This window comes from Phoenix dactylifera, chromosome 2 (genome assembly GCF_051530095.1).
Source record: "Phoenix dactylifera cultivar Ajwa chromosome 2, Ajwa_hap1_PhDact_Kaust_v1.1, whole genome shotgun sequence".
Lineage (NCBI taxonomy): Eukaryota > Viridiplantae > Streptophyta > Magnoliopsida > Arecales > Arecaceae > Phoenix > Phoenix dactylifera.
The window spans coordinates 5235446-5354179 of record NC_143191.1 but is presented as its reverse complement, the minus strand read 5'-3'; the positions used below and the strand labels follow the sequence as shown (position 1 = coordinate 5354179).

Here is a 118734-nt window from a genome sequence, read left to right as displayed (position 1 = left end):
CCTTTGCAGTCCCGCGAAAATTATCCAGCTTTGGATGCACTGCCTAGAGTAGGGAAACCATACTCTAGAAGCGCAATGCCTGTTCATAGAACATTCACCACTTCGGCTAATGTTATAAAGGTTGGCATGGCTATCAGCAGCCCTGCATCCTTATATAACCCACTATATGTTAGCAAGGGGAATATCCCATATGCATCTATGCTGCCATGAGTGGCTATTTAGTACAGTTCATCGGAAGATGAGAAATCATTTATGTTGTTGTTTATGTCAAGATTTTGGAACTATATCGATTGAATTGGAATCCTGAGCCTTTTAGTCAAAGAAAAGATAGTCTACTTCAGAAGGCAAGATCACAGGTGATAATTTCCTCAGTAATTCTTCAGAGAAGGACAATGCTTGGAGATGTACCTTAGTAGAGAAACTTGTGAATTAGACTAGCATGGAAATAGCATAAGGGTTAGGTCCTTCGGATTCCTCATGAGGAAGCATGCCACCTACAAATTCCCATTGCAATAGCCTAGCCTGATTGGCTTAGCCTGCCAAATTGATTTCAGCCTACTTGATTTAAGCTGAGCCATGCATGTGAAACTACATGTCTCATAATGGAGGTTAACCCTAAGAAATTTCATTATCTAGCCCAATTAGCTCGATGAGCATCCTTGCTGGTTTGTTTGCGGGCAAAGAGAGATCATGTATAAATTAAAAAAATAATATGGAGCTAATTTACTAGAATTTAACCAAAAGCAGTTTTTTCGGGGAACATATGTTGCAGCTGCGCGGTACATTTGAAAAGGTGGGGGATAGAAGGGCGTAAATTTTAGGCCGAGCAAATAATTGGGCTTAATTTATGACAATAGGTTCGGCTGGATGTGTTCAGAGAAGCTGCTTTATTCTTATCTCAAATTTAGAAATAACCTCGTAACATTGGAGCTACACATTGAGAAACAATGATCTATCTTTTAGAAAAAGTCTGACTCATATCAGGATAAGAGCTTATATAGTTGCACATTGAAGATATAAAGTCTTTCAAATTACTTATGAGATTATTCAACTTGTTGAATAGTTTAGCTAGTCTACTTTACATTATTTTTTTAAAAAACTTTATTACTTTTTTATATTTTTCTTATAATTATATATATATATATATATATATATATATATATATATATATATATATATATATATATATATATATATATATATATATATATATATATATATATATATATATGGGGGCAGCCTTCCTCTCCTTCATTTAAAAAAAAAATTGACCGCAGGTGTAGGCTTCCGTACAGCGCGAAGCGCCTGCGGCCCCCACCGGACGAGCCAATCCTTAAAAAGCCAGTGTCCTCACCACGGAGGATCCAGGTTTCGTTTTAAAAGATTTACCCCCATACCCCACCCGCCAAAACGGCCTCCGAAGTTTCGCTCCTCCACGCCTCTCCGACTCCGATGCTGATCCGGTTTCAGAGAAGACACTATAAGAGAAGGAACTCCCCTGGCAGACGCCCTCAAACCCTAGAACCCTAATCGGCGATGAGGTCCCCGGAAGACGCGCCGGAGGAGAGCCCCCACAACCCGCTGGCGGCCGCCACGCCGCAGCGTTCAGCCGGCAGGCGGAAGGGCACGCCAAGCCAGCCGTGGCTGGTGGTATCGGACTCCGGGAAGGAGCGCTTCGACGAGTTGGGGAAGCACTCGATCATGCGGCGAACGGGTATTCCGGCGCGGGATCTGAGGCTCTTGGACCCCCTGCTGTCCTACCCGTCGACGATTCTGGGGAGGGAGAGGGCTATTGTTCTCAATCTGGAGCACATCAAGGCCATCATCACGGCCACCGAGGTGCTCATCCCCAACTTCAACGCCCCCACGGTCGCCCCTTTTGTCCACGATCTCCAGTCCCGGCTCTCCAGTCCTTCCGGCGCTCCTCATCTGGTGGTGATGGTGTTCTTCTTTCTTCTTTTGGATCTGTTTTTTGTAATCTACTTTGAAAATTGGATCTTGTTGTGATTTTGGATTCATTTGGTCGAGACAGATGATACGATGCCTGCATTTCCAGTTATTTCTTCTGGATTTCTAATCATTAAATCCTAGTAACAATTTAGATAAGTGCAAAAGATTAAATGTTATGGTTTCAAAGTTATGATCTTTCCTATGTTATCTTTTATGTTTGCATCAAAATAAGCTTTTTGGGATTTTTTTCTCTCCATAATATTGATTGGAATCTGGAGGAGGGACGGAAAACTTTTTTTCTTTTTTTATAACAAATTTCTTCCCTTCATCAAGCTTTAAAGAATTTTGATACAAACTCTATCTTCTTTCTTTTTTTCCTCATAAAAAGCTAGGGAAAGCCCACAAATAGTTTAGACTGATACTCTCTTGTTTACCCAAGATTAGAAATTTGTTGCAGCAATTATTTTGCAACGATGAAGTGATTATAAAATGCTGTTATATCTGAAGGTTGCAGAGTCCAGGAACCAGATATTGTTACCCTTCGAGTTCAGAGTGCTTGAAATCTGCCTTGAATCCAGTTACAGGCGCCTTGAAGCCGAGGTATGCATTTCACCTTTTTTCTTTCTTGAGATAGGATCAAATTGTATTTGCAATTCTGCTTTGATGTGCTTGAAACTCTCACAACTTGTATGGTTGCCTACTTTAATTGGTGCGGCGTAGTGGCTCTTGATTGCAATATAAAATTTTTTCTCCTCTTTGGTGAGTAGTTACAATGTAAATTTTACTAAGACATTATCTCTAGGTTGTCATGTATTTTCTCTACCCATTACAGTATATCTGTTTTTCTCAAAAAAAAAAAAACATTATAATGTGTCAACAACAACAAATTAAATTATCAAACTCCAATCCCAACTATTTTGTGATTTATTTTCTCCAAATTATTTTCAAAATGCTACTCTTCTTTGTGTGCACACATGGTGCATCCATGTGCGCGTATGTGCGCATGCATGCATGTTCATTACCTCCTTCTCTTCTCTTTTAACAAATTGAACCCCTTTTTCTACACGTTGTACATGCTTATATCATTGTTCTTCAATACTATGCTTTCAGTAGCAGTGCTATTCTTCCTATTCTTCACCTTATCTTTTTTGTTTTTACCAAACATTTGCCTCTAACATTCTTAACAATCCTGCCCACAATTTATGAGCTTGGGCTCTCATGGTTTCCCTAAATTCTAATTTCATGAAATCAATAATGTTGTCCACTTGCCTTGCATGTAAATAGATATGGATTGAAGTAGTTGAAGGTCTCTTATTGCAGATGTGATGCTTGGATTTGGTTTAGATCTTGAATAATTTGACTCCAAATATGGACTAACCAGACTTGGCAGATTCCAAAAATCTTGAGAAATTCACCCTAAAAAAACTAAAAATCGGACAGAAATAGGAAATAAAACTCTTAAATTGGAAACAAATTCTATCATCTGAATCCTTAGATTCCAAAGTAATAATTTGACGTAACATTCAAACTTATATTCATCTCCCACCTTTGCTTGAATATCAACAGTCAATTCTATGACAAAACTACAAAAAATATGATTAAAGTTGCAATTTGTTAGAGGCTCAAAATGACTGCAATCCACTTTTCATATCATACGTGCTTTCAGTTCTTGTAGTACTTCTTTTTGTGTATTCTTAATAATCTTTTATGTACCATTAGGTTCACCTTTTTCATCAAAACCTATCAAATAATTTACTGTGGTAATCTATAATACTCTCTCTCTCTCTCTATCTCTATGATTCACAAAAGATTAACATGCAAATTCTCATTTAATTTCTTATTGGATGCGATTTTTGTTTTCTTCTAAATAAAAGATAAGGAATTTTTAAGCCAAGAAGATTTAAATATTATTAGAATCTTGTAAAAGTCATCATCTATGTGTTTTCAATTTTTATATATGTGTAAACTATAGACAAATATGATTTAATCAGCAAGATTTTCATAATTAAATCTTTGGTGACATTTCTTAACCCCCACAATTGCATTATCTAATAGCTAAAACTAACTCTATATTGTTCAAAACTCAATATATGTTATAATATAAGCCTCATACCTAAATACAGCAAATGGTGAACTTAATTTCTTCAAGCTATAATTAACTTTTGGTTTTATGCCCAACAGCTAGTGGCTACATTTCTTAATGTTGTCAGGAAAAAGTTGATGCTTTGATATCTAATTTCCTTCTGTAAATTATTCAGAAGACTCAATAAAACTATATAAATTGGTAAGTACTTGTTCAACATCATCCAAATCCTCCAATCAATAAAAACATGTGTAAGCAGGATATGCTTATGCATTTGCCATTTGTGTTTGACAGCATTCATTTTATGGCTATTATGAATTTTATTTCTTCGTGATTATTTTATGTTGATTAACTAACTTTAGCATTTATTTCTTTGTGATTATTTTATGTTTCTCTACTATTTTTAGCTTCACAGGATTTTTAATTTGTTCTTATATCTTGAAATACTCATAAGCATTGTCAAGTACTTCTTCAATAAAGCTCTATATATCTTCTCATCTTAATTTATTCATATCAGGCATTGACCTTGGAGCAAGAGGCATATCCAGCTTTAGATGAAATGACTTCAAAAATCAGCACCCTTAACCTTGAACATGTTAGATCTATCAAGAGTCGCTTGGTCGCAGTATCATGGCATGTGCAAACGGTAAGAAGTTAAAGCTATGAAATGATTTGCAACACTAACAGTATAGCAAGTTTGTTGTAACAGTTCATGAATATATTTTTACCATTTAATGAATTATATTTGTTTGAAAGTGGAGGGGGGTGTGATTGGTCTCGCTCCCTTTCTCTCTCTTTCTCAAAAAAAAAGAGTTATACTTGTTCGTACTTGAGTAGTTTCTTTCTAATTAAGCACAAAAAGTTGGTTACATTTAGTAGTTATTTCATGCCCAATTTCGTAAATGGGCATCAATGTAGGCTTCCTTGTATTTTCTTTTCTGTTTCTTAATTAGAATTTTACGTATGTTTTCTCCTTGTTGGCATTTTTAAATGCTAACATCATATATGTTAATAGGTGAGGGATGAACTAGAACATTTACTAGATGATGACAATGATATGGCCGAGATGTACTTAACAAAGAAGCTTGCTCATCAACATAACGGTGAATCTTCCTCAAGAGTTAAGGTTGATAATGATGCATTTCAACTGGAGGAGGACAGGTAAGCTTTATTATTGTCTTCAAAGAATTAAAGCAGTTAAAGAAAAGGAGAATCTTACTATGCTTTTTCTTAGTGGTTTATAGGTATTACGAGTGGTTATTAAAGCTGTTTTTTAAATAACTAAAGCCATAAATCTTCTTATTCAAGAGTTCTTCTATGGTCTTATCTAAGAGATTAAATCTTGGTATTTGGCCCCTCTCCATTTACTCCTGGGATGATACAATATGAAGACAAGACAATAAAGTTTGGGTAGACCAAAACATTTAGTAATAATCATGGATATGTCCCTAGCTGGACCGAAATCCTTGGTACTGTCAATACAAACCTGAATGTAACTATTCACTTGACTTTATTATGACATAAACTCATCCCAAATGGTACCATTGGGAACAAGTCATTTGTTTACTAAAAATGGTCCAAATTGTTTCTTTGAATGAAATCTAATTTTATATATGTATGTATGTATGTACCTATGTACATATATGGGTGTATGTGAACAAGGTCTATTCATTATCCTTTGTGATGTGATAAAAGTGCATGATCTGTTACTTTCTAATAATTTAGAGAAATCTGAAGTAGAATGGTAGCATGATTGATTTGTTTCCTTTGATTTTCAATTGTTTGACTTCACCAGAAGATAATGATGGTTTTTGTTTTTCTTATTTGTCAAGTTGTAACTTTTTATTTTTTTTAAAAAAAATGTTACTAAGAAATGTACATGTGCAATCCATGACCACAAAAAGAAAAAGCTACAAAAAGAAGAATACCATGACTTAGGCTAATTAGCAACTTATTTTTACTTTTGTGTGAGAATCTGTGAATAAAGTCATTAATAATAAATAAAATTAAGATCACACAAATGGGAGAATAGGAAATATTAAAAAGAAATGCTCTAGGCATTATTTTCTTTCTTTATATCATCGCAACATCATACTCACATCAAAACTTATCATTTACAAATGTTTTAATATATATATATATATATACTTAAATTAATAGTAGTTAAAAGAAAAAAACCCCTTGAATTAAACCATTGTTCAAAAGTTCTCCAATTACCCCTTTAATTTTATGAAAACTTATAACAAATTTAAGATTTATAGAAAATTATTTTAGGAATAATGAAATGAAAAAGGAAAAATAAAGTTCTCTTTTTTTTCTTCTACCAGATCTTTTCATAAAAGTCAACAAAGAAATAACAAAATACTAGAAGTATTTTCTACTTTAAGTAGGCAAAATAAGAGAAGATATAAAAAAGATAAGAAAATTAATTATTAATTAATATAATAAAAATATAAAAATAAGGAAGAAAAAAGTATACATAATTTATTAAACTCCAAATTACAAAAAAAATGAAATATTAACTTTAATAATGCTTGATACGGTCTATTCCCACTTAATCTAATTCTTTGTCATATACTTTATAGAAAAATTGCAAATGAGAAATAAATAAATGGAAAAATGGAAACATAAAAGGCGATGTAGAAAGTATGTTAAGATAGGAAAAACACGTAAAGATTTTCTTCTCTTGCCACCTAATTCAAGGTGAGTAAACCTTGTTTGCTACAGTAGATCATTCAAACAAGTAATTTCAACTATTGGCAAACAACTATTTTTTCTGAACACTTTGTGATTTTATTGAACTGAGGAGTTAATGGCCAAGAAAGGATGAGTAATGGTAGGGGTTGCACTTTATGTAATTATCCTGTAGACCACTCATCAATTTTTTTGTCAACTGCTAGTATGTAGAGCCTTTTTGGACTGCTATTAAAGGTAGGCTCAAGATCTCTAGAAGGTGAAGTATTTTTCTTTTTTTTGTAGATATACTAGTGTATAAAGAGAGAAAGGAGTGGTATCGTCTTCTTAAGTAGATTGTTAACTTAGAGTGTTTTCTTGTATGAATGTTCGACGATAATCAAAGGCTAGGGTATGTATTGTAGTAAGAACTCCAAATATTGTGAAGGTTGTTAGCCGTCTTTCTGGTTTGACTAAGTTATAACGTGCTTTATGTAATCTTTGATTCATTGAGAGGACCTATTGGATATATTTTTTTCCTTTGGGTTCAATAAATGGTGCACTTCTAGCCCTCCTCTCTCTTTAAAAGAAAGTTTTTATTAGAATTATTAATTCCAGATTCTAACAATTTTTTACAAAGATTCCTCTAACTTTTTACTATGGTTCTTTGCAATTTTCTACAAAGATTCCTCTAACTTTTTACTATGGTTCTTTTGTTTTGGAATGTCTCAATATATGCCTTTGATCATTTCAAATAAGTTTTTTGCATCAAAGTATCTCTTATTTCAGGCATGAAGATTTTAAAGATCAGATAGAGAGTAGCCATGGAAACTTACCTACTCTTAAGCCTAACGTTCAGGAGTTGGAGATGCTTCTAGAAACTTACTTTGAGCAGATGGATGGCACTCTAAACAAATTATCTCGTGTATGTAGTGCTTTCCTTTGATATCCTTTTTTTTCTTATAAATGTTTGATATAATTGTTATGAGCTTTAAGAGCAAATATGGAAGGTAATTTGCTAAAATTGCTAGTAGTGATCCTAGGGAAACACATGAACTTTTGTAAGTTTTGAAATATCATTACAAATGCCAATATATCACTGAAAAAGTAGGGGTTTTAGAATTGTTATGAAACCAATATTTCTCGCTTTATTTATGCTAGGTTTTTTTGCCTATATACCCTTCCAATATAGCTTTTTGTATATTTACCCTCCAAAAATTACTATTTGCATATAGACTCTTAACTTATTCTATTTTTGCATGAAATTTCCTCTCGTTGGCATTTTGGCTGACAATATTAATAAACAACCATTTTGAGTATCATTTGGTACTATTATCTTGTTACTTAATATTGTTAAAAAAAATTAACATTCCTTTGTAATGAAAGGAGCTATATTACAATATAAATTTTTAAGGATATTATTGTTACGAGGCAATGAACATGTTTTATACTTAAAAAGGTTACTGATAAACACTATCGGCCAAAAATTTAATTGGAGCATATCCATTCAAAAATAGGATGATTTGAGGGGTCTATGCGCAAATAGTGATTTTGAAGGTCAAATATATAATGAGCTACAGTTGTAAAAGTATATATGCAAAATGATATTTATCCCAATATATAATGAGATGAGACCTTTGGACATCCTCCTACATTCAATGTAGGTTTAATGCACACACTTATGTGTGCACTTCGCATGGCTATGTGAAGTGCCTACCTCCATTCTTCTAATATGCTAGTTCATAATATATTTTGTCTTAAAAAAAAGTCTTATTTTGAAGATAATGATTAATTGGAAGATTTTTTTTAATAAAAACTGGAAGAATTGTTATTAATAATGGAAATTAGACTAACTTTCAAACTTAGATGACTCCACAGATTCATAGAGTTTGACATAATGCTGAAGTTGGTTCTTCATGTAGACCAGAACAAATATGTCCACCATCATTGCTCTAGATTGCTGTCATATGAGAAATTTCGTATAGCTTTATATATGAACTGAATTCTCCACTATAAAATTAACATTAGTACTGGCAATTATTTTGTATCTTTCTTTTCGATGCTGACTCCAATTTGCGTTTTATTTGCACACAGTTGAGGGATTATGTAGACATTACCGAGGATTGTGTCAAGATCATGCAAGATGAAAAACAGAATCAATTGCTAGAGGTGGGAGTCATGCTCAGCATCGGAACAGTTGTAGTCACTGCAGGTGTTGTGGTTGTGGGTATATTTGGTCAGAATATTCACATCAAGCTCTATGATGTTCCAACCTATGCCCAGTTCTGGGAGACAACTTTTGGCACCATAGGTGTTTGTCTTATTCTATATATTCTAGCCATTGGGTTGGCCAAGAGAAGCGGACTACTGCGATAACCATATTTTTGAGGGATAATCATATATTGCAAAGATGGAAGATGCTTTTCACTTGCCACCTTTGAGACCAGTTTGGAAATCCTAGAAGTATGATAAACTCAGAAAAATTATAGACAAATGGAGTTTATTTGGTTCTTCTTTTCTTTTTTTATATATATATAAATTCTTCTCTTTATCTCAGCCCTATGTCTGAGGGGTATAAATAATTTTGTAGCCTCTAGATATTAGAAGAGATCTATTGATCATGTTTCTCCTAATATTGGGTATATAAAACACTTGGCGAAGGATCGGATTTTTTTTTGAAATTGTATCTAAATCTAATTCTTTTCCTAGCACTTATGCTACTGAGTTGTTCCCAAGCATTACACATCTATATGATTCATAAAAAGTGGAGATTGCAATAAACATGAATGCTAGCTCTGGAATCAAGCTGCCAATCACAAAATGAATAGTTGAAGTTTACTAATGGAGGGGCGTCCAATCTCAAAGAAGGTCTAGCACTATCTTCAATCATATTAACTTGAGGTTTAGGTATGTTGGCACTTTCTTCAATGTTCCAGTCTTCTTGTGGTAGGAATCCATTGTGACATGGTCAGTTCTTCTGCACAGAAAGTAGAAAGGCTCCTTTTTGATTCTTTGGCTTCTAACTTGGTCAAAATTGGTTTGATCAATTTTGGTTTTGAGAAGTTTGGAGAAAGGATTCTAGTTTGAACAGTTTTGGAAGTTCTTTTTGAAGTTCTTCCCTTGGGGTTTGAATTAGCCTTGATTTGAGGGTCTAGGATAGAGTTTGGTTAGGTTAATCTTGGGTCCATACTTTTATTGTGCTTGAGCTTAAGTCGGTATTCTTCTTCAATCCTAATAAGGTTAATAAATTTCACAAGGGCTAAGTCCCTTTACCTATGACTTAGCTATCAGAAGTTGTTCAATGAAGATAAAGAAAAAGAGTTAGTAAAGGCTTGAATCTAATAATTATCGGAAGATTTGCATTCGAATAATTTGGCTTTCGGAGGAGATCTTGGAATTCATGAACCTGGACACTAACGGGCTTAGAATCGACCATACTTCTGGAGTTGGGATATGGTAAATTGACTTAGACCAGCATCATCCATTCTATACTCATCCTCTATGGCATCTCGCAGTTTCTTAGCAATCTTTGTGGGAAGATGATCATCATAGAGGGAATCAAATAGCGTGCTAAGAATCCTATGGTGACAATGAAAGAGTTTTTAATTGAAAAATGGAGGAAGTTATTTCTTAGGAACTAGTGGTAGAGGTTCTTTGAAAATTTGGCAATGATAAAGGTATTGGATTATATTGTTCAATGGCTTGAGATCAACCCATGAGTGGTCGGCTAGTATCTCACTTGGCTTTACCGTCTTTTCACAAATGAGTCACTGAATGTTCTGAGATTGATCGAACTATGTTTCTCAAAAGAAGCCACTTTACGATATATGTGTTGATTAGTGGATTATGCACATGCAAGATTTGTGGGGTTTAATCCTAATTTATTTAAGTATTTAATTAATAGCTTCCAATGGTAGTGCACTAGATTTTAAAATTCAAAATTCAAAATTTAAATATAGTAAACATATTAATTAAAAAAGCAAACAATGAAAAGGTAATAACAATAATGAATACATTTACAAATATGCAATAGCTACCAAGTGCTTCAATACACTTGACGTGTAAATGTTGAAATAGAGCACCGATAATAATTAAAACACAATAAAGTGTATTTTTGGCATTTTAAATAGAGTATTAAAAATATATAGAATATAATAAAAATATTTTAGTCTAGATTTTCAAATAAAGAGATAATTTGAATACCTAAACTAGTAAATTTTGATTTTCGCATGGTTTCTTGAGCAGCTGAAATAATTGGTTTTAGTTTGGAGAACTGTTTTAGAAACTTCTGCACTATTTTCAAATCAGCAGAAATAGGGATTTTGTTTTCGTTTATGTAAAAATTTCAAAGCTGCATATTTTAAGAATTTTGTGTTTAGAAAAACTGAATTTAATTTTTTTGCACAAATTTTAGAGTAGTAAGTTTTTGCGGATTTTGGTTTTGAAGGCTGATTTGCAAAAGATTCACAGGGTCTTTAAAATTGATTGAACCTTTTTTTTTATTAACTTGTTGTATAAAAGAAAGTTAGGAAAAAGTTTTAGCAATTTATTACAATAGAAAATTGGTTAATCAAAGTATACAATTACAACTTTCAGCACAAATATGAAATAACAAATACAATCTGAAAATTACATGCAATTACTAGCAAAGTAGCAATTAATTTAGTTAGAATAAAAAAATTAAAACCATAATTGAAGTGAGGCGTGTATGAAGACTGTCCTTATCTTGCAAGTATCCGGCAAGATCCCAGCTCAGCGTGTGTGTTGGCACCAATCCAAAACCCTCGAGACTCGGACGTCTAGATTTTTATATATGCATTTACACATTCAACTAGAGATTACTAAATTTGGAATTTAAAAATTTAAATATTTTTTCAAATAAATTAAAAAAAAATTTAATATATATATAAGTACCATCTCTGTACTGCTAAACAGCCGTCGTGACGTCCATGTAGGAGGATTCACATTCCTGCGGATCGATCGTTGGATTTCGCTATAGTCGCTTCGTGATCTATGTAGATAGTATGAATGCTTTAATATTCGTGCATGGCGCGATAAGATACAACCCGGGTGCATAACACGACCCATATATTTTTTTAAGTTTTTTTTTGCACGGATACCATCTTAAAAAAACAAATTTACATAAATATCCTCTTAAAACTTTTATTTATTTTTTATCTCATAAAATAATTTTTTACAAATATTTTTAATATAATAGAATTTTGAAATTACTTCCATTGCAATCACAACCACCCATTGAGAATATTTTTATTATTTTAATTTGAAATTGTTATTTTTTTAACTGAAGTATCATACATAACGTATACGGATACTACTTAAAAAAAATAAAAAATAGTACATCACAGAAAGCACTGTGTAACTCCATCTCACCCTTCCATAGGATGTCATCCAAGTGCTCGGCAACAAAAGAAGCTGCCCAATCCGCCACCTCATTGGCCTCTCGAAACACGTGCTCCGCCTCATACATAATTGTTAATTTTTTAACGGCGTGGATACATATGCAAAAATAAGGGTAAAAAAAATAAAATAGCAAAATAAATATTTTACGAAAATATATATACAAATATTAATTTTTTAAAAAGTATTTTTGTAAAATTTGATATTTAGGAGGATATTTATGTAATTTTCTTTTTTTTTTTTTATGGTTTAAGATGGCCCCACGCTTCCAACTTCCACCCGCCAACGGCCTCCGAAAACGGATTCGGATTCGATTTCAGAGGGAATTTAAAATCTCCACGAACACCGCGAGAGAACCAAACCCTCCTCGCTAACGCCCAAACCCTAGACCTCGAGTCGGAGATGAGATCCCCAATGAAGGCGCCGGCGGACGACCCCCGCCACCGTCCGGCGGCAGCCACGACTGCGCCGCCGCACTCGGCGGCCGGGAGGCGGAAGGGCACGACGAACCGGCCGTGGTTGGTTGTCTCGGACTCTGGGCGGTCGTGTCTCGAGGAGGTGGGGAAGCACTCGATCATGCGGCGGACGGGGCTTCCGGCGCGGGATCTGAGGATCCTGGATCCCCTGCTCTCCTACCCGTCGACGATTCTGGGGAGGGAAAGGGCTATCGTGGTCAATCTGGAGCACATCAAGGCCATCATCACGGCCACCGAGGTGCTCATCCCCAACTCCAGGGACCCTATGGCCGCCCCCTTCGTCCGCGACCTACAGTCCCGGGACTCCAGCCCCTCAGGCGCTCCACATCAGGTAGTGACGGTGATCTGCTTTGGAAATACTGAGTTTGGTTCTCTTTTTCTTCTATGGTTAGTTTAGTCGAGACATGGAAGACGGGATGCTAAAGTTGTTAGTTATTTCTCAAAGATTTTTTCTGAATTTCCAGCTAAGTTAAATGCTAGTTGTAATTTAAATAAGTATTTCAGATTAAACGCTATAGTTTGGAATTATATATCGAAAGTTAGGATTATTTATATATTACCTTCTGTATCAAATAAGCTTTTTGGGTTTTTACTCTTCATAACATTTGTAGGAAACTGGATTTACTAAACTCTAAAGAATATGCATTTTCCTCTTTTTCTATTTTTTTGATGGAAAGGGGGGAAACCCACCCACATTCGTGGTGAAATTTCTATGCGTACTTGTGCTCAGTTGCATGCAATTGGTAATTTTATTAAGAAACTATTACTAATATTTTTTTTTTAAATTAAAGGAGCCTATGAATAGTTCAGGTAAAGCTTTGTGACAACCCATGATCCAAAATTTGTTTCAGCTACCATTTTGCTTTTATAAATTTCGACCAATAAGTTCTTACTTATCATAAAATGCTTTAATCTCTGAAGGCTTCAGAGTCCAGTGTTAAGGTGTTACCCTTTGAGTTCAGAGTACTTGAGATCTGCCTTGAATCTGTTTGCAGGTGCCTTGAAGCTGAGGTATGCATTTTTCCCTTTTATTTGACATGAAAGTTAGGGGGTTCTTACCACCCTTTTGTCAAATCTTGCAGATATATGCTTTGCCCTATAATATGAGAAGTGCATCATTGGTTCATTATGTTGTTTGGTTGCACCAGATTTGATCGTTTCTGCTAGTACATAATGTATCCTTTTCTGCTTTAATGCATTTGGAACTCTCCCTTTGTATAGCTGCAATTTAGAATGTTTCTTTTCTCTACCCATTGTAATATCTCAACAACAAGATAAATTATTAAAACTCTGACCCCAACTATTTTGGATTGTAGATGTTATTTTTCTAAAAATTGTTTTCTAAGTTCTGCCTGCGCTACTCGCCCCTGTGCACACACATGTGCATGTGTACGCACATGTATGTACCATCGTTCTGACATTTTGTTTTTACTAGCAGTCCCTTTAATGTGGCCTTTCCTTACCCCATCTTTTTGGTTTTATCAACAATTCACATTCTCATATATCCTACCTACAGTTATGAGTTTAGGCTTGCATTGTTGCCCAAAACTCTAATTTACACAAAATTGTGGACCTTATTATTCTCTTACGACATCATATGTTTCTTTTTTGGCAAAAAAGTTCCCTCATATGTTTCAGAAGCATGGCTTGATTACATGACCTAGAAATGCCTACTCAACCCATCCAAACAACTCTAGTTCTATAAATCTTCTTGTTTGTCTCTATTTATCGAATTAGTCCCAAATTGACTGCAATCCACTTTTCATGCCATACATATTATGTATTATTGTCACTGCTTTATATGTATTCCAAATAATTGTTTATATACCATTAGTTTCAAACTTTCATTTTTTTTCACCAAAGCTTACCAAATAATGTATTGCGGTACTCTACTATATGCTTTCTCTCAGTCATTATATAGCACGAAAGCTAAAGCTTAAACTTTATCAATTTGTCTCAGTAGTTGTAACACACAAATTCTCGTTTCATTTTTTTCTGGAAGCCAAATGTTTGTGCGTTTCCACTAAATAAAAGATGGAATTCTAAGCTAAGAAGATTTCACAGTCAAGAAATTTAGTAAAAATTGTTACCTAGAGGCCTTCAATTTTTATGTAGGTGTTGACAGTAAATAAGCGCAATTTGATTAGCAAGATTTGCAAAATTAAAGCTTTGCTCTTGTTTCATTTCTAAACACCTTCAACTTCATTAGCTAATAGCTAAATCTAGCTCCTTATTGTTTAGATCTTGACATATGTTACATTATAAACATCTATGTGAAATACAACAAATGGTGAACTTCATTTCTTCAAGCTATAATTTAACTTTTGGTTTGGGGCCGAGTCTATAATCATGAAAATACTGATGCTTTAATGTTTAAATGCCCTCTATAAGCTGTTGGAAAGCCTCAATAAAAATCTTTAGATCAGTCAGCACTTATTTAACATCACCCAAATTCCTCTAACCAATACAAACAAGTAGAGACAGGATATGCTTATGCATGCATCATGGGTGTTTACAGCATGCATTTTATGATTTCATACTTTTGTCATCTGTCATTGACACAATAATAATTTTTTATGTAGTGCAATAAAAACATTTCATTTTTTCTTTACTATTTTTTGATATGTTTCTTTACCATTTCTAGCTTCATGAGGGCTTCATGTTTATCTTATTTTCTGAAATTCACATATGCAACTTCTAGCCATCAATTCAACAAAGCTCTACATGTCTTCTCATATTAATTCATTCATATCAGACACTGACCTTGGAGCAAGAGGCTTATCCAGCATTGGATGAATTGACTTCAAAAATCAGTACCCTGAACCTTGAACATGTTAGACATCTCAAGAGTCGCTTGGTTGACATATCAGGGCGTGTGCAGAAGGTGAGAATTTAAATCTATAGAGTTAGCCGCACATACAGTACAGCAAACTTCTTATAACAGTGCGTAACTATATCTTACCATTTAATTAGTTATATTTGTCTGGATCTGAAGTAGTTTTTTTAAAGTTTTGTTCAAAAAAACTGGTTGCATTTAGTAGTTCTTTCATGCCACAATTATGTTACAGGGCATCCATGTCAACTTTTCCGTGTATTCTTTCTGGTCCTTAATTTAGAGTGTTGATATACTTTACCCTCTTTTGACACTTTAGAGTTATATATTTCTAAATGCTAATATCATCTGTTTTAATAGGTAAGGGATGAGCTAGAACACTTATTGGATGATGATATGGATATGGCTGAGATGTGCTTAACAGAAAAGCTTGCTCATCAGCATAGTGGTGAATGTTTGTCGGGAGTTGAAGTAGACAATGGTGCATCTCAACTGGAGGAGGATAGGTATGCTTTATTATTATCTTCAGATAAAAGAAGCAGTAGAAAAGTTGAGAATCCAAATCATGCTTTTCTTAATGTCCTGTAGGTATTGCAAGTGATTATTTGAGATGCTTTTTCAATGGCTAAGTCAATCAAAACAAACCTGAAAATAACTATTACATGCTGCAAGTCATAAGCTTGTCCCACATGGCACCACTGAGAAAATGTCAATTATTGCTATGAACAAAACGGTTTGAATTGTTTCTTTGAATGAAGTCTAATATCTGGACCATATTAATGTGAATAAATGTTGATAGAATGTCATGAAATAACTGTTCTAATGTATACATATGTAAACAAGGTTTGTTCATTATCCATTGTGATGTCATCAAGGTTAATTGCACATCAACCTTGTGAATATGTTATATGACCTGTCCATATTTTTGTTACTTTCTAATAATTCATAGAAATCCAAAGTAAAATGGTAGCATGATTGGTTAGCATCTACTTATTTCAGTTGATTGATTTTACCAAATAACAGTAGTGCTTTTGTCTCTGATTATCTGTTAAGTTGTGGATTGCTTTTAGTCGACTGCCTTTAGTTCATTGTATGACTTATCCTCTTTCACTGATACTAGCATATGCGCATGCAAAATGCATGTCAAAAGAAAAGGAATAACACTGAACGATATGTCAATTGGTAACTAGTTTTTATTCTTGTGCAGTAATTTGTGGAGGAGAATCACTGACGAGAAATAAATTCAAGATCAAATTAATGAGAAAACAAGAAAATATTGAAAGATAATGCTTTAGGATGTAGTTTATTTTCTTCCTTTACACCCATGTCATCATCACAATCATAGCCAATCTTATTTTTTACAAATAACTTAAAGATGGTAGAATAAGTAATGAGTAGCTAGAAGAAAAACAATGTTGAATGAAATTACTATTTCCAAAACTCTCAGATTAGCCCTTTTTTATGGAAAATTATAACAGAATTTAATGTTCATATGGAAACAATGCTAAGAATTAAGAAGGAAAAAGGAACAAAATTCAAGATTTCTTTGATCTCTTCTATTGACTCCTTTTAATAAAAGCTGACAAAGAAAACATGAAACCAATACTAGAACTATTTTCTTCTTAAAATAAATGAAATAAGAAAATAAATTATGAATTAAGAGAATGAACTTATAAATAGGGCATGTATAAGTGCAAAAATAGTTTCCTACTCTCAAAGTTACAGAAAAAAGTTGAAATAATGTCTTAAAGGACCAAAATTAATGCTTGAGATGGGCTTCTCCCACCTCATGTCTGATTCTATATTAAGAAAGTTAGTTGATGATATCTTGGTTTGTTCTTATATTTCTATTTAAAATTATATTAAGAAGGGGAAAACTAATAAGGCTTTTAACAAGAAATTTCTTGATATAGTCTTCTATATTGATGTTCATATTCTATATTAGTTTTTAATTTTCTCTTCTTCATTTAATACTTATCTATTCTTTTTATATGTAATGGGCGTTGTGGATGTCGGCATACTAGTATAACTTATCTTGGGCCTACAGACCCTAGCACTCGATCGAACATAAATCGAACTCCATGTGCCTCCATGCAATGTGCTTCATGGGACAAATCTGTCCAATAGAATCCCACTGACAACAACTTGAACTCAAACATTGTTAGAGCCACAGTAACTTGAAACTTAGAGAGCGCCCAGAGAGGATTATCCGGCACCTTTTCCCCTATATACTAGGGTACCATTTCTATTTCACTAAGCCTTGGTTCACTCGTATGTAAGTCACCTTCTCTGATCAAAGTAACAATCTAACTAAACACAGTGAACCAAGACAGGTAAAACTGGCATAACAAACATCAACGAATATCCGAACCATTCATCATCATTATCCTAGCCTCTTCTTATCCACATTGGATAAGCTATGAAGCATATTTAAGTAGAGAAGTCTCAAGCTTTATTTTATATGTGCAAAGCAAAGTAGAATGCGGACATGGTTGGTGAGTTGGGTCCATAATGGGTATGGATTTAATGTATCTGATTAGTCTGGATATGCTGGCACACCATTTCCTCTTTTGGAAATATGATAGCTTTTTAAGGACCTAGATGACCACCAGCCTGTCCGAGCCTGTTCACACTAAGTAGGTCATAGAAGAGTGACTATTATTTATCTACTATAATTACATATATTGGTTAGGTCATTTTGCCATTTCGATCACAATTTTGAACTTGTTAGGTGAACCATGAAACAAGGGTGGACAAAAATTGGCAAAGAACGGGAAGTAATGCCTAATATGGCTAGCCGTACGTTTGGGTCCACCTTTTTGGCTGCTGGAGCAAGCCAAAGGACTCTAAGCCTGGACAAGACCACTTGAATTGCAGATAGGACAAATATTGATGACCTGACGGTTGAATATTGCATTTTCCATATTGATATTTTTTGTTCCTCTACAAGGATAGCAGCTTTGCTTCTCTTTTGACCGAATTCATTGTGAGCAAACATTTTCTACAGTAGATCATTAGAACTAGTAATTGTAGCCATAGTAACAACTACTTTGCCTGAATTCAGTCTGATCTGTGTGATTTTATTGGAATTGTTGGCTATGGATTTAACAATTCTTATAAAGACTTCTTTAACTATTTATGATAGTTCTTGTATTTAATGTCTTAATATATGCCTTTCACCATGTTAAGGAAGTTTCTTGCATCAAATTATCTGTGTATTCAGGGATGAAGTTTTTAAAGATGAGACAGACAGCAGCCATGGAAGCTTAGCTGCTTTTAAGCCTAACATTCAGGAGTTGGAGATGCTTCTAGAGGCTTACTTTGTGCAGATTGATGGCACTCTAAACAAATTATCCCATGTATGTAGCCTGTTTTTTCTCTTGCAATCTTTCAGTACCTTGATCTACTTTTATTCTTTTATGAGTGGTTGATACAACTAGTATCACTATTGCCGAGCTTTAAGAGGAAATATAGAAGGCAACTTGCAAGAACTATTATTGGTATTCTACCTTAGGCTAAATAACTGAAATTTTAAATACCTGAAATTTTTATGTTCCAAATAGACACTGTAAAGGCCAATTTGCCCCTGAAAAAGTACTAGTGCTAGAATAGTTGTTACAGAACTAATATTGTTATCTATATCTAGACTAATATATAGTCAAAACTCCAGACATTCATCAGATGTTCTATGCATACTCTCATGTGCATTGCACGTGGCCATGCATTGATCTACTAAGTAAAAGAGGCTATATCCTGCACATAATTTGTCTGCCTCTATTCATTCCAGCTTAATAGTTTCTTTTAAAAAAATATTTCTCATTCTGAAAATAATTATTAGTTGGAAGATTTTTTGCTGAGATCAAAAATCAAGTAGATTTCATAGATTCATGTTTTTGTCCTTCTAATACATCGAGTTTGATATACTGCTGAGGTTTTTCTTCATGTAGACCACAACAACTATGAACACCATTGATGCTCCAGATTGTAGTAACACTGTAACTTCTTGTAGTTTTGTTAATAAATCACATTCTCCATTACTAAATTAACAGTTTTATCCATTGTTGTCGAAACCGTCCCGAACCACCCAGTTTGGGGTGTCCCGAGCCGTACCGACGGTGGACCGAGATGGAGAACGAAGGAGGGAGGGAGAGGGAGAGGAAAGAAGAGAAAGGCCGGCCGGCGGAGGCCGAGGAGCTGCCGCACGGAGGAGGCGGAGCCCCTCCTCCTCGGCCTCTACCTCCTTTGCGCGGCGGCTCCTCGGCCCTTTGTTGGCTCTCTGCTGGCCTCCCTCTTTTTTCTCTCTTTTCCTCTCTCCCGTTCTCCCTCTCTCCCGCCTCCTACTGCGTCGGTACAAGGCCGGCACGGCACGGCGCACGGCCGTACCGACCCATGCCGCTGGGCAACCGGTCCGGGGCTCGGTACCAGCACAGCAGACGTTGGTTTTACCAGTAATTTTTATAGCTTTCTTTTGGGTTTCTGACTCTAATGTCTCTCCTATTTGCACATAGTTGAAAGAGTATGTGGACGATACAGAAGATTACATCAACATCATGCTAGATGAGAAACAGAATCAGCTGCTACAGACGGGAGTCATGATCACCACCGCAACTGTTGTAGTCACTGCTGGCATTGTGGTTGTGAGCATATTTGGTATGAATATAGGTATTTCGCTATTTGATGTTCCAACTTTTTCCCAATTCTGGGAGACCACTTTTGGCACCATAGGCGGCTGTATCGTCCTATATGTTTTAGCCATTGGATTGGGCATGAGAAGTGGACTGCTGCAATGATCACAATTTTGAGTTATAAGCATATAGAGCTGACATGGAAGGTGCTTTACACTTGCAAACTTGAGACCACTTTTGACATTGTGGTAGTATGTTAAAGTGAAAAAACATGGAGGGATAATGATGTTTTCTGCTGTATTTTTTGAATCCCATTTTGATGGTGCTCTTTATCTCAGCTTTATGACTGAGGGTTCAATTTCAAAAAATTAATGAAATTATGATCATCTTTTTATGATTTGCTAATGATACTCTATTATTTTTGGATGCTAAGATACAACTTGTGTGCATTTTCAAATGAACTTTATACCTCTTTAAGTTAGCTTGTGGATTGAAAAGTTTGATTATTCTAATCAAAACTATGATCTAGTTTGAAGAGGGTGAGCCTTGGTGCAATGATAAGGTTGCTCCATTGTGACATGAAGAATTATAGATTCGAAATACAAAAATAGCCTCTTTGAACATAGTTGCAAGGCTGCATATATTTGGCCACCCTCTCCAGATCCTATAATGGCAGGTAGGCTACCATTTTTTTAGATATGATCTAGTTTGGGTTTATATTGGGAAGAGCAAGTCTCTAGCTGCTATCCTTGAAGGCAAACTTCATAAATACTTTGAAAAAAATGTCTTCCTCCGGTAGTGGATACTTAAGAGAAGTGATTCGATATCTCCACTTGATAAAATGGAAAAAAAGTTAGCTAGTTTGGGCTTCAAAAACATTTTTGTTTGGAGGCAGTATTATCTAATCTACCCATCTATTACATTTTTTTGCCACCTGATTGGATGATTAAGACAACAGATCAGATTAGAACGGGTATTCTTTTGGAAAGGGTCTCAGTTGGTGAAAGGAGGATTCTTCCTACCTAACTAAGATATGGTCTGCAAATCCAAAGATCAAGGTTGTCTGGGTATAAAAAAATCCTAGAGATCTTGACATGCATTGTTGTACAAATGGTGGTGGAAATTATTAAAAATCCCTCTGATCATGTCAGGAAGACGATTGTTTCGGTGGCAAAAGATCCCTCCGGTTTTCACACTGCTGTTCCTTGATGAATTCCCTGCTAGATTTCATGGAAAACGTTTTGAGGAAAACCAGGTCTACATGAAAGTGGGAACGAGCAAACATTTGGTGATGTCGGCAAGAGCAACACTGCTTCCTTGAGAGCTTCTCTATCATCATATTCTTTGTTCTCACACTGAACTACTGGGCTTGTTGCATAAATGCCAGTGCTTTTTAACCAGGTCTCCTTTTCCAATAGCTACTGACGGCAGTATGGTGGCAACCTTATTTCCTTTCATTGTTGCAGCCTATTTGTGCTTGTATCAACTCCTTGTCTTTCAACTGACTGCTAAACTATGATCAATGAGGACTGAGCTTTTAGCAAGTATATTAAAAACTTCTCCTTGAATGCTTTAATATTTCGTCGAGATCTTTGTGATGTGATGATTTTTTTTTCATAAGAAAATAAGTTTAAATTTCTCTCCATATGATTTGATGCATGCTGCCATTAACTTAACCCTATTAGGAATTTGTGTGGGTTAGGATTTCCAAGTCTACATAAGGATCTGGCCTCGTACTGTGTTATTAAAAGAATTGCCCGTCAAGCACATCTTAGATAGAGTTGAATTGGTTAAGGTTTCCCTTGAGAGGATTCATTCATGTTCTATCTTTTGTAAGAGAATGAATATTTCATAAGCAATTCGAAACCATTTTCTCGGACATCATAAGTAATACAATTACCTATCTAATTCAATGGAACGGGTGTTGTTGTCTGTGCTGCTTCTACCGTTATATTCTTTGGAGAAAATCCTGCAGCAAGTTTCATTTCCAGCTGCATCTGAAAACTTGACACAAAAGGTTAAGCTTTGCTTTTATCTACTACAAAGTAGCATATACTTAGTGCGGTTACAGGAGAAGCGGAAAATTCCTGACATAGTTTTTGTTGCATTGCCGGTAAAATGGCTGAAGTTCCGTATCTCCTTGTACTGAAAACTCCAATCCTTCTCCTGCATAAATTTCAGCATAAGTTTAGAATATTGACGTGTGAGTTGGGGGCAAAAAAAGGTATCACTAAACCAAAAAATTTGGTCAACTTGGTAAGAAATATATAATGAGGACATCTGAATTGCAGTAAAGGATTCAGTATCAGAGTCCATTTCAGCTTCTGGATCCTCTTAATAGCCAACAACAACATGAAATTGCAACAAATAACTTGACGTAGTGTGGAATCCAATATTGAAACATGAACTGAAAGGACTTATTTCCTTGAAGAATACAGGGAACAAAGAAAACTTGAAGATCATTAAATTCCAACTACTAGTATTATAACCTAATTATTTGTTTCTATTCTTACAGTTTTTTTTTGGTTATGTGAAGTTCCCCGCAGTTTAAAGATAATTATTATTCCACTATGCAAGTGGATTTGGTGGATGCATATGCAACATAGATCTAACTCAAATCCAACCTTCTTTGGCATAGCAAATTGAGATACAACTCAAATGCATCGAATATGAATACATCCGGCAATATCCAATAACAATCTAAGTTCTAAATAATAATTAACAGTAAAAGTCCATGGAAAGCTAGTTGTATTATGAGCCATATGAGGTGCTACCGGTCGGCAATGCCATCCCCCTCTTCAAAAATATGAGATGCATAAAAATGAATCAACTAGCGACACATTCAATAAACATCGAGGTAAAAGTAGTTTATCTATCCAGAATCGCCTTCGAACCATACATATCTTGCATAAAGATGAGTAATTAACCGCACATACTAGCCCATCCCATGTAGCAATAAATTTGACTATAGAAACATTTGTAGTAAAGATTCTTTTCCCTCGTCCACATCAATCGTTTTCTAATATTGTTACCAAAATTTATCTTAAAGAGTTCCCTGGAGTGGGGGTCTAATGTGAAGCTAATCACCATATAAGAATCCTAGTTTTCCGTGGCTCTTGATGTGGAGTATTGGTTGGCCTGAAAACAGGGAGCTATGAGACAACAACAACAACGCAGACTTAATAAGGCCGCAAGATCATGAATCCTACTGGGTTTTCCCTCCATGTTCTTAATCAATAAATAAATCCAACATGTTAAAAGCTCTCCTCTTGACCAATCTAGTGGGCCCCCACCAGCCCATCTCCCGAGGCGAGATCCGTCGCTACCGCTTTGGCGGCCTTTGCCACGTCGGACAACCGGAAAGCGCATAAATCGCTGCTAATCCCAATCCGCGTCCAATTCCAACAGCTCATCTACTCTCTCTCTCTCTCTCTCCTTTCTTCTATAAAGTGCAAAAACCTTATTCCGAAACTCAGAAACTCTCTCTCTCTCTCTCTCTCTCTCTCTCTCTCTCTCTCCTTTCCTGCATAAATTACAAACCCTAATTCCGAAGCCTCACAAACTCCATAACCCAATCTCTCTGTTGAACCGATTCTGCTCTTCTTCCCGAGCGGCGCCATGGCTGAAGGCGCATCCCCTCCCGCCGTCGACAACCTTGACGGTTAGTTGTTCCAAATTCTCTCCCATGTTAGGGATTAATTTCTAATTTTCATCTCTATTTTGATCCAGTTGCGAAATCTTCCACCTCTTACGATTCTTTTTTTTTTTTCTTTATTGGATCCAAGATCACAAATCTTGCCTTTATCTTTCAGGAAAACTTGATAAGGTTTCGATCAGGCGTGGCGGAAAAGGAAGATCCCCTGCTTCGATTAATGGCGGGTATCGATCCAACTCTTCGTCGGCGAGGTCGACTGGGAGCTCGCCGGCTTCCGATTGGGCCCGGACGCCTGGGCAGCACAACCGGCAATTCAACAATTCGAGTTCGAGGTCGCTGGAGGAAGGAGATGATGGAGATGATTTGGCGGGGGCGGCGGAGAAGGCTAGGGCCAGTGGAGGGACTCCGTTGTCGAGGGATCAGAGGGAGGCGATAAGGTTCTCGATGGTAGGGAGGAAGAAGGACTTCAAGCACATGGAGAGGGTCGATGGCCGGTGGATCAATGTGCTCGAGGGGCTCGAGCTTCATACTGGAGTTTTTAGTGCAGCGGAGCAGAAGAGGATTGTGGCTTGCGTCTACGATGTTCAGGAGAAGGGGAGGAATCGGCAACTCAGAAGTATGATCTTGGTTACCCTTCTTGCACTTTTATTTGTGGTGATAAGAACATGCAGGCGCTGGTTACTGCTATGCCAATTGCCAAGAGTTTTTTATGTTCTTGCACTGCATTGTGTCATACTAGAATCGCCATGAAAATGTTATTTGCTTTATCGTTATAAAATATAATCTTGATTTTGTGCTACGTGCAAATCTAGTTATGGTTCTGATATGCATAGATCAATGCAAAAATTTGCTGTTGTAGTATAGAAATTTTTTTTAATTACATGGAAAGTGTAGATTGAGGCAAAATTGTGCATTATAGGAAAAAATCATGGCATAGTGTAGAACAATCATAAACTCTTTGATAAATAAATATCCTGTATGCAGACTGCCACTTGGGAATTTTGTTAACTTTAATGTTACGAGCTGTCAATATATAAGCTTCTTGCTGGCACGAAGAGAACAGTAGCATGAGATGTAATCAAGGCCTTTATCTTGCATGCGAACTACCAGTTAGAAAATATGTTCAATATATTAATGTTATAAGCTTTTTAGTTATAGGATAAAAGTTGGAGTGATGAAAAAAGAAATTCAACAAGAGATTTATTCAAAGTCTTCCTTTTTTTTTTGTTCTCTATCAGATGTCTCTGAAGAGATCATTCAAAAGCTTTTATACAACCTTCTCTGAAGATTTGATATATGGTTTATTTGATGAAACATTTTTTTTTTTGAAGCCTGTAAAAGAAATCCTTCGTGGTCTGGGGAGATCTCCTGTCCTTCTATATTTATAGTCAGACTCTTTTGATCACCTTGATTAAAATTGGGGCCCCGTTTATTAACTAGACTGCATCATTGAGGGGAATTAACATCCCATGGCAAACAGTATAATATTCTCTCCCCGCTTTGCTCATTTACTGCATGAAGGATGACGGACATACACCTGATGTTCATTTATCAATCACGAGTTCAATACTTTCTTGAAAAAACACTTCACTGACATTGACTGGTTCTGGTATTTAAGTAGCTTTAGAGCTGCCATTGACAGTTTCTAGTGTTAGCTATCTTTATTCCTTGCAAATATTCTGACTGATATAGAATGTAATCAAAGCTCTTTTTCTGAAATTCATTTTCATTTTTAAGGATGCTATCATCAATATGCTATTCTTCTGCCCAGACTTGCAGAACATATGGTGCATGGAAGAATGAAATGTTATATCCATCAAAACGCTCACTGTTTTGTGCAATCTTTATTCTCTTGTGTAATGTTGGGTAACAGGAGGGAGAAGAGTTGCAGCAAATTTTTTACTTGCATGTCAGTTGAGTGTGGAGAAACTATGTCAGGGTGCCCTGTTGATGCACATGCATCAGATAACTTCCACACTCCATAGAAAACTTATTCATTAATTTCATTTTGACTTATCTAAAATAAGAGTTAACAGACTGTTAGATCAACTTGTTAAGAACATTAGCAATTACCATAAGTTTTGTTCAGGACTTACATTGCAATGAATGGTTACTGTGTTACACATAAGTAACAAATATACAAGCTACTGCTATTTGAATCTCAATACTTGATTTTATGTACTAAATTTTATGGAATTTGTTGTTCTGTCACTTGTATTTCAGTATTAAAATATGGAAAGTTATGCATCGAACTATATCTTATATTTTTTTCATATTTTTAATGTAAAATTGCATGGGTAATTAACTTTTGATTCTCTTATTTAAACTTTGATTTTTTGGCCCTAGGACGCACATATTCGGAACCACGAAAATGGATGCGTGGGAAGGGGCGTGTAACGATACAATTTGGATGCTGCTACAACTATGCAGTGGTATGTGTATTGCTTGCCATAACTCGCAGCATTTCCACCTTTATAGCTATGTTGGCCGATGTGATTCTTACCACAAGTTATGTACTTTGCAGGACAATTATGGGAATCCTCCAGGCATAATACAGGATGAGGAAGTAGATCCTATGCCGCCCTTATTAAAAACAATGATCAAGAGAATGGTTGCATGGCATGTCCTTCCTCCCACTTGTGTCCCTGATAGTTGCATCATCAACATATATGATAAAGATGACTGCATTCCTCCTCACATAGATCATCATGACTTCCTCCGGCCTTTTTGCACTGTCTCCTTGCTATCGAAGTGTAATATTTTATTTGGCAGAGAACTTAAAATAATGGGACCAGGAGAATTCTCAGGATCTACCGCAATACCTCTACCTGTTGGGTATGCTTATTATCTCCTTTGTTTATCACTATGATGCTACTTATGTTAACTGCTATTGGTAGTACACATACCTCTGGACAAGCTTAACTATAATAGGTTCTAAACAGTTTAAAATAGGATTTTGCTTTTTTTTCATATCTTTTTTCACTTCGCAGTTCTGTGCTTGTCTTAAATGGCAATGGTGCTGATGTGGCAAAGCATTGTGTGCCAGCTGTCCCCACTGAAAGGTAGTGTCTATACTTGGAAGTTTCTTCCATGCAGTTTATTCATGTGATTGAGTTATTATATCTGCAACTTACTGCCATTTCTAACCGCTTCAATCACATTACCTATTGCACAGGATTTCTATTACGTTCAGAAAGATGGATGACAGTAAGCTTCCTTACAAGTTCTCACCTGACCCGGCTCTGCAGAATCTTCATCCTCTTGCATATCCACCAATAAAATCCCCAGTGCAACAAGTAGCTAACACACTTTCTCCAAATCAGCAGCAAATTACTCCAGAAGCTCAAGTTCTGGGTAAACATATGCACTGCCACTGGAGCCATAATTCGAAGGCCCAGGAGCAAGTAGAAATTGCTGGGCTGGCTTCTAGGAGCCCCTTTAAATTGGGTTCAGATGATTTTCCTCCACTGGGTTCGAGTTCAGCAAATGGCCGATCAAACAAGCCAAGCCGTCCATTGCGGCAGGAACTTGAGCAACAGAAACTTTAAGATATTTTTGTAGTTATATGTCAGGCATTCGTTTTGTTATTTCCGTAATATGTTGCATGCCATGATCAGGTTGTAATCTATCTATCGTCAATACAGGTACACTTACTGTTTCTTATGATGAAGTTTTACTGGTGCATGTTCTCTGTGGAGCATGCTGGTAAAATTTGAGATGTCACGCAACTGGATGGTCCTAATACAAGCGAGTCAGTGGAATGCTTTTAGATTAATGGGAGTGGTTTAGGTCTGTTGGGGGTCCGATGCAGCACTTTTATCGACCATTGGATTACCATCGTGATACGTAACTGGCATGTGCTTTGAAGCTGTATCTGGGGCTCCCTGATATCAGCAATCTCAAAGCTCGCCGATCATGGATCACGATGGTGATCCAACTGTCCCTTCTGTATCGGACCAGCTGCTCGTCCGATGAGCTTTCAAACCTGAGCCTCTCCCATGTGGGCAATGTGAGGCATGAAAGATGGTGCAGATTGATAAGCCCTCGATCAATAATGGGTCATTTAGGGGGCTCTTAGCCAGCCAAATCATTATGTTGAAATTTTGTTGTGCACGTTAGATTTAGATGTAAGTGCACCATGCTGTGTGGTTTGGAGTTCAGACTGCTAACGATCTAGATGACGCTCCATCCCGGAAGAATGTAAAGTTTCTTTTTCAAATATTTGTATTTATGTCATTTATGAGCATCACTATTCACCTGACTGATGACAGATAAATTAGAATTTGCCCTTCTTATAACAGAAAGGAAGAAAGGCTGCACACATTACGATCATCCAAGTTCAAATACTTGAAGATGCTGATGCACCACCCAAGACTTATACCCGAACCTCTAAGCTAAATTGACAGGTGTGACTACTTAGGCAACCCCAATTCACAATAGGATCTGAGCTCTTGGTATCTTATTACAGATCATTAGGCCTCTCAAGCTTGATTAAATCCAGTGATTTTTCTTCAGTGAGCTCTTTGAAGTTCAGTTGATTTGGAAAGCTGATAGTGTCTTGCTTTTATTTACTCAAATCATAAATAAAAATTTAGATAATTCTGAAACTACGATACCATGTGAACTCTGTTTAATGCAGCCCAACACAGTGGTGAGCAACAGAAAGGTACACTGCATAACTTTCAAGAAAACAATCATGCCATTACAGAAGCCAAATGCAAGAGAAGCATAGTTGAATGTTTTGGTCAGAGAGAAACAGTACCATAAGATCACGTTCTGTAAAGAAAATATTAAAGTTGTAGTGAAAAGAGTACTAATTTGGTACTTAAATCTTCCTTAAAAATCTAAAACCTTGTTCTGAGAAAACCATATCCTCTAAATCTTAAAACTATGAGAGATATTATCCAGTCATTGACATTCAATTACCTTTGTTCTAGCCAATGGAGTAGTCCATAATGTATCGCCAACTGATGATAGAAAACCTCTTTGAGAACATGTATAATCTTCTGGTAACAGGAATAATTTTGCTTGAGATGATGAAATCATTCATGTAAGATATTGAAGATAAGTGCAATGTCTTGTGGTTCACACAAGTCAATGGTTGGTGCAATTCCCGGTATCTCCTTGTCAAAAGATTTAACATCATCTGCTTTACCAACAGTGTTTCAGAAGTCAAGGTCCTGGAAAACTAGAAACAGACAATGTGATGATTACTGTAGATACCCCATTTCTTATATTAACAAAACAGATTCTAGGGCCTAGGAACCATTGACAAATTTTAATCCCAATTCACTGTCCAATAATTGGGCAAAATCTTCAGTTAAAGAAGATAGATGATGTCAAAGGGAATAAGGTTTATATACAGAATTTTATGCTTCCCCATATCCAAGAGCAGTTACCGGTAATCAAGGCTCATTCATCAGGCCCAAAATCATCATCAGATGCGCCTTCCAGAAATGAGCCAAGAGACTTGCGCAATATGCTGAAAGATTTGTCATCCTGGATCACATTGACATAAAGTAGCATCCTTGGAAAGTAGATTGTGGGAAAGTGGAATACATGCATAAATTTTGAAATTACATCACTAGGGAAAAGAATATGAAATCATTTCGATTAGTCTATATTTCCAAAATAGAAAATCAAATATATTGGGCAGATTCTTTCTGAAAATAATATATTAGATTAAAAATGTACAGTTAAATCTTTTCGCATTTTTTTTTCTCTTTCAAATTCATATATCTTTATACACAAGCTTTATATAGAAACCACATTCATATATCTTGTATAGCATGCACAAGTGATTGTTAAACACCTAGGCATAATGTATAAAAAAAGTGGTATAACAATGCAGATCTTGGGGCGAAAGTTATGATAAAAATAGCGGCGCAATGCACGAGACTCCGGCCATTGCAGGGTCTGGGAGGGGTCAAATGTATTGAGCTTTACTCCTGTAATGTCCGGGCCCAATACTGTAGGGCCCAGTTGAATAGTATTGGGCCAGGGAGGGGTTAGCTGGCCCAAGATGGCCATAATCTCCCGCCTGAGGGCCGAAAAGACAAGACCACCAGATGGCTAACGGAGAAACCCCCACCGGCATGCAAAATAGGAGCCCGCCACCTCCTCCCCCTCGGGCAACGGAGCTGTGAGCTGGCCTGAGGAGGAGGGGCAGCTGGTGGCTCCCGGAGCAGTGAGGAAGGAGAGAACGCCACCTCTCCTGTGGGGTCAAGTCATAAGCCCTATATTTAAAACCCCTAAGACTTGCTAACCCCGAATGGAATGTACCCTCCCTAAACCTCTAACCCTCTGGATCTACTGAACCAAGAGAGCCAAGCCTTGGAGCTGGAGGCGGAAGGGACCCTGCAGCCCCAGGGGAGGAAGGAGGGACTGTGAACCGAGGTGATCCCCCACAGCTTCAACCGACCACAAAAGGTAAGGCTCTGTAAATAGATCTCTGGGCAAGGACAGGGTGGAGGTACCCCTCTGTGGGGTATTCTCCCCTCTGTTCACTGATGAAACAGAGGGGAGGAGACCGGCACAGTGAGGAGGAGACCGGCACGGGAGAGAGAGACAGGAGGAGGACTGCAGGCCGGACCTACAGGCCGCGGGCCGGCCTGAGAACGGCCCGAACCCGAGCCCAACGCCACCCGGGCCGAGCCCAACCGGACTCGGCCTGCGGATGACCGACCCCGGCTAGGGCCGCCCTCGGGCAGAGGGGCAGCCAAGGGGTCGCCGGGTCTGGCCGTACCGGCGACCGGCGCGGCCCCGAGGCCACCAGCCTCCGCCGAGCCCCCCCCCCCCCCCCCCCCCCCCCGCCTCTCCGCCGGCGAAGAGGTGGCGGCGCGGCTCCCACACACACACACAAAAAAAAAAAAAAAAAAGAGAGAGGGAACAGGGACTCATCGGTTTATTGTCACGTGCGGCGGCCACCGGCTTCGGCTGCGAGCGTCGCCGGCACGAGCCTCGGCCGCAGGCCGGCCGGGGATGCGGGCGTCGAGCGTCGGCCGCGAGCGCGGTTGAGGGCGTCGCGGGCTTCGGTCGCGGGTGACGGCCGCGAGAGCCGGTCGCGGGAGCCGGCCGTCCGTGGCTCAACCCCTTTCGAGCTCACCCTCCTCTCTTCGCGGCGGAAGGAAGAGAGGAGTCGGGAGAAGCTTCGGGAAGGAGAAGAAAAGAAGAAAAAGAAAAGAGAAAGAAAGGAGAAGAAAAGAAGGAAAAAAAAAAAAGAAAAGAAAAAAAAAATGAAATGGGTTAGCCAAATTTGGCTAACCCAAGCCCAATTAGACTAGGCTAAGTCTAAAAATCAAGCCCCAAAGGCTCTAAATTAGGTAAATTGGACTTGGGCTAGATTCTTGGATGGGATCCAAGCAAGTAAGTTCATAGTATGATGAACTAAGAAATTTTATAATAAATAAATGGGGAATAATGTGATCCCTATGGTGTTGTTTTAGGTGATTAAGGATTTGTCACCTGGACTTGAGAAATTTGGAAAGCGAATTGAGGTAAGTAATCTGTCTTAATCCTATCGTAGATCTTGTATTACGTTTTATAAGATGAACCAGTGTTTTTCATATAATTTGAATTGTATGCATGATTAGTGAAGAATGTAAGTAACCTGTCCTAATCCTGTTGTTGATCATGTCATGTTATTAATGTTTTCCTAAGCATTTATTTTAAGTATATATGTTTCATGCATGATATGTTACAATGCATAAGTAACTTGCATGATCCCAGAAGCTATGGCTATGTATGCAACATGATGATACTGATATTTTAATCATGCATGTAAGTTTATAAAGTCTTAGCTAGCCCAGAGGCACTATAATGGGCTCAAAGATGCTACTGAGAATGACTGAGCTGCCATTGGCTGAATAGTAACTGAGCTGCCCCGCCAGTGGCTGAATAGTAACTGAGCCTGCCCCGCCAGTGGCTGAGTTGGAATTGGGCCTGCCCCGCCAGTGGCTGAATAGTAACTGAGCTTGCCCCGCCAGTGGCTGAATAGTAACTGAGCCTGCCCCGCCAGTGGCTGAATAGTAACTGAGCTGGCCCCGCCAGTGGTCGAGTCTGACTTCGCAGTAGCATCCGAGAGAATGGACCACGGCATACCGGGGGCACGGTTTTATATGCATATATTATGAAAATTTTGTGATTTGCACTACTACCTTGTTTAAATTGCATACATATTATACCATGATGATTATTAGATAAACATGCATGTCAGCTTCTCAAACCCTGATTTACATGTTTAGCCTACTGGTTGATCCGGTAGGATTATGCAGGATTACTTACTGAGCCGTGTAGCTCACATCTGTTTATGCTTCGTTTTCTTTCAGATCCTCATCAGTGATCGCCACCAGATATGTTTTTATTTTGTTACAGAGCTTCGTATTTTTGGAGAAGCTTATATACTTTTGTACATTTGAATAGCATAGAAGTTCTGTATTTTTGGTTTCAAACTTGAAGGTTGTACTGCAAAACTTTTAATATATATATATATAAGTTTGAATCCTTTTGGCTACCTGTTACCCCTGTATGAGGCTGCGTGCTACTGTGGGCGATAGTCGGCAATAGCACGGCCGTGTCACGGATCCGGGTCCGGGGCGTGACATCTAGTGGTATCAGAGCCTTAGGTTAAACAATAGGATAACCATAAAATGCCTAAGGAAAGGGGTAGTTAAGAATGCCACCGTCATAGAAAATGTTATAATATGCTAGTTTATCATAACCTCACTTTAAAAATTTTTGACTGCTAGGCGATCATTAGGAAGATATGGACGACGACCGGAGACCACCCTCCCCGGAGCCTAGTGAGCAGTCGGTTCCCCCAGATACTCCACGATCTGCAGCAGGTCAGGCAGGCCTAGCCGGAGTGTACCAGCTTATGGCACAAGTGCTGCAACAGCAGCAGATGATGCAGCTGGCCGCTATGCCACCGGCAGGCACCTGCTATGAGAGGTTTCGCCGACTAAACCCTCTGACCTTTGAGGGTGGGCCTGACCCTATGGCAGCAGAAGCATGGATCCGGGAAATAGAGAAGATGTTCCGAGCTCTTCTTTTCCCCGATGAGGTGAAGGTCCAGATGGCGACCTCTATGCTGACAGGAAACGCCGAGTTCTGGTGGACGGCCATGGAGACAGCCTATGCCGTCGACGGACTTACATGGAGAGACTTCAAGAGGTTGTTTTACAACCAATATTTTCCGGATTCAGTCAACCAGTCTAAGCAGAATAAATTCTTGGCGCTGACCCAGACCGACCGGATGTCTGTTCTGGAGTATGCCAATAAATTCAACGAGCTGGGACGATTTTGCCCCCAGTTCATGGAGGAGGAGAGAAGTAAGGTAAACCGGTTTGAACAGGGATTGAGGTACGGGATTCGATCCCGAATATCCTCCCATCTGTTCTCAAGCTACAAGGATGTACTGGACCGAGCCTTGAAGGTTGAGGCTGACCTGATACGGTCCGGGAGGGAGAGAGAAGACATGAAGAGGACCCGATCGTCGGGAGCTCAGAGTAGTGGGTCTGGAGGCAGCAAGGGATCTGTGCCCAAGAAGAGACAGAGCAGAGGCTGCCCCACCTGTGGCGGAAACCACAAGGGTACCTGCATGAAGAAGACTGGAGCTTGTTATTCTTGCGGGCAGACAGGACACATCGCCCGCAACTGCCCTAGCCGAAGGAAGGACGAGCCTAGACAAACTGCACCAGAGGACCAGAGATCGAGGGGTAACCCTCGAGTTTTCGCACTGACTCGACAGGATGCCAGTGCTAGCAATCAGGTGGTGACAGGTACACTTCTGGTCAACTCGGTTCCTGCCCTCATTCTATTTGATTCTGGTTCTACGCATTCTTTCGTGTCAATTAGCTTTTCCAAACAACTATATAGCACATCTGAGAAATTAGTGGAACCATGGCATGTTGCTACACCCCTTCAGAAAACCGTAATTGTTGACATTAAATATAGAGATTGCATAATACAGATAGGGGAAAAAGAATTAGAGACAAATCTTTTACAGCTTGACATGCAAGACTTTGATATTATCTTGGGCATGGACTGGATGTCACAGTATCACGCCCACATTGATTGTTACCACAAGAGGGTGGTATTTCGGATACCTGGGGAACAAGAATTTTTCTTTCAGGGCGATATACCCCTTCAAGATGCTCCTACACTACACTTTATTTCTGCCTTGAAAGCTGGAAAGGCTTTGAGAAAAGGGTGTATGGCCTATCTGGCCTGTGTAGTGGATACCCAGAAAGAGACCAAACTGGAAGATATTCCAGTAGTCAGAGAATATCCGGATGTCTTCCCGGAGGAACTACCAGGATTACCCCCAGATCGAGAGATCGAATTCACTATCGACCTCGCACCAGGAGAGGGGCCAGTCTCCAAGGCTCCTTATCGGATGGCCCCTGCTGAGTTAAGGGAATTGAAGGTACAACTACAAGAACTCCTAGATAAAAAGTTCATTCAGCCCAGTGCGTCGCCATGGGGAGCTCCTGTCCTGTTTGTGAAAAAGAAAGACGGGAGTATGCGGCTATGCATCGATTACCGGAAATTGAACAAGATAACCATAAAGAACAAATATCCCCTACCCCGGATCGATGACCTGTTTGATCAGCTGCAAGGCGCCCAAGTCTTCTCCAAGATAGATTTGAGGTCGGGTTACCATCAGCTAAAGATCAAATCTGAGGATGTGCCAAAAACTGCATTTCGAACCAGGTATGGGCATTATGAATTTCTGGTTATGCCTTTTGGATTGACCAATGCCCCGGCTGCATTTATGGACTTAATGAACAAAGTCTTTAAACTATATTTGGATCAGTTCGTGATAGTTTTCATCGATGACATTTTGATATACTCAAAGAGCCGGAAGGAACATGAGGACCATTTGAGGGTGGTGCTACAAATCCTTCGAGAGAAAAGGCTGTATGCCAAGCTGAACAAATGTGAGTTCTGGCTGGACAGTGTGGCGTTTCTCGGCCATATAATCTCCAAGGAAGGAGTGTCAGTGGACCCCAAGAAGATAGAAGCGGTGGTGGATTGGCCTCGTCCTACCAACGCCAAGGAAATAAGAAGCTTTTTGGGATTAGCCGGGTATTACCGGCGATTTGTGGAAGGGTTCTCCAAAATAGCTACCCCCTTGACCCAGTTGACTAAGAAACGGGCCAAGTTTATCTGGGACGGCAAGTGTGAGAGGAGCTTCCAGGAGCTTAAACAAAGGTTAGTTTCTGCCCCAATTTTAACATTACCGTCCTTAACTGGAGAATTTACCATCTACAGTGATGCTTCCAAGAATGGGCTAGGCTGTGTGCTGATGCAAGATGGCAAGGTGATAGCCTATGCCTCGAGACAGCTGAAACCCTATGAACAGAACTACCCGACACATGACCTGGAGTTGGCCGCAGTAGTGTTCGCCTTGAAACTTTGGAGACATTATTTATATGGCGAACACTGTGAAGTGTACACCGACCACAAGAGCCTAAAGTATATATTCACCCAGAAGGAATTGAATATGAGGCAAAGAAGGTGGTTGGAACTCCTGAAGGATTATGACCTGAGTATTAAGTACCACCCAGGAAAGGCCAACGTGGTGGCTGATGCCCTAAGCAGAAAGTCAGTAATGAGCTCCGCCGCATTACTCACCACTCAACCACAGATTCAGAAGGATCTCGATAAACTGCAGGTTGAGGTGGTTACCCGAACTACAAGAAGTTTGCTGGCCGCCTTGAGTATACAACCAACCTTGATCGACAGAATAAAGATTGCCCAGCAGTCTGATGAGCACATCTGCCAGCTCAAGGATGAAGTGGAGAAAGGGTTGCGACCCGAGCTCCAAATGCACCCCGATGGCACTCTAAGGTTTGGCCACCGACTGTGTGTACCGGCAAATGTTGACCTAAGAAGGGAAATCATGGAAGAGGCCCACCAATCCCGTTTCTCTATTCACCCAGGCAGTACTAAGATGTACCGGGACCTTCGGGAACATTACTGGTGGAAGGGGATGAAGAGAGAGATAGCTGAGTTTGTGGCCCGATGTTTGACCTGTCAGCTGGTAAAAGCAGAGCACCAGAGGCCGGCAGGGTTGCTAGAACCAATAGAAATTCCTGAATGGAAGTGGGAGCACATCACGATGGATTTTGTTACAGGACTTCCTAGAACAGTAAGGAAGAATGATGCGGTATGGGTGATAGTTGACCGTCTCACAAAATCGGCCCACTTTCTACCATTCAGAATTGGTACTCCCTTAGACAAGCTGGCCCAATTATACATCGACGAGATTGTACGCCTGCACGGAGTACCAGTGAGTATCATTTCTGATCGTGACCCCCGATTCGTGTCCAGATTCTGGGGAAGCTTTCAGAAGGCCATGGGTACCGGACTGAGGCTCAGTACAGCATACCACCCCCAGACTGACGGCCAGTCAGAGCGGACAATCCAAACTCTGGAAGACATGTTGAGGGCTTGCACTGTGGACCTAGGTGGAAATTGGGATAGTCATATACCACTGGTGGAATTTGCTTATAACAATAGTTACCATTCCAGTATCCAGATGGCCCCATACGAAGCTCTCTATGGGAGAAAATGCCGATCCCCCTTACACTGGGATGATGTCGGGGAGCGGAAAATGCTAGGCCCCGAATTGGTCCAGCACACCAGGGACAAGGTACTACTGATTAAGCAAAGGCTTCAGGCTGCTCAGGATAGACAGAAAAGATGGGCTGACAGAGGAAGAAGGGCTTTGGAATTTTTGGAGGGGAACTTTGTCTTCCTGAAAATTTCTCCATCGAAGGGCATTACCCGATTCGAAAGACACGGCAAGCTAAGTCCTCGCTACATCGGCCCATTCGAGATTCTTGCCAGGATAGGCAAGGTTGCCTACAAATTGGCCCTACCCCCGGAGCTATCAGGCGTACACAACGTCTTCCACGTCTCCTTGTTACGGAGGTATGTTCCGGATCCCAGCCATGTGGTGCCACATGAGCCTCTGCAATTAAATGAAGATTTAACCTATGAGGAGGCTCCCCTGCGCATCATAGACAGAAAAAAGCAAATCCTCCGAAGGCGCACCATTCCCTATGTTAAAGTCCAGTGGACCAACCACACTGAAAGGGAAGCTACCTGGAAATTGGAGGAAGAGATGCGACAATGCTACCCTCAGCTCTTCAAGAACCAAGGTATGCTTAATTTCGAGGACGAAATTTATTTAAGGGGGGAAGGATGTAATGTCCGGGCCCAATACAGACCGGGCCCAATACTGTAGGGCCCAGTTGAATAGTATTGGGCCAGGGAGGGGTTAGCTGGCCCAAGATGGCCATAATCTCCCGCCTGAGGGCTGAAAAGACAAGACCACCAGATGGCTAACGGAGAAACCCCCACCGGCATGCAAAATAGGAGCCCGCCACCTCCTCCCCCTCGGGCAACGGAGCTGTGAGCTGGCCTGAGGAGGAGGGGCAGCTGGTGGCTCCCGGAGCAGTGAGGAAGGAGAGAACGCCACCTCTCCTGTGGGGTCAAGTCATAAGCCCTATATTTAAAACCCCTAAGACTTGCTAACCCCGAATGGAATGTACCCTCCCTAAACCTCTAACCCTCTGGATCTACTGAACCAAGAGAGCCAAGCCTTGGAGCTGGAGGCGGAAGGGACCCTGCAGCCCCAGGGGAGGAAGGAGGGACTGTGAACCGAGGTGATCCCCCACAGCTTCAACCGACCACAAAAGGTAAGGCTCTGTAAATAGATCTCTGGGCAAGGACAGGGTGGAGGTACCCCTCTGTGGGGTATTCTCCCCTCTGTTCACTGATGAAACAGAGGGGAGGAGACCGGCACAGTGAGGAGGAGACCGGCACGGGAGAGAGAGACAGGAGGAGGACAGCAGGCCGGACCTACAGGCCGCGGGCCGGCCTGAGAACGGCCCGAACCCGAGCCCAACGCCACCCGGGCCGAGCCCAACCGGACTCGGCCTGCGGATGACCGACCCGGCTAGGGCCGCCCTCGGGCAGAGGGGCAGCCAAGGGGTCGCCGGGTCTGGCCGTACCGGCGACCGGCGCGGCCCCGAGGCCACCAGCCTCCGCCGAGCCCCCCCCCCCCCCCCCCCCCGCCTCTCCGCCGATGAAGAGGTGGCGGCGCGGCTCCCACACACACACAAAAAAAAAAAAAAGAGAGAGGGAACAGGGACTCATCGGTTTATTGTCACGTGCGGCGGCCACCGGCTTCGGCTGCGAGCGTCGCCGGCACGAGCCTCGGCCGCAGGCCGGCCGGGGATGCGGGCGTCGAGCGTCGGCCGCGAGCGCGGTTGAGGGCGTCGCGGGCTTCGGTCGCGGGTGACGGCCGCGAGAGCCGGTCGCAGGAGCCGGCCGTCCGTGGCTCAACCCCTTTCGAGCTCACCCTCCTCTCTTCGCGGCGGAAGGAAGAGAGGAGTCGGGAGAAGCTTCGGGAAGGAGAAGAAAAGAAGAAAAAGAAAAGAGAAAGAAAGGAGAAGAAAAGAAGGAAAAAAAAAAAAGAAAAGAAAAAAAAAATGAAATGGGTTAGCCAAATTTGGCTAACCCAAGCCCAATTAGACTAGGCTAAGTCTAAAAATCAAGCCCCAAAGGCTCTAAATTGGGTAAATTGGACTTGGGCTAGATCCTTGGATGGGATCCAAGCAAGTAAGTTCATAGTATGATGAACTAAGAAATTTTATAATAAATAAATGGGGAATAATGTGATCCCTATGGTGTTGTTTTAGGTGATTAAGGATTTGTCACCTGGACTTGAGAAATTTGGAAAGCGAATTGAGGTAAGTAATCTGTCTTAATCCTATCGTAGATCTTGTATTACGTTTTATAAGATGAACCAGTGTTTTTCATATAATTTGAATTGTATGCATGATTAGTGAAGAATGTAAGTAACCTGTCCTAATCCTGTTGTGGATCATGTCATGTTATTAATGTTTTCCTAAGCATTTATTTTAAGTATATATGTTTCATGCATGATATGTTACAATGCATAAGTAACTTGCATGATCCCAGAAGCTATGGCTATGTATGCAACATGATGATACTGATATTTTAATCATGCATGTAAGTTTATAAAGTCTTAGCTAGCCCAGAGGCACTATAATGGGCTCAAAGATGCTACTGAGAATGACTGAGCTGCCATTGGCTGAATAGTAACTGAGCTGCCCCGCCAGTGGCTGAATAGTAACTGAGCCTGCCCCGCCAGTGGCTGAGTTGGAATTGGGCCTGCCCCGCCAGTGGCTGAATAGTAACTGAGCTTGCCCCGCCAGTGGCTGAATAGTAACTGAGCCTGCCCCGCCAGTGGCTGAATAGTAACTGAGCTGGCCCCGCCAGTGGTCGAGTCTGACTTCGCAGTAGCATCCGAGAGAATGGACCACGGCATGCCGGGGGCACGGTTTTATATGCATATATTATGAAAATTTTGTGATTTGCACTACTACCTTGTTTAAATTGCATACATATTATACCATGATGATTATTAGATAAACATGCATGTCAGCTTCTCAAACCCTGATTTACATGTTTAGCCTACTGGTTGATCCGGTAGGATTATGCAGGATTACTTACTGAGCCGTGTAGCTCACATCTGTTTATGCTTCGTTTTCTTTCAGATCCTCATCAGTGATCGCCACCAGATATGTTTTTATTTTGTTACAGAGCTTCGTATTTTTGGAGAAGCTTATATACTTTTGTACATTTGAATAGCATAGAAGTTCTGTATTTTTGGTTTCAAACTTGAAGGTTGTACTGCAAAACTTTTAATATATATATATAAGTTTGAATCCTTTTGGCTACCTGTTACCCCTGTATGAGGCTGCGTGCTACTGTGGGCGATAGTCGGCAATAGCACGGCCGTGTCACGGATCCGGGTCCGGGGCGTGACAACTCCTACATGTAGAAAGGCTATGTTACGAACTCCAGATCATAATAAAACAACCTTACTATTGCACCATGGCTCACTCTTAGGATGAAAATTATAATACATCAAGATAATTTTGCAAATAAAAACAGATAAAACAATTAGAGAACAGTAGAAAATCATAAATGACAGTCTGCTAACTTAAACATCCCTCATTCATATACCTGCTTCTTCTTTTTCAGAGATTCTTCTGCTCTGGCAATCTTCAGAGCACAAGCCTTCTCAAGTTCCGACGGATTAGCTTTTTCCTTCTTCCCTGAAAACTCGAGAAGAAATATAAAACATTGAACATCTGCTGAAAGTAGGATGGATGGATTCCAAGTAACTGGAAACAAACACTGTTACTCACGCTGTTGTTCGTAACGGGCATATAGTTTATCCTTTTCATCTTCATATTTGGAAAATAATTCGGCAGAATACACCAAACTAATAAGACTTTGAAATAGAAAGAAAGGTATGTAACTTGAGTTTTATTGAATGATCAGGGAGAGAGAGAAATCTTAACCAACACATCAGATAGTAGATAATGCATTGCTAAAATAATAATGATAATAATAATAATTCCAGGCACCACAATATAATATCCTTAACTTTGTTGCTAGATTTCTGACAAGAAAGGTACTGCCTCCTACAGAAAAGAGGACCGGGAGACAAATACCAACTCATTTTGAAGGCAAGCATATCATTTTACTGATGTCATTTTGATTCAATACTTGAGGACTGCATGGATCCCCAAAGATGCATGAAAATTCAAAAAACAGATTAAAGAAATTGTAGAAGATGAACATAGATGAGAGCGATATGTGTCCTATTATGGGACAGACAAATATGTCCTCGGAGAGCTCTGGGGCTTACAAAAGGTACATTTATTAAGCTATAAGGTTTTAACTTTAAAAGAATTTTATCTTCAAAGTTAATAGGCAATTTTATAGTCTAATGGATTTAGAACTATAGGTGTTCCCATTATTTTTTCTTTTTCTTTTTTTTTTTTTTTGTTGAGGGAAAGGAGGGCAGAGGCCACCATTTACTGAAAGAGAGACTACAGTGACTCCAAATGAAGGTCAGGGAAGCTACAGGATCAAAAGCAAAATTCTGATAATGAAAACAAAGGAGACAGCAAAAGCCAATCGTTCTCTGCCAAAAGCTTCTCCTTGGGTTTACAGAACACTTTTTCCATGGAACACTTTCTACTCTTTTGCAAGAGACAAAACTTTGAAAAGGACAATATCGTAATAGTTGTTCATTTGCTAACGAGAATATTGAAGTTTGCATAGAACTTCCAAAAGTGTTCAATGGAAGCTTTCAGATTTTTTTTTTTTCTTTTTGGGAGAAATACAGTGAGAATGCCACCATTCAGATTTGAAACTGGGACCTCTCCCCACTGCGTGTGCTGAGGAGAGGGGTGCCAACCAGCAGATCCAGACACAGTTGCCCAGAGAATAATGTTGCACACACTCCAAATATAGTTAATCTAATAATCCACATCGCAATAAAAGAGGTTCAAGTGCCTCATCAATGAGGGGATTCGACTGCATTGGCAGAGTCATTTAGTAGAAAATGACAAGCGTTGTATCAGATGCTTTGACTTTATGCCTTGTAATGCTTTTGATGTCGCCACTTTTCTTACCTCCTGATAAATGCAGACTACTGCATATTTGGTGGTTAAAATATTTGGCATAATAGACAGACAATGAAAGGTCGCATGAGCATTTCATTTGCTGGGAGTGTTCAAGACAAAGTGATAAAGCAATGAACAACAATCAAAGTGATTATTTGAGATGCTTTTTCAATGGCTAAGTCAATCAAAACAAACCTGAAAATAACTATTACATGCTGCAAGTCATAAGCTTGTCCCACATGGCACCACTGAGAAAATGTCAATTATTGCTATGAACAAAACGGTTTGAATTGTTTCTTTGAATGAAGTCTAATATCTGGACCATATTGATGTGAATAAATGTTGATAGAATGTCATGAAATAACGGTTCTAATGTATACATATGTAAACAAGGTTTGTTCATTATCCATTGTGATGTCATCAAGGTTAATTGCACATCAACCTTGTGAATATGTTATATGACCTGCCCATATTTTTGTTACTTTCTAATAATTCATAGAAATCCAAAGTAAAATGGTAGCATGATTGGCTAGCATCTACTTATTTCAGTTGATTGATTTTACCAAATAACAGTAGTGCTTTTGTCTCTGATTATCTGTTAAGTTGTGGATTGCTTTTAGTCGACTGCCTTTAGTTCATTGTATGACTTATCCTCTTTCACTGATACTAGCATATGCGCATGCAAAATGCATGTCAAAAGAAAAGGAATAACACTGAACGATATGTCAATCGGTAACTAGTTTTTATTCTTGTGCAGTAATTTGTGGAGGAGAATCACTAACGAGAAATAAATTCAAGATCAAATTAATGAGAAAACAAGAAAATATTGAAAGATAATGCTTTAGGATGTAGTTTATTTTCTTCCTTTACACCCATGTCATCATCACAATCATAGCCAATCTTATTTTTTACAAATAACTTAAAGATGGTGGAATAAGTAATGAGTAGTTAGAAGAAAAACAATGTTGAATGAAATTACTATTTCCAAAGCTCTCAGATTAGCCCTTTTTTATGGAAAATTATAACAGAATTTAATGTTCATATGGAAACAATGCTAAGAATTAAGAAGGAAAAAGGAACAAAATTCAAGATTTCTTTGATCTCTTCTATTGACTCCTTTTAATAAAAGCTGACAAAGAAAACATGAAACCAGTACTAGAACTATTTTCTTCTTAAAATAAATGAAATAAGAAAATAAATTATGAATTAAGAGAATGAACTTATAAATAGGGCATGTATAAGTGCAAAAATAGTTTCCTACTCTCAAAGTTACAGAAAAAAGTTGAAATAATGTCTTAAAGGACCAAAATTAATGCTTGAGATGGGCTTCTCCCACCTCATGTCTGATTCTATATTAAGAAAGTTAGTTGATGATATCTTGGTTTGTTCTTATATTTCTATTTAAAATTATATTAAGAAGGGGAAAACTAATAAGGCTTTTAACAAGAAATTTCTTGATATAGTCTTCTATATTGATGTTCATATTCTATATTAGTTTTTAATTTTCTCTTCTTCATTTAATACTTATCTATTCTTTTTATATGTAATGGGCGTTGTGGATGTCGGCATACTAGTATAACTTATCTTGGGCCTACAGACCCTAGCACTCGATCGAACATAAATCGAACTCCATGTGCCTCCATGCAATGTGCTTCATGGGACAAATCTGTCCAATAGAATCCCACTGACAACAACTTGAACTCAAACATTGTTAGAGCCACAGTAACTTGAAACTTAGAGAGCGCCCAGAGAGGATTATCCGGCACCTTTTCCCCCTATATACTAGGGTACCATTTCTATTTCACTAAGCCTTGGTTCACTCAGTATGTAGGTCACCTTCTCTGATCAAAGTAACAATCTAACTAAGCACAGTGAACCAAGACAGGTAAAACTGGCATAACAAACATCAACGAATATCCGAACCATTCATCATCATTATCCTAGCCTCTTCTTGTCCACATTGGATAAGCTATGAAGCATAAATTTAAGTAGAGAAGTCTCAAGCTTTATTTTATATGTGCAGAGCAAAGTAGAATGCGGACATGGTTGGTGAGTTGGGTCCATAATGGGTATGGATTTAATGTATCTGATTAGTCTGGATATGCTGGCACACCATTTCCTCTTTTGAAAATATGATAGCTTTTTAAGGACCTAGATGACCACCAGCCTGTCCGAGCCTGTTCACACTAAGTAGGTCATAGAAGAGTGACTATTATTTATCTACTATAATTACATATATTGGTTAGGTCATTTTGCCATTTCGATCACAATTTTGAACTTGTTAGGTGAACCATGAAACAAGGGTGGACAAAAATTGGCAAAAAACGGGAAGTAATGCCTGATATGGCTAGCTGTACGTTTGGGTCCACCTTTTTGGCTGCTGGAGCAAGCCAGAGGACTCTATGCCTGGACAAGACCACTTGAATTGCAGATAGGACAAATATTGATGACCTGACGGTTGAATATTGCATTTTCCATATTGATATTTTTTGTTCCTCTACAAGGATAGCAGCTTTGCTTCTCTTTTGACCGAATTCATTGTGAGCAAACATTTTCTACAGTAGATCATTAGAACTAGTAATTGTAGCCATAGTAACAACTACTTTGCCTGAATTTAGTCTGATCTGTGTGATTTTATTGGAATTGTTGGCTATGGATTTAACAATTCTTATAAAGACTTCTTTAACTATTTATGATAGTTCTTGTATTTAATGTCTTAATATATGCCTTTCACCATGTTAAGGAAGTTTCTTGCATCAAATTATCTGTGTATTCAGGGATGAAGTTTTTAAAGATGAGACAGACAGCAGCCATGGAAGCTTAGCTGCTTTTAAGCCTAACATTCAGGAGTTGGAGATGCTTCTAGAGGCTTACTTTGTGCAGATTGATGGCACTCTAAACAATTTATCCCATGTATGTAGCCTGTTTTTTCTCTTGCAATCTTTCAGTACCTTGATCTACTTTTATTCTTTTATGAGTGGTTGATACAACTAGTATCACTATTGCCGAGCTTTAAGAGGAAATATAGAAGGCAACTTGCAAGAACTATTATTGGTATTCTACCTTAGGCTAAATAACTGAAATTTTAAATACGTGAAATTTTTATGTTCCAAATAGACACTGTAAAGGCCAATTTGCCCCTGAAAAAGTACTAGTGCTAGAATAGTTGTTACAGAACTAATATTGTTATCTATATCTAGACTAATATATAGTCAAAACTCCAGACATTCATCAGATGTTCTATGCATACTCTCATGTGCATTGCACGTGGCCATGCATTAATCTACTAAGTAAAAGAGGCTATATCCTGCACATAATTTGTCTGCCTCTATTCATTCCAGCTTAATAGTTTCTTTTAAAAAAATATTTCTCATTCTGAAAATAATTATTAGTTGGAAGATTTTTTGCTGAGCTCAAAAATCAAGTAGATTTCATAGATTCATGTTTTTGTCCTTCTAATACATCGAGTTTGATATACTGCTGAGGTTTTTCTTCATGTAGACCACAACAACTATGAACACCATTGATGCTCCAGATTGTAGTAACACTGTAACTTCTTGTAGTTTTGTTAATAAATCACATTCTCCATTGCTAAATTAACAGTTTTACCCATGGTTGTCGAAATCGTCCCGAACCACCCGGTTTGGGGTGTCTCGAGCCGTACCGACGGTGGACCGAGATGGAGAACGAAGGAGGGAGGGAGAGGGAGAGGAAAGAAGAGAAAGGCCGGCCGGCGGAGGCCGAGGAGCTGCCGCACGGAGGAGGCGGAGCCCCTCCTCCTCGACCTCTACCTCCTTCGCGCGGCGGCTCCTCGGCCCTTTGTTGGCTCTCTGCTGGCCTCCCTCTTTTTTCTCTCTTTTCCTCTCTCCCGTTCTCCCTCTCTCCCGCCTCTTACTGCGTCGGTACAAGGCCAGCACGGCACGGCTCACGGCCGTACCGACCCATGCCGCTGGGCAACCGGTCCGGGGCTCGGTACCAGCACAGCAGACGTTGGTTTTACCAGTAATTTTTATAGCTTTCTTTTGGGTTTCTGACTCTAATGTCTCTCCTATCTGCACATAGTTGAAAGAGTATGTGGACGATACAGAAGATTACATCAACATCATGCTAGATGAGAAACAGAATCAGCTGCTACAGACGGGAGTCATGATCACCACCGCAACTGTTGTAGTCACTGCTGGCATTGTGGTTGTGAGCATATTTGGTATGAATATAGGTATTTCGCTATTTGATGTTCCAACTTTTTTCCAATTCTGGGAGACCACTTTTGGCACCATAGGCGGCTGTATCGTCCTATATGTTTTAGCCATTGGATTGGGCATGAGAAGTGGACTGCTGCAATGATCACAATTCTGAGTTATAAGCATATAGAGCTGACATGGAAGGTGCTTTACACTTGCAAACTTGAGACCACTTTTGACATTGTGGTAGTATATTAAAGTGAAAAAACATGGCGGGATAATGATGTTTTCTGCTGTATTTTTTGAATCCCATTTTGATGGTGCTCTTTATCTCAGCTTTATGACTGAGGGTTCAATTTCAAAAAATTAATGAAATTATGATCATCTTTTTATGATTTGCTAATGATACTCTATTATTTTTGGATGCTAAGATACAACTTGTGTGCATTTTCAAATGAACTTTATACCTCTTTAACTTAGCTTGTGGATTGAAAAGTTTGATTATTCTAATCAAAACTATAATCTAGTTTGGAGAGGGTGAGCCTTGGTGCAATGATAAGGTTGCTCCATTGTGACATGAAGAATTATAGATTCGAAATACAAAAATAGCCTCTTTGAACATAGTTGCAAGGCTGCATATATTTGGCCACCCTCTCCAGATCCTATAATGGCAGGTAGGCTACCTTTTTTTTAGATATGATCTAGTTTGGGTTTATATTGGGAGGAGCAAGTCTCTAGCTGCTATCCTTGAAGGCAAACTTCATAAATACTTTGAAAAAAATGTCTTCCTCCGGTAGGGGATACTTAAGAGAAGTGATTCGATATCTCCACTTGATAAAATGGAGAAAAAGTTAGCTAGTTTGGGCTTCAAAAACATTTTTGTTTGGAGGCAGTATTATCTAATCTACCCATCTATTACTTTTTTTTGGCACCTGATTGGATGATTAAGACAACAGATCAGATTAGAACGGGTATTCTTTTGGAAAGGGTCTCAGTTGGTGAAAGGAGGATTCTTCCTACCTAACTAAGATATGGTCTGCAAATCCAAAGATCAAGGTTGTCTGGGTATAAAAAAATCCTAGAGATCTTGACATGCATTGTTGTACAAATGGTGGTGAAAATTATTAAAAATCCCTCTGATCATGTCAGGAAGACGATTGTTTCGGTGGCAAAAAATCCCTCTGGTTTTCACACTGCTGTTCCTTGATGAATTCCCTGCTAGATTTCATGGAAAACGTTTTGAGGAAAACCAGGTCTACATGAAAGTGGGAACGAGCAAACATTTGGTGATGTCGGCAAGAGCAACACTGCTTCCTTGAGAGCTTCTCTATCATCATATTCTTTGTTCTCACACTGAACTACTGGGCTTGTTGCATAAATGCCAGTGCTTTTTAACCAGGTCTCCTTTTCCAATAGCTACTGACGGCAGTATGGTGGCAACCTTATTTCCTTTCATTGTTGCAGCCTATTTGTGCTTGTATCAACTCCTTGTCTTTCAACTGACTGCTAAACTATGATCAATGAGGACTGAGCTTTTAGCAAGTATATTAAAAACTTCTCCTTGAATGCTTTAATATTTCGTCGAGATCTTTGTGATGTGATGATTTTTTTTTCATAAGAAAATAAGTTTAAATTTCTCTCCATATGATTTGATGCATGCCGCCATTAACTTAACCCTATTAGGAATTTGTGTGGGTTAGGATTTCCAAGTCTACATAAGGATCTGGCCTCGTACTGTGTTATTAAAAGAATTGCCCATCAAGCACATCTTAGATAGAGTTGAATTGGTTAAGGTTTCCCTTGAGAGGATTCATTCATGTTCTATCTTTTGTAAGAGAATGAATATTTCATAAGCAATGCGAAACCATTTTCTCGGACATCATAAGTAATACAATTACCTATCTAATTCAATGGAACGGGTGTTGTTGTCTGTGCTGCTTCTACCGTAATATTCTTTGGAGAAAATCCTGCAGCAAGTTTCATTTCCAGCTGCATCTGAAAACTTGACACAAAAGGTTAAGCTTTGATTTTATCTACTACAAAGTAGCATATACTTAGTGCGGTGACAGGAGAAGCGGAAAATTCCTGACATAGTTTTTGTTGCATTGCCGGTAAAATGGCTGAAGTTCCATATCTCCTTGTACTGAAAACTCCAGTCCTTCTCCTGCATAAATTTCAGCATAAGTTTAGAATATTGACGTGTGAGTTGGGGGCAAAAAAAGGTATCACTAAACCAAAAAATTTGGTAAACTTGGTAAGAAATATATAATGAGAACATCTGAATTGCAGTAAAGGATTCAGTATCAGAGTCCATTTCGGCTTCTGGATCCTTTTAATAGCCAACAACAACATGAAATTGCAACAAATAACTTGACGTAGTGTGGAATCCAATATTGTAACATGAACTGAAAGGACTTATTTCCTTGAAGAATACAGGGAACAAAGAAAATTTGAAGATCATTAAATTCCAACTACTAGTATTATAACCTAATTATTTGTTTCTATTTTTACAGTTTTTTTTGGTTATGTGAAGTTCCCCGACAGTTTAAAGATAATTATTATTCCACTATGCAAGTGGATTTGGTGGATGCATATGCAACATAGATCTAACTCAAATCCAACCTTCTTTGGCATAGCAAATTGAGATACAACTCAAATGCATCGAATATGAATACATCCGGCAATATCCAATAACAATCTAAGTTCTAAATAATAATTAACAGTAAAAGTCCATGGAAAGCTAGTTGTATTATGAGCCATATGAGGTGCTACCGGTCGGCAATGCCATCCCCCTCTTCAAAAATATGAGATGCATAAGAATGAATCAACTAGCGACACATTCAGTAAACATCGAGGTAAAAGTAGTTTATCTATCCAGAATCGCCCTCGAACCATACATATCTTGCATAAAGATGAGTAATTAACTGCACATACTAGCCCATCCCAAGTAGCAATAAATTTGGCAATAGAAACATTTGTAGTAAAGATTCTTTTCCCTCCTCCACATCAATCGTTTTCTAATATTGTTACCAAAATTTATCTTAAAGAGTTCCCTGGAGTGGGGGTCTAATGTGAAGCTAATCACCATATAAGAATCCTAGTTTTCCATGGCTCTTGATGTGGAGTATTGGTTGGCCTGAAAACAGGGAGGTATGAGACAACAACAACAACGCAGACTTTATAAGGCCGCAAGATCATGAATCCTACTGGGTTTTCCCTCCATGTTCTTAATAAATAAATAAATCCAACATGTTAAAAGCTCTCCTCTTGACCAATCTAGTGGGCCCCCACCAGCCCATCTCCCGAGGCGAGATCCGTCGCTACCGCTTTGGCGGCCTTTGCCACGTCGGACAACCGGAAAGCGCATAAAGCGCTGCTAATCCCAATCCGCGTCCAACTCCAACAGCTAATCTACTCTCTCTCTCTCTCCGAAACTCAGAAAGTGCAAAACCCTTATTCCGAAACTCAGAAACTCTCTCTCTCTCGCTCTCCCCTTTCCTGCATAAATTACAAAACCCTAATTCCGAAGCCTCACAAACTCCATAACCCAATCTCTCTGTTGAACCGATTCTACTCTTCTTCCCGAGCGGCGCCATGGCTGAAGGCGCATCCCCTCCCGCCGTCGACAACCTTGACGGTTAGTTGTTCAAAATTCTCTCCCATGTTAGGGATTAATTTCTAATTTTCATGTCTATTTTGATCCAGTTGCGAAATCTTCCACCTCTTGCGATTCTTTTTTTTTTTCTTTGTTGGATCCAAGATCACAAATCTTGCCTTTATCTTTCAGGAAAACTTGATAAGGTTTCGATCAGGCGTGGCGGAAAAGGAAGATCCCCTGCTTCGATTAATGGCGGGTATCGATCCAACTCTTCGTCGGCGAGGTCGACCGGGAGCTCGCCGGCTTCCGATTGGGCCCGGACGCCTGGGCAGCACAACCGGCAATTCAACAATTCGAGTTCGAGGTCGCTGGAGGAAGGAGATGATGGAGATGATTTGGCGGGGGCGGCGGAGAAGGCTAGGGCCAGTGGAGGGACTCCGTTGTCGAGGGATCAGAGGGAGGCGATAAGGTTCTCGATGGTAGGGAGGAAGAAGGACTTCAAGCACATGGAGAGGGTCGATGGCCGGTGGATCAATGTGCTCGAGGGGCTCGAGCTTCATACTGGAGTTTTTAGTGCAGCGGAGCAGAAGAGGATTGTGGCTTGCGTCTACGATGTTCAGGAGAAGGGGAGGAATCGGCAACTCAGAAGTATGATCTTGGTTACCCTTCTTGCACTTTTATTTGTGGTGATAAGAACATACAGGCGCTGGTTACTGCTATGCCAATTGCCAAGAGTTTTTTATGTTCTTGCACTGCATTGTGTCATACTAGAATCGCCATGAAAATGTTTTTTGCTTTATCGTTATAAAATATAATCTTGATTTTGTGCTACGTGCAAATCTAGTTATGGTTCTGATATGCATAGATCAATGCAAAAATTTGCTGTTGTAGTATAGAAATTTTTTTTAATTACATGGAAAGTGTAGATTGAGGCAAAATTGTGCTATTATAGGAAAAAATCATGGCATAGTGTAGAACAATCATAAACTCTTTGATAAATAAATATCCTGTATGCAGACTGCCACTTGGGAATTTTGTTAACTTTAATGTTAAGAGCTGTCAATATATAAGCTTCTTGCTGGCACGAAGAGAACAGTAGCATGAGATGTAATCAAGGCCTTTATCTTGCATGTGAACTACCAGTTAGAAAATATGTTCAATATATTAATGTTATAAGCTTTTTAGTTATAGGATAAAAGTTGGAGTGATGAAAAAAGAAATTCAACAAGAGATTTATTCAAAGTCTTCCTTTTTTTTGTTCTCTGTCAGATGTCTCTGAAGAGATCATTCAAAAGCTTTTATACAACCTTCTCTGAAGATTTGATATATGGTTTATTTGATGAAACATTTTTTTTTGAAGCCTGTAAAAGAAATCCTTTGTGGTCTGGGGTGATCTCCTGTCCTTATATATTTATAGCCAGACTCTTTTGATCACCTTGATTAAAATTGTGGTCCCGTTTATTAACTAGACTGCACCATTGAGGGGAATTAACATCCCATGGTAAACAGTATAATATTCTCTCCCCGCTTTGCTCATTTACTGCATGAAGGATGACGGACATACACCTGATGTTCATTTATCAATCACGAGTTCAATACTTTCTTGAAAAAACACTTCACTGACATTGACTGGTTCTGGTATTTAAGTAGCTTTAGAGCTGCCATTGACAGTTTCTAGTGTTAGCTATCTTTATTCCTTGCAAATATTCTGACTGATATAGAATGTAATCAAAGCTCTTTTTCTGAAATTCATTTTCATTTTTAAGGATGCTATCATCAATATGTTATCCTTCTGCCCAGACTTGCAGAACATATGGTGCATGGAAGAACGAAATGTTATATCCATCAAAACGCTCACTGTTTTGTGCAATCTTTATTCTCTTGTGTAATGTTGGGTAACAGGGGGGAGAAGAGTTGCAGCAAATTTTTTACTTGCATGTCAGTTGAGTGTGGAGAAACTATGTCAGGATGCCCTGTTGATGCACATGCATCAGATAACTTCCACACTCCATGGAAAACTTGTTCATTAATTTCATTTTGACTTATCTAAAATAAGAGTTAACAGACTGTTAGATCAACTTGTTAAGAACATTAGCAATTACCATAAGTTTTGTTCAGGACTTACATTGCAATGAATGGTTACTGTGTTACACATAAGTAACAAATATTCAAGCTACTGCTATTTGAATCTCAATACTTGATTTTATGTACTAAATTTTATGGAATTTGTTGTTCTGTCACTTGTATTTCAGTATTAAAATATGGAAAGTTATGCATCGAACTATATCTTATATTTTTTTCATATTTTTAATGTAAAATTGCATGGGTAATTAACTTTTGATTCTCTTATTTAAACTTTGATTTTTTGGCCCTAGGACGCACATATTCGGAACCACGAAAATGGATGCGTGGGAAGGGGCGTGTAACGATACAATTTGGATGCTGCTACAACTATGCAGTGGTATGTGTATTGCTTGCCATAACTCGCAGCATTTCCACCTTTATAGCTATGTTGGCCGTTGTGATTCTTACCACAAGTTATGTACTTTGCAGGACAATTATGGGAATCCTCCAGGCATAATACAGGATGAGGAAGTAGATCCTATTCCGCCCTTATTAAAAACAATGATCAAGAGAATGGTTGCATGGCATGTCCTTCCTCCCACTTGTGTCCCTGATAGTTGCATCATCAACATATATGATAAAGATGACTGCATTCCTCCTCACATAGATCATCATGACTTCCTCCGGCCTTTTTGCACTGTCTCCTTGCTATCGAAGTGTAATATTTTATTTGGCAGAGAACTTAAAATAATGGGACCAGGAGAATTCTCAGGATCTACCGCAATACCTCTACCTGTTGGGTATGCTTATTATCTCCTTTGTTTATCACTATGATGCTACTTATGTTAACTGCTATTGGTAGTACACATACCTCTGGACAAGCTTAACTATAATAGGTTCTAAACAGTTTAAAATAGGATTTTGCTTTTTTTTCATATCTTTTTTCACTTCGCAGTTCTGTGCTTGTCTTAAATGGCAATGGTGCTGATGTGGCAAAGCATTGTGTGCCAGCTGTCCCCACTGAAAGGTAGTGTCTATACTTGAAGTTTCTTCCATGCAGTTTATTCATGTGATTGAGTTATTATATCTGCAACTTACTGCCATTTCTAACCGCTTCTATCACATTACCTATTGCACAGGATTTCTATTACGTTCAGAAAGATGGATGACAGTAAGCTTCCTTACAAGTTCTCACCTGACCCGGCTCTGCAGAATCTTCATCCTCTTGCATATCCACCAATAAAATCCCCAGTGCAACAAGTAGCTAACACACTTTCTCCAAATCAGCAGCAAATTACTCCAGAAGCTCAAGTTCTGGGTAAACATATGCACTGCCACTGGAGCCATAATTCGAAGGCCCAGGAGCAAGTAGAAATTGCTGGGCTGGCTTCTAGCAGCCCCTTTAAATTGGGTTCAGATGATTTTCCTCCACTGGGTTCGAGTTCAGCAAATGGCCGATCAAACAAGCCAAGCCGTCCATTGCGGCAGGAACTTGAGCAACAGAAACTTTAAGATATTTTTGTAGTTATATGTCAGGCATTCGTTTTGTTATTTCCGTAATATGTTGCATGCCATGATCAGGTTGTAATCTATCTATCGTCAATGCAGGTACACTTACTGTTTCTTATGATGAAGTTTTACTGGTGCATGTTCTCTGTGGAGCATGCTGGTAAAATTTGAGATGTCATGCAACTGGATGGTCCTAATACAAGCGAGTCAGTGGAATGCTTTTAGATTAATGGGAGTGGTTTAGGTCTGTTGGGGGTCCGATGCAGCACTTTTATCGACCATTGGATTACCATCGTGATACGTAACTGGCATGCGCTTTGAAGCTGTATCTGGGTCTCCCTGATATCAGCAATCTCAAAGCTCGCCGATCATGGATCACGATGGTGATCCAACTGTCCCTTCTGTATCGGACCAGCTGCTCGTCCGATGAGCTTTCAAACCTGAGCCTCTCCCATGTGGGCAATGTGAGGCATGAAAGATGGTGCAGATTGATAAGCCCTCGATCAATAATGGGTCATTTAGGGGGCTCTTAGCCAGCCAAATCATTATGTTGAAATTTTGTTGTGCACGTTAGATTTAGATGTAAGTGCACCATGCTGTGTGGTTTGGAGTTCAGACTGCTAACGATCTAGATGACGCTCCATCCCGGAAGAATGTAAAGTTTCTTTTTCAAATATTTGTATTTATGTCATTTATGAGCATCACTATTCACCTGACTGATGACAGATAAATTAGAATTTGCCCTTCTTATAAGAGAAAGGAAGAAAAGCTGCACACATTACGATCATCCAAGTTCAAATACTTGAAGATGCTGATGCACCACCCAAGACTTGAAGCCCGAACCTCTAAGCTAAATTGACAGGTGTGACTACTTAGGCAGCCCCAGCCCCAATTCACAATAGGATCTGAGCTCTTGGTATCTTATTACAGATCATTAGGCCTCTCAAGCTTGATTAAATCCAGTGATTTTTCTTCAGTGAGCTCTTTGAAGTTCAGTTGATTTGAAAAGCTGATAGTGTCTTGCTTTTATTTACTCAAATCATAAATAAAAATTTAGATAATTCTGAAACTACGATACCATGTGAACTCTGTTTAATGCAGCCCAACACAGTGGTGAGCAACAGAAAGGTACACTGCATAACTTTCAAGAAAACAATCTTGCCATTACAGAAGCCAAATGCAAGAGAAGCATAGTTGAATGTTTTGGTCAGAGAGAAACAGTACCATAAGATCACGTTCTGTAAAGAAAATATTAAAGTTGTAGTGAAAAGAGTACTAATCTGGTACTTAAATCTTCCTTAAAAATCTAAAACCTTGTTCTGAGAAAACCATATCCTCTAAATCTTAAAACTATGAGAGATATTATCCAGTCATTGACATTCAATTACCTTTGTTCTAGCCAATGGAGTAGTCCATAATGTATCGCCAACTGATGATAGAAAACCTCTTTGAGAACATGTATAATCTTCTGGTAACAGGAATAATTTTGCTTGAGATGATGAAATCATTCATGTAAGATATTGAGGATAAGTGCAATGTCTTGTGGTTCACACAAGTCAATGGTTGGTGCAATTCCCGGTATCTCATTGTCAAAAGATTTAACATCATCTGCTTTACCAACAGTGTTTCAGTAGTCCAGGTCCTGGAAAACTAGAAACAGGCAATGTGATGATTACTGTAGATACCCCATTTCTTATAACAAAACAGATTCTAGGGCCTAGGAACCATTGACAAATTTTAATCCCAATTCACTGTCCAATAATTGGGCAAAATCTTCAGTTAAAGAAGATAGATGATGTCAAAGGGAATAAGGTTTATATACAGAATTTTATGCTTCCCCATATCCAAGAGCAGTTGCCGGTAATCAAGGCTCATTCATCAGGCCCAAAATCATCATCAGATGCGCCTTCCAGAAATGAGCCAAGAGACTTGCGCAATATACTGAAAGATTTGTCATCCTGGATCACATTGACATAAAGTAGCATCATTGGAAAGTAGATCGTGGGAAAGTGGAATACATGCATAAACTTTGAAATTACATCACTAGGGAAAAGAATATGAAATCATTTCAATTCGTCTATATTTCCAAAATAGAAAATCAAATATATTGGGCAGATTCTTTCTGAAAATAATATATTAGATTAAAAATGTACAGTTAAATCTTTTCGCATTTTTTTTCTCTTTCAAATTGATATATCTTTATACACAAGCTTTATATAGAAACCACATTCATATATCTTGTATAGCATGCACAAGTGATTGTTAAACACCCAGGCATAATGTATAAAAAAAGTGGTATAACAATGCAGGTCTTGGGGCGAAAGTTATGATAAAAACAGCGGCGCAATGCACGAGACTCCGGCCATTGCAGGGTCTGGAAGGGGTCAAATGTATGCAGCCTTACTCCTACATGTAGAAAGGCTATGTTACGAACTCCAGATCATAATAAAAAAACCTTACTATTGCACCATGGCTCACTCTTAGGATGAAAATTATAATACATCAAGATAATTTTGCAAATAAAAGCAGATAAAACAATTAGAGAACAGTAGAAAATCATAAATGACAGTCTGCTAACTTAAACATCCCTCATTCATATACCTGCTTCTTCTTTTTTAGAGATTCTTCTGCTCTGGCAATCTTCAGAGCACAAGCCTTCTCAAGTTTCGACAGATTAGCTTTTTCCTTCTTCCCTGAAAACTCGAGAAGAAATGTAAAACATTGAACATCTGCTGAAAGTAGGCTGGATGGATTCCAAGTAACTGGAAACAAACACTGTTACTCACGCTGTTGTTCGTAACGGGCATATAGTTTATCCTTTTCATCTTCATATTTGGAAAATAATTCTGCAGAATACACCAAACTAATAAGACTTTGAAATAGAAAGAAAGGTATGTAACTTGAGTTTTATTGAATGATCAGGGAGAGAGAGAAATCTTAACCAACACATCAGATAGTAGATAATACATTGCTAAAATAATAATGATAATAATAATAATAATTCCAGGCACCACAATATAATATCCTTAACTTTGTTACTAGATTTCTGTCAAGAAAGGTACTGCCTCCTACAGAAAAGAGGACTTTGAAGGCAAGCATATCATTTTACTGATGTCATTTTGATTCAATACTTGAGGACTGCATGGATCCCAAAGATGCATGAAAATTCAAAAAACAGATTAAAGAAATTGTAGAAGATGAACATAGATGAGAGCAATATGTGTCCTATTATGGGACAGACAAATATGTCCTCGGAGAGCTCTGGGGCTTACAAAAGGTACGTTTATTAAGCTATAAGGTTTTAACTTTAAAAGAATTTTATCTTCAAAGTTAATAGGCAATTTTATAGTCTAATGGATTTAGAACTATAAGTGTTCCCATTATTTTTTCTTTTTCTTTTTTTGTTGAGGGAAAGGAGGGCAGAGGCCACCATTTACTGAAAGAGAGACAACAGTGCCTCCAAATGAAGGTCAGGGAAGCTACAGGATCAAAAGCAAAATTCTGATAATGAAAACAAAGGAGACAGCAAAAGCCAATCGTTCTCTGCCAAAAGCTTCTCCTTGGGTTTACAGAACACTTTTTCCATGGAACACTTTCTACTCTTTTGCAAGAGACAAAACTTTGAAAAGGACAATATCGTAATAGTTGTTCATTTGCTAACGAGAATATTGAAGTTTGCATAGAACTTCCAAAAGTGTTCAATGGAAGCTTTCAGATTTTTTTTTTTTCTTTTTGGGAGAAATACAGTGAGAATGCCACCATTCAGATTTGAAACTGGGACCTCTCCCCACTGCGTGTGCTGAGGAGAGGGGTGCCAACCAGCAGATCCAGACACAGTTGGCCAGAGAATAATGTTGCACACACTCCAAATATAGTTAATCTAATAATCCACATCGCAATAAAAGAGGTTCAAGTGCCTCATCAATGAGGGGATTCGACTGCATTGGCAGAGTCATTTAGTAGAAAATGACAAGCGTTGTATCAGATGCTTTGACTTTATGCCTTGTAATGCTTTTGATGTCGCCACTTTTCTTACCTCCTGATAAATGCAGACTACTGCATATTTGGTGGTTAAAATATTTGGCATAATAGACAGACAATGAAAGGTCGCATGAGCATTTCATTTGCTGGGAGTGTTCAAGACAAAGTGATAAAGCAATGAACAACAATCAAAGTGATTATTTGAGATGCTTTTTCAATGGCTAAGTCAATCAAAACAAACCTGAAAATAACTATTACATGCTGCAAGTCATAAGCTTGTCCCACATGGCACCACTGAGAAAATGTCAATTATTGCTATGAACAAAACGGTTTGAATTGTTTCTTTGAATGAAGTCTAATATCTGGACCATATTGATGTGAATAAATGTTGATAGAATGTCATGAAATAACGGTTCTAATGTATACATATGTAAACAAGGTTTGTTCATTATCCATTGTGATGTCATCAAGGTTAATTGCACATCAACCTTGTGAATATGTTATATGACCTGCCCATATTTTTGTTACTTTCTAATAATTCATAGAAATCCAAAGTAAAATGGTAGCATGATTGGCTAGCATCTACTTATTTCAGTTGATTGATTTTACCAAATAACAGTAGTGCTTTTGTCTCTGATTATCTGTTAAGTTGTGGATTGCTTTTAGTCGACTGCCTTTAGTTCATTGTATGACTTATCCTCTTTCACTGATACTAGCATATGCGCATGCAAAATGCATGTCAAAAGAAAAGGAATAACACTGAACGATATGTCAATCGGTAACTAGTTTTTATTCTTGTGCAGTAATTTGTGGAGGAGAATCACTAACGAGAAATAAATTCAAGATCAAATTAATGAGAAAACAAGAAAATATTGAAAGATAATGCTTTAGGATGTAGTTTATTTTCTTCCTTTACACCCATGTCATCATCACAATCATAGCCAATCTTATTTTTTACAAATAACTTAAAGATGGTGGAATAAGTAATGAGTAGTTAGAAGAAAAACAATGTTGAATGAAATTACTATTTCCAAAGCTCTCAGATTAGCCCTTTTTTATGGAAAATTATAACAGAATTTAATGTTCATATGGAAACAATGCTAAGAATTAAGAAGGAAAAAGGAACAAAATTCAAGATTTCTTTGATCTCTTCTATTGACTCCTTTTAATAAAAGCTGACAAAGAAAACATGAAACCAGTACTAGAACTATTTTCTTCTTAAAATAAATGAAATAAGAAAATAAATTATGAATTAAGAGAATGAACTTATAAATAGGGCATGTATAAGTGCAAAAATAGTTTCCTACTCTCAAAGTTACAGAAAAAAGTTGAAATAATGTCTTAAAGGACCAAAATTAATGCTTGAGATGGGCTTCTCCCACCTCATGTCTGATTCTATATTAAGAAAGTTAGTTGATGATATCTTGGTTTGTTCTTATATTTCTATTTAAAATTATATTAAGAAGGGGAAAACTAATAAGGCTTTTAACAAGAAATTTCTTGATATAGTCTTCTATATTGATGTTCATATTCTATATTAGTTTTTAATTTTCTCTTCTTCATTTAATACTTATCTATTCTTTTTATATGTAATGGGCGTTGTGGATGTCGGCATACTAGTATAACTTATCTTGGGCCTACAGACCCTAGCACTCGATCGAACATAAATCGAACTCCATGTGCCTCCATGCAATGTGCTTCATGGGACAAATCTGTCCAATAGAATCCCACTGACAACAACTTGAACTCAAACATTGTTAGAGCCACAGTAACTTGAAACTTAGAGAGCGCCCAGAGAGGATTATCCGGCACCTTTTCCCCCTATATACTAGGGTACCATTTCTATTTCACTAAGCCTTGGTTCACTCAGTATGTAGGTCACCTTCTCTGATCAAAGTAACAATCTAACTAAGCACAGTGAACCAAGACAGGTAAAACTGGCATAACAAACATCAACGAATATCCGAACCATTCATCATCATTATCCTAGCCTCTTCTTGTCCACATTGGATAAGCTATGAAGCATAAATTTAAGTAGAGAAGTCTCAAGCTTTATTTTATATGTGCAGAGCAAAGTAGAATGCGGACATGGTTGGTGAGTTGGGTCCATAATGGGTATGGATTTAATGTATCTGATTAGTCTGGATATGCTGGCACACCATTTCCTCTTTTGGAAAGATGATAGCTTTTTAAGGACCTAGATGACCACCAGCCTGTCCGAGCCTGTTCACACTAAGTAGGTCATAGAAGAGTGACTATTATTTATCTACTATAATTACATATATTGGTTAGGTCATTTTGCCATTTCGACACAATTTTGAACTTGTTAGGCGAACCATGAAACAAGGGTGGACAAAAATTGGCAAAGAACAGGAAGTAATGCCTGATATGGCTAGCTGTACGTTTGGGTCCACCTTTTTGGCTGCTGGAGCAAGCCAGAGGACTCTAAGCCTGGACAAGACCACTTGAATTGCAGATAGGACAAATATTGATGACCTGACGGTTGAATATTGCATTTTCCATATTGATATTTTTTGTTCCTCTACAAGGATAGCAGCTTTGCTTCTCTTTCGACCGAATTCATTGTGAGCAAACATTTTCTACAGTAGATCATTAGAACTAGTAATTGTAGCCATAGTAACAACTACTTTGCCTGAATTCAGTCTGATCTGTGTGATTTTACTGGAATTGTTGGCTATGGATTTAACAATTCTTATAAAGACTTCTTTAACTATTTATGATAGTTCTTGTATTTAATGTCTTAATATATGCCTTTCACCATGTTAAGGAAGTTTCTTGCATCAAATTATCTGTGTATTCAGGGATGAAGTTTTTAAAGATGAGATAGACAGCAGCCATGGAAGCTTAGCTGCTTTTAAGCCTAACATTCAGGAGTTGGAGATGCTTCTAGAGGCTTACTTTGTGCAGATTGATGGCACTCTAAACAAATTATCCCATGTATGTAGCCTGTTTTTTCTCTTGCAATCTTTCAGTACCTTGATCTACTTTTATTCTTTTATGAGTGGTTGATACAACTAATATCACTATTGCCGAGCTTTAAGAGGAAATATAGAAGGCAACTTGCAAGAACTATTATTGGTATTCTACCTTAGGCTAAATAACTGAAATTTTAAATACCTGAAAATTTTATGTTCCAAATAGACACTGTAAAGGCCAATTTGCCCCTGAAAAAGTACTAGTGCTAGAATAGTTGTTACAGAACTAATATTGTTATCTATATCTAGACTAATATATAGTCAAAACTCCAGACATTCATCAGATGTTCTATGCATACTCTCATGTGCATTGCACGTGGCCATGCATTGATCTACTAAGTAAAAGAGGCTATATCCTGCACATAATTTGTCTGCCTCTATTCATTCCAGCTTAATAGTTTCTTTTAAAAAAATATTTCTCATTCTGAAAATAATTATTAGTTGGAAGATTTTTTGCTGAGCTCAAAAATCAAGTAGATTTCATAGATTCATGTTTTTGTCCTTCTAATACATCGAGTTTGATATACTGCTGAGGTTTTTCTTCATGTAGACCACAACAACTATGAACACCATTGATGCTCCAGATTGTAGTAACACTGTAACTTCTTGTAGTTTTGTTAATAAATCACATTCTCCATTACTAAATTAACAGTTTTACCCATGGTTGTTGAAACCGTCCCGAACCACCCGGTTTGGGGTGTCTCGAGCCGTACCGACGGTGGACCGAGATGGAGAACGAAGGAGGGAGGGAGAGGGAGAGGAAAGAAGAGAAAGGCCGGCCGGCGGAGGCCGAGGAGCTGCCGCACGGAGGAGGCGGAGCCCCTCCTCCTCGGCCTCTACCTCCTTCGCGCGGCGGCTCCTCGGCCCTTTGTTGGCTCTCTGCTGGCCTCCCTCTTTTTTCTCTCTTTTCCTCTCTCCCGTTCTCCCTCTCTCTCCCCTCTTACTGCATCGGTACAAGGCCGGCACGGCGCGGCGCACGGCCGTACCGACCCATGCCGCTGGGCAACTGGTCCGGGGCTCGGTACCAGCACAGCAGACGTTGGTTTTACCAGTAATTTTTATAGCTTTCTTTTGGGTTTCTGACTCTAATGTCTCTCCTATCTGCACATAGTTGAAAGAGTATGTGGACGATACAGAAGATTACATCAACATCATGCTAGATGAGAAACAGAATCAGCTGCTACAGACGGGAGTCATGATCACCACCGCAACTGTTGTAGTCACTGCTGGCATTGTGGTTGTGAGCATATTTGGTATGAATATAGGTATTTCGCTATTTGATGTTCCAACTTTTTCCCAATTCTGGGAGACCACTTTTGGCACCATAGGCGGCTGTATCGTCCTATATGTTTTAGCCATTGGATTGGGCATGAGAAGTGGACTGCTGCAATGATCACAATTCTGAGTTACAAGCATATAGAGCTGACATGGAAGGTGCTTTACACTTGCAAACTTGAGACCACTTTTGACATTGTGGTAGTATGTTAAAGTGAAAAAACATGGCGGGATAATGATGTTTTCTGCTGTATTTTTTGAATCCCATTTTGATGGTGCTCTTTATCTCAGCTTTATGACTGAGGGTTCAATTTCAAAAAATTAATGAAATTATGATCATCTTTTTATGATTTGCTAATGATACTCTATTATTTTTGGATGCTAAGATACAACTTGTGTGCATTTTCAAATGAACTTTATACCTCTTTAAGTTAGCTTGTGGATTGAAAAGTTTGATTATTCTAATCAAAACTATGATCTAGTTTGGAGAGGGTGAGCTTTGGTGCAATGATAAGGTTGCTCCATTGTGACATGAAGAATTATAGATTCGAAATACAAAAATAGCCTCTTTGAACATAGTTGCAAGGCTACATATATTTGGCCACCCTCTCCAGATCCTATAATGGCAGGTAGGCTACCTTTTTTTTAGATATGATCTAGTTTGGGTTTATATTGGGAGGAGCAAGTCTCTAGCTGCTATCCTTGAAGGCAAACTTCATAAATACTTTGAAAAAAATGTCTTCCTCCGGTAGGGGATACTTAGGAGAAGTGATTCGATATCTCCACTTGATAAAATGGAGAAAAAGTTAGCTAGTTTGGGCTTCAAAAACATTTTTGTTTGGAGGCAGTATTATCTAATCTACCCATCTATTACTTTTTTTTGGCACCTGATTGGATGATTAAGACAACAGATCAGATTAGAACGGGTATTCTTTTGGAAAGGGTCTCAGTTGGTGAAAGGAGGATTCTTCCTACCTAACTAAGATATGGTCTGCAAATCCAAAGATCAAGGTTGTCTGGGTATAAAAAAATCCTAGAGATCTTGACATGCATTGTTGTACAAATGGTGGTGAAAATTATTAAAAATCCCTCTGATCATGTCAGGAAGACGATTGTTTCGGTGGCAAAAAATCCCTCTGGTTTTCACACTGCTGTTCCTTGATGAATTCCCTGCTAGATTTCATGGAAAACGTTTTGAGGAAAACCAGGTCTACATGAAAGTGGGAACGAGCAAACATTTGGTGATGTCGGCAAGAGCAACACTGCTTCCTTGAGAGCTTCTCTATCATCATATTCTTTGTTCTCACACTGAACTACTGGGCTTGTTGCATAAATGCCAGTGCTTTTTAACCAGGTCTCCTTTTCCAATAGCTACTGACGGCAGTATGGTGGCAACCTTATTTCCTTTCATTGTTGCAGCCTATTTGTGCTTGTATCAACTCCTTGTCTTTCAACTGACTGCTAAACTATGATCAATGAGGACTGAGCTTTTAGCAAGTATATTAAAAACTTCTCCTTGAATGCTTTAATATTTCGTCGAGATCTTTGTGATGTGATGATTTTTTTTTCATAAGAAAATAAGTTTAAATTTCTCTCCATATGATTTGATGCATGCTGCCATTAACTTAACCCTATTAGGAATTTGTGTGGGTTAGGATTTCCAAGTCTACATAAGGATCTGGCCTCGTACTGTGTTATTAAAAGAATTGCCCGTCAAGCACATCTTAGATAGAGTTGAATTGGTTAAGGTTTCCCTTGAGAGGATTCATTCATGTTCTATCTTTTGTAAGAGAATGAATATTTCATAAGCAATTCGAAACCATTTTCTCGGACATCATAAGTAATACAATTACCTATCTAATTCAATGGAACGGGTGTTGTTGTCTGTGCTGCTTCTACCGTTATATTCTTTGGAGAAAATCCTGCAGCAAGTTTCATTTCCAGCTGCATCTGAAAACTTGACACAAAAGGTTAAGCTTTGCTTTTATCTACTACAAAGTAGCATATACTTAGTGCGGTTACAGGAGAAGCGGAAAATTCCTGACATAGTTTTTGTTGCATTGCCGGTAAAATGGCTGAAGTTCCGTATCTCCTTGTACTGAAAACTCCAATCCTTCTCCTGCATAAATTTCAGCATAAGTTTAGAATATTGACGTGTGAGTTGGGGGCAAAAAAAGGTATCACTAAACCAAAAAATTTGGTAAACTTGGTAAGAAATATATAATGAGAACATCTGAATTGCAGTAAAGGATTCAGTATCAGAGTCCATTTCAGCTTCTGGATCCTTTTAATAGCCAACAACAACATGAAATTGCAACAAATAACTTGACGTAGTGTGGAATCCAATATTGTAACATGAACTGAAAGGACTTATTTCCTTGAAGAATACAGGGAAAAAAGAAAATTTGAAGATCATTAAATTCCAACTACTAGTATTATAACCTAATTATTTGTTTCTATTTTTACAGTTTTTTTTGGTTATGTGAAGTTCCCCGACAGTTTAAAGATAATTATTATTCCACTATGCAAGTGGATTTGGTGGATGCATATGCAACATAGATCTAACTCAAATCCAACCTTCTTTGGCATAGCAAATTGAGATACAACTCAAATGCATCGAATATGAATACATCCGGCAATATCCAATAACAATCTAAGTTCTAAATAATAATTAACAGTAAAAGTCCATGGAAAGCTAGTTGTATTATGAGCCATATGAGGTGCTACCGGTCGGCAATGCCATCCCCCTCTTCAAAAATATGAGATGCATAAGAATGAATCAACTAGCGACACATTCAGTAAACATCGAGGTAAAAGTAGTTTATCTATCCAGAATCGCCCTCGAACCATACATATCTTGCATAAAGATGAGTAATTAACTGCACATACTAGCCCATCCCAAGTAGCAATAAATTTGGCAATAGAAACATTTGTAGTAAAGATTCTTTTCCCTCCTCCACATCAATCGTTTTCTAATATTGTTACCAAAATTTATCTTAAAGAGTTCCCTGGAGTGGGGGTCTAATGTGAAGCTAATCACCATATAAGAATCCTAGTTTTCCATGGCTCTTGATGTGGAGTATTGGTTGGCCTGAAAACAGGGAGGTATGAGACAACAACAACAACGCAGACTTTATAAGGCCGCAAGATCATGAATCCTACTGGGTTTTCCCTCCATGTTCTTAATAAATAAATAAATCCAACATGTTAAAAGCTCTCCTCTTGACCAATCTAGTGGGCCCCCACCAGCCCATCTCCCGAGGCGAGATCCGTCGCTACCGCTTTGGCGGCCTTTGCCACGTCGGACAACCGGAAAGCGCATAAAGCGCTGCTAATCCCAATCCGCGTCCAACTCCAACAGCTAATCTACTCTCTCTCTCTCTCCTTTCTTCTATAAAGTGCAAAACCCTTATTCCGAAACTCAGAAACTCTCTCTCTCTCGCTCTCCCCTTTCCTGCATAAATTACAAAACCCTAATTCCGAAGCCTCACAAACTCCATAACCCAATCTCTCTGTTGAACCGATTCTACTCTTCTTCCCGAGCGGCGCCATGGCTGAAGGCGCATCCCCTCCCGCCGTCGACAACCTTGACGGTTAGTTGTTCAAAATTCTCTCCCATGTTAGGGATTAATTTCTAATTTTCATGTCTATTTTGATCCAGTTGCGAAATCTTCCACCTCTTGCGATTCTTTTTTTTTTTCTTTGTTGGATCCAAGATCACAAATCTTGCCTTTATCTTTCAGGAAAACTTGATAAGGTTTCGATCAGGCGTGGCGGAAAAGGAAGATCCCCTGCTTCGATTAATGGCGGGTATCGATCCAACTCTTCGTCGGCGAGGTCGACCGGGAGCTCGCCGGCTTCCGATTGGGCCCGGACGCCTGGGCAGCACAACCGGCAATTCAACAATTCGAGTTCGAGGTCGCTGGAGGAAGGAGATGATGGAGATGATTTGGCGGGGGCGGCGGAGAAGGCTAGGGCCAGTGGAGGGACTCCGTTGTCGAGGGATCAGAGGGAGGCGATAAGGTTCTCGATGGTAGGGAGGAAGAAGGACTTCAAGCACATGGAGAGGGTCGATGGCCGGTGGATCAATGTGCTCGAGGGGCTCGAGCTTCATACTGGAGTTTTTAGTGCAGCGGAGCAGAAGAGGATTGTGGCTTGCGTCTACGATGTTCAGGAGAAGGGGAGGAATCGGCAACTCAGAAGTATGATCTTGGTTACCCTTCTTGCACTTTTATTTGTGGTGATAAGAACATACAGGCGCTGGTTACTGCTATGCCAATTGCCAAGAGTTTTTTATGTTCTTGCACTGCATTGTGTCATACTAGAATCGCCATGAAAATGTTTTTTGCTTTATCGTTATAAAATATAATCTTGATTTTGTGCTACGTGCAAATCTAGTTATGGTTCTGATATGCATAGATCAATGCAAAAATTTGCTGTTGTAGTATAGAAATTTTTTTTAATTACATGGAAAGTGTAGATTGAGGCAAAATTGTGCTATTATAGGAAAAAATCATGGCATAGTGTAGAACAATCATAAACTCTTTGATAAATAAATATCCTGTATGCAGACTGCCACTTGGGAATTTTGTTAACTTTAATGTTAAGAGCTCTCAATATATAAGCTTCTTGCTGGCACGAAGAGAACAGTAGCATGAGATGTAATCAAGGCCTTTATCTTGCATGTGAACTACCAGTTAGAAAATATGTTCAATATATTAATGTTATAAGCTTTTTAGTTATAGGATAAAAGTTGGAGTGATGAAAAAAGAAATTCAACAAGAGATTTATTCAAAGTCTTCCTTTTTTTTGTTCTCTGTCAGATGTCTCTGAAGAGATCATTCAAAAGCTTTTATACAACCTTCTCTGAAGATTTGATATATGGTTTATTTGATGAAACATTTTTTTTTGAAGCCTGTAAAAGAAATCCTTTGTGGTCTGGGGTGATCTCCTGTCCTTATATATTTATAGCCAGACTCTTTTGATCACCTTGATTAAAATTGTGGTCCCGTTTATTAACTAGACTGCACCATTGAGGGGAATTAACATCCCATGGTAAACAGTATAATATTCTCTCCCCGCTTTGCTCATTTACTGCATGAAGGATGACGGACATACACCTGATGTTCATTTATCAATCACGAGTTCAATACTTTCTTGAAAAAACACTTCACTGACATTGACTGGTTCTGGTATTTAAGTAGCTTTAGAGCTGCCATTGACAGTTTCTAGTGTTAGCTATCTTTATTCCTTGCAAATATTCTGACTGATATAGAATGTAATCAAAGCTCTTTTTCTGAAATTCATTTTCATTTTTAAGGATGCTATCATCAATATGTTATCCTTCTGCCCAGACTTGCAGAACATATGGTGCATGGAAGAACGAAATGTTATATCCATCAAAACGCTCACTGTTTTGTGCAATCTTTATTCTCTTGTGTAATGTTGGGTAACAGGGGGGAGAAGAGTTGCAGCAAATTTTTTACTTGCATGTCAGTTGAGTGTGGAGAAACTATGTCAGGATGCCCTGTTGATGCACATGCATCAGATAACTTCCACACTCCATGGAAAACTTGTTCATTAATTTCATTTTGACTTATCTAAAATAAGAGTTAACAGACTGTTAGATCAACTTGTTAAGAACATTAGCAATTACCATAAGTTTTGTTCAGGACTTACATTGCAATGAATGGTTACTGTGTTACACATAAGTAACAAATATACAAGCTACTGCTATTTGAATCTCAATACTTGATTTTATGTACTAAATTTTATGGAATTTGTTGTTCTGTCACTTGTATTTCAGTATTAAAATATGGAAAGTTATGCATCGAACTATATCTTATATTTTTTTCATATTTTTAATGTAAAATTGCATGGGTAATTAACTTTTGATTCTCTTATTTAAACTTTGATTTTTTGGCCCTAGGACGCACATATTCGGAACCACGAAAATGGATGCGTGGGAAGGGGCGTGTAACGATACAATTTGGATGCTGCTACAACTATGCAGTGGTATGTGTATTGCTTGCCATAACTCGCAGCATTTCCACCTTTATAGCTATGTTGGCCGATGTGATTCTTACCACAAGTTATGTACTTTGCAGGACAATTATGGGAATCCTCCAGGCATAATACAGGATGAGGAAGTAGATCCTATGCCGCCCTTATTAAAAACAATGATCAAGAGAATGGTTGCATGGCATGTCCTTCCTCCCACTTGTGTCCCTGATAGTTGCATCATCAACATATATGATAAAGATGACTGCATTCCTCCTCACATAGATCATCATGACTTCCTCCGGCCTTTTTGCACTGTCTCCTTGCTATCGAAGTGTAATATTTTATTTGGCAGAGAACTTAAAATAATGGGACCAGGGGAATTCTCAGGATCTACCGCAATACCTCTACCTGTTGGGTATGCTTATTATCTCCTTTGTTTATCACTATGATGCTACTTATGTTAACTGCTATTGGTAGTACACATACCTCTGGACAAGCTTAACTATAATAGGTTCTAAACAGTTTAAAATAGGATTTTGCTTTTTTTTCATATCTTTTTTCACTTCGCAGTTCTGTGCTTGTCTTAAATGGCAATGGTGCTGATGTGGCAAAGCATTGTGTGCCAGCTGTCCCCACTGAAAGGTAGTGTCTATACTTGAAGTTTCTTCCATGCAGTTTATTCATGTGATTGAGTTATTATATCTGCAACTTACTGCCATTCTAACCGCTTCTATCACATTACCTATTGCACAGGATTTCTATTACGTTCAGAAAGATGGATGACAGTAAGCTTCCTTACAAGTTCTCACCTGACCCGGCTCTGCAGAATCTTCATCCTCTTGCATATCCACCAATAAAATCCCCAGTGCAACAAGTAGCTAACACACTTTCTCCAAATCAGCAGCAAATTACTCCAGAAGCTCAAGTTCTGGGTAAACATATGCACTGCCACTGGAGCCATAATTCGAAGGCCCAGGAGCAAGTAGAAATTGCTGGGCTGGCTTCTAGCAGCCCCTTTAAATTGGGTTCAGATGATTTTCCTCCACTGGGTTCGAGTTCAGCAAATGGCCGATCAAACAAGCCAAGCCGTCCATTGCGGCAGGAACTTGAGCAACAGAAACTTTAAGATATTTTTGTAGTTATATGTCAGGCATTCGTTTTGTTATTTCCGTAATATGTTGCATGCCATGATCAGGTTGTAATCTATCTATCGTCAATACAGGTACACTTACTGTTTCTTATGATGAAGTTTTACTGGTGCATGTTCTCTGTGGAGCATGCTGGTAAAATTTGAGATGTCATGCAACTGGATGGTCCTAATACAAGCGAGTCAGTGGAATGCTTTTAGATTAATGGGAGTGGTTTAGGTCTGTTGGGGGTCCGATGCAGCACTTTTATCGACCATTGGATTACCATCGTGATACGTAACTGGCATGTGCTTTGAAGCTGTATCTGGGGCTCCCTGATATCAGCAATCTCAAAGCTCGCCGATCATGGATCACGATGGTGATCCAACTGTCCCTTCTGTATCGGACCGGCTGCTCGTCCGATGAGCTTTCAAACCTGAGCCTCTCCCATGTGGGCAATGTGAGGCATGAAAGATGGTGCAGATTGATAAGCCCTCGATCAATAATGGGTCATTTAGGGGGCTCTTAGCCAGCCAAATCATTATGTTGAAATTTTGTTGTGCACGTTAGATTTAGATGTAAGTGCACCATGCTGTGTGGTTTGGAGTTCAGACTGCTAACGATCTAGATGACGCTCCATCCCGGAAGAATGTAAAGTTTCTTTTTCAAATATTTGTATTTATGTCATTTATGAGCATCACTATTCACCTGACTGATGACAGATAAATTAGAATTTGCCCTTCTTATAAGAGAAAGGAAGAAAGGCTGCACACATTACGATCATCCAAGTTCAAATACTTGAAGATGCTGATGCACCACCCAAAGACTTGAAGCCCGAACCTCTAAGCTAAATTGACAGGTGTGACTACTTAGGCAACCCCAATTCACAATAGGATCTGAGCTCTTGGTTTCTTATTACAGATCATTAGGCCTCTCAAGCTTGATTAAATCCAGTGATTTTTCTTCAGTGAGCTCTTTGTAAGTTCAGTTGATTTGAAAAGCTGATAGTGTCTTGCTTTTATTTACTCAAATCATAAATAAAAATTTAGATAATTCTGAATCTACGATACCATGTGAACTCTGTTTAATGCAGCCCAACACAGTGGTGAGCAACAGAAAAGTACACTGCATAACTTTCAAGAAAACAATCATGCCATTACAGAAATCAAACGCAAGAGAAGCATAGTTGAATATTTTGGTCAGAGAGAAACAGTACCATAAGATCACGTTCTGTAAAGAAAATATTAAAGTTGTAGTGAAAAGAGTACTAATTTGGCACTTAAATCTTCCTTAAAAATATAAAACCTTGCTCTGAAAACCATATCCTCTAAATCTTAAAACTATGAGAGATATTATCCAGTCATTGACATTCAATTACCTTTGTTCTAGCCAATGGAGTAGTCCATAATGTATCGCCAACTGATGATAGAAAACCTTCTTTGAGAACATGTATAATCTTCTGGTAACAGGAATAATTTTGCTTGAGATGATGAAATCATTCATGTAAGATATTGAATATAAGTGCAATGTCTTGTGGTTCACACAAGTCAATGGTTGGTGCAATTCCCGGTATCTCCTTGTCAAAAGATTTAACATCATCTGCTTTACCAACAGTGTTTCAGTAGTCAAGGTCCTGGAAAACTAGAAACAGGCAATGTGATGATTACTGTAGATACCCCATTTCTTATATTAACAAAACAGATTCTAGGGCCTAGGAACCATTGACAAATTTTAATCCCAATTCACTGTCCAATAATTGGGCAAAATCTTCAGTTAAAGAAGATAGATGATGTCAAAGGGAATAAGGTTTATATACAGAATTTTATGCTTCCCCATATCCAAGAGCAGTTACTGGTAATCAAGGCTCATTCATCAGGCCCAAAATCATCATCAGATGCGCCTTCCAGAAATGAGCCAAGAGACTTGCGCAATATGCTGAAAGATTTGTCATCCTGGATCACATTGACATAAAGTAGCATCATTGGAAAGTAGATTGTGGGAAAGTGGAATGCATGCATAAACTTTGAAATTACATCACTAGGGAAAAGAATATGAAATCATTTCAATTCGTCTATATTTCCAAAACAGAAAATCAAATATATTGGGCAGATTCTTTCTGAAAATAATATATTAGATTAAAAATGTACAGTTGAATCATTTCGCTTTTTTTTTTCTCTTTCAAATTGATATATCTTTATACACAAGCTTTATATAGAAACTGCATTCATATATCTTGTATAGCATGTACAAGTGATTGTTAAACACCTAGGCATAATGTATAAAAAAAGTGGTATAACAATGCAGATCTTGGGGCGAAAGTTATGATAAAAACAACGGCGCAATGCACGAGACTCCGACCATTGCAGGGTCTGAGAGGGGTCAAATGTATGCAGCCTTACTCCTACATGTAGAAAGGCTATGTTACGAACTCCAGGTCATAATAAAACAACCTTACTATTGCACCATGGCTCACTCTTAGGATGAAAATTATAATACATCAAGATAATTTTGCAAATAAAAGCAGATAAAACAATTAGAGAACAGTAGAAAATCATAAATGACAGTCTGCTAACTTAAACATCCCTCATTCATATACCTGCTTCTTCTTTTTTAGAGATTCTTCTGCTCTGGCAATCTTCAGAGCACAAGCCTTCTCAAGTTCCGACATATTAGCTTTTTCCTTCTTCCCTGAAAACTCGAGAAGAAATATAAAGCATTGAACATCTGCTGAAAGTAGAATGGATGGATTCCAAGTAACTGGAAACAAACACTGTTACTCACGCTGTTGTTCGTAACGGGCATATAGTTTATCCTTTTCATCTTCATATTTGGAAAATAATTCTGCAGAATACACCAAACTAATAAGACTTTGAAATAGAAAGGTATGTAACTTGAGTTTTATTGAATGATCAGGGAGAGAGAGAAATCTTAACCAACACATCAGATAGTAGATAATGCATTGCTAAAATAATAATGATAATAATAATAATTCCAGGCACCACAATATAATATCCTTAACTTTGTTGCTAGATTTCTGTCAAGAAAGGTACTGCCTCCTACAGAAAAGAGGACCAGGAGATAAATACCAACTCATTTTGAAGGCAAGCATATCATTTTACTGATGTCATTTTGATTCAATACTTGAGGACTGCATGGATCCCCAAAGATGCATGAAAATTTAAAAAACAGATTAAAGAAATTGTAGAAGATGAACATAGATGAGAGCGATATGTGTCCTATTATGGGACAGACAAATATGTCCTCGGAGAGCTCTGGGGCTTACAAAAGGTACGTTTATTAAGCTATAAGGTTTTAACTTTAAAAGAATTTTATCTTCAAAGTTAATAGGCAATTTTATAGTCTAATGGATTTAGAACTATAGGTGTTCCCATTATTTTTTCTTTTTCTTTTTTTTTTTTGTTGAGGGAAAGGAGGGCAGAGGCCACCATTTACTGAAAGAGAGACAACAGTGCCTCCAAATGAAGGTCAGGGAAGCTACAGGATCAAAAGCAAAATTCTGATAATGAAAACAAAGGAGACAGCAAAAGCCAATCGTTCTCTGCCAAAAGCTTCTCCTTGGGTTTACAGAACACTTTTTCCATGGAACACTTTCTACTCTTTTGCAAGAGACAAAACTTTGAAAAGGACAACATCGTAATAGTTGTTCATTTGCTAACGAGAATATTGAAGTTTGCATAGAACTTCCAAAAGTGTTCAATGGAAGCTTTCAGATTTTTTTTTTCTTTTTGGGAGAAATACAGTGAGAATGCCACCATTCAGATTTGAAACTGGGACCTCTCCCCACTGCGTGTGCTGAGGAGAGGGGTGCCAACCAGCAGATCCGGACACAGTTGGCCAGAGAATAATGTTGCACACACTCCAAATATAGTTAATCTAATAATCCACATCGCAATAAAAGAGGTTCAAGTGCCTCATCAATGAGGGGATTCGACTGCATTGGCAGAGTCATTTAGTAGAAAATGACAAGCGTTGTATCAGATGCTTTGACTTTATGCCTTGTAATGCTTTTGATGTCGCCACTTTTCTTACCTCCTGATAAATGCAGAGTTGCAGACTACTGCATATTTGGTGGTTAAAATATTTGGCATAATAGACAGACAATGAAAGGTCGCATGAGCATTTCATTTGCTGGGAGTGTTCAAGACAAAGTGATAAAGTGCTGATAGCAAAAATAGAAGTTATGCATATTTGAACGAAAGAATTTGTACTTGCCTTTCAAATTCTGCATATGTGCCAATTTTTCCTTGCAAAAGTTCTCATAAGCTGCTTGAAACTTGGCATATTCATTCTTCAGAGAGCTCTCACACTGCATTTCTTGCATGTTAGTTGATCATTGCTAACTAAAGCTTAACGGCATCATTCCTGAAAATAATCTTCTAATATCCATGTTATGGTTGATCAAACTATTGTTTAAGCACCTCTTTAGAAATCTTTGAAAGAGCCTTCAGAATACCATGCCTGCTCCCATGGAAAAAGCAAATCAGTACAATCAAAATGTGTAATTTGTGCATATTATAGCAGTTAAGCAAAGAGTCATTATCAAGTAAATAAGGCATGCAACAAAAACTATACTAACATGCCCATAACAGCACACTTCGGCATACTTCAAGAATCGCATTATCATCGATCTACAGTTATCCGGACAAAAGACATCGTAAAACTAATAATTTTCAAAAGTAACGCTAAAGAATATGTGTAAAGTGCTTCTTTCTTACCTGTCCTTCTCAATTTTCATCTTTTCATCATCAATGATAGATCGAATCTCCGAAGCTACACTGTTTGAAAAGAAATATTAGTGACATGTAAATGATTAGAAATAGTTATTATTGACATACAGAATTAAGCCATAAAATCACTAAATTGCAGTTCAAATGCAACCAGTTTCTTTTCCTGCAATCTAATTTAATAGCTCAAGATGTAAGCAGTTTTTACTATTTCTTTCAACACATCACTCAAATATCTAGTTTTTGGGCACACATAATAGATAAATCAAGCAAAAGAAATCAAAGTTAACCAGAATTGTCTATTTTGTTTGGCTAGCATAGACTCTGCAGCTTCTTTTTAACCCGGTAGCTAACAGCACATCCAACCACTTTCTGACTTTACCATCAAAAAGAGGTAAAAGATAATGCTAAGTGCCACCTTTTCTTGTCTTCCTAGTCCAACAAGGTATATACATTTATCGTGTAGTCAGTCTATATTATTGCACGTAATTATTCAGATAATCTAGCATTACAATCTCCAGCCATCTTTATGTAATTAAACAGAACTGACGAAAACTTCAAACTGAATCCAATGAAGTGAACCAAAATCTAATAGTTTTCACTATATTCAGCAAATTTTACTAATGCCAAGGTATAGCTGCCCAATAAGATGCAAATCACATGACCCAGATAGCTCTGCACTCAGATCCCAAGTAAACATTTAAAATAGAAATGATCACGAATAAATACGTAATTTCAGAAATAAAATCTGACAATAACACAATTTTTTCATTGAAATACAATGAAAAGCCTCAGATCTCATCAAGACAGCAATGGTTACCTCCCAATCGTCTCCTCGTTCTTCTTCTGCCCATCCTTCTGGGCTTTCTCTCTGATCTGCTGCAATGCCGTGAGAATCTCTTTGATATCACTGAAGTCATAAATAAACCAAAACGATTGCTATCACAACCCTCCAAGGATTCAGCTCTATAGTTGAAAAAAACAAAAAAAGAAAAAAAAATAAGCATGAGAAGTACGAGATCGGACCTGGAGAGATCGAGATCTTGGTCGAAATCAACGTCTTCTAGCTCGTTTTTCTTCTTGGATCTAAGCGATTCGGAGCCCGATCCCCTTCTCTTGCCGCTAACTTTAGCTGCCGACATTGGAAATCACCCCGAAAACGAGCTCTAAACCTTCAGATCTCGGATCGAAGAGCTCGGTAGTACGATTCCAAAGCCCAAAATTAGGATTGCGAAACCTTAATTCGCTGGAGATTCGTCGAAGAAGGCGACCCGAAGCGAGGAGAGGAGGGAAATGAAGTAGGCAGCGGTGGCGCCCAACTTCGAATAAAAGAGAAGAATGCGGTTTCGCCGACCTCCTCTCGATGTAATGAATTACGAAATTACCCCCAGGAGGCGCGGGCGAGTAGGCTATAGAGAGATGGGATTAGCTTGTTTAGGCGGGGGTAGTTTGGGGCCTCTGGACGAATTTTGCAGGAACCCGCCACTTTTGTAAGTGCTACCGTTACATCATCTCCGGGAGTTGAATAATCAGGACCGTCCAGTGTGTGATTGCTAGCTTGGCAATTTGGCATGTGGAATATGGGGTGATTGATAATATGATGGATGTATTTGATCGGTGAGTCAGATGTGTGCCCTCTTTTTTAAAAAAAATTAAGTTCGTATCTTAAATGTTTTTGAACAAATAAAAAAAATGTTCTAGCAAAAATGGAGCAAACATATTGATGATGACCTGTAATTGGTGTTACAATGGTAAAGATGGAATTTAACATACTTCTTAATGTAAAACAAGAGGAATGCATCAATAAGCTGGCCTTGTAATTATAATTAAACTTTTGAATTATACAGTAATGTGTTACAAATCGATTCGTATTGTATAAATTCACAATAATTTATGTAACCTGGATCAGGTTTCATCTTGTTTCATTAAAAAACTTGATGTTTATCTTTGCCCGAGATTTCGGTGCATGTAGTTCTGTACATCCATGCACTCCATCATGTGATGATGCCTACGATCAATATCCAAATCAAATCAAGATTTCAACTAATATGGTGCGGGCTATATTTCAAGATATTTTTTCCACATCTAAAAACTCAATGACCATGCATGCGTTATATTCGTTTCCACATATTACTATGACTAGTGTAGATACATTACATTCCTTAATACTATTTGAGATCTGGTCCAAAATAAAATTGTCTGTATATGATGTATAATGATTATGTAACACAATGCAATTTTACATCATGAATAGAGTATGGTTTCTATGTTTTTTTTTTATGTCAAGAGAATTATTCTTCTTTTCTATAAATTGTAAATATAAGATTTTTGACATATATAAATTCATTTCTTGTTTTCACATAAATTTGATTATTTATTGGGGCAGCAGAAGTAGAATCATATTATATTTCATAACATCTTTCTCATTCCTCGTTTGCCGATCAACTAGTCAGCAAGCCAATCATCCTCTAAGGAATCATCCGCTGATCACCTTGAGATTGTAAGGAGAACCCATGGAGATTCAATCTTTGACATCATATATCAGTCAAAACAGCAAGTCAAGCAACCTCTTAAGCCTGCCTGCTTTAGCTACTCTTGCTCAAGACTCTGGAAAATTAATTCTAATCCAAAAGCAAAATAGGCATTTAAAAAGTGTAAAGAGGACAAAGTTTTCCTTTTGTTATAGGGTAAAATATCCTACCCCAAAAGGATGAAACAATTTAATCCAAAAATACGGAAATTAACAACTACAGGTGATGAGGAGCCAAGCCAAGCCTACTAGTGGAGGTGACCCAACCTTACCCCCTTATATAGAAGGTTGGTTGTTGAGGCCCAGCCAAGCTTCGCGAAATAGCTTGGCCCGTATTTTTAGCCGAAGCAAGTTAGAACTAGCCATCGCTGAGCGAGCTCAAGCTGTAGAGGAAATAGCTCTCTCTGCCGTCCTCAGAAGAATGAACTCCTCGGTTCATTTTCTGCCCCATCTACAGTGAGAAGATAAGCTTCCCTTCTATTTGTTTAAAGTAAATACCAACCAACGAGAGTAGGAGACCACATCGCATATGTATCTTACGGAAATGAAACTTAATAAGAACGATTTTGTTTGGATTGATGCAATAAGTTCCAGGAAAATGCTTTGGATCTTCCAATAATCCACAAGAAAAATATCCTAGGAACAGCTGATGCATGCCCTCTTTGTGGATGAGCTGACCATCCTTGCACAAATGGAACTTAAACCTCTTCTAGTCCGCTGAAGATTCTACACATTACAACGATATTTCATACGCAAGCAGCCAGATTGTTTTACCGTCCCAACTAGTACACCGTAGCTGAGGCATTTGGCACAGCAGCACAAAGCGTATCTTCCCTGCTATTCAAATTACCAACAAGGGTTGTTCCTCGGATAAGTTTGAATAGATTTTGCGATATGAAAGAACTTTATGAGTAGTATCATCCATGTCGTCATATACCATTGCCTTTAAGGAATAAGAAACTCTAGCCAACAGCAGCACTAAACTGATTAATGGTGGGATATTATGGGGCTGTGGTGACTGGCTAAAGGACCATGAGGAGTTACATGGTCGTACTTGAAAGCCCAGAAGTCACCAACTTGAGATATCATATATCCAAACAGGAATTTTTCTTGCAATTCTATATATCAAATGGAAAAGCATGCAAAATGCTTTCAGGTATCCCAGAAAAATCTTTGATCATGTTTGCACATGATTTCCCTGGCAACTGATAAATTTTATCTACAACAAACAGACTATGCAAGCCAAGAGAACTGGCGAATGCTTTCACGCTATGCATCAAAAGTTATGCACTGAGATACATGCATATACCAGTCCAAAGAGAATGAATTACATACATTGGAACGGTGAATATTCTATCACCACTTACAAGAAAAACAAACTATTGCATGACTGCTCTTCGTGCTCGAGTCCTCCGGGCCTGCGAGTAGAGAAAGTTCAGCATCAACCTATAAGAGGGACAGACTGGAGAAAAGGTAATCCATGGAAGGTACCAGTCTACAAGACTTACAATGCAAATGCTTTCATCCACAACATCTGATACAGCGTTCTTCTTTACTGCAACTGCTGGCACTGGTCTTTTGCTCTTCCCTTTGCCAACCCCTGCAAGTACTCAATTTCAGAGGAGGATTAAGTGCCTATTTGTGAGTATGTGTAAGGACTCAGTGCGGGCGTGTGTTTAGTCCCACATCAGTTATTCGTCGAGAAGATCTTAGGTACTTATACAGGACTAAGGAATCAAAATAATACCTTCCGGCTAGCCTTTTTGGATGAGGTCCTGAATTGTGACAGTATGCTCTACATGATACTCTTTCAGTAGGCTGATTTTTTTATATCAAATTAGCAGTTTAAATAAAACATATTTCTTCAAAACTTTGACATCATTTTCTCCAAATAGGCAAACAGCATCTACCACTACTTTTTCCGTCTCAACTCTTTACCCTCACGACCTTTTATACTAACAAAGATATTCTAAATTACATGCGTCAGGAAACCAAAATAAATACACCAAATCAAAAAAGTAATTTCAGATATTCATAGGCTCTCCTCATATTGTAAAACCAAAGATTCACTGTATTTACCATCCTCCCTGCACATAGGGCACATGATGAGCTAAGGTTGTCTCTTAAATTGCTTCAAGCAAGCAAATACCCTATTCTCCACCAGTTCAACAAAGCCTTCAATTCCAAGTGGGGCATGAACCACATAAGCACTATTTCTTTTGCCCATGGACCTTCTTCACAGAAGCCCTAGTGACTATAGGAGTCATCTCATAAAAAATAAAAAACAAAAGAAAACAGAAACAGACAGACAAGCAGTCTTTCCCCCATAGGCCTTCCTTGTGGAGGCCTTTGCGACCGTAGGAATCATTGCATAAAATATAAAAACAAATGAAGATGGACAGACAGGCAGGCAGACAGTAACTATGGAAACTTTGAAATGGATATATTTCTCAAAAGTCAAAATAATTTTGACTTTGTAAAATCTTGTCTCCTAGGCAAACCTCATTCCTGGTCAAATATCACCCTAATCATCAATCTAGTTAAGATGAATAAGCTAACTTTTACCAAAGGAATGAACAAAAATGTGCTTAAAATATAGGTCCATCAACCTCACATGAAAAATGTACCATTTACTGTTGGAAACCTTTTTAATAAATGAACTAACAAGATAAGCTAAATGGTGCATTACCAGTAGAAGAGGAGGCTATTCTGTCTGAATTTCCTGTTCTTTCACCCTGAGTGGTTGGTCTTTCTTCATTAGCATCATCTCGAATAACACAAGTCACATCCTCAAGGCTACTGCTAGACAAACCAGACCTATAAACATTTGAAATTAAAAAAAAAAAAAAAGATAAGGTGATCAATAAAGTTACAATAGAAAATAAGACACAACTTTATTAAACAGAAACAGTCAAAAGTGTTGCTCGTAGAAATGGTGCAGGCTTACCAACATCAGATGACTTTTTTTTTATGACCTTTCCTAAAAAAAACACTACAGAATGACAAATCAAACTGCCAACTTTGATGGAAATTAAGATCTAAAATTAAGTGAGATGCAAATACTGCAGTAAAGATGATATTAAATTTTTCCACTAGGTTGATCCATACCTTAGGCTGCTGAATAGAGGCAATTCAATCCGTGCTTTATAATGCATCCATATTGTCAATTAGACAGAACGTTATCTTTTAAATCCAACCGCTAGCTGTACAAGCTGGAGGCTACAACTATAGGGTATTAACTGGGTATGCCACCAAGAAGATTAACCCTAATTATCTGGAACATGACATCTTGATTTCAAATTTTCGATGCAGATGCTGAAAGGTTATTCAAGAAAGTACCATTGATGAAGATGTAATACATCCACCACCGCAAGCATCATCCATTAAAGATGGGGTTGGCTAAAAAACATGAATTAAATGAAGGTGGCCCTAGAGAATATTAAGAAAGAATTAACATCTCACATTATCCTGAGTTAATGGACCAACAGTTTATGCCAAAAAATTTCTAAGGCCAGTTGTCAGGCAATGAAGCTACTGAAAGGAGTGGCAATAGCAATGGTAAATAAAGATGATGCACTACTGCTATTACCAGTTTGTCTACACAGGGACAACTATTATATGTGTATCTGCTTGGATGCATTAGTCACTCAAACAATTAGTTAGCAACAATCAAAATCAACTTTTAAACAAAGATAAGTACATAACAAATTGTACTATCCTAAACTAGGAAAAAACATGTCAAGCATTCCATAAGGTATGTAAGACTGCTCATTCTCTGACAAAATCCTTAAAAAACACAACAACAAAAAAGAAATATATGAAACAATAGTCATACAGGAAAAAGGAGCTATATTTGCTCACCAATCTCTAGGCTGAAAGTTGCATGTATCCTGCATAACCCAATGGACTCATATTAGCCAACTGCTACAAATAGAAAAATCAACATGCAGACAATTCCAGGCAGACCTTCTCTAGCAAAGTTGCATCATCAATGGCTTCCCACCTCTCATCTTCCAAGTGCACGAGTTCCACATCCCCGTTATCATAGGTGATCTTGAAAGCATAAGACATTGTGTACACCAGATCAGCTCATACAGGATTACTTTATAAATGAGTTAAACATTTACTTAAAATTAACCGTACCTTAACATATCAATATTTTCTTAAGAAATAGAATAAATTGTAAATCAAGGAGAAAGTGTAATTCTTTGATGATGTGGCTATTCAGTAATTAAAATCTTAAAGACCACGGCAATTCCATCAGATTTATGCAAGCAATAACAATGTTACTTTAAGTTCCTTCCTCCAAATAATGGTGGACAAAACCCACAACTTTTGCTACATAAACATTGAAAATGCAAGTCTATAACAAGACATGACAAAATAAGTAAATGAATTGAACTTCATTAAGACTGATATACAAGAGTAAAATCCAGAAATAAATAAAGTTGCATCAGTTGTCACAAGAGAAGCAGGCCTAGATCTAAGTGAAATTATCTTACAAGTCACGGCCATTTAGATTTCTACAGGCATACAGAGATGGCTAGACTGGACAATCTAATCCAACAAATTACATGTCCTTCATTTGAGAGAGGCCAAATCAATATCATTGGGGGGAACGAGAAGCCATGTAGTCAGCTGCAACACTGAAGCACAGTGAAATTTTGATCAATAAACTAATGGACATTTAAAGAGAAGTTGCATAGTCTATTGAGGTCTAAGTGACCAACTGGAAAAACCTAGTCTCCTCCTATCACTTACAATGCAAGGCCCAATAACAAAGCTCAACTATAAGAAGTAAATTATTACAGAATCAACATTTCAATTTTGGCAATAAAATGCTTCACACAGTTCATAACAGATCTGCCAAGAGACAGCCTACATAATACTGCCTTCCTAGCCCCTTTTCAGCAACTCATCAATGCAGGACTTCTTGCCATACACAAATGCAGGACTTCTTGCCCTGCTAATAAATGGTTGATGTCTTCTGTACTGTCAGATTATAACATTGCATATAATCTACAAAGATATCATATATAAAGATGTTTTAAGGCTTGAGGAGGATAAATTTTCATCTGAGCCCATTTTTACCAACACAAAATTCCAAGAAGAATGAAAGCAAATTAGTCTAAACACTCTAAACTAAATTTGGAATATTTTGATGCCTCAAGTTAGCGCAAATATGGAGGTAAGCAGAATGAGATGCAAGCGTTTTCTCCTGGTAAATCAAATAGTTAGCAGGGAGAACATATAGAAAAACCAAAAAAAAAAAATTAGAAAACACTACCTGGCTGTCACTTTCACTACAATCCTAGAACTAGATCCCTATATTTGGTAGACTAAAGCATGATCACTAGTGAATACAGCAATGTACTGTGCAAATTAGAAAGTGCAAATTCAGTTCACTCATTACCTTGTGGTTACTGTTTTGAGAATCATATGAATCAATCATTCCAGAATTATAACTGCAGGAAGTGATGTTAGAGATGTTAGGAGGTTGATTAAATATGCATGAATTTAATGTGGAATTCATTTATTTTCAGTTATTTTATATTCTCACCACATATCAATTGGAGACCATACTCTGATCCGGTGTCCAACAAGCATTTCCCTTGAACCGCCAATTTCCTTTACAGCATCATAAAATCAGGACACGAACAACAAGATAAACTATTGAGCTCTGGACATATGCAAAGAGCAAATGTCATACCATTGAATCCATACAGCATTCTACATTTGTTTTTGAAGCTTCAGTTGGCTCGGTGGAAATTCTTATATTGGTATTATCTCTCTGGTTTGTCAGGAGAGGGTTGCAATCTCTAAGCTCATCTTCACCGGACAAAATTTGTGAATCTGGAAATGATGGTTTCGTGCTAACAGAATCACATGAAGACAATTGCTCATTTCCCCCGGCAGGATTAGCAAATTCAGGAGATAAACTTGTGCTCTCATAAATAGCAGAATTCTCATGAAGCAACTCTGTTGATATTAAAGAAGTAGCTGAGAGCAAATTCTTGTGTTTTGCTTTAGAGCAAACTTTCGGTGGGACTATATTCTTAAGTCCTTTTCCAGTAGCATAAACATTTTCAGTCTCCCCATTTAATTTACTTGGTAAAGAATCAAATTTCCTTTCCCGAGGTATATCATTTGAGAAGCACTTCTTAATATCCAAATGCCGAGCATCTTCCTGAGATCTACATTGCTTAAAATCAGAACTAGGAAGCTGTAATGTGGCAAAAAACACATCGGTCAGAAGCTTGGAATCTTTGGTTCATCAATTTAATAAGATATAAAAGAAACATGTAACAGTACTAAAATGCTACCTGAGTAATATAAGACTCAACAGTATCAAGGATCCTCCTCACAAAACCTTCATTGATAAATTCGTCAGTAGGAGAAGACACCTAAATGGCACATTACAAACAAAATGAAAAAGAAAAAAAAAAGAAAAAAGAGACTTAGAAATAATATAAACAGAAGTTTAAATATGCAGAAAAAAAATATGTTTACTGCTTACCTCTCTACAAGTTTTTCTGTAATATGATGATGGAAGCAAAACTTGACATGGTGTACCTGATGAAACCTTGCAACGTCGACCAAGTGCTTTTACTGTGACTAGACCAATTTTAGAAATGATATGCAATTTCTGTGACAGGGAACAAATTCAAGTTACTTATCAAAATAAAGGTAAACATAAAAGTTAAGCGAATTTCTGGAAGAAAGATGGGAGACGTTACTGAAGTAGTTTGAGCATCAACAGCATCCTCAGCATTCTGAATGGCACGAAAAATGGCCAGCAAATTTGATATGATTTCACAGGCATCATTCTTATTGCCGTTGGCAAAGTCTAAATTAACCAACATTCGCAAAATAACAATCAAAGGACTGCCAAGAAAAGAAGAAATAGATAAGAAATTTAACATCATCAGAGATCCAGCACTTAAAGTCTCCAACTTCGCATTTGGCAAACTATTCCTCCACAGAACAAAGATACAGAACAATATCTTACCTGCAAAACTCAGCATAAGCATCTTCATCATGACAATTTTCTGAAGGAAAGTCATGATCATGAGCAAGAATGTGGATTAAGAAAACCACAATATATTCTGGATAGCTTGTCATTGTTCCTCCAGCTGTATCCTTTTTTAAGATTTTCTGATGCTTCCGAAGTTTTCCACCATTGTTTTTTAGAAATTCAGTGAGGTATTTCAGGGACTACAAGGATTAACAGAAGATAAGCCATAAAGCTCTCACTGACAAAGTCAGCAAAACAATGAATAAAAATTGGATTTTATCTAAAAGAAGAAACCTACATCAGTTCGGATCTCTCCAACACAATCCGTTGAAGCCAATGCAAAAGCACAAGCATATCTATTTGGGATTGCATGTTCCTTTAAAAGATTATGTATTTTGAACAGGAATGACTTGCGAACTGCAGGTGAAGGATCCTGGAGACCATCAAAGACACAGAACCTTAAGAAAATAAATGATATGCAAAAGCATAGGAAGAGTGTTTCTGAGGAAGTGAAGTTCATTTAGAAGAAAAGAATAATTTCCCAGATAAGTCAGATGGCTAACAGGTTCTGCATTCTTATATTAAAAAAAAAAAAAACACAAACTTGATTAATCCTGTTTATCAAATGACCAAAACAACATAGCAATTAACTCATTTATGTTATGAAAGAACCCTTTCTTGCCAACAAACAAGTGAGCAAACATTAATGATGTTTGGCTTATTAGATGCACTAAACTACATTAGGAAAAGCGGAACTGTAAGGCAAGTCATTCAAAGTCTCTTGAAGGCAAGATATAAGCATGAGAAATAAAGGATAAACCTCATGAATTCTTCTGAAAGATTTAGTAATATAAGAAGAATCACATGAAAACAAGAGATTGTGAAAAAAAGATGGAGGAGAAAAAGGCCTAAGTTAACATGAATGGAGGTTGTGAAAAAATGAAAAAAAAATTGAAATAACAATAGAGATGGCCCTAAATAGGAATTCTGGGCAAATGAGGATCCATAAAGCAGAACCCAACAGATGCCATAACACTTGATGGTTATTATCATAATTATAGTACAACTTTTGCTAAGGATCGCGAATTCCAATGTCGAATGTGCACAGAATTTTAATGTTTGCTGGCATCAAAATATACAATCATGTTAAGCCTTGACATTTGTGCAAACGCAAAATATTGCTAGAATAAACATTTATCTCTTCAAATGATTGTGGAAGGAGTCAAATTATAGTGTGTATAATTTCCATAAAAGTTGTAAGCTAGTCGAAAAATAAAGCACTTAGCATGAATTTATCTACATGATACACAAGAACTTCATATACACCCATTCATGATGCAATGAAGAGTTGTGGATTGTCGATTACAAAAGCACATCTAGTTTTAGTTTAGTTTTCAACTTTCATATCCTTTTTTTCAATTTTGTTTAATTTAGCTTTTAGTTTCCAACATTCATATCTTTTTCCATTTTTGTTTAATTTAGCTTTAGTGGGTCTCTATGAGTGAATAGCTAAGATTAAATGTTCACCAAGCCATACTAGATGGTTAGGTTATGATGTGGCATGAAGCTACCTTAATATTGAAAGCCACATAAACCATTAATAAGTTGGTGAGAAAAGTGGTAGTGATTACTGCTTATGGAACAATTCGTGTTACAGTAATTGCTGCATTGTGGAGGGTACTTTAGCGAGTAAGAAAGTTTAATTAGCTTCTTTTCGTTAAATAGAGAATTTTGAAGGTTGATAAAAATAAAAGGTTGATAAAAATCTTCTACCAAAAGAAAAGGTTTATAAAAAGAAAAGGCTTTTTTCCACCTTGCTAGTAGCCCAGTGCCCTCCACTTTTCTCTTCTCCGCCCCTCTTTCTTTCCCTTCTACCATGTTTCTTTCGCATTCTATATTATATCCTGTTTTTCAGTGAAACTTGCTGAAATTTCCTTTAAATCTGATGTGCTGCTATTAATTGGCATTCAAATCTTAAAATTTCTCCTTTTCTAGGCCAAGTTTGCTATCTTTTGATGGATAATACATAACTGAGGCTTTATTTAAGATGTATTGCATGTTAAGTCAAATTATGTTCATGCTGGAAGTTGTGGAAAATGGTGTTAATCCATCTTTCCATTATGATTGTGTACTATTAAAACCTGCAAACTCATAATCTAGCAATTTCAGTATACAAATTCAGCTTTACCGCTCATTGAAAAATCAGGGCAGCACTCTGAATTTCACTGGAAACCTTAATAGTTTCCATCCAAAGGGCATCTGAATCCTCGGTTGTGCATATCTAACCCAAGGGCTTTATCAAGTCATGCGCTAAATTAGAATCCCTAGTTCGTGTGAGCCTTAAAAATCCTTTTAAAACATGAATTCTAAAACAATGGGCATAAAAAATTCCAACCTGACAATTGCTCCATATAAATGGTACTCTGCAAAAATATAATAAATCTACTTAGACAAAATAAAATGAGATGAAAATAACTGCTAAATTAGCATAATGCAACTACAATCCAATAACTAAATGCAAAACTATGTTTTAAAACTGAGACCATTGACCTAACTAAAATAAGGACTGGGGTCATATGTCAGGTATTCAACCATTGGATTGACCAGAATCAGTTACTAGTTAATTATATTAACAAATTAGTTTGAAATTTCAGATATAACTTAAAAAAGATAATAGTTGGAAATTCATTAACACTTTAGCACCTCATTATCAGGTGGCATCAAAACCAAGGAAATAGAGGGGAGGAATTACGAATTGTCAAAAAGCTCAAACCATTGAACTAGAGGAGGGGAGGGAGAAAGTATGCTTCCCACTGTTAGAGGTCAAGGGTGCGGCTTCATTGTTTTCAATCTGGGGAAGGGAAGAGAGAAAATTCGGGAGAATGGTTAAGGTGCACCATGACAAGGAGAGGGGGGGGGGACGGTTCTGGTGGTAATAACATCATCTTTATGGGCACGACTAGCCGCGATTGAGAGTTAAAGATGGGCACGACTAGCTGCGATTAAAAGTTAAGAGAGAGCGAGAGAGAGAGAGAGAGAGATGTCAACTGCTAATACAACATAAGAATGGCTGATAAAAAGAGAGACAGAGAAAAGATGGATGTACGCAATCCCATCATTCGCCACCTCCCAACAACCACTCACTGCTACCATCCATTGTTCGTTGCTAGAATCAAGGAGGAAGAGATTGTGGAGATGGATTAGGATCAAATTGAGGAAGCGATCCCTAATGCCTGCTCCATCGCTTAATTTGATGTACTTATCATATAGTCTAAACCCCGATGGTTCGAACTAATTGCCAGCTTAACCAGCAATTTTTATAACTTCAATAAAATAAGCTTCAAGCAAGAAAGGATACTTCACAACCTCAATACCATATATTGTACTGATATTTCACCGATTCAATACAGCACGGTCGGTACAGTATGCACCTCAAACCGAGGCAGCTTCCAACACTTTTTTTCTCACTTTTTATCATGATACCATCCAAAACTAGGTAGTATGGGTCGGTACGGTATGGTACGCAGACCTTGGTTTTTATGTATGTGTTCGAACCAGAGACTTCGTTGATAGTTTAATCGATCCTCCAGCAGGTCTGTTCTAGTTTTTGAAACCTTGATGCAGATATACTGCATATGAATAAAACTCCTAGTTCAAGAAGCCAGTAAAGTGGAAAGTTGCTTAGGGTTGGGTCATTATATAAATGAAGAAATCGAACTTGAACCAAGCTTCATAATCAGCATTCAAGCGTGGGTCATTTATCATTTGATTCAAGCGTAAACAAGCTCCTTATCAAGCCAAACCAAGCTCCTATTTGTTTTTTGCAAGCCTAAGGTGTTGAAGCTCAGCCCAAGTTTTAAAAGTATTTGAAAAACATTTTTTGAAAGAAGTGGGAAACTATTTTGACTGCACAAACCAGACATTGTTGCCTATCATTTCCTAAAGATATTTCGCATAGACGAGCAAAACATAGCACCAAAGTCTATATGGTTAGGTTGGCTCATTTCTTAGCCAACTCAAGCTCAAATAAGCCTATTACTGAGCTAGGACTAGATATTTATGAGTAAAAGGATTCGTTTGCAGCCTTGGGTACAAAATAATCTAAAATGTTGGACAATAAAAGGGCCTGAAAAAATAAGTTGAGTGTAGCTAGAATGAGAGGTTCAATTGGATTCGTGATAAAACTAGGAAAGATCGAGTAAGAAACAACATGTAACTATGATGCTAAATATTAAGCATAAAGTATGGCACGTACTAGAATTCTTGTCTAACATGAATGTTATAGTGATCCCTATTTATTAATCAGTAACAAAAAAACATAGTTTGTAAAATCATCCATCCATACCTTAGCCCTCAAAATTGTTGAATGAAAATTGTTTGGTGAAATGTGCAAATCCCATCTTGTTGCAAGCCGAAGAACAGATTTTGCAGCAGCCAATCTCAGTTGAGCCTCGTCATTTTCACTGTACCAAATAGAATATCGATCAGAAAAGTGAAGAAGCATAATCCATCTGAGAGTTTGTCTCCGAAAAGGTGAAATGGAGAGTGGTACAAATATAACTTTCAGTCATCTGGGAAGCTCTATAGAATCGATAATCATAAGATTAAGTTTAGATTATGATGCTGACAGGGTGTCCAACATAAAATTGATTAAGGCATGGTACCAGTTTATTATGCTGTCAGAATGAAATAAATCAATGTCAGTTCCCCTGGTATTATTCCACTGATACATGTACCATATAGAGAAAATTTGAGAACAAACAATACTACGATGACAAGGCAACTAAAGTAATGCCCCATTCAAAAGTTATGGCAAAACAAGATGCCTTGATTATAAATAAAAGAATATAAGTTAATAGTGAATACGCCGAATGTTCTTTTCTTTTCTCTGGTGTGTGTGTGTGTGTGCACGCACTAAGTGTTGGATCCACTCAACATCTAAGAATTTATTCTTACAGAGCTGTTCTCACGTGTCATACCAATGTCCATGTTTAAGCATCTAGTGTGGGTATTTTAGCCTAAATTGAAGGTTCCAAGAACATAAGCCACAGGGAATGTGAGTAAGTCTATACCAACAGCAGATATATAAGAATACAAAAATTGTACCAACAAGATTAAGAACATAAGTCAATCAAGACTTGCAGTGTGTAAACCAAGGACTGGCATGTAAACCCTTGCCGGTGCATGTTATACATCATCCATCATGCCAAGGCAAGGGCAACGCAAGGAACAGGTGATTGCGGAGGTAAAGAGCATGGTATACTGAATCGGCCCATATCTGTTAGTTTAGTTCATACCGGACCAGTCCGGTTCGGCCGTAGAAAACGGTTCCGGCCCCTATGGAGCTGAAATCGAGCGGTTGCCACTGCATACCGGTGCGAACCGGTCCTCGCGCGAGGCAGGGCGCCCGCGCGGTTCCCCGCACCCACGCAGGCACGCACGAGTTAGCGCGGGAGGATATTTAATGCCATAGAGTGGTAGTTAATGCCACTTTGTGGCATTTAACGTGGAACGTGTGCACGGACAAAATCTGTGCATGCTTTTACCTCTCTTCCGGTTCAGTACTAGTTTAAACCGACCCAAACCGAAACCGTACGGATCCGGTAAGCAACTGGTACACCTACCAGAACCAGTACGAAGTACCCTGGTAAGGAGTAAATAGGTCGGAAACCACGTTAGCTTGTATAATATCATGAGGGTTCATATGAAATGCTCAAACTAGTATCCGCCTGGGATGAAGACCCCTCAAACACCTTTCCTCCTTTCTTTCCTTCACTTTTTTCATTTGTTTGAGGAGTGGTTTATCTACCGGTCTTTGTAGCATAAACTCAATTTTACATTAAGATTTTTAATTATCACTACAAATAATAACTAAATTAGGAAATTGTGTTTACTTAGGAAAAAGAAAATTTGTTTATGCATTGCATTCAAAACATTATAATATAAGCTGAAAACATGATACACACGTCATATTACCACTAATCACACGCATATCTTGATCTTTGACATAGGATACTATTTGTTGATCCAAATCATTTTTTCATTTTTTTCACTTAGCAGCATAGAAATTTAAAATTTTTTTGATTAAAAGTGAATACAAGAAAATGTGTATCTTTTTTATACCTATGCATGCAAAAAGAAATAGCAAAGTGCCCACAGCTAGTGCCACACAGCACATGAAACTTTAAAACTTGTGATAAGCATGATAAGTAATCTGACAACATATACATCGATCATACAGATTGTCAACATACTTTAAGATGATACCACTCATGATGCCATTTCTGAGAATTATGTCTGATAAGATATTTAAGAATCCCTTTATCTGATGCCGCACATGTGTTACTTGATGTGGCAATAAACTTCTGACCAATGCCTTCAGTCCATAAATCTGGAGTAAATCATACAAGGTCAAACCAAATGCTGTAACTATACGGTCAAGTCTAGAAAGATGCAAAATAGATCACTACTTAGAGAATTAAGGTACAACATGTCAAATATTTAGATATATATCAAACAAAAGAGCAGCTAATGAAGAACAGTAGGAAAGAATTACTAAATTCGTGGACTCAAGAAAAAATCATCTGGCACATGCAAAGGCTTTCCAGGTCAACAATAAAATTTGAAAACAACATGCTTTGCAGACATTGAGCTAATGAGTGACAAAAGAAATTTTTCTTAAAAAAAAAAGTTTCTGGTACACCCCAGTATTTTTTTATTATTAAAACAGATGGTTGGTTGCAACTCAAGAAAGATGTGACAGAGAACAAGCGATAAGATACCACTTCAGATTTAAATTAAAAAAATGGCATAAATTTTGAAATGTTTGAATCATGGATCAAAAATGCATTAAGAACACTAAGCTTATTAAAGGTTTTTAACTAAAAAGTAAATAAATATAGAAAAAAGAGAGAAAACACCATCATGCAACAAGAAACACAAGACAATGATGAATAAATAAGCAAATACAGAAAAATTCGGAAAGTTCGTAGGCAAAGTATAAATTGCTGCCGGATTTTTCACCTTTCAAGACATTATAAACCATGATTGGCAAATAATTAGACCTTGATGCACCATATATGACAAGAAATTTTATTGTTTGTTCCCATACAATTCTGAAAAACTTTTGGTTGACCAGACAGCAAAGCATCTTCTAATGGTGATGTCTCAACGGTAAGAAGTGAACCATCAACCAGATAGGCAATAGATTGACGGATCTCAAATTGTAAGTCCCATGGTTTTCAAAATAGCCTCAAATGGTCATTTTGAGCTCAAGCAGTCTAGATCAAAAATATGAAATTACTAAACGCTAAACATAAGAGAAAGGCACAGTCAAGGTCGGCAAGACCGTCTCAAACCGTCCGGTTCGGAGCATCCCGAGCCGTACTGGCCGCGGAACGAGACAGTTCCGGTGACAAAAACGAGACCAACGCCGAATGGGGAGAAGACGAAGGAAAAAGAGGAAAAGAGAGAGCGAGGGAGGGAGGAAGAGGGAGAGGAAGGAAGAGAGAGGAAGGTCGAGGCCGGCCGACGGAGGCTGGGGAGCCACCGCACGAAGGAGGAGCCGCAGAGAGGGGCTCGCTCTGGTCCCCTCTTTCGTTCGAAACAAGGGTCGGAGAGGCCCCTTTTATTTTTGGAGATTTTAAGTAAAAATCGGCAAACCCATTGCCGACTTCACTTAATTTTTTCTAAATAAAAAAAAAGTGAAGTCGGCAATTGGTTTGCCGACTTTTACTTAAAAATCTCAAAAATCAAAGGGCCCCCTCTGGTCCCTGTTTCGAACGAAACAAAGGACCAGAGGAAGCCCTTCTTCCACGGCTTCCTAGAGGCTCTCCGGCCTCCTCCACGCAGCGGCTCTCCGGCCTCCGCTTCCTCTGCGCAGCAGCTCCCCGGCCCTCTGTCGGCCTTCCCTTTCTCTCTTTTTTCTTCTCTTGTTCTCCCCCTTCCCTGCCTCTTCTACTATGTCGGTACAAGCTCAGCACGATACGACATGGGCCTGTACCGACTCGTCCCGCTGGGCAAGCGATTCTGCCAACCCTGGGTACAATAATACAGAGATGAAAAATTACATATGAGAAGCACGTTGAACTTGTACGCACTCCAAAACACTACCAAAAGCAAGCACAATAATTCTTCAACGTATAGTAAATATGAAAGGGAAAGTTCTGTGCACCTCTTTGGCTCTTGGACTCCACTATGACAAGCATGCTCTGCTTTTCCTCTTCCAAATTTATCCTGAGGTCCTTTATTTTCTCAATCTTAAACAATTTAAATGTGGAGACTAATAGAAACACTAATTATTTTCTCTAGACTCTAGTCTGTCTCTCCAAATCATGGTTTGATGAGAATCTAACTAAATGTGTCTAATTGAATCATAAGATTAAAACCCACTATGTATCAAATCTCGAACATTAGCCTAATTTAAAGTACCATGTCCAAAGCATTGACAGAAAAACAATCATCCATGGACTCATTTGCCGATTTGTTCATATGATGGTAAATCATGGAATCGGAAGTGTCCATGAAATGCTCTTTCATTTCATGCATATGATAGAATTAGTCATCCATAAGTTATCCATGTGCATCGCACATGCCAAATGCTAGTAATGAATAAAGATGACATAACTTATCTAACACTCACCTTCAATTTGCACAATGAGCTGCAAACAGAATCACTGTTGTTGGATATCTGCATAGATGATGAAAACACCTACACAAGTAACAAATGGTAAAATCTCAAACATTTTTCAAGGATTCAGGTGGTTGAACAAGAATAATGATCCTACTGCCATTCTTAAATAAAATGTTGCCTAAGAATATCGTACAGATTGAGACACAGCTTACCTCCGAGGAGCAAAGAATATCATGAACAATGAAATACATAATTTGTTCTTCATATAACTCATAAGTTGATGAAGAATATTGTGAAATACAGCCCAAAGACTGCAACAGAGTCGAGATATTGCGACCATCATGCAGAGATTTCATGACTTTCTGCATGCAAATAGTAGAATTAAAATACACAGATTTGCATCCCAAGAAGAATTTTAAGTGTTGTTTGCATGTCAATATCAAAAGAAAGTTAATCTCACCAAGGAACAAGGTAAGAAATCAAAAAGTTTCTCAGGCATCAACAATGAAGTAAGAACATAGAGAAAGGCCAATGTCCTGCAACTGCAACAAAAAAAAAAAATCTACCTTACCTTGCATTAGTATCTCCAATTCTCCATCATCAGAGTTTCCACTATCCCAACAAAACTCTATGATGGAGATACTAATGCAACTATGCTAAATTCCACATAGCAAAAGATATTCTGCCATTTTAAATATCTTGACCAAGATAGTGCACAGCATTGACTGCATATTCGCTTCAACAAGCATATACAAGCAAGAACTACACAATCATGGTTCAATATTTTTTCAATAGTGGCCTTTTTTCAGTTAAATATACAAAACTAGGGAAATTCATGCTTTTGAAGTTCTGTAAGTTTGTTGACAGAAAAGCCATTCTAATAAATAATTTGATAGACAACCATCGTAAAGATAAAAAAAGGATAAGTTTATTAAATACAGTCATATTACCACTGTAAGGTGAAATTGAAAACCATAAAGTGCTTCATGATGGTTTAACGAACTATAACCAAATGTTGCAGATCAGTGAAGGTCTTTTTTTCATTCCCGAAAACTTTCCCTGACCAATTTTCTATTGATTGTCAGCCAAGACCATAAGTAACAAGAAATAAATTAACTTTTTGTGTTTGGAATCTTTGGATTGTCTAATGAGTACAGAAAAAACATAACAATTACTTTAAAAATTTGCTTTAACAATGAATGAAATCATAGCAACTATAAACCTATCTTTCACATCACTTATCATTAAACCAATATCAGTATTAAAGAATAGCTTGCCAAACTGCAAACTGAACTTGAAAATATGAGACAATAATTGCATATGTACAACATAAACATCTATATGGCAATTAGTAGCAAAGATGCAGTTGGCTTAAAATGGCAAGATACCTCGCATAAAGTGGAAAAGATAGGATCAATAGAAGCATGGAATAGCGAAGCAATTGCAGAAACAGCATATTTGGATTCAACACGAGTTCCTTCAAGACATCTTTTCTCTAAGAATGGGTATATATCACTGAAAAAAAAAAAAGAAATCAAACAAACTATCAGAATGATATTATTACGAAATCAGGACAGGAATTTGTCCGATAAATATATCTAAGAAGAAATATGCAAGCATATAACAAAATTTTCAGATAGACATTCCCAATTTTAAAATCTATATGGTCAATATCAAACTTACTATGATAATTTTATCAAATGGCATCCATAAGGCAGTACTATTATAGAGCATAAACAGAGAACATAATGAAAAATAATTGGCAAAAAATGAATGTCACCTTATTCATACTCATTGAAAATAGTCGTTAAGAAGAAGAAAAGCACATTAAATTTCATTTGTATTTAAGAAACAACATTAGAAAGATTAGGAATGATAGGTGTGTATCTCTACAAGCAAATAGCATTCACAGATAGAAATGGCACATACTTAGGCAGCATCTGATTGCAGGACAACCCCCGAAAGGGTGGTTGTCTTGTTATGCAACCAAACAACCTAAGCTTTTGACAAGTTAAAGTTCTTGACTCACTTAACTGGCTTCAAGATATTTCACTGGGAAGGTCAAATAGATTTAACCCAGGGACTCATGTTGGAGTTCTTCTTTCACCTTTACCCTTTTTTATCACTTAATCCCCATTTTACCCTTCAGCATTTCCAACTATCCCGCAGTGGGGACAGGAATGACAAACCTCGAACCAAACAGCACAGGAAAAACAGAATCTTGGAAGAATACTGACGAATATAAATAGCTAACCCACTTTTTTCTGCCCAGCAAGAAAAATGCTGCCTTAGACATTGAAGACGAGCACAAAGTGCAAAGAAATAATGTAAGATGAGAGGACAGACATCACATGCACGTTACAACTAAATAAAAGGAAACATACATGTTGACATAGTTGATGCACTTTAACAATAATTTTCATCTGTGTGCAGACAGCAGATAGAAGAAGCAGACACGACATCATGGTATAAAGAACATTCGCTCAAGCAGCTATTTTTTAGAACGTTGCTTGCATTTAAAAATGAAAATTCTCTGGAAGAACATTTTTGCAAGTGTCAGAGCTTATACACACCTATAAAGGAAAAAAAATAAAATGAAGAAGTAATAATGGCGGCTTCTCCAAATCTTCACTTCTCCATAATTCTAGGAGTTTTATTTTCACATTGATGTCATTAATATCAATAACTTTCACTAAATTTGGGTATAAATGTGAGATGGGAAATAGTTAGCAGATCATTTGGGATAAATAACGAAACCAACATTTGTGTAGTGCAAATCCTCTAATACCTTTTACCTGAGGTTTAGGAGAACATAACGACCAGCCCTGGCTAAAATCTGAAGACTTTTTTCACTTGATAAGGTGGCCCCCTCCGAGAACAACTTCAGCAAGTATTCTTCGGATCCCCTTAGCAGTGACGGGAATATTGTTATAATAATCTAAATCAGAACAAGTAAAAACATTAAAATAAGAAAGATTTACCATTGAAAATACATACATGAGATACCAGTGTTGTGTAAACATATACCGAAACAATGCACAACATGAAAAACACAAGCCAAAATTAAGATTATTTGGAAATTGGAATGAAACCTAGATACCAAACAAGCTCACCATATCTGATGACAAGAGAGAACATTGTAAGTTTCAATCAAAAGATCATCTCTTTACATCAACTCCCCAGAAAGATAGAGCCACATGTTCAGTTGAAAACAAACTGTAGACTATATTAATATGTTTCGACAGGATTTACTAGTATATATTGATATTACACGTTCTAAATCTGCAAGAGCAAATCCAAACATTTTTTTTGCTTTTTCATAGTACATTCCTTGTCATGTATGAGGTGCCAAGTTTTTACCTTATTGTGCAAGTTCATTTCCTATAGAAAACTTCACAAGCTTCACATGCATAACTATTTAACCATGCAGTTAATTCAGAAACATATCATGCATATATATTGAACTAGGAATACTAAAATCTGAAACAGCGATATTTTCAAATATGTGACCTACAGAGTAAAAGAAAAGAAAAGCAACTTGGTATAATTATGAGTAATAAAGCAAAGGTCTGATAAAGACAGGAGCTCAAAATTCTGTACAATAGATAATAGAGGAGGAATCAGCATTTGATGAAGTAACACAAGAAAGGCGTAACTTAATGAGGCCAAGCTAGATCTAGCCATTATATTCACAAAAGGAGCTGGGCCATAGGCAAGATTCAAGGGATCATGTGGTGGTGGTCTTAGAAGTTGGAACTTGTGTCAGTGAAGGAAACAAGCAAGTCAATGTTAGATGAATAATGGCTTCTTCATTACTAGACCTTAGTTTCAAAAATAGAAATAAATTTTGGTAGCAAATGGTTGATTGGCATGATTGTCGCGCCAACATTAGCTTTCAGCCCAAGCATTTCACTGAAAGAGATCAAAAGGAACTGATTCATCTTCCTTCACTCCATTTTAATATAGTGAAGAATACAAAAACAGGGCGTAATAGATAGAGCAAGATGCACCAACAAAATGGCTTTAAGTAAACTGCATTCACCATTTAAGACCAGGAAATAGTATTGCAGAGAAAATCATCACAAGCTAATAAACTAAGAAGGATCATTGAAAGGCTCATCATCATTGGATAAGCTTCAAAAACCAAAGTTGCACATTTTACAAAAACAAATTATTAATCAAGCTGAAGGTAAACTTCAGTTGCAGTAAGTAATAAGTAACTTGATGGAGAGGGCAATCTGTGGTCATGTAAGTAGTGAAGGGGCCTGATCTCTATCTGACTTGACACATGAAAGGTTGCCTTGCATGAGAAATGGTCATTGATCAAAACATCACCACCAGAAATCATTATGCCATTGACAAAGAGCAGAAGATTTAATGATGCCATCATTGTCTCATAGAGCATTATGGAGAGGGCAGAAGCATGACAGCTCTCAATAAATTTATAGTCTATAATAACACATGAAACTTGAAAGCCTATCTGAGATGATAGCAGTTGACGAAGAAGACAAACTAAAAGGCTCTAATGCCATTACCTATAGACCACCTTAAAGAAAATAGAGGCCAACCATAAAATATCACCTGAGTCATAAAAGTGTGCAACTTCACTTCCTTAAAGCAGAAGAAATCATAAGGATATGTTATGTTTCATAGCCTTATCAAAGCATGAAGCAATGATCATCTTCCCCTTGAGTTCAAATATATGCTCATTTTTTTGGGGTGAAAATAGATCAGTTAATATCTGTCTGGATTCATTTTCTGCACTGGGCAAACATATATATGGAAAATTATAGCATCCAACAAATATCGGTATTTGTATTTGCATCAGTCAAAGAATATGGACATGGATACACAAATATTTAACTCATATCTGAAACCATTTTCAGCCATATTAAGTATCATATAGACCTCAAGGATATCAAAGGCAAAAAAGTGATAACATCAATAAATTTTCAATTTAATTTTCTTTCCAAAATGTAGCATTTTTACTTTGGTGGATCGAATCCTTAACAATTGGTCTTTAACCAAGTGTGCAACGCTGTAGAGTTACTAGGACCTACTCGAAGTAAGCAACTGCAGTTATTTCTTTCTTGTTTTTTTGTACAATCATTTGTTTATTTTAGGAAGATAATAAAAGAAAGTTGGAGGGGCTTCTATAATTAAATCAAGTCAATAAAACATATTGGAATAATATCCTCATTTATACTACCTGATCTTGATCCGAATTTATATCTGTACTGTTAACATCTGATTTGAATCTGTTGCTACTTAAATCAAATATGCATACAAATTTTAGCATCCAAATTAAATCCAGGTATATATGCATATTCATAAAACAAATCCAAATTGCAGATATAAATATATTAATATCCAATCCGTCATTCACTTATAAGCAATATTTATCGATGTCATACCCTTAAGCAACTAAATAAGACAAATTTAGTGGTTCCCCGCCATTAACCTTTTTCATTGGACTATTAATGAACTTGATAGATATTTAATAGATCCCGCCAATATTTAATAGATCCTGCCAAGCGTGGATCTATTAATGGACTTGAAATTTCATATTTACAGTGGATTGCTACCCTACTGTTAAGTGTTTTTTTAGAAGATTGAGGTTATTGTTCAGTATTGAGGACTGCAAGTAAGAATAAGAATTACAAAGGCCAAGAGTCAACCATATGAAAATGATATTACAAGGACAAGATATGAGTTAAGGTTGCAGCATGAAAGGGAAAAAATGAAACCTTTCACTCAAGCTAGATAACGATAGTAATTAGAGGGATCAATGAAAGGTGTAAGTATTCAAGGCATGCTCTTGATACATCGGGAGCAACCAAAGACTCACATAGAGCTTTTGAATTGCACTTAATTCATGTGGGACCCAAACTCTTTTCTTTGCTCCAAAAATCGAAAAAACAAGACAGCTCGACCAAACTAGGGAATCAAATGAACATGCCCTGAGTAGTGATAAATTAGAAACATACATCACCACAGTCTGTTAACTTGCTACAAGTGATTATTGAAAATAAGTACTTACAAGCAGAAGATCAATGCAATGCTGCACATATTTATTTCCACCATTTTTCCTGGATATAACATACTCCAAAATATAACGAACGTGCTCTGCATTGAATATTAAATATGAACATTTTGAGGAGAGTGTCTTAAAAAAATCGTAATTTGAATTTTTCTCCCCAATCCTCTTAAGAAATGAATCCTGAAAACATGACCAGAATACAATCAGAGAAAATACAAGCTAAAAGAGGAACATAAAGAATTCAGTAAGCAGCAAAAATGTTAGATGAATTCAACATCAGGAATGAGTTTGACTGAGATGATAAAAATAGAGATATTAATTACAATAAAATTTAGCTATTTTTAAATACTATGTCCCACTACAATGAAGTAGAAACAGAAATAAGCATACAGCATAATAGATATGGACCATACAATTTTTCCGATAATATGTGAATGTACATGTTTGTCCATGAATATAATTATGAAAAGTTAACTGATTATTTTCAGGTATATCAGTATGATAAGCAACAGAAGAAAATAGCACTAATGAAGGTTCACATTACCATGAAAATATTAAGTCCGAGAAATTTCACTTGCCATCATTCCAGTAGCAAGTCCAATCAAGATGGAATGACTGACTTACTATACCTTGCTATCTGTTCAGATGAGTTATTCTACCTTTAAAAAGGTATACGACCGATACAAAGGCCCAGATGGTGGATATGTTCCTAAAGAGTTAGGTAAATTGACAATGAACAAGACAAGCTGCCAACGAAATAATGCCAAAAATTCTAAAAAGAAAATGTAGCATTTCAGTAGTACACATGACATTTTACCAAAGAGAAATGGCAATAGAAAAGCTCTCTTACAGTCCAACCACTTAATGCTGATTGGATAGACTGACTCCTGACAACTGAATCTGCCATATCTCATCAGATTGATGGTTTACCATTAAAATTGTGGGATGAGAGGGAACGGGAGCAGATCTGGGAGAGGAAGCAGGGAGGCCAGGGATATAGAAAATGATAGTAACAATCCATGGCTTACGGAGCTTTCAGATAAAGAATAATGCTGAACCTACACACAGCCTGTCACATACCCTTTGTCATATGGACCCTACTGCCACTCAATGGAATCTTGGATGAAAATAAAGGTATCTATGGGGCAAACATTGAATGCAAATGGTTTTTCAGCTACAGATCCATGTAGATCATGCAGTAAGCTAGAAAAAGATCTAAAGCTAACCTAAGGACCTGTTAACTGATTATCATTATCTAGATTCGAAAAGTGGGAAGAATGAAGTTAGTAATTTAAAAGTACCCATGAGACATATTTCTAAGTTTTAGCAGATAGTAGTACGAGCAATAAAAAGTTCAAGCATCCAAAATTAGGAACAGATTTGCTGAGTGGTGGGGAAACCAAGGTAGGAGGCAACTAAAATGACACAATGCTGGCCACAAATATTTGTAACAACCCTTTAACTACCCTTGTATATCAAGCAATCTACCAAAAGAAGTGCTTAGTCATATAGCTTGAAATCATGATGCATTTATCCTCAACATACTGCGAATTCCGTTCAAGTACCCTTTAACCTGCCTCCTTGGAATGTACCAGCCTCCTTCGACCAAATATTTAGGTGCTAATGCCAGTCATCAGCTAGCATAGCACATTCCAAGGCATGTACATGGTTTAGCATGACACTGGATGCCCGCACGTCCATCCTTCCCTTCAAGCATGGTGGAATTTGGAGCATGAAGAAGAAAAAAAAAAGAAAAGGCCTTCCACAGCTGATCTCCCTTTATGATCTCTAATCTTCTCTCCCTCATTTTTTTTCTATTTCTTCATCCCTTCCACTCTATTCCATTCTTTTACTGATGTAGATTTAGCTAGCTGATTAGACCAGCACAGATCTCATTATTGTCCCAACCATCATTGGGAAACCCTTAACAACTCCTGAAGGGTCACTCCATAAACCATACTGCCCACCAAACCCCAACAAAAATCCTAGAAATTTCATTTGAACTTACCTACATGACTGCCTCATTAGTAAATGAGCAATATCTTTCTCCTTTGACACCCTAGTAGCCATCTCAAAGCACATATCCTCCTACTACATCAACAAGTGATCAGTCAGTTGTTTTTTGATAACCCAAAATTTTTACTTGAGGTAATAACAACACCATACATTTTATAGGAACATATTGTATGTAAAGATGGTTTTGGCTCGTACATAATTGTATCAGTTTGAAAGACACTAGTTACATTATTCAAAGGTTAGTCCGAATGCACTTAATATTTGCTAGGACCAGATCTATGCTTAAATTTTATTTGCTATTGCATGCAAGCATTTCTGATTTAAACACTGTATCTTTTTTTATGTTAATAAATGTCACATTACTTTAAGTTACATCACAGAATATCAACAGAGGGGGCCGACTTCACTCTAAAAATAATCACAAAATGGGGCTGAAGCCCCTGTTTCATTTCGAAACAGAGGCTCCACCCTTGTTCCGATGCCATGGAGGAGAGGGGGCTTCGAAAGCCCTCTCCTTCCTGCCTTCAACTCTCCCTCCACCTCTCCTCTCCCTCCCTCCCTCCACCTCTCCCTCTCTCTCCCTCCCTCCCTCTCCCTCTCTCTTTTTCCTCTTCCCCTCCCTCTCCCTCTCCCTTGCTGGTTCTCCTTTGTCAGTACATGCCGAAACAGTGCAGCACAGTACCATACCGTACTGTAACACTGGCCAATCGGCATGAGCATCGGTTCTAATACTGCAGACCTTGAGAATAATAATAATAGTAGTAGTAATCTCCGTGATTGTTTCTGTTTCCAATATATATTTGAAATGACTATATATCCTTAGATTTTTACATTTCAAAAAAAGCCCAATATCTAGCTCACAGTTTTTTTGATGATAAGCACCAGGAAAATTGTTTAGGGTTTCAATTTTGGTAGAGCATATGGAGCCTCAGTTTCAGCAGTTTTAGCAGCTAGACTCCAAGTTTCAAAGTTCTCATCGAAATATCAGGAAAGATTTAATTAAAGAAAGAAAGAAAGAAAACAAAACAAAAGAAAAGAAGTCAATAAAAGGTATTATTGCACATTATTTTTTTTGTTTCACATAGGTCCTGTATATGAAGTTAATATTGCAAATAAGTGAAATTCATAAAGTACGCTACTATATGTATTGATGAACTCCAGTTGTTTAAAAATTTTGGTTTGGCCTAAAGTTTCATTCAAAACCGGTTGAAAGCCACAAAAATTGATCAAAACTGCTGATAATGCTCAAAACCAAGTTTCAGGTGTCATTTTAAGCTTGGTTTGGCCAAAACTTCCGACTTGATAGTAAGCATGTTTTTGGTTTTCTCCCTGAGAAGCCAATATTACTTCCTAACTTGATAATAAGCCTTGAATGAAATATATAACCAACTATCTCTAATAACAATAGTCAAGACAAAAAGCCTTCCAATATATAATGACTCAAGAAACAACGAATAAGGGAAATATCAACTCCAAATACTGGAAAAGCATCATGTACTTGCCCGGATGGATTGAGCAGTTGCAAGAGTAGTTTGTTCATCAACCAATTCAAGCAATGCTTTAAAAATATTTTTATCTTTCATTTGGTGCAATTTTTGAAAACACTCCGCGGCTTTAGACGAGTCTATGAAAGCGGTGCACATCTTCATAAAAGATGCTTGGATTCTCTTGTGCATTTCTTCCGAAGCATTCTCCTGCATTATGGATTCAAGTAAATTTTCAGGAGGCCATGCTAAAACATAAATGTATGTTAGACACATAACATCTTCAATTATGCCATTATGCAATGAGCTGAAAAATGAGAAAAGAATGCTAAGAATGGAGATAATTTTAGTGAACTAAAAAGTGACCACAATATGTCAAAGCTAGATTTTGCTTATTACTTTAACCTTGAAGGATGAACGTTCTTAGCTCGTGATTATATTGATAAAAATTAAAGCTTAGGTTTAGTGATAGACTGATAGTATTCTGACTTGTTTGTAAAGTAGTTCCTCTGAAGATCAGCAAATACTTGTGTCAACAATCTTATGATGAAAAATTTGGGACGCCAACATTCTGATGATCATACATTAATGTTAGTAAATACTAGAAAGGTCAGCAAATCCATGATCATATAATTTAAACAAAAAAAAAAGATGAAATTAAAATAGAGAATTTTAATCTAATAAAAGATCTTTAAATTTCATTTTACAAATAAAATTTACTAAAGAGCTGAATCAAGGTACTACAGATGAGGCACTGGTATAAACTCAAAGTTCAAAAACGCATGCACCTGCAGACACATGCATGTGCACATGCATGCATGAGAGGGGGCGGTGGAGTTAGATAAGATAGTGTGCTCAAAATCATGATGGAATATCTAAATTGCATGTCACACCTTCAAATATGATTCTACATCCAAAAGGCCTAGAAAACAAATGTTCCTGAACATCTCATTTCTATGAAGTAATCCTAGGATGGTTCAACATGATATAGTGTTTGGTGATAGACACATCCAAACTCTCAAAGTTTTGTTTTTATATATCAAAATCGATGATCTTGATTCGCAAGTAATATGGCCTACAAGGTCCGTAATCTTCGTACCGGGTATTATCCCAGTACGGTACCAAAATGAATTGTATAGACACTCGATATGCACATATATTCGGTACAGGTTCAGTCTTCTTTTTTTTTACCTCTTTTCATTGTTTTTTGATTTTGATGATTATTTTAAGATTCTATATCTCTAAATTAAGATTTTAAGTGTGTTTTAATGTTATTTTATTTCATATTGATCCCAAATATTGTAAGATTGCTTAATGGATACAATTGTAATCATTAAATATAGACGTGAAATTCAGCGTGCCTATGCATATCATTGTATGTCCTAATTTTTGTTATCTGTGTCTTTCTTTCAATCATTACCTTCTTCTTGAACTTTTGGTTTTGATTTTTGTCACCCACCCCATACTTTTAACTAAATTGTTTTTGCCTTCATTTTATAAATTTACATAGGCTACATTATCTCGATATATAGGTGAACATGACACCCAAAGGTCAAGTTATTGTCCTACTCCAAGAGTTATGGCTGCACCTCTCTATATCTCTCTCTCTCTAATTGTTGCTACTCGATTTACAATCAACATCAACTAGACAGGCATTGGTCTCAACAAACCAGCAAATTCAAGGTGAAGATTTCAACCAGTGGATTCAGAAGTTTATTTCCAAAATTTTCTATTGAAGACAATATCAAATTTTAGCCTAGTTCTATAATTTGTACTTGAATACTTCTAACATGTTTCTTTATTATTCGGTCATATTTCTAGTATGATTTTATACTAGGTCTAATACCAAAGTTAGGGGTCATGTCTTAAATATACATTCCAAGTTATTAAAAAAACCTAAATTTTAATTCTGATTAATGTAGAACCCTACTTATGGGTGCTGTAAAATTTTGGCATGATTTTTCCTTATTTACCAATGCTCAGCCTATTATGGGCATTGAAACAAAAAAAGAAAAGAAAAGAATAATGAAAAAAGGAATGGGATTATACTAGATTTGCCTTGGATTTAGGCTCAAAATAAGAAGATGTTTTCTCTTCCTTGAATTTTCCTCGTAAAAACCACTCACTATTTCAAGAAAAAAAAGAAGGCCCGAAGATGGCCTTCTTCTCTAATATTGGCATTAGGGTGGCTCAACGCCACAAACCGCTCCAAAGCGAGCAGAATTAGGCCAGATCGCCTAACCACAACAAACCACTTCGAAGCAAGTAGAACTAGGTAGTTCCATTCAGTTCGGGCCGGTTTTGACCCCTTACCAACCTGATATTGCACTTGTTTGGGTCCGTGCACCCCGAATTCAGGTTGGTTTAGCATACCTTGATGGCCTAAAATTATTTTAACACATTGTTCTATTGGAAATGTACATGTTGTCTAGTTACAGTTGTAAAAGACCTCTTAAGCCCATTATATTTTCTTTCTATGTATTCTGAATTTTGTTGACCATGATCCACAATTGCATTGATATTGTACTATCAAACATTAAGAATATAGGTATGAGCTACTTATACATTCTTTCAGCAATTTAACTGGACTATAAAAGTCTTCACGATAAATGAAGAATAATTGTCCATTAAAACAAATAAGAAGTTTTGCAAGTTGAACAAGTGCAATATCCATGTGTGATAGAACTAGAGGGCAATACAGTTCTCAATGATTACCTCCTACCAACCGAGGTTCGCCGTCTCAGTACCAGACCCCGTATCGGTGCCACACTGCAACTATGTTGATACAGTATGATACGAGATCTTTTCAGTATACTGAGAGTCGATAGGCCTTCCATACCGGGTATTGGTACAATACAATATGGGGTGTATCGTCCGGTTCGGCCCTGTACGGCGAACCAAGCTACCAACAACATAATCATGCTTACGGGCTCACTAGTATTGAGCACATGCAATGCACAAAAAGGTAAACGCAGATGGTCATGGTCATTTGATGAAACATTGATAATGCACTCCCATTTTTATCGAGGCGTTCGATGCGTACTGAACCAAACCAGTCAGTTACCGGCATGATTCAAGGGCACGAACAAGACGATAACCCCCTCCCCTCTGGCTCTCCTGACACTTCGAACAATCGCCTCCCCTCTCTCTCCCCCTCCCAACTCCTCCAGTCTCTCTCTCTCTCAGGGTTTGCTCGAAGCTCTTGTCACTTAATCTAGCCTCTCTCCCTTGTCACGAAGCCCTGAAAGCCGCTTTAAAGCCCTCTCTCTCTCTCGAAGGCCTCTGGATCCGAACATCTGACAGCATCCCAGCCAGGCGAGTCCCTCTATCTTCCTGCCTCCCTCCCTCTCTCTCTCTTCCTCCCTCTTTTTTTCCTCTCCCCCTCCCTTTCTCTATTTTGGTATACTTGCACGATAAGATACAGACCCGTACCATACCGAACCGATCACCAGCTAGTACGAGCCCTATACAATCCAGCAAACCTTGAATGGGAGTATACTATTATTAAAGTAAAAACATATAAAATGCCTAGAAGAAAAAAAATGCCAGCACTTCAGCATGGACAAGGCCTGGAGAATATGCATGATGACTAAAGTAGTTTGCATTATAGTATTAGAGATGATCAAAATCAAACATGTTTCGTCTACCATATATAACTACACTCGACTTGCACCAATACAGCAAGATACATGCATTCCATTTTCATGCATAACAACAATGCTAAGAGTCGCTAGACCAAGGATTGAAGTGCTAGTGCCATGAGGCATGCTGGACATTGCCCTATCAAGTTGTGCCATGCCAAGAAATTTGTTTTTCCATGACAAGCAAAAAGAGAAAAATGAAAAAACATTAGAAATTCCTTTTTAACCATAAAATTTTTGCAAAAGATTTGACAGATTGGTGCCGACCCATATCGGGTGTTGATACTAGCCCAACACAATGCTTGCTTAGCACCTGAAACCATCTGCTAGCCAATGCCATTTTTTGCATCTAAACAATATGCGAGTCTTAGTAAGTAGTGAGTGTTTGTAAAAAAGCATCATCATCAGAATAAAAATTCAAAATAAAATAAAATTCTATATTTTTCCAAAAATAACAATTTACTTAGTAGAAGAGCCTACTTTGTCCCTCATTTGACGGTATATCAATTACAATGCACTTACACTTGCTCAGTTGCTCTAATTAATTCATGGATAAAAAAAAAACTATGATAGAATTCATTTATCTATCATTCATTGTAAAAACAAATCATAAAAAATTTTGCGAGCAAAATGAGTTTTTACATGATGGAATCAAGTAAGGAAAAGAGCAAACTCTTTCTCAACTCTTCAAATAATGGAATGGTCCTTCATTCAAGCTATTTTCTGCCTCTGGTTGCAATATGCAAGCTCAAATAAATAAATATGTTATTAAGGTTTCTAGGGAGAAGAAAAGTGGAAACCAACTTTTGTGATTCAAAAAATTAAAAAAAAAGGCTCAGCTGGTTTAGTTGTGTGCCATGCACTCCTATCTGTACTAGACAAATACACCACTAGATGAGCCAAGGTAAAATAATTTCAAACACCAGAACTTAGCTCATAAAGCTTCTACTTTGGCAGTATCTATAAGAACAGTGCATACAGAGCAAGATGGTGCAACAGGGCACTTTAAATGTGGATGTAATATAAATTGGATGGCAGCAAGAAAGAACTAAAAGGAGTAATAAAGAATTAAAGCAGCAACAAGAATCCACTTTCATTAGTTAGTGGCAGTTTGAAGAGAACAAAGAACAGAACTGAAAACATCATGAAGTCAACAAGAAGTGAGTCATGACAGTTCTTATGCAAAGACATCGTTTACATTGTTCTAGATTTCTAGGGATAGACATGAATATCACATCTCATGGACTAAAATAATTTATAGGTCAGATTAAAGCATATCAGATTAGGACTGATTCTAAGATGCCTAAGACAAAGAAAAAGATTTTGATAGCCCTTGTGCTAAACACTAACAAAGAACACTTCACTAGGTCAGTGAAAAGAAGGCTAGCAGAAACATACATGAATCTAATCAAGCGAGGCTAAAAATTAGTCGAATACAACAACAATAAAAGAGAAGAGGATGAATAACTTAATACTAAGATGTGCTTCAAACTCAAAAGCAGAAGCAGGAAAAAAAGGAAATGCCAATTTACATTCAACAATAACATGTATTTTGAGATACAGGGCCAAAGGAGCTAAGGCAATGTGCTTTAGTATGTAAGATGAGAATGATAGCCTGAAACATATACTTAAGAATCAAAGAACAAATTTTAAATTTTTGCCAGATATATTAATAAATACAATAGTGAGGTGTACATGATTAAACATAACAACAGTACAAAAGAACAAAGAAACTAATTTAAGTGCTTATACAAGTCATAACATCAAATCGAAAGAGAAAAGAAAGAATAATATATAAGAATGTGGGTTAGTGTTATCTCAATGCATTCAATCATTTGCATCTTATTCCCATGAAGAGATTTCAGTGCACCTTCTTCTTCTCTCGAAGAGACAAATATTCTTGCAATTCCATCTGCAACCTGATGGCAGTCATGCTTTGTCAAAAATAAATAGATAAATAATAATAGCATTGAGGTTGAACAGCACACAGGTATAAATACCTTCGTTTTTGATATAGAATGGAGTTTAAAGCCTTGATATGAGGCAGCTTGAAGAGTGAGGAAAAAGCAATCCAATGTTCTGTCCTATCCTTTATAGGAAGTGATGATGGGAATAAATCCTCTGCAAATATGATCTCGATGTTTTGTGGCCTGTAACATTGTACATCTCACGTTAGGGCAATGCAAACCGGATAGAGGTTAAAATTAGAAAGGAAATAGCCACCAGACCTGAACTCCTTACAATCTTTGTCGAAGCAGAGAAGTAATATTTTGCATGGAATTTGTTCATACTTATCATTAAGCATGAGATGCCCCTTGGAACACTTAATACAGTAAGCCCGATACAACTCCAATAGCTTTTGCATCACACTCTTTCTAACAGAAACCTGTGAGAAATATTTGGACAGGCACCATAAAAGTTAGTTCCTTGTAAAGAAATGATAACTGAATTATTTGAATGTATAGTCACCTTCTTGTCACGAAGTCGTTCTAGGGCTTTCAATAATAGTTCAGATGGAAAGCAAGTTAAGTTAGCTTTAGCCAGATCACAGACTGCAACTACAGCTTGTGTTCTCACTTTATCATCAAAATCTAATAGCCTTCCCTCAAGTGCGGCTGCCAATGGTTGCAAAACAGATTTAAAAACATTGTAAGACAGCATTTAAAGTGAAAAATCAACAGCCAAATACTCACTGAGAATATCACGTGCTTCACTCCTAGATGTATCAGCCATATAGCATGTTTTAGCACACTCTATAGCTGCAATTCTAATTTCTGCAGATTTGTCAGAAAATCTTTTCAAGAATTCTACGAAAACTGACCGGTATTCGTTACCAAAATGAAGATTTGAGAGGACAAGAAGTTTCCCAATCAAATGAACAGCCTCTAGGCGGACATCCACCTGATCAGTCTGCCAAAAACACAGATTATATTAGGATTTGAGGGAAGAGACTAGAACGAAGGACTTGCTTCCAAGATGCAACCCACAAATGAGAACAATTTCTGGTTCAAGTTTAGTAAGTGGATTACATACTATTAGTTCCTGAGTCAAGTTCGGGATGACAGCAATAAGAATCTGGGGAGCACACTGGAATATTTCCAATATAATTTTATGGTAGTATTTATTAAGCTCATATGTCGAAGCATCCCTGTTCAAAATAGATGATGTTAAAAAACACCGAATCAAGGGCTCCAACTTCCCAGCACAATTCTGAATGATAGAAACAGCAAGCCTGAAGGACATTCCCTGCAAATAAGCAATCAGTGTAAATAAACAGTTCATTTAAGCAGTTTTTCCCAGATATGCAACAAACCGCCTTTCCTTTGTGAAATATAAGGATTTTAAATTTTAAATAACATAACAATTCATGCTCTTAAACTTAAGGGTAAAAATGCAATTTACACTTTAACCAATATGAAGTTGATCATAGAATGTTAAAAAATTAGAAGAGCAACACATTGTAAAAAATTAAAAAAAAATATTAAAAAAATGCTATAGCAAAACCCTAAGAAAAATATGTAACACATGGATCTGATTAGCTCATTGTGTTTTCAAAAGTTTCATGACTTTGATATGAAAAGTCTGGTCATACCTTTCCGGAGCTACCAAGCCTACCATTAGGGGTGCAAACAAGCCAAGCCAAGTAGTAAATTTGGGATCAGCACATCCATACTATATTCCTGCTTTATTAGTGGGGTCAAAAGAGTAGTTTGGCTGATAAAGTGAATTACAAGGACACTATTCTGGTTTGGTCCTGTTTATTCACGAACCAAATTGGACCTCAAAAAAAAAAAGGGTCCTATGAAAGAATATGACAATCCCGCTCTTGCTCTCACTTGGTTCAAGGCCGGACCTCCAACTTCCATTTCAGCAGATCCATCATTGCCTTTGGCTATGCTTTGTCCTCAGCCTGGAGTTCTCATGCTGGGCCAGACAAACAATTAAATCTCCATTGGCAGCAAGCAGTTCCCTTTCTTTTCTCGAGGCAGGAGGGAATGAAAGGCGAATCAAATTGTGAATAGTACAATTGCCATAGAAATTTAAACTCTTTTATTTTGTTATATGCCTAGCCTAAAACTTAATGCGTGCATATTTGTTTCTTCATCCAGCTTTAATATAAGTTACCTAACACAACCAATGCTTGATTTTTGGTGAAGAAAATAAAAACTTTTTTTTTATTCTGATTTCACCATGTTAACTGTAAGATTTTAGTTTTAGGACATGTTTGGCATTGCTTTTAGGTTTTCAAAAAGTCATTCTCAAAAAAATACTTCATTTAAGTTCTCAAATAAAATGTTTGTTTTTATATATTTAGTGTTTCACAATCATAGAATATAGAATTAAATTTACCATATATGAAACATAAGGAACAAGCTTGCAAGAGCAGAAGCTAGCAGCTAATTTTCTAGCTTCTCTTAAAAGCCAGTTTTGGCTTGTCCTTATTTGAAAAGCACTTCTTAGATGATGTTTACCAAACATTTACGTTTTAGAAAGCACTTAATTTAAAAAGTCACAAAAGGACTCCCTTTAAGCGACACCAAATTCACCCTTACTTTTGCTTTCCCATAATCATTGCATTTTAGATAAATAGTTTGACCAGGACAAAAAAAATAAGCCGAAAACAGGGTTACGGTGCCGCATTTGATATCAGACGATTAAAGCAACCAAACATTTCGGACAAACAAATTAAGCCTAAAAAAGGGTTTCGGTGTCGCATTTGATATCAGATGATTAAAGCAACCAAACGTTTCAGCTAAAATTTCTGAGCATGAAAATATTGGAGGGTTAAAGTTGTGTAACTGAATCCCATCCCATTTAGAATTTTCTCATGTCTCTCTGATTCTTGCAATGAATTACCCATGAAACTGACCCATAGTGATGGGTTAAGACTTCTTAATTTATTAATCTTTGAGATGTGAGCTTGATAAATATGAAAGAATTTCATTTCCAACTGATAGACTGGCAGCTACCACCATTTGATACCGAATCATCCCAGGGAAAAAAGAAGAAACATAATAGACACAAAATAAAGAAACTAAGTGATATATACAATAATCAGGTTAATTTTCAGGATTAGCCTCAAATACAGCTCTTTCGCATCATTTAGTGGTGAATAATGTCTAGCTATGAGCATAGATTTCTAATCTCATGAAACTAGGGAGTGACCCATCAAGATCTATAGCCTTTAAATGAATCTGAAAACTCTAAACAGTACATGATGAAGGCTCTCACTCGCTCAAAGCTACTCTATATGGTAATTAGGCACCTAGCTACAGACCGCTGACCTAAGTTTGAGAGCCCATATGATAAATAATATATTGACACATAAGCTTGCTTGCAAGTAGACATGACAAGGTATTTGCTAATCAATGTGAAGATTGAGGAATTGATGATCATTGTTGGTGCATCCTTCTCCCTGCTAAAGCCAATTCAAAGCATGCAAGCAAAGGCATGAACAAATACAAGGTTTATAGAAGTTAATGGAGATGTATGTTCCTAATATACATGCTCAAAATAAACTGGGTAACTATTCTCACATTGAGCATAAACAATTTGGTGTTATTTGACTTGACAATGTCTTATTTAAAATTAAAAAAGAAAATAAGCAACCTGTCAGAGATAGGGCTGGATATGGAGGCATCATTTTCATTCATGCACCCCAAGTGCTAAAGCGATGTTCAATTGGCCTAGAACAAGCAGAGGTACATAAGGCCAGATTTGCCTAGAACAAGCAGAGGTACATAAGGCCAGATTTGCTCAAAGGACAGAAATGCTAAAGAGATGTTTATTTAGCATATTAACAGAAGTACACAAGGCAATATTTACTCAAAGGGCATTTTTGGAGATATTCCTATAATTAGCCTTCTAAGATATTATATTTTTTCACATATTTTGCATCCTTGCATTAAAGGAGTAGAATGTTGAATTGCCAATCAATAAAACACAGTAGTACTTATCATATGAGAATCATCCAAGTTTTTGATACTAGAGAAAAACCAAAATAATAATAATTTGATCTGACAGATGAGAGACCTTAGAACTACCTAAAGGATTGAGATTGAAAGGCAATAGTTCTTTTTTCGTCATAACCTCATGTGAGTGATGCTTAGCCACATACACAAAACAAAAGCAAAGGGAATTAAAATCAAATAGATTTTTTAAGTTCTTAGCACTAGTTTTATATTTCATAATTATCACTATTGCCCTCTTCAACTCGGCCACTTACAATTTATTACTCAACTCATATGAGCACTCTTTAAGCTTTGAATCACAAATAAAGTGAAAGAAAGTAAATGAAGTTCTTCTCTGGAAAATCAATGTATAGTATACTTGCTTCCCACACATCCATATCCAAATCAACGCAAATATCATTTCATTTACATAAAACAGCATATAAAGAGACATAAGTACTTATTACATTAGATAAGAAAGAAGAAAACAGAAAAATTATTGATCTAGTACAGTTTCAAATATACATGAATACATGTATATTCCAGCATCAAGTCCAGACACCACACTTTCTGTTGATGTAGGGCTTAGCATCCAGCATCTCCATCATAAAAGCAAATTTAACAATTTCTAATTAATTAGTTTGCTATGAAGAGAACAGAACATGTCCGAAGATTCTTCATGCGGTAATTCTGCACCATTAGAGATCTTTACCTTTTCTTCCTTTAACAAGTTTTGCAGGATCACATCAAGAAGAGGTTGAGAAGCTTTTTCCTCTAGAATAACTGTCATAATGGACAGCATAGCCTGAAATAAGCTTTGATGGTGACCATCTCTGAACAACCAAATCATGTATCAGTAAGCCACTGAGGATGAAACGCTTATTAAATATGCATGTAACATTTGACTATTAGCAAGAAAACATATAAAAGAGATGAGAGACACAGATTTGTATTGAAGAAGAAAGAAACAGCTGTTACCTTATCTTTTGATTAAGAGGAAAATTTCAATCCAGAAAAGTGAGAATTTGAAAGAAGCTAGATCACGGGGCCCTAGAGTTTTTTAAGAACTTGCTTTAGAAATGTCCACAAGGAGAAAAGTAAATCAAGTAGTTTTTCTCCATTTTCATGGAAAATCAGTCTAAACAAAAAATGACCTCAGTTAGAAACCAAACAAAAGTTACTGGGATGATGAATGTTATGACATTGTGACTTTATCTGGTAAAATATGCAGAAACAAATGTAAGGTTTAATGGGGATAATTACGAGCCTTCCTAAAATAATACAGGCAGAGGCTGTTAACCTGAATGAGCCTTCTTCAGAAGGCACCTCTAGCAGCCAACAACTATTTTGGCACCAAGATAAAGACTAAGAACCAAACCATAGTTTTTCTTAATTTTTCATGTTTCCTGAGATACTTCTTAAGAGCATCAAATTTGCAATGCCCGATCCTTAAGTTATTCTTATTATGTCCTAAGAAAAGAAACCTAAAAGGCTAAAACATTTTTTCTGAAATTCTAGTTACACAAGAAAAAGATGTTTCCCACTAGGAATTCGGTCGGGGAACTTTTTGTTTGAAGAGCTAAAATCTGCAGGCCTGCTCCATAATAGCACATAGCTCTCAAGTCCTTGGCATGCAAAAGGCGCACCAAACAAACTTGGATTGACTTTTACAAATCATTACCAGGACATTTTGCATTTTAAGTTGTAATTCCAGGGAATAAAATGCAAAACTAAAAACTAAAAAATTAGTTTAAAGGAAAAAAAATGAATAGATGCTATATCAAGAAAAGTTCAGTAATTTAGAAACCTTACTTCACAGCAGAGAAAAAAACTTCGAACAAATCCAGGACTAAATCATCGCAACCGATCTCCAGCATTATAACACAGCATTTGAGGGCAGCAACAGTCTCCAATATCTTTAGCCTCCTCGTAAAATATGGACTGGAGGTATCAGCTAGATCCACAAATGTACTAATAATAAGTCTAAAAATATCCTGCAAATTAGGTGCAGCAAGAGAAAGTTAGATAAAACAATCCATCCAGACAACTGCTGGTTCTAGTTTTCAGAGCATTGTATCATGGACGAGACACAAATTTTGCATGATAGCCATCATAGGCCATACTAAAGGGAGACCTTATATGTAAAAGTAAAGTGAAGAAAACAATATAAATTGTTGGCAGTAGGACCATTAGCAGAAGGATTTTTCACCTTAAATATTTCATCGCTGAAAGGTGGATCAGGTGCCAGGACCCGGATAACTTCGGTAAGGCAAGCCACAACCAATAGTCTGACATCTTTATCTTTATGTTGAAGCAAGTTGTTTTGAACTACAGAATTAATTATGGGCTCCAAAGCAATCTGTAGAGAAGCAGACTGGCTTAACTCTGATAGTGCGCTTTCAGCTTGCTGCATAAAAAAGATTTAGGAAAATGAGGAATGTTAGACCTGTCCTGGTGAAACATTACTTCAAAAACTTCAAGCAATAACTAATAACTAACATAAGCACCCATTATCACTAATTTATACAGGAAATTATACAGATAATCAAAATTCGCAAGCCAGCCAGCCTTAGCTCAGCTCGACGGAATCCCTCTCCACTGAGGCGAGGTCCAAGTTTCAAAAACTGGTGCTGGCATCCCCACCTTATTTTTCAAAAGAAGTCCAAATATAACACTAGAAAAAATGCAAATATTATTACAGAAGGCAAAGGTGCCCTACTAACTAGCATGGCTTGATTTGACTAAGATTTAAAGGAAAACAATAAATACAAAGCAGTAGTACTAGATAGGTCTCCTACATTATGCATCAATTCCGTATATCTGATCTTGGTATTTTCTTCATCTAGCTTCCTTGTTAGAAACCCAGGTTGTGATACTACTCGGCCTACTCTCACTCCTCATGTTTGGAGAACTTAACTCCACCAGCTGTCTCTGGGACCATAAATCATCACGAAACCCAAGCACTGTCATCGATTCTTTGGTCATGCATTTGTCAGGCATTCAATAATCTAAATGATTTTTGTCATTCTTTCTTGGAAACAAACATGGCATCAAGAATGCCTTTACTGTGCTTCAGTCTTCTGGATTCCTTACCACGAGATAAGCTATCTTCCTCATTATTATCTCCCAGCAACACCAGCTACCGTTCATAATGAGGCATAGCACATCTTGCTACCACTTTATGTTATGGACCATACTGTTTTGAAACTACTTGCCTTTCTTCGCCAATTCACTTCACATTACAGCAAAATGAAGAAATAACGGATATTGGAGCGAAATCCAGTTACTCTTACCCACTTACATTACAGCTTATCGCGCATACACCTGATGGTCGTTCTCTCACTATATTTCCTCTATTCTATCAACAAATCACCACCCAATTCCCTCACGCCCAGTCCAATTAATACTAAGTTTTCATTCTAAATCCAACCCCATTGAGTGTCTCCAGAATAGCGTATAAAGCACTGGAATAAATTCATTTCACTTCAAAACAAATCATAAAAGCGATCAAGAAAACGAACATTAGTATTAGACAAATATCCAAACAAAACAAGAAAAGAGCATCGAACTATAGAAATGGCTAGGTTTTTCTTGAGTCTAGAGTTCGGGAAGTCGATGCGTACCTTAAGGAGCTTTACGAGAGCGTCCTTGTTAAGGCGAGGCTGGGAGAGGCGCTTGCCGACCTCCGCGATGGCTCTCTCTGGAGGAATGGCCATGACGATGGCTCTAAGTGGAGCCCTAGATCCCCATAGGGGCGAACGATGGCGCGTGAAATGGATCGGAGACTCAGGATTAGGGTTTTGGGACCTCTCGAGCTCGGATCTCCGGCGACGAGAAGCCCTTCCCAAACTTTATGTAGGTAGGTTTTAAGCTGTATACTGGGAACCGGTTAAGCGGCATCATTTGGGCGGAAAGAGATTTCCTTGTGATAATAATAAGATGCCGCGGAGGATGGATTAGGATTTTCTAAATGCGTATGGTGGGACACTGGATTCGTGCGAGTTTCGGCAGGCGGGCTCTCCCGCCTTTGCTAGGACTCCGGGGCACGTGACGAAGTGAAGTGGCACGTGAGAGGGGAGCCGAGCGCGACGCGAGAGAACGTGGGGCTTTTCGACGGATTTTGCCGGCGAAATTTTTCCTTCTGGCGATGGCTGATATTCGCCGAAATTAATTTTGAACTATGAGGTGTCTAATCGTGATGAGTATTGTTCCTGAATCCAAATCGAAATTGAAGCCCAACTTAGATGACTTGGAGGTTGATAGAAATCAAGCTGGACCGACTCGCTGAGATGGGATAACTAGGCCTTGTTTGAAGGAGTTCTTGGCAATAGAGCTTTTAGAAGTAGAACTGTTGGAAGTAGAGCCTTCTGAAGTAAAGTTTTTATAAAAAAATATTTACTGTTTAGTTACATTTTTAAAGTGCTGTGACACTTTAACATGTGTTTGGTAAACAAACTGAGAAAATACTTTTGTATGGCAAAATTAGCATTAAGGATATTACATAGTATTATACAATAGAGCATAATAAAATATAATGTATATTAATACATAAATATATAATATAATATAATATTACTGTAATATAATATAATATTATTATAATATAGTATAATGTATATTAATACATAAATATATAATATAATATAATATTACTGTAATATAATATAATATTATTATAATATAGTAATATAGCATTGTATACTATAGCATAATAATTTAATATAATATTAAATTATTTAACATAACATGTCAATGTATTATGATATAATGTAATATAATATTATATATAGTATAATACAATAATAAAGGTACAAAATACTATAATTATTAGCATACGTTAATTTTCCATAATATAATATAATATTAAATTATTTAACATAATATATTAATGTATTATAATATAATGTAATATGGTATTATATTTGTAGTATAATACAATAATAGGAAACAAAAATATCTTTTCTTGCACGGAAGGGAGCCTAATCCACGGCTAGGGTTCTTTGTTAGGACTCCAGCGGATTTTTAGATTTATAAATGAACAAAGTATGTAATTGTTATATTTTATTATGAGTATATTGGTAAAAAAATAACTTTGCGACAAAGCTCAAAACAGTTTTTTTAGAATGCTACATAATGGAGCTTCTCCCAAAAAGCTATTTTTAGCTTTCTGGGAAAGTTAAAATAACCTTTCAAAATTTTTACTAAATACCTTTTTTCATCCAAAAGTACTTTTGGAGGGCCAGATAGTGCTTTTTGGCCCTCCAAAAGCTCCCTCAAACGGGGCCCTAATCTTCTGTGGAGACGACCTGTAAGAATTCTACTTGTTGGAGAGTTTCCGACGGAGCACCCTTGATGCCTAAATCAGAATAGAGAAATAATAGTGGAATAATGAAATTTCAAAAGAATTTAGTTCTCTATGAATAATATTACATACTTGAGGTCCTTCGGACTGCCCCTTTATATAGGAGAGTTTATTTTTGTAGTTACCTAATATAATGTGACGTGTACTAGTGGTCAGATATACATCTATGGCATGGGCGTCGCTCCGTATGGGCAGCGTATGGCCTTGATCGCGCACCAATTGCAGTGCTGCCACAACTATAGGCTGCTGGAACTGTCGGTTGTTTTTGGAACGTGACAAATAGCTCTTCGGCTGGTTGGCTCCTCAACTAAAGCCGAAGTCATCCGGTTCAAGATACTTTCAGTCTTCGTCAACATGTGTTGAATGGTTCCTCGGTAGGTCCAAAGTTGTCCACCTCAGTTTATACCGAGATTGGAAAGGTCGGTCCGTTCCGAGGTCGAGGTGTCCAATATTTTTTCCATTATCGAGCTAAGTCAAGTTTCGATCTAGTCAATAATAGGTACAAACTAATTTTGATCTTAAACTATGAGACCGAGCCTGATTTGTTCATCTCTATTTCAAGCTCAAATCGAGCTTAATTTCAAACCATGCTAATTTGTTTATCATTATTTCAAGCTAGAATCGTGCTTAATTTCAAACCATGTTGAATATGAACCCAATTAATCAATTTGAGAATCCTAAATTGGAATAAAAATAATACAAACTTGAATCTTGATTCAAGCTTAAATTATAACTTAATTCAAGCTTGATTTCAAACTTGTTTCAAGTAATTAAGTTAGTTGGCTCTAAAAATAAATGAAATACATTGATTAATGCCTTAATCCTTTCTTCAAAGAAGAAAATTAATGCCTTGATCCAGCCATACATCAAAACACACACACACACACACACACACACACACACACACATATATATATATATATATATATGCGCGCGCGCGCAAGCATGTGTGTGAAAGAATATATTTAATCCCTATTAGGCCAAGCCTAATTAAGCTGCAACAATTTGTTATAAGTTAGAATTAAAAACTATTTTTCAAATATTATTTGAAAACTAGTATTTCGATATGGAGGATAATGAAGGCTTAAATAAATTTCAATTGATATTTATATTAGCAGAAAAGATCTCCCAAAATTTCTTCAAGGTACAAAACTATTAATAGATGTCAAATGTCCCTAAAAAATTAACTCATTCTGGAAATTATTATTCATTGATTAATGAAATTTTAGACAAAATAACCAATAACAAAAAAATTTAAACTTTTGTTACTGCAGTGTAATATATGCTACTGGATATTTACTAAAAATTCAATTTATTGAATTATTGTGATATTTTTTGAATATTATTTAAAAAACATTACTTTATTATGGAGAACAATGAAAAGTTAAATGAAAATTGATGCTTTTTTATAGCATAACTATTAAATAAGAAAGATGCAAGAAGAGCTAATGATAGGTATAAGATTTTTTCCATTTTTCCACATAGAAAGATATCATGGAAAAACTAAAAAAATTTGAAGCTTTTGAGCCGATTTTTTACTCGACAAAATAAAAATATTTTTATCTTGATGAAAATCTGGATAAATGAAAATGCTCATAAAAAAATTCCATATAGATAGAGTTGGAAGACTTGAAGATGCATAAGTACTTGCGATTGTCCTCCCCTTCTTTGACTACCGTGCCCTCTTTATGGGCCTCGCCTTCTTCGCCCCCCCCCCCCAATCCATGCCCTTGTCGGACTCCCAGACCCTCTTCTCTACACTCCACCCTCCACTATTATTTCTGACATCTTTATTATTATTATTATTATTATATATTTATTTATTATTTATTCTTTTTATTTTTTATGCATCGGCGTCCTATGAGTACACCTAAAAAAACCACAAAGCAAAACACGCTCTAGTGCCATCGGCACTCGCTCTAAACTTCCCATAGGATGGCTCTAGAGTGGTATGCTACGAATGAAGCAACCCAGGCCGCCGCACTATTCGCCCTTCAAAAGACATGCGTAGCTCGGAAGGAATCCAGCTCCCCCATAAGATGGCAGATATCATAGACAAGAGAGTGCGAATCTAGCCTGACACACCCGCTCCAAATCAAGTCGACCACTATAGTCCAGTCTCCCTTAAGTAGGACCCGCCGAGTATCTAGGTGCACTCTGATCTAAATGAAACCCTCCCATGCCGCTCGCAACTCCGCTACTGGGACGGACTCATCAAAGGTACGCCGTCCTCCTGCTGCAATCAGCCTGAAAATGTCTCCGAAGAAGTAAATCTCTGCCGATGAGCCAAGGCAATATCCTAAACCTAAAGAGATCGTGGGCACGTAAATATCTAACATCTTCATTAGCTAGATTATCGACCTCACTATTGAGATGGGCATCTCCACCTCATCTTCTCCCTCGCCAAAGCCATCATCATTGTCATTGTCCATTTCCTCCAGCCTTGAATGCTCCAAAGATCCATTCTTGATGACCCTAACCACCGCATCTCCTTCCTGAGAAAACCCAATTCCCTTGTTCCCCTTTGTGTTAGCTCTCCTGGCTTTACAAGAACCATAAAGAATGAGAACCAATCTCTATGTTCATAAAGGAGGGATTTTTAAATAACACAATGAGCTGGGGATTCGTCTTCAACACCATAACCATCCCAAAAAGGGTCTACCCAAACCACCATCAGAATGATTCGAGGCACCCTCGAGTTTAGGCGGTGCTAACTTGGCCGATGGCTGTCAATCAATTCGTGAAGGTTAATTACATGGAGGTTTTGATCATATCGTCTCTGCTGTAAAAAGAGGAAGGCCAAGTTTGGCGAGCACCTTCACATTCTCTCTATCCGCTAAGAGCTCGCTACCACCATTGCTGCTGTGAATTTGAAGTTTTAAAGAAAATAATTACATCATCTATTATATTATTTAGATTAAAATATCAAAACAAGTAATTTATAAATTAATAATGCTTTCTAATAATGGGTATTAATATTTTAAATGGTTTGATAATTGAAAGCACAATGCAATATCATTAATTATTATATGATACTAGAAGTACTTTCTCAATTTGGTCATCAAATAGATATTAAAGTTTTATAGAATTTTGGAAATGTAGTTATCAAATAGCAAATAAATTTTTATTAAAAGTGAAAGCTTTACTGCTAAAAGCTCTATAGACAAAAGCACTACTGCTTATAGTGAGTAGTGACCCAACATGTAAAGTGGATATTTTCATTATTTTTTATATAATTTTATTTCCATCTTCTATTTGTTTGTTTGTTTGTCCGCTTGTCTAACGTGTGACCTACATTCATAACTTTGGGTTGGACTTAGGTTAGGCCAGCAGGTTTGCAGTCCTAATT

At 37.6% G+C, this 118734-nt stretch overlaps 6 protein-coding genes and 2 long non-coding RNA genes across 11 annotated transcripts; 6 read left to right on the top strand and 2 right to left on the bottom strand.

Moving 5' to 3' along the window:
* The first annotated feature begins 1294 nt into the window (after positions 1-1294).
* LOC113462547 (uncharacterized) lies at positions 1295-20455 on the top strand. Its single transcript, XM_039132016.3, has 13 exons — positions 1295-1932; positions 2458-2550; positions 4551-4679; positions 5049-5194; positions 7481-7631; positions 8801-9081; positions 9643-9768; positions 12379-12931; positions 13522-13611; positions 15356-15484; positions 15794-15939; positions 18657-18792; positions 19942-20455. Exons 1-13 carry the CDS (start codon positions 1537-1539, stop codon positions 20221-20223), a joined length of 2658 nt encoding a protein of 885 aa, XP_038987944.2. The 5' UTR covers positions 1295-1536; the 3' UTR covers positions 20224-20455.
* Positions 20456-23482: 3027 nt separating this feature from the next.
* LOC120107007 (RNA demethylase ALKBH9B-like) lies at positions 23483-27675 on the top strand. Its single transcript, XM_039120150.3, has 6 exons — positions 23483-23719; positions 23871-24329; positions 26060-26145; positions 26238-26548; positions 26704-26775; positions 26889-27675. Exons 1-6 carry the CDS (start codon positions 23677-23679, stop codon positions 27259-27261), a joined length of 1344 nt encoding a protein of 447 aa, XP_038976078.3. The 5' UTR covers positions 23483-23676; the 3' UTR covers positions 27262-27675.
* Positions 27676-43862: 16187 nt separating this feature from the next.
* On the top strand, positions 43863-45819 carry LOC149768194 (uncharacterized). The gene is made up of 2 exons (XR_016399102.1): positions 43863-44148; positions 45298-45819. It is a non-coding gene; the product is annotated as an uncharacterized LOC149768194 (long non-coding RNA).
* Positions 45820-48811: 2992 nt separating this feature from the next.
* LOC120107004 (RNA demethylase ALKBH9B-like) lies at positions 48812-52705 on the top strand. The gene is made up of 6 exons (XM_039120147.3): positions 48812-49053; positions 49204-49662; positions 51390-51475; positions 51568-51878; positions 52034-52105; positions 52218-52705. The coding sequence occupies exons 1-6, from the start codon at positions 49011-49013 to the stop codon at positions 52588-52590; spliced, it is 1344 nt and encodes a 447-aa protein (XP_038976075.1). The 5' UTR covers positions 48812-49010; the 3' UTR covers positions 52591-52705.
* Positions 52706-59388: 6683 nt separating this feature from the next.
* On the top strand, positions 59389-61197 carry LOC120112846 (uncharacterized). The gene is made up of 2 exons (XR_005514465.3): positions 59389-59526; positions 60676-61197. It is a non-coding gene; the product is annotated as an uncharacterized LOC120112846 (long non-coding RNA).
* Positions 61198-64175: 2978 nt separating this feature from the next.
* Positions 64176-68134, top strand: LOC120112849 (RNA demethylase ALKBH9B-like). The gene is made up of 6 exons (XM_039132767.3): positions 64176-64432; positions 64583-65041; positions 66769-66854; positions 66947-67257; positions 67413-67484; positions 67596-68134. Exons 1-6 carry the CDS (start codon positions 64390-64392, stop codon positions 67966-67968), a joined length of 1344 nt encoding a protein of 447 aa, XP_038988695.3. The 5' UTR covers positions 64176-64389; the 3' UTR covers positions 67969-68134.
* A 1087-nt stretch (positions 68135-69221) lies between these two features.
* LOC103704434 (DNA ligase-like protein) lies at positions 69222-74022 on the bottom strand. Of its 2 annotated transcripts, XM_089928697.1 has the most exons (9): positions 73741-74022; positions 73535-73624; positions 72706-72765; positions 72409-72448; positions 72203-72296; positions 70751-70810; positions 70566-70657; positions 69786-69921; positions 69223-69610 (listed from the first exon to the last, which is right to left on the bottom strand). In XM_089928697.1, the coding sequence occupies exons 1-8, from the start codon at positions 73854-73856 to the stop codon at positions 69835-69837; spliced, it is 639 nt and encodes a 212-aa protein (XP_089784823.1). In that variant the 5' UTR covers positions 73857-74022; the 3' UTR covers positions 69223-69610; positions 69786-69834. The 2 variants fall into 2 exon arrangements, with proteins under 2 accessions (XP_038976081.3, XP_089784823.1); XM_039120153.3 differs by having other exon boundaries at positions 69222-69921.
* A 2326-nt stretch (positions 74023-76348) lies between these two features.
* On the bottom strand, positions 76349-113883 carry LOC103704389 (ARM repeat superfamily protein). Of its 3 annotated transcripts, none has more exons than XM_088715085.1 (31): positions 113647-113883; positions 112233-112430; positions 111836-111939; positions 110736-110856; positions 107106-107318; positions 106766-106982; positions 106542-106687; positions 106301-106458; positions 106073-106222; positions 105943-105991; positions 100450-100641; positions 96932-97111; positions 93687-93829; positions 92280-92406; positions 91104-91253; positions 90901-90969; positions 88514-88650; positions 86605-86722; positions 82558-82692; positions 82254-82459; positions 81982-82129; positions 81762-81890; positions 81568-81648; positions 80955-81467; positions 80805-80872; positions 80658-80709; positions 79211-79297; positions 79106-79134; positions 77934-78061; positions 76753-76844; positions 76349-76662 (listed from the first exon to the last, which is right to left on the bottom strand). In XM_088715085.1, the coding sequence occupies exons 1-31, from the start codon at positions 113737-113739 to the stop codon at positions 76624-76626; spliced, it is 4272 nt and encodes a 1423-aa protein (XP_088571211.1). In that variant the 5' UTR covers positions 113740-113883; the 3' UTR covers positions 76349-76623. The 3 variants fall into 3 exon arrangements, with proteins under 3 accessions (XP_088571211.1, XP_008785877.3, XP_088571212.1); XM_008787655.4 differs by having other exon boundaries at positions 111836-112017; positions 113647-113882; XM_088715086.1 differs by lacking the exons at positions 112233-112430; positions 113647-113883 and having other exon boundaries at positions 111831-111937.
* Positions 113884-118734: the final 4851 nt, after the last annotated feature.

What these genes read in the sequence shown, in the direction of transcription:
- LOC113462547 (XM_039132016.3), top strand. Translation starts at nt 1,537, where the DNA reads ATGAGGTCCCCGGAAGACGCGCCGGAGGAGAGCCCCCACAACCCGCTG. An exon ending in ACAGGCGCCTTGAAGCCGAG is followed by an intron (nt 2,551 to 4,550) that starts GTATGCATTTCA and finishes TATTCATATCAG; the next exon opens with GCATTGACCTTGGAGCAAGA. An exon ending in TCTCAACTGGAGGAGGATAG is followed by an intron (nt 15,940 to 18,656) that starts GTATGCTTTATT and finishes CTGTGTATTCAG; the next exon opens with GGATGAAGTTTTTAAAGATG.
- LOC120107007 (XM_039120150.3), top strand. Translation starts at nt 23,677, where the DNA reads ATGGCTGAAGGCGCATCCCCTCCCGCCGTCGACAACCTTGACG. An exon ending in CGCCGTCGACAACCTTGACG is followed by an intron (nt 23,720 to 23,870) that starts GTTAGTTGTTCC and finishes TTTATCTTTCAG; the next exon opens with GAAAACTTGATAAGGTTTCG. An exon ending in GCAATACCTCTACCTGTTGG is followed by an intron (nt 26,549 to 26,703) that starts GTATGCTTATTA and finishes TTCACTTCGCAG; the next exon opens with TTCTGTGCTTGTCTTAAATG.
- LOC120107004 (XM_039120147.3), top strand. Translation starts at nt 49,011, where the DNA reads ATGGCTGAAGGCGCATCCCCTCCCGCCGTCGACAACCTTGACG. An exon ending in CGCCGTCGACAACCTTGACG is followed by an intron (nt 49,054 to 49,203) that starts GTTAGTTGTTCA and finishes TTTATCTTTCAG; the next exon opens with GAAAACTTGATAAGGTTTCG. An exon ending in CCAGCTGTCCCCACTGAAAG is followed by an intron (nt 52,106 to 52,217) that starts GTAGTGTCTATA and finishes CCTATTGCACAG; the next exon opens with GATTTCTATTACGTTCAGAA.
- LOC120112849 (XM_039132767.3), top strand. Translation starts at nt 64,390, where the DNA reads ATGGCTGAAGGCGCATCCCCTCCCGCCGTCGACAACCTTGACG. An exon ending in CGCCGTCGACAACCTTGACG is followed by an intron (nt 64,433 to 64,582) that starts GTTAGTTGTTCA and finishes TTTATCTTTCAG; the next exon opens with GAAAACTTGATAAGGTTTCG. An exon ending in GCAATACCTCTACCTGTTGG is followed by an intron (nt 67,258 to 67,412) that starts GTATGCTTATTA and finishes TTCACTTCGCAG; the next exon opens with TTCTGTGCTTGTCTTAAATG.
- LOC103704434 (XM_039120153.3), bottom strand. Translation starts at nt 73,856, where the DNA reads ATGTCGGCAGCTAAAGTTAGCGGCAAGAGAAGGGGATCGGGCTCCGAA. An exon ending in AACGAGGAGACGATTGGGAG is followed by an intron (nt 72,766 to 73,534) that starts GTAACCATTGCT and finishes CTTTTCAAACAG; the next exon opens with TGTAGCTTCGGAGATTCGAT. An exon ending in TGCCCGTTACGAACAACAGC is followed by an intron (nt 70,658 to 70,750) that starts GTGAGTAACAGT and finishes TCGAGTTTTCAG; the next exon opens with GGAAGAAGGAAAAAGCTAAT.
- LOC103704389 (XM_008787655.4), bottom strand. Translation starts at nt 113,739, where the DNA reads ATGGCCATTCCTCCAGAGAGAGCCATCGCGGAGGTCGGCAAGCGCCTC. An exon ending in TGAAGCACGTGATATTCTCA is followed by an intron (nt 106,688 to 106,765) that starts GTGAGTATTTGG and finishes AACCATTGGCAG; the next exon opens with CCGCACTTGAGGGAAGGCTA. An exon ending in ACAGAAAAACTTGTAGAGAG is followed by an intron (nt 81,649 to 81,761) that starts GTAAGCAGTAAA and finishes TGTGCCATTTAG; the next exon opens with GTGTCTTCTCCTACTGACGA.